At 45.3% G+C, this 144179-nt stretch overlaps 2 protein-coding genes and 1 pseudogene across 2 annotated transcripts in view; 2 read left to right on the top strand and 1 right to left on the bottom strand.

Annotated features, from left to right (window-relative positions):
- The window catches only part of LOC130298207 (uncharacterized), a 20987-nt gene extending 11845 nt beyond the window's left edge, over nt 1–9142 (top strand). Inside the window, exon 5 of the mRNA XM_056551121.1 lies at nt 9121–9142. Within this exon, the coding sequence (XP_056407096.1) occupies nt 9121–9142 (22 nt within the window). The remainder of the gene's footprint in view (nt 1–9120) is intronic.
- A 14587-nt stretch (nt 9143–23729) lies between these two features.
- Nucleotides 23730–123767, top strand: LOC130298206 (zinc finger protein OZF-like). Its single transcript, XM_056551120.1, has 4 exons — nt 23730–23745; nt 71532–72290; nt 122532–123144; nt 123716–123767. The coding sequence occupies exons 1-4, from the start codon at nt 23730–23732 to the stop codon at nt 123765–123767; spliced, it is 1440 nt and encodes a 479-aa protein (XP_056407095.1).
- Nucleotides 99768–107756, bottom strand: LOC130298182 (oocyte zinc finger protein XlCOF6-like; annotated as a pseudogene).
- Nucleotides 123768–144179: the final 20412 nt, after the last annotated feature.

The following is a 144179-nucleotide window of genomic DNA, read 5'->3' as shown; positions in this document are numbered from 1 at the left end:
TCAAAATTTTCATGAAATTTTTAGATTTTTTACCAAGAAAGGATGAAAATATCAGTGAAATTTTACCAATAACATAAAGTAGAATATGTCACGAAAAAACAATCTCGGAATCAGAATGATAGGTAAAAGCATCAGAGTTATTAATGTTTAAAGTGACAGTGGTCAGATTTTCAAAAAATGCCCAGATCCTGAAGGTGAAAATGGGCTGGATCATGAAGGGGTTAAAGGAGTAGTCCAGTGCTGAAAAACACCCCCTATCCCAAGGGTAGGGGATAAGTTTCAGATTGCGAGGGGTCCGACCGCTGGGGGCCCCCGCGATCTCCTGTACGGGGCCCTGGCTCGCTGGCCAGATAGCGCGTGTTGACCACCAGACGAAGCGGCAGCCGACACGCCCCTTCAAAAAAAGCGCTATGGCAGAGCCAGAGATTGCCAAAGGCAGCGCTGCATCAGTCCCCCCAAAAATTTGAGTTCCTGGATTTAAATATCTATATTCAGGATGGCTGTTTGCATACTGACACCTATTTTAAGGAACTACCTCGACTTTAACAGTTGCCATCGGAAACAATGGAAGAAGAACATTCCATTCGGTCAAATGAAAAGAATCCGGAGGAATTGTTCTTCCACACAAAAATGCCAGCAACAACTAGATAACCTGGAGGATCGTTTTATACAAAAAGTGTATCCCAAACCCCTTATACAAGGAGCACGCCAGAGAGTGGACGAATTAGAACAAAGTGCTTGCTTGGAAAATAATAAACAGGGTAATGCAGAGGGAGGTTATAATGATGAATTTGATTCTGGTTTTCTAACTACCGTATATACTTGAGTATAAGCCGACCAGAATATAAGCCGAGGCCCCTAATCCCCCCCCCCCCCCCCCCCCAAAAAAAAAAAAAAAAAAAAAAAAAAAAAAAAATATATATATATATATATATATGTATATATATATATATATATATATATATATATATATATATATATATATATATATATATATATATATATGTTATTGACTCGACTATAAGCCTAGGGTGGGAAATACCTCATCCCCCCATGTAATCATCCAGACCCCCGTCATCATCCCCCCCCCTTCATCATCATCGCCTGTCAATCCCTTCATCAGTGGTTTTCAACCTGCGGACCTCTAGATGTTGCAAAACTACAACCCCCAGCATGCCCGGACAGCCATCGGCTGTCTGGGCATGCTGGGAGTTGTAGTTTTGAAACCTCTGGAGGTCCGCAGGTTGAATACCATTGCGGCCTTCATCATCATCCCCCCCTTAATCATCATCCCCCTCCCTTTCATCATCACCGCCTGTCAATCCCTTCATCAGTGGTCTTCAACCTGCGGACCTCCAGATGTTGCAGAACCACAACTCCCAGCATGCCCAGACATCTATCGGCTGTTCGGGCATGCTGGGAGTTGTAGTTTTGAAACCTCTGGAGGTCCGCAGGTTGAAGACCACTGTGGCCTTTTTGTTTTGTACTCACCTCCCCTTGGCAGGAAGTTAGGGTGAGCTGGTCCTAGTGATGTTGCCTTGACGACGACGCACAGGGACGTTGCGCATGAAGAGGGCCCTCCGGTGAAAATGGACAGCCCGGAACGAGTATCCCTCCCCACCGGATGGTCCCTGCAGCATAGATGGCCCGGACCAGCTCACCCTAACTTCCCGCTGTGGGGGGGGGGGGGTGAGTACAAAACAAAAGAGGGGGGGGGGGGCCTGGATGATGACGAAGGCCGAAGTGGTCTTCAACCTGCGGACCTCCAGAGGTTTCAAAACTACAACACCCAGCATGCCCAGACAGCTGATGGCTGTCTGGGCATGCTGGGAGTTGTAGTTTTACAACATCTGGCGGTCTGCAGGTTGAAGACCACTGAAAAGGGATTGACAGGCGGAGAGATCACTCGAGTATAAGCCGAGGGGGGCGTTTTCAGCACGAAAAATGGTGCTGAAAAACTCGGCTTATACTCGAGTATATACGGTAGGTATTACACGTCACACACCAATATTTTTCTTTTATGTTTTTTTTATTGTTTTTGTATAGGTAATATCACCAGCTCATATTATTTTTTTTATGGTTTTCCCGTGTCCTGTGCAGTATCTCTCCCAGAAGTCCACTTGATGGCCCCCGTGGTGGTCTACACCCCGAAGTCATCAATTCTTACTCTAAGAGAGAGTTTGCAGCTGTTCCTGGAGACGGTTAACATTAACCTCTGCATGGTGGAATAATAGGTCACGATGTTTATCAGGATCAGTAGAAGCATCACCCACTCGATGATTATGGTGGTGATTTCACGGATCTCGTCCCAGTCTTCATCATCATAGAATAATTCCTGTAATGTTTTATATCCAAAGTAGAAAATTGCGCAGGTAAAAGTCAGGCCACAGCAGGTGCATCTACTATGGTGGATGACTTTGTTTGCTCCTGGTAATTTATACATCTGGATGGACTGCCCAAGGTAGTATAAGGCTTCACATGTAATGGAAATTATCGTGCTGACAAAGTGTATCCTGGGATATTCTTCGGGGGACAATACATGCATGACAGCTGTACCAAAACAGGAGGCCCACACAATGGCCAGCAGGATCCTCTGGATCAGGACCTGATGACCCCTGAACTCTTCAGTATGCATAACCATATACTTATAAATAAGAAAGGTTAGTACCAAAGTGCCAATGGATGTCCCTATGAAACCAATTCTCAATAATATGTTTTCGGGAAAGAAATTTCCCACGTCACTGTGAAGGAAAAGAAACCAATGTTATTGTGGATATTTCCTCACTCCCAACCCATGAAATAAGAATCTTGTGCTTGTTTATCTTACCTGATGTGCATCAGTGGCGAGGCGGCATGGCCGAGGACGACCGTCACGATGTAGCTGGTGGCAAGCCAGGCCGCACACCAAAACGCCAACAGAAGGGGGACGAACCCCAAACCTTTTAGCTCCATCTCAGTCAAGAAGAAGAAATAGAAGTTGCTAATCGCACTGTACCAATCTACAGAATGAAGGCTCGGGCGGCTGTCAGTGGGATGTCAGGACTCCAGCTGTCTATGACATCACATGTCTGATGTCACGATGACTGCTTGTTTCTTAGAGCTGCCATGATTTAGTATCTGCTATGGACAGAACCTGATGTTTCTACTATGGACCTTACAGACCCCAGAACCCAAGTAATTAGTGCAGGGGCTCCATTTTGATCATCTCATATTTCACATTATTTGAGTTCCAGGGCTCGGATACATTTGCACCCTCTATAGCAGTGGTCTCTAAGCTGTGAACCCCCAACCGCTGCAAAACCACAACTCCCAGCATGCCCGGACAGCAACTTTGCATAAGGAAATAGCCTAATTAAACTTTTCTTATATATAGACTCCCCGACATCTCCAAGGATAAGCCTCTAAGGGTCTCGTTCGATCTTAATGTTATACCTTTTTTCAATAACATCGATGATTCCAAAATGTATGAATATAGGAATAATTCCATATAAGATACAAAAAGTTAGCATCCTCCATTTCTGGAAAAGTTTCTGAGTTGCCCAAAGCAACCAATCAGATTGCTTCCTTCATTTTTCAGAGGTCTTTTAAAAAATGAAAGAAGCAATCTGATTGGTTGCTATGGGCAACTGCATAACTCTTCCTCTACACTGGTTTTGATGAATCTCCCCCATAGAGAGAGATTTATCAAAACCTGACCAGTGGAAAAGCTGCTGAGATGCCCATAGCAACCAATCAGATTGCTTCTTTTATTCTTGAAAAAGCCTATGAAAAATTAAAGAAGCGATCTGATTGGTTGCTATGGGCAACTCAGAAACTTTTCCTCTGGACAGGTTTTGGGTTTTGATAAATCTTCCTCTCTGGGGGAGATTCAGCAAAACCTGTGCAGAGGAAGAGTTGTGCTGTTGCCCATAGCAACCAATCAGATTGCTTCTTTCATTTTTGAAAAGGCCTCTGAAAAATGAAGGAAGCAATCTGATTGGTTGCTATGGGCAACTCAGAAACTTTTCCAGGAAAGTAAAGTTTAACCACAACCAGGGGCGGATCCAGAGTCTAGTCTCGGGAGGGGCACTATTAGAGAATTTTGTATTGGCGGACAGAAAATAAGGTGTTTCTTAACCCCTTAAGGACGCAACCCTTTTTCACCTTAAGGACTGGGCCCTTTTTCGCAATTCTGACCACCGTCACTTTACGAATTAATAACGCGAAAACACTTTTACCGAATATTCTGATTCTGAGATTGTTTTTTCGTGACATATTCTATTTTATTTTGGTGGTAAATTTTCGGCGTTACTTGCATCCTTTTTTGGTGAAAAATCCCCAAATTTAATGAAAATGTTGAAAATTTAGCATTTTTCTAACTTTGAAGCTCTCTACTTGTAAGGAAAATTGATATTCACAATAAATTTAATTTTTCTTCACAAGTACAATATGTTCACTTTATGTTGGCATCATAAAATGGACATATTTTTGCTTTTTTTAAAAAATTAGAGGGCTTCAAAGTAGAGAAGCAATTTTCAAAAGGGACAGATGTTACAGAACTACAACTATTTAAATAAAAACAAAAAAAAAAAACGTATAGGGTTCCCCGTATTTTCATTCTCAGCACAATACCATCCAAACAGCAACAGCCTGACGTTACCAGGGTGGGCGGGGACCATTGTTACTGGCCCTCCCCAGCCTAAATAACGCCAGCCTGTTACCGCCTAGGCCCAGGAGCACCATTTTTGACGCTCCGGGCCTGTTGGTACCGGCTCTTCCCGGCACCCCTGTGGCGGTGGGTACCGGGGTAATAATTGGGGGTTAGCGCTAGCTGTTTTGGGGGCTAGCGCTAAGCCCTGGCTTAGTAATGGATTTAGTCAATAAGACAAGCTTCCACTACTAACCCTGAAAATTCATAAAAAAAAACACATTGGAAAAATTATTTTATTTAACCCCTTAAGGACGCAGGATGTAAATGTACGTCCTGGTGAGGTGGTACTTAACGCACCAGAACGTACATTTACGTCCTGTGCATAACAGCGGGCATCGGAGCGATGCCCGTGTCATGCGCGGCTGATCCCGGCTGCTGATCGCAGCCAGGGACCCGCCGGCAATGGCCGACGCCCGCGATCTCGCGGGTGTCCGCCATTAACCCCTCAGGTGCCGGGATCAATACAGATCCTGGCATCTGCGGCAGTGCGTGATTTAAATGAACGATCGGATCGCCCGCAGCGCTGCTGCGGGGATCCGATCATTCAGAACGCCGGACGGAGGTCCCCTCTCCTTCCTCCGTGCGGCTCCCGGCGTCTCCTGCTCTGGTCTGTGATCGAGCAGACCAGAGCAGAAGATGACCGATAATACTGATCTGTTCTATGTCCTATACATAGAACAGATCAGTATTAGCAATCATGGTATTGCTATGAATAGTCCCCTATGGGGACTATTCAAGTGTAAAAAAAAATGTAAAAAAATGTAAAAGTAAAAGTAAAAAAAAAGTGAAAAATCCCCTCCCCCAATAAAAAAGTAAAACGTCAGTTTTTTCCTATTTTACCCCCAAAAAGCGTAAAGAACATTTTTTATAGACATATTTGGTATCGCCGCGTGCGTAAATGTCCGAACTATTAAAATAAAATGTCTATGATCCCGTACGGTGAACGGCGTGAACGAAAAAAAAAAAAAGTCCAAAATTCCTACTTTTTTAATACATTGTATTAAAAAAAAATTATAAAAAATGTATTAAAAGTTTTTTATATGCAAATGTGGTATAAAAAAAGTACAGATCATGGCGCAAAAAATGAGCCCCCATACCGCCGCTTATATGGAAAAATAAAAAAGTTAGAGGTCATCAAAATAAAGGGATTATAAACGTACTAATTTGGTTAAAAAGTTTGTGATTTTTTTTTAAGCGCAACAATAATGTAAAAGTATGTAATAATGGGTATCATGTTAACCGTATTGACCCTCAGAATAAAGAACACACTTCATTTTTACCAGAAATTGTACGGCGTGAAAACAAAACCTTCCAAAATTAGCAAAATTGCGTTTTTCGTTTTAATTTCCCCACAAAAATAGTGTTTTTTGGTTGCGCCATACATTTTATGATATAATGAGTAATGTCATTACAAAGAACAACTGGTCGCGCAAAAAACAAGCCCTCATACTAGTCTGTGGATGAAAATATAAAAGAGTTCTGATTTTTAGAAGGCGAGGAGGAAAAAATGAAAACGTAAAAATTTAATTGTCTGAGTCCTTAAGGCCAAAATGGGCTGAGTCCTTAAGGGGTTAAGGGGGCAATTTCGTTTTTTCCTCCTTGCCTTTAAAAAAATAATAAGTCTTTCAATTTTGCACCTAAAAATCCATATGATGGCTTATTTTTTGCGCCACCTATTCTACTTTTTAATTACGTCAGTCATTTTGCCCAAAAATCTACGGCGAAATGGAAAAAAAAATCATTGTGAGACAAAATTGAAAAAAAACCCGCTGTTTTGTAACTTTTGGTGGCTTCTGTTTCTACGTAGTACATTTTTTGGTAAAAATGACACCTTATCTTTATTCTGTAGGTCCATACGATTAAAATAATACCCTACTTATATAGGTTTGATTTTGTCGTACTTCTGGAAAAAGTCATAACTACCGTATTTATCGGTGTATAACACGCACCCCCATTTTAACAGGGAAATTTAAGTAAAAAAAATAAAATGTAAAATAAATGACTTGGACTAAATGCCACATCATCCCCCCAACTTCGTTTTCTTCTGCACCTCAGTTTGGTCCCGTCCCCTCCAGTGCCACATCATTCCTTCCCTTTTATCAGTTCCTGTGCCACATTTACCCCTCTCATCGCCACCCCCCATATCTCATCATCTCCCCATGTCTCATCATTCCCCCCTCATCATCCCCCACCCTGTCTCATCATTTCCCCCTGTCTCATCCCCCCCTCATCATTTCCCCCTGTCTTATCCCCCTCATCATTTCCCCCCTCTTCCCCCCATCATCCCCCCTCTCATCATTTCCCCCTGTCTCATCCCCCCTCATCCCCCCATCATTCCCCCCTGTCTCATCCCCCCCCTCATCATTTCCCCCTGCCTCATCCCCCCATCACCCCCCCTCATCATTTCCCCCGTCTCATCCCCCCATCATCCCCCCTCATCATTTCCCCCTGTCTCATCCCCCTGTCTCATCCCCCCATCATTTCCCCCTGTCTCATCCCCCATCATTCTTCCCTCTCATCATTTCCCCCTGTCTCATCCCCCCCTCATCATTTCCCCGTCTCATTATTCCCCCATCATGTTCCTCCTATGGCATTCAGTGGTCTTCAACCTGCGGACCTCCAGATGTTGCAAAACTACAACTCCCAGCATGCCCGGACAGCCAACTGCTGTCAGGGCATGCTGGGAGTTGTAGTTTTGCAACATCTGGAGGTCCACAGGTTGAAGACCACTCTTCCCCTTTCCTTACTTGTCTGCGCTTCGGCTGTCTTGCGGGGTCAGTGAAGCAGATGAGTTACGTCCTCTCCCGGCTCCTCTGCACGGCATCACGGAGGTCACTTTTCGGCGGCGACTACAGGAAATAAAGTGATGCCGCACAGAGAAGCCGGCAGAGGACGTAACTCATCTGCTTCACTGACCCCGCAAGACCCTCCGCCTGACCTGACCTGCCGAAGCGCAGACAGGTAAGGAAAATAAACGAAACTATAAAAAGCAGGGAAAGGGGGAATGATGAGGGAGGGGGGAGGGAGGGAAAATGAAAAGTAAAACTCACTTGTTTTCTCCTGCACTATCCACAGGAACTGGTGGATAGTGCGGGAGACGCTAATTAAAAGGTAGCGCAGATCCGGACAAGGTAGGGCTCATTTTAATCAGCATCTCCCGCACTATCCACCACACCAGTATCTGTGGATAGTGCGGGAGAAAACAAGTGACAGTGCGGGGAGGAGACACCGCTGGTCACTGATTTAAAGTAGCCACGGTCGTGCTGTTAATACTTAACAAGCAGACGCTGCTGCGACCGCTTTAAATCAGGGACCAGAAGACTTATCGGCGTATAACACGCAGGAAGACTTGTTGCCTTAAATGTAAGTTTTAAAAGTGCGTGTTATACGCCGATAAATATGGTACATGCAGGAAAATTAATGCGTTTAAAATTGTCATCTTCTGACCCCTATAACTTTTTTATTTTTGCGCATATGGGGCAGTATGAGGGCGCAATTGTTGCGCCGTGATCTGAAGTTTTAAGCGGTACCATTTTTGCATTGATAGGACTTATTGATCACTTTTTATTAATTTTTTCATGATATAAAAAGTGACCAAAAATTCACTATTTTGGAATTTTTTTGCACGTACACCATTGACCATGCGGTTTAATTAACGATATATTTTTATAATTCAGATATTTCCGCACGCGGCGATACCATATATGTTTATTTTTATTTACACAGTGTTTTTTTTTTAATGGGAAAAGGGGGGCGATTCAAACTTTTAATAGGGAAGGGGTTAAATGATCTTTATTCACTTTTTTTCCCACTTTTTTTTGCAGTGTTATAGCTCCCATAGGAAACCAGTGATCGATGATTCTGCCGCTTGACTGCTCATGCCTTGATCTCGGGCACTGAGCAGTCATTCGGCGATCGGACAGCGAGGAGGCAGGTAGGGAGCCTCCTGCTGTCCTGTAAGCTGTTCGGGATGCCGCGATTTCGCCGCGGCTATCCTGAACAGCCCACTGAGCTAACCGGCATACTTTCACTTTCACTTTAGACGCGGCGTTCAACTTTGAACGCCGAGTCTAAAGGATTAATAGCGCGCGGCACCGCGATCAATGCCGTGCGCTATTAGCCACGGCCCGACCCGCTATTATAGATCGGGAGCGGACACATGACGTTCCAGTACGTCATGTGTCCTTATGGAGTTAACTTACTAAGGGGTGACTAGGATATAACTAGGGAAGCGGACCCTGACAGGGACTGTGACTTTGGGGCCCCCCCAAACAAGGCACAGTATGAAATACGTGCCAGGACACCACAAACCCCCTTACTTAAAACAAGTAGACCCCGACGCCTGTTCCCTAAGGCAGAGGGACTAGGACAAGGACAGAATTATTAAAGAGTCTATACATCCTGACAACATTTTCTTTTAATTTGCCTAGTATTCTTACTAAACAATTATGAAGCTATCTAACATTTAGTCTCTAGCTCTTTAGACATCTTTATAGCTCTTTCTATACATTTATGAGGCTAACTAGACGTTGATAAAGCTCAATAGACATTGGATGAAGCTGTCTAACATTTAGTCTCAAGCTCCCTGGATTTTTATACAGAGCTCTCTATACATTTAGTCTCAAGCTGTCTAGACATTTTTGAAAACTCACCACATTTTCTTTTGTTTTGCCACGATGAGTCACCTGTTAGTACACAAAAGTTATATTGGCTTGCCTGAGGCTATCTACCAATAAGTTTAGCCACCAGGGTCTATTGGCTACACGCTTCTTACCTCTAGAACACAACAGTATACCCTTACCTAGGTTACCTTTAGAAATATGTGTTTAATTTTAGCACTCAAAAGCATCTACTGGCCAGGTAGAGCATTTCATACACGTAATAAAGAAAAGAGAGATTAGTGTACCTAACAGTGGCAGGAATAGAATTTCAATAGGCTACAATTCCTAAAGTGTTTCTTGAGTGTGAGACATATTTTTATTTTACTTTGTGTATTGAAGAAGACTGAGATAAGTACATTTGAGTGAGCTATTTGAGGTACTATGTGTGCAAGTACTGCTTAAAAGTTAGTCTTGATACCTTAAGGGTAGTTCACCCTGAGTAGTCCTTTGAGACTCTCGCAACATCACCCCCGGGCTGGCAGGAGTCTCTTCACATAGAGATTCTGCAGAAACTTCAGTCCCCGAGGGACCAGCTTGAAGGCTGGACACAGGAGCAACATCTTCGGTTGGACTGGGAGATTCTCTGAAGTCAGGTAGAGAAGGTGTAGCAGGACTTGGAGTAGCCACAGGAGCAGGACTGGTGCTGGGGGAAGCAACCAATGGTGGCTGACTGGATGGAGCAGCTATTGGTAGCTGGCTGGGTGGAGCAACCAGTGGAGGCTGGCTAGGTGGAGCAACAAGGGGCGGCTGGCTTGCAGCTGAACATGGCATACCCCAAAACATGACAGGTTGGTGAGAAGAGAATAAAGGAACGTCCATACTGGGATGAATTCCTTCTCCTGGTACATATTCCCTGGCTGGCCTGGCTGGAGGAGGAGTAGGGAGAAGTGCAGGAGGAGGGGGTCCCGGTAAGTCTTCCTTCAAGCACACTTTTATTCGGTTTTGGTGGACCACCTGTGGCTCAAACCCTTTTTTCTGTATCTCATACACATCTGTGTCGGGATAAGGAATTGCAGTAATAGTATAGGGTTCTTTTTCCCATAGAGAATACAGCTCATGAGTTCTTGGGAATTTCCTGAGCCAAACTTTGTCTCCCAGCTGCAGGGGTTGAGCCGAGGCATGCCGACTTTTTTTGCTGTCGGCCCTGGGCTTCGCCCATTTTTTCTCCACAATGTCTCGGGCTTCTTTGATTCTCCTGCGATGTTCAGAGACCCAGTCCTGCAAGACTTGAGGGGAGTTATTGAAAGGGGCCTGTAGCCCAAAAGTTCTGTCCTTCGGCAATTTACCATGTCTTCCCATCATGAGAAAGAAGGGGGTATACCCTGTAGAACAATGAGTGTTGTTGTAGATTTCCAATAACTCAGGCAGTAGTCGGGGCCACTCTTCGTGTTTCGAGACAGAAGCTGCTCGGAGCATATGGATAAACACCTGGTTGATCCTTTCACAGAGCCCATTTCCTTGAGGATGGTAAGCTATCGTTCCGAGCTTCTTACAATCATGCAGCTGGCAGAGTTCCTGGAACAACTGAGCTTCGAAGGCCGTCCCTCGATCAGTGAGAACTGCTTCGGGACACCCCAAGGGCTGGATCCAGTGGCTGTAGAAGAGTTATGCTGCCGTCTTGGTGGTCAGATCCTTGACGGGAACAACAACCACCCACTTAGAGTAATGTTCCACCATGGTCAAGGCATAGCAATAGCCAGATCCAGTGGGGGTCAGCTTCACATGGTCAAGGGCAACCATTTGATTAGGCCTCTCAGTATGGATGGGGTGCAAGGGTGCTCTTGCATCTTTTTTGGGGTTCCTGATGACATTGCACGTGGTGCATTCAGCACACCATATTTCGATGTCTCCTCGCATTCCTATCCAATAAAATCTTCGGCGAATAGTGGCCTCTGTCTAATGGATTCCAAAATGCCCCGACTGGTCGTGATATGCATTCAGGACCATAGCTGCATCTCTTCTGGGGATTACAATTTGATGCACCCGTTCTCCAGACACCGGGTCCAATGAGTTTCTGTATTGCAGCCCCGAGGAATAGGCGATTTCGCTGTCGCCACAACTGTCTCAGTTCAAAGTCCCCTTGCTGCTTTTGGAGTCGAGTGGGCACCTTCTTGTGGAGGCAGTAATTCAAGAGGTCCCCTATGACCCAGCTTTCATCCTGCAGAGTCTTCCACGTGTATTGGTCTTCAGGGACTTCCAGAGGTCCGGGTTCGTCACCCTCTTGGGCCGTTAGAGCATTCTGGCTCATGAACCGTTGGTAGAAGGGTGGCATTTCCACATCTTCCCATTCGTCCCCTGCAGGGGGTTCTTCACCTGGGGCCATCCGGGAGAGAGCATCCGCATTGACATTGGATTTTCCACTGCAGTACTTAATACTGAAGTTATAATTGGCCAACCGGGAGACCCAGCACTGTTCAATAGCCCCCAACTTAGCAGCGTTCAAGTGGGCCAAGGGATTGTTGTCCGTATAGACCGTGAAGGGGGTGGTCGCCAGATAATCCTTGAATTTTTCAGTGATGGCCCAGACCAGGGCCAAGAGCTCCAACTTGAAAGAGCTAAAGTTGTCAGCGTTCCTTTCCGCGCCTCGAAGATGACCGCTGGCGTAGGCTATTACCCTCTCTTTACCATCTTGGAGGTGAGATAAGATGGCTCCCAGTCCTTCGAAACTGGCCTCAGTATATAAGCGGAACGGCTTACCGTAGTCAGGATAGGCCAAGATAGGAGGTTCTGTAAGAAGGTACTTTAAAGCTCGGAAGGCAGTTTCTTGGTCTTCAGCCCATTGTGTCGGGAGCCTCCCATTATAATTTTCCTTGGCAGTACCCCTCAGTAAGGCAGTCAAGGGGCCAGCAATTTGTGCAAAGTGAGGGATGAAAAGTCGGTAGTAGCCGGCAAATCCCAGGAAACTTATGACGTCTCGTACTGTCTTGGGTGTAGGCCAGTTCCTCACAGCACTTCTTTTCTGGGGGTCAGGTTGGACACCATCGGCACTTACGACATGTCCTAGATAGTGCACTTGTGGCTTTAACAGGTGACACTTGGATGGCTTGACCTTCAGTCCTTGCCGTATAAGGACCTGGAAAACTTCTCTTTTTTTTTAAATCTGATATTTTTATTAAGATCTAAAACATACAGGACCCTGACCCATTCCAAAAATCTGCCACCCAACCCAAACCTCTCCATCGCCTGCCTGAGGTAGCTACAATCTACCCTGTCGAAGGCCTTCATGGCATCTATCGACAGGATGGATCGGAGCCCCTACTCCGGCATATGAATATTAGCAGACAGCTTAATCAAATTATCATGACTATTTCGGCTCGGTACAAAGCCGGTTTGGTCAGTAGCAATAAGTTTGTTACAAACCTTTGCCAATCTCATTGCCAAAACCTTGGCAATAGTTTTGGCATCTGAATTTAATAGAGAGATGGGTCTATATGAATCAGCTGAAAGAAGGTTCTTTCCCTTTTTTAACAGCAGAATTATGTTTGCTTCACGCATAGTCAATGGGAGAGACCTACTAATACAGGATTTTATTACAAGCAAGAGGCGAGTATTATAGTGCCAAATCTTTCTTTTAGTGAAAAAACAGCAGCAAAAGAGTTAACGGAAAAAAGAAGAGAAAAAACACAGGTGAACGCAGGTGATAGCAGGTAGGTAATCAGCAAGGTATCCACCAATCAGCACACGGCATAGGTTATAAGAGGTATAGGTGTTCCTTAACCCCTTAAAGGGGTTATCCAGGGAAAAACTTTTTCTTTAAATATCAACTGGCTCCAGAAAGTTAAACAGATTTGTAAATTACTTCTATTAAAAAATCTTAATCCTTTCAGTACTTATGAGCTTCTGAAGTTTAGGTTGTTATTTTCTGTCTAAGTAATCTCTGATGACACGTGTCTCGGTAACCGCCCAGTTAAGAAGAGGTTTGCTATGGGAATTTGCTTCTAAACTGGGCGGTTCCCGCGAGATTCTCTCTCTGTCCCTCTCTCCACTATTCAGCATTACGCGCCCGTTCCCTCACAGGCTCCTCAGACTGCGGCCGCGCTAGACGTGTCATTGGAGTCTTCAGATTCTCAGTATTTTCTCCAACTAGTTGTTTCTCTTTATTCATTTAGCCCTCTGGTTTTCCAATAGTCTCTTGCTGGACAAATATTAACCCCTTAAGGACCCAGCCATTTTACACCTTAGGACCCAGCCATTTTTTGCACATCTGACCACTGTCATTTTAAACATTAATAACTCTGGAATGCTTTTAGTTATCATTCTGATTCCGAGACTTTTTTCGTGACATATTCTACTTTAACATAGTGGTAAATTTTTTTGGTAACTTGCATCCTTTCTTGGTGAAAAATCCCAAAATTTGAACCTCTCTGCTTGTAAGGAAAATGGATATTCCAAATAATTTTTTTTATTCACATATACAATATGTTCACTTTATGTTTACATCATAAAATTTACATGTTTTTACTTTTGGAAGACACCAGAAGGCTTCAAAGTTCAGACGCAATTTTCCAATTTTTCACAAAATTTCTAAATCGCAATTTTTCAGGGACCAGTTCAGGTTTGAAGTGGATTTGAAGGGTCTTCATCTCAGAAATACCCCACAAATGATCCCATTATAAAAATTGCACGCCTCAAAGTATTCAAAATGACATTCAGTCAGCATTTTAACCCTTTAGGTGTTGCACAGGAATAGCAGCAAAGTGAAGGAGAAAATTCACAATCTTCATTTTTTACACTCGCATGTTCTTGTAGACCCAATTTTTTTTATTTTTACAAGGGGTAAAAGGAGAAAATGTATACTTATATTTGTAGCCCAATTTCTCTCGAGTAAGCACATACCTCATATGTTTATGTAAAGTGTTCGGCGGGCGCAGTAGAGGGCTCAGAAGCGAAGGAGCGAAAAGGGGATTTTGGAGAGTACGTTTTTCTGAAATGGTTTTTGGGGGATATGTTGCATTTAGGAAGCCCCTATGGTGCCAGAACAGGAAAAAAAAACACATGGCATACAATTTTGGAAACTAGACCCCTTGAGGAACGTAACAAGGAATAAAGTGAGCCTTAATACCCCACAGGTGTTTCACGACTTTTGCATGTAAAAAAAGAAAAAGAAAATTTCACTAAAGTGTGTGTTTCCCCCCAAATTTCACATTTTTGCAAGAGTTAATAGCAGAAAATACCCCCCAAAATTTGTAACCCCATCTCTTCTGAGTATGGAGGTACCCCATAAGTTGACCTGAAGTGCACTACGGGCGAACTACAATGCTCAGAAGAGAAGGAGTCATATTTGGCTTTTTGAGAGCAAATTTTGCTCGGGGGCATGTCGCATTTAGGAAGCCCCTATGGTGCCAGGACAGCAAGAAATACCCACATGGCATACCATTTTGGAAACTAGACCCCTTCAGGAACGTAACAAGGAATAAAGTGAGCCTTAATACCTCACAGGGGTTTCACGACTTTTGCATACGTAAAAAAAAAAAAATGTTTATTTTCACTCAAATGTGTGTTTCCCCCCCAAATTTCACATTTTTGCAAGGGTTAATAGCAGAAAATACCCCCCAAAATTTGTAACTCCATCTCTTCCGAGTATGGAGGTACCCCATAAGTTGACCTTAAGCGCACTACGGGCGAACTACAATGCTCAAGAGAAAGAGTCATATTTGGCTTTTTGAGAGCAAATTTTGGGGGGGGGGCATGTCGCATTTAGGAAGCCCTTATGTTGCCAGGACAGCAAAATAACCCCCACATGGCATACCATTTTTGAAAGTAGACCCCTTGAGGAACATTACAAGGGGTACAGTGAGCATTTACCCCCCACTGGTGTCTGTCAAATCTTTGGAAAAGTGGGCTGTACAAAATTTTTAATGTGCACAGCCCACTGTTCCAAAGATCTGTCAGACACCAGTAGGGTGTCAATTCTCACTGCACCCCTAGTTTCCGAAATGGGGTCACATGTGTTTTTTTTTTGCGTTTGTCAAAACCTCTGTAACAATCAGCCACCCCTGTGCAAATCACCTCAAATGTACATGGTGCACTCTCCCTTCTGGGCCTTGTTGTGCGCCCCCAGAGCACTTTGTGCCCACACATGGGGTATCTCCATAGTCGGGAGAAATTGCATTACAAATTTTGGGGGGCTTTTTTCCCTTTTACCTCTTGTCAAAATGAAAAGTATAGGGCAACACCAGCATGTTATTGTAAATTTTTTTATTTTTTTACACTAACATGCTGTAGCATGATGTAGACCCCAACTTCACCTTTTCATAAGGGGTGAAAGTAGAAAAAGCCCCCCAAAATTTGTTAGGCCCTAAACTGTTGCCTTGAAATACGACAGGGCTCCAAAGTGAGAGCGCCATGTGCATTTGAGGCCTGAATTAGGGATTTGCATAGGGGTGGACATAGGGGTTGTTACGCCGAGCGCTCCGGGTCCCCGCTCCTCCCCGGAGCGCTCGCTACACTCTCGCTACTGCAGCGCTCCGGTCAGATCCACTGACCCGGTGCGCTGCGATACCGCCTCCAGCCGGGATGCGATTCGTGATGCGGGTGGCGCCCGCTCGCGATGCGCACCCCGGCTCCCGTACCTGACTCGCTCTCCGTCGGTCCTGTCCCGGCGCGCGCGGCCCCGCTCCCTAGGGCGCGCGCGCGCCGGGTCTCTGCGATTTAAAGGGCCACTGCGCCGCTGATTGGCGCAAGTGGTTCTAATTAGTGTGTTCACCTGTGCACTCCCTATGTATACCTCACTTCCCCTGCACTCCCTCGCCGGATCTTGTTGCCATTGTGCCAGTGAAAGCGTTTCCTTGTGTGTTCCTAGCCTGTGTTCCAGACCTCCTGCCGTTGCCCCTGACTACGATCCTTGCTGCCTGCCCCGACCTTCTGCTACGTCCGACCTTGCTTCTGCCTACTCCCTTGTACCGCGCCTATCTTCAGCAGTCAGAGAGGTTGAGCCGTTGCTAGTGGATACGACCTGGTCACTACCGCCGCAGCAAGACCATCCCGCTTTGCGGCGGGCTCTGGTGAAAACCAGTAGTGACTTAGAACCGGTCCACTAGCACGGTCCACGCCAATCCCTCTCTGGCACAGAGGATCCACCTCCTGCCAGCCGGCATCGTGACAGTAGATCCGGCCATGGATCCCGCTGAAGTCCCTCTGCCAGTTGTCGCCGACCTCACCACGGTGGTCGCCCAGCAGTCACAACAGATAGCGCAACAAGGCCACCAGCTGTCTCAACTGACCGTGATGCTACAGCAGCTACTACCACAGCTTCAGCAATCATCTCCTCCGCCAGCTCCTGCACCTCCTCCGCAGCGAGTGGCCGCTTCAGGCCTACGACTATCCTTGCCGGATAAATTTGATGGGGACTCTAAATTTTGCCGTGGCTTTCTTTCTCAATGTTCCCTGCACTTGGAGATGATGTCGGACCAGTTTCCTACTGAAAGGTCTAAGGTGGCTTTCGTAGTCAGCCTTCTGTCTGGAAAAGCTCTGTCATGGGCCACACCGCTCTGGGACCGCAATGACCCCGTCACTGCCTCTGTACACTCCTTCTTCTCGGAAATTCGAAGTGTCTTTGAGGAACCTGCCCGAGCCTCTTCTGCTGAGACTGCCCTGTTGAACCTGGTCCAGGGTAATTCTTCCGTTGGCGAGTACGCCGTACAATTCCATACTCTTGCTTCTGAACTATCCTGGAATAATGAGGCCCTCTGCGCTACCTTTAAAAAAGGCCTATCCAGCAACAGTAAAGATGTTCTGGCCGCACGAGAAATCCCTGCTAACCTACATGAACTCATTCATCTAGCCACTCGCATTGACATGCGTTTTTCCGAAAGGCGTCAGGAGCTCCGCCAGGATATGGACTTTGTTCGCACGAGGCGTTTTTTCTCCCCGGCTCCTCTCTCCTCTGGTCCCCTGCAATCCGTTCCAGTGCCTCCCGCCGTGGAGGCTATGCAGGTCGACCGGTCTCGCCTGACACCTCAAGAGAGGACACGACGCCGCATGGAGAATCTCTGCCTGTACTGTGCCGCTACCGAACACTTCCTGAAGGATTGTCCTATCCGTCCTCCCCGCCTGGAAAGACGTACGCTGACTCCGCACAAAGGTGAGACAGTCCTTGATGTCAACTCTGCTTCTCCACGTCTTACTGTGCCTGTGCGGATATCTGCCTCTACCTTCTCCTTCTCTACTATGGCCTTCCTGGATTCCGGATCTGCAGGAAATTTAATTTTGGCCTCTCTCATCAACAGGTTCAACATCCCGGTGACCAGTCTCGCCAGACCCCTCTACATCAATTGTGTTAACAATGAAAGATTGGACTGTACCATACGTTTCCGCACGGAGCCCCTCCTAATGTGCATCGGACCTCATCACGAGAAAATTGAGTTTTTGGTCCTCCCCAATTGCACTTCTGAAATTCTCCTCGGACTACCCTGGCTTCAACACCATTCCCCAACCCTGGATTGGTCCACTGGGGAGATCAAGAGTTGGGGTTCCTCTTGTTTCAAGGACTGCCTTAAACCGGTTCCCAGTTCTCCTTGCCGTGACCCTGTGGTTCCCCCTGTAACCGGTCTCCCTAAGGCCTATATGGACTTTGCGGATGTTTTTTGCAAAAAACAAGCTGAGACTCTACCTCCTCACAGGCCTTATGACTGTCCTATTGACCTCCTCCCGGGCACTACTCCACCCCGGGGCAGAATTTATCCTCTCTCTGCCCCAGAGACTCTTGCTATGTCTGAGTACATCCAGGAAAATTTAAAAAAGGGCTTTATCCGCAAATCCTCCTCTCCTGCCGGAGCCGGATTTTTCTTTGTGTCCAAAAAAGATGGCTCCCTACGTCCTTGCATTGACTACCGCGGTCTTAATAAAATCACGGTAAAGAACCGCTACCCCCTACCTCTCATCTCTGAACTCTTTGATCGCCTCCAAGGTGCCCACATCTTTACCAAACTGGACTTAAGAGGTGCTTATAATCTCATCCGCATCAGAGAGGGGGATGAATGGAAAATGGCATTTAACACTAGAGATGGACACTTTGAGTATCTGGTCATGCCCTTTGGCCTGTGCAACGCCCCTGCCGTCTTCCAAGACTTTGTTAATGAAATTTTTCGTGATCTCTTATATTCCTGTGTGGTTGTGTATCTGGACGATATCCTGATTTTTTCTGCCAACCTAGAAGAACACCGCCAGCATGTCCGCATGGTTCTTCAGAGACTTCGTGACAATCAACTTTATGCCAAAATGGAGAAATGTCTGTTTGAATGTCAATCTCTTCCTTTCCTAGGATACTTGGTCTCTGGCCAGGGACTACAAATGGATCCAGACAAACTCTCTGCCGTCTTAGATTGGCCACGCCCCTCCGGACTCCGTGCTATCCAACGTTTTTTGGGGTTCGCCAATTATTACAGACAATTTATTCCACATTTTTCTACCATTGTGGCTCCTATCGTGGCTTTAACCAAAAAGAATGCCAATCCTAAGTCATGGCCTCCTCAAGCGGAAGACGCCTTTAAACAGCTCAAGTCTGCCTTTTCTTCGGCTCCCGTGCTCTCCAGACCTGACCCATCTAAACCCTTCCTATTGGAGGTTGATGCCTCCTCAGTAGGAGCTGGAGCGGTCCTTCTACAAAAAAATTCTTCCGGGCATGCTGTTACTTGTGGTTTTTTTTCTAGGACCTTCTCTCCGGCGGAGAGGAACTACTCCATCGGGGATCGAGAGCTACTAGCCATTAAATTAGCACTTGAGGAATGGAGGCATCTGCTGGAGGGATCAAGATTTAAAAGTTATTATTTACACCGATCACAAGAACCTCTCCTATCTCCAGTCTGCCCAACGGCTGAATCCTCGCCAGGCCAGGTGGTCTCTGTTCTTTGCCCGATTTAATTTTGAAATTCACTTTCGGCCTGCCGATAAGAACATTAGGGCCGATGCTCTCTCTCGTTCCTCGGATGCCTCGGAAGTAGAGCTCTCTCCGCAACACATCATTCCTCCTGACTGCCTGATCTCCACTTCTCCAGCCTCCATCAGGCAAACTCCTCCAGGGAAGACCTTCGTCTCTCCACGCCAACGCCTCGGAATCCTCAAATGGGGTCACTCCTCCCATCTCGCAGGTCATGCGGGCATCAAGAAATCCGTGCAACTCATCTCTCGTTTCTATTGGTGGCCGACTCTGGAGACGGATGTTGTGGATTTTGTGCGAGCCTGCACTGTCTGTGCCCGGGATAAGACTCCTCGCCAGAAGCCCGCTGGTTTTCTTCATCCTCTGCCTGTCCCCGAACAGCCTTGGTCTTTGATTGGTATGGACTTTATTACAGACTTACCCCCATCCCATGGCAACACTGTTGTTTGGGTGGTCGTTGATCGATTCTCCAAGATGGCACATTTCATCCCTCTTCCTGGTCTTCCTTCTGCGCCTCAGTTGGCAAAACAATTTTTTGTACACATTTTTCGTCTTCACGGGTTGCCCACGCAGATCGTCTCGGACAGAGGCGTCCAATTCGTGTCAAAATTCTGGAGGGCTCTCTGTAAACAACTCAAGATTAAATTAAACTTTTCTTCTGCCTATCATCCTCAATCCAATGGGCAAGTAGAAAGAATTAACCAGGTCCTGGGTGATTATTTACGGCATTTTGTTTCCTCCCGCCAGGATGACTGGGCAGATCTTCTACCATGGGCCGAATTCTCGTATAACTTCAGAGTCTCTGAATCTTCCTCCAAATCCCCATTTTTCGTGGTGTACGGCCGTCACCCTCTTCCCCCCCCCTCCCTACTCCCTTGCCCTCTGGTTTGCCCGCTGTGGATGAAATATCTCGTGATCTTTCCACCATATGGAAAGAGACCCAAAATTCTCTCTTACAGGCTTCATCACGCATGAAGAAGTTTGCTGATAAGAAAAGAAGAGCTCCCCCCATTTTTTCTCCTGGAGACAAGGTATGGCTCTCCGCTAAATATGTCCGCTTCCGTGTCCCTAGCTACAAATTGGGACCACGCTATCTTGGTCCTTTGAAAATTTTGTGCCAGATTAATCCTGTCTCTTACAAACTTCTTCTTCCTCCTTCTCTTCGTATTCCTAATGCCTTTCACGTTTCTCTTCTTAAACCACTCATCATCAACCGTTTCTCTCCCAAACTTGTCTCTCCCACTCCTGTTTCCGGCTCCTCGGACATCTTCTCCGTAAAGGAGATACTGGCCTCCAAGAAGGTCAGAGGGAAAACTTTTTTTTTGGTCGATTGGGAGGGTTGTGGTCCTGAAGAGAGATCCTGGGAACCTGAGGACAATATCCTAGACAAAAGTCTGCTCCTCAGGTTCTCAGGCTCTAAGAAGAGGGGGAGACCCAAGGGGGGGGGTACTGTTACGCCGAGCGCTCCGGGTCCCCGCTCCTCCCCGGAGCGCTCGCTACACTCTCGCTACTGCAGCGCTCCGGTCAGATCCACTGACCCGGTGCGCTGCGATACCGCCTCCAGCCGGGATGCGATTCGTGATGCGGGTGGCGCCCGCTCGCGATGCGCACCCCGGCTCCCGTACCTGACTCGCTCTCCGTCGGTCCTGTCCCGGCGCGCGAGGCCCCGCTCCCTAGGGCGCGCGCGCGCCGGGTCTCTGCGATTTAAAGGGCCACTGCGCCGCTGATTGGCGCAAGTGGTTCTAATTAGTGTGTTCACCTGTGCACTCCCTATGTATACCTCACTTCCCCTGCACTCCCTCGCCGGATCTTGTTGCCATTGTGCCAGTGAAAGCGTTTCCTTGTGTGTTCCTAGCCTGTGTTCCAGACCTCCTGCCGTTGCCCCTGACTACGATCCTTGCTGCCTGCCCCGACCTTCTGCTACGTCCGACCTTGCTTCTGCCTACTCCCTTGTACCGCGCCTATCTTCAGCAGTCAGAGAGGTTGAGCCGTTGCTAGTGGATACGACCTGGTCACTACCGCCGCAGCAAGACCATCCCGCTTTGCGGCGGGCTCTGGTGAAAACCAGTAGTGACTTAGAACCGGTCCACTAGCACGGTCCACGCCAATCCCTCTCTGGCACAGAGGATCCACCTCCTGCCAGCCGGCATCGTGACAGGGGTATTCTACGCCAGTGATTCCCAAACAGGGTGCCTCCAGCTGTTGCAAAACTGCCAGCTTGCTTGGACAGTCAACGGCTGTCCGGCAATACTGGGAGTTGTTGTTTTGCAACAGCTGGAGGCTCCAATTTGAAAACAGTGGCGTACCAGACGTTTTTCATTTTTATTGGGGAGGGGGGCTGTGTAGGTGTATGTGTATATGTAGTGTTTTTTACTTTTTATTTTATTTTGTGGTAGTGTAGTGTAGTGTTTTTAGGGTGCAGTCACATGGGCGGGGGATTACAGCGAGTTTCCCGCTGCGAGTTTGAGCACCGCACAAAATTTGCTGCATCGCAAACTTGCAGCCTGATACTCACTGTAAGCCCCTGCCCATGTGAATGTACCCTGTACATTCACAGGGGGGGGGGGATCTCCAGCTGTTGCAAAGCTACAACTCCCAGTATGCACAGTCTATCAGTGCATGCTGGTAGTTATAGTTTTGCAACAGCTGGAGGCACACGGGTTGGGAAACGCTGAGTTAGGAAACAGACAATGTTTCCCAACCAGTGTGCCTCCAGTTGTTGCAAAACCACAACTCCAAACATTCTCAGGCATGCTGGAAGTAGTAGTTTGGCGACATCTTTAGAGCCAGATGTTGCTGAACTACATCTCCCAGCATACTTGGAGTTGTAGTTTTGCAACATCTGGAGGACTACAGTTTGCAGACTACTAATACAGTGGTTCCCAATCTGTGCCCTTCCAGATGTTGCAAAACTACAACTCCAAGTATGCCAAAACTGTCCTGGCATGCTGGGAGTTGTAATTCTGCAACATCTGAAGGGCCAGATGTTACAGAACTACAACTCCCAGCATGACTGGACAGTAAGGGCATGCTGAGCATCTGTAGTTTTGCAACATCTGGAAGGGCACAGTGGTCCCAAAACTGCGGACCTACAGATGTTGCAAAACTCCAAGGGCTGTCTGGGCATGCTGGGAGTTGTAGTACACAGGGCTTTATGGTGACGTGCATTGCTGTAAAGGGCCCGACCGCGGCTGAAGATCCACTCACCTGTCGCCGCCGCCGCCGTCTTCATCGCCGGTATCCGGGTCTTCAGGGACGAGGTAAGTAACGGGGCCGGGCCCCAGCACTCCCCCGTCGCGTCCTCCGGTCTTCCTCCTGTCCTCTCCGGACTTCCAGGGGCCGGGCAGGGCAGGAGGAAGTAACCGCCCCCCACCCACCCCGTGCGATTGGTCGGTTAGCTAACCGAAGAATCGCAGGGGATAGGAGGAGGTGGCACCTCGCTCCTATACTTTAGCATGGTCCTGGCCTTCTGTGACAGCCGGGATCATGCAAAATTACCGGGCGGTCGGGTCCCAGAGATCGCAGATCGCAAGGGGCGATTTCCCTAGCGATTTGCGGCGATCACCGACATGGGGGGCCTACATGGCCCCCCTCGGCGTTTGCCCTGGATCCCTGCTGAAGGATTTCAGCAGGGATCCGCTTGCGATCTCCACCGGGTGAGCGGCGGAGACCAGGAAAAGACCATGACGTATGCATACGTCATGGGTCCTTAAGGGGTTAAGAATATTACTTGTCATTAATATTAATAATATATTACCTTTCTGTCATTGACATTGTGTCCCAGTCACTGCCACACATTAGACTTGTGCACTACAACATTTTTTGTTTTGTTTCGTTTCGTTTTTTCGTTTTGGAAAAAACTTTTCGCTTCGGCAATATTTTCGGTTTTGATTCTTCGGATACATTCAGTATTCAGTATTCGGGTGTTCGGGGCTGATTTTTTTTTCGGATACATTCGGTATTCGGGTGTTTGGGGTTGATTTTTTTCAGATACATTCGGTATTCGGGTACATTCGGTAAATCTTTTTATTCTTTTTTTGGACTTTAGCGATCCTAAAAAATTATGGAGATGCCTTTTTTATTAAAGTTTCGTAGGGTACCATAAAAAAATCATAACAAAAAAGATACAGTAGTGATGGAAAAAATTGTATCTAACGAAATGTATCTTTTTTATTATGAAATGTTTATTAATTTTTAAACAGGGATCAATTTATGCGAGTGGGTAAAGCACTAAAAATGTAGCCGACAATAATGAAAATGTAGTGTGTGCGTGTTTTTCACTTTTAAAAAAAACATTTTTTAGGTAGTACTACTACTCCCAGCATGGAACACACTCTTCCATGTTGGGAGTAGTAGTTACCTGTACTAATTGACAGATCGCTGGAGTCCCTTGCGATCTTATTGTATAGATGGGGTGGCAGCTTTTCTATGGTCCCCTGCACTCACGTATATATACACATATTCATATTTACCGCAGAGCTGTGATATGTCTCGCTACGATATGTCTATTAATGCAGGTACTACAGCTCCCAGCATGGAGCAGAGTGTGCTCCATGTTGGGACTATTAGTACCTGCAGTAAGGGACAGATCCCAGCGGATGTCACTCTTCCTGACACCTTCTGCAATGTCCTGATGTGAATGTCGGGATCAGCTGTTCTCATGGCTACAGAGCCGGGAGAACAGCTGACGCTGAGCCGTAGGTATACATGGTATATCTACTGCCCAGCAAGAACTTACAGTGAGCCTGCAATGTGTATACAGTATACACATTGCTGGCTCACTTAACCCCTTGCTGAGCTGTGCGCTATGCGCAAGCCCAGCAAGGGAAGAGTGAACTTACACTGCTGGACAGTGTAGGTTAACCCTTTGGGCGGTATACACTATATACAGCTATCTATAGATAGCTGTATATAGTGTATACAGAAGACGAAGTCCGCTTACTTCTCTCGAGTACCGGGCAGGTCCGTGTAGCTCCGCCCCTAGTGATGATGTCATTAGGGGGCGGGGCTACAGAAGGGAACAAGGCTAGTTAATCTGAAGCTCTGTTCACATTGTCCGTTTTGTATAATGTGAACAGACCTTTCTGGCAGTGTCTACCCAGACAGGGAGACTCCAGCTGTTGCTAAACCACAACTCCCAGCATGCCCAGACAGCCAGAGGCTGTCTGGGCATGCTAGGAGTTGTAGTTTTGCACCAATTGGTGGCTCCCTGTTTGGGTAGACATTGTATCATGGGTGCTCTCCCCAGCGGACAGCGGCAAAAATGTCATAACCATTTTTTTGTGTTTTTTTTCTTCTCGTTTCAGATCCGTGTATGCAGAGGATTACTGCGGATTCGATGGATTACGGTGGATTATTATTTTTTTCTTTTAATAAAATGGTTAATGAGGGCTGTGGGGGAGTGTTTTTTTAAATAAAATAATTTTTCCAATGTGTTGTGTTTTTTTTAATGAATTTTCAGGGTTAGTAGTGGAAGCTTGTCTTATTGACTGAATCCATTACTAAGCCAGGGCTTAGCGCTAGCCCCAAAAACAGCTAGCGCTAACCCCCAATTATTACCCCGGTACCCACCGCCACAGGGGTGCCGGGAAGAGCCGGTACCAACAGGCCCGGAGCGTCAAAAATGGTGCTCCTGGGCCTAGGCGGAAACAGGCTGGCGTTATTTAGGCTTGGGAGGGCCAGTAACAATGGTCCCCGCCCACCCTGGTAACGTCAGGCTGTTGCTGTTTGGATGGTATTGTGCTGAGAATGAAAATACGGGGAACCCTATACGTTTTTTTGTTTTTTTTTAAATAGTTGTAGTTCTGTAACATCTGTCCCTTCAGATTTAGCAATTTTCATGAAATTTTTGAAAATTGCTTCTCTACTTTGAAGCCCTCTAATTTTTAAAAAAAGCAAAAATATGTCCATTTTATGATGCCAACATAAAGTGAACATATTGTACTTGTGAAGAAAAATAAAATTTATTGTGAATATCAATTTTCCTTACAAGTAGAGAGCTTCAAAGTTAGAAAAATGCAAAATTTTCAAAATGTTCATTAAATTTGGGGATTTTTCACCAAAAAAAGGATGCAAGTAACGCCGAAAATGTACCACCAAAATAAAATAGAATATGTCACGAAAAAACAATCTCAGAATCAGAATATTCGGTAAAAGTGTTTTCGCGTTATTAATTCGTAAAGTGACGGTGGTCAGAATTGCGAAAAAGGGCCCAGTCCTTAAGGTGAAAAAGGGTTGCGTCCTTAAGGGGTTAAGAAACACCTTATTTTCTGTGCGCCAATGCAAAATTCTCTAATAGTGCCCCTCCCGAGACTAGACTCTGGATCCGCCCCTGGTTGTGGTTAATCTTTACTTTCCTGGAAAAGTTTCTGAGTTGCCCATAGCAACCAATCAGATTGCTTCCTTCATTTTTCAGAGGCCTTTTCAAAAATGAAAGAAGCAATCTGATTGGTTGCTATGGGCAACAGCACAACTCTACCTCTACACTGGTTTTGCTGAATCTCCCCCATAGAGGAAGATTTATCAAAACCCAAAACCTGTCCAGAGGAAAAGTTTCTGAGTTGCCCATAGCAACCAATCAGATCGCTTCTTTAATTTTTCATAGGCTTTTTCAAGAATAAAAGAAGCAATCTGATTGGTTGCTATGGGCATCTCAGCAGCTTTTCCACTGGTCAGGTTTTGGGTTTTGATAAATCTCTCTCTATGGGGGAGATTCATCAAAACCAGTGTAGAGGAAGAGTTATGCAGTTGCCCATAGCAACCAATCAGATTGCTTCTTTCATTTTTGAAAAGACCTCTGAAAAATGAAGGAAGCAATCTGATTGGTTGCTTTGGGCAACTCAGAAACTTTTCCAGAAATGGAGGATGCTAACTTTTTGTATCTTATATGGAATTATTCCTATATTCATACATTTTGGAATCATCGATCTTATTGAAAAAAGGTATAACATTAAGATCGAACGAGACCCTTAGATGCTTATCCTTGGAGATGTCGGGGAGTCTATATATAAGAAAAGTTTAATTAGACTATTTCCTTATGCAAAGTTGCTGTCCGGGCATGCTGGGATTTGTGGTTTTGCAGCAGTTGGGGGTTCACAGCTTAGAGACCACTGCTATAGAGGGTGCAAATGTATCCGAGCCCTGGAACTCAAATAATGTGAAATATGAGATGATCAAAATGGAGCCCCTGCACTAATTACTTGGGTTCTGGGGTCTGTAAGGTCCATAGTAGAAACATCAGGTTCTGTTCATAGCAGATACTAAATCATGGCAGCTCTAAGAAACAAGCAGTCATCGTGACATCAGACATGTGATGTCATAGACAGCTGGAGTCCTGACATTCCACTGACAGCCGCCCGAGCCTTCATTCTGTAGATTGTTACAGTGCGATTAGCAACTTCTATTTCTTCTTCTTGACTGAGATGGAGCTAAAAGGTTTGGGGTTCGTCCCCTTTCTGTTGGCGTTTTGGTGTGCGGCCTGGCTTGCCACCAGCTACATCGTGACGGTCGTCCTCGGCCATGCCGCCTCGCCTCTGATGCACATCAGGTAAGATAAACAAGCACAAGATTCTTATTTCATGGGTTGGGAGTGAGGAAATATCCACAATAACATTGGTTTCTTTTCCTTCACAGTGACGTGGGAAATTTCTTTCCCGAAAACATATTATTGAGAATTGGTTTCATAGGGACATCCATTGGCACTTTGGTACTAACCTTTCTTATTTATAAGTATATGGTTATGCATACTGAAGAGTTCAGGGGTCATCAGGTCCTGATCCAGAGGATCCTGCTGGCCATTGTGTGGGCCTCCTGTTTTGGTACAGCTGTCATGCATGTATTGTCCCCCGAAGAATATCCCAGGATACACTTTGTCAGCACGATAATTTCCATTACATGTGAAGCCTTATACTACCTTGGGCAGTCCATCCAGATGTATAAATTACCAGGAGCAAACAAAGTCATCCGCCATAGTAGATGCACCTGCTGTGGCCTGGCTTTTACCTGCGCAATTTTCTACTTTGGATATAAAACATTACAGGAATTATTCTATGATGATGAAGACTGGGACGAGATCCGTGAAATCACCACCATAATCATCGAGTGGGTGATGCTTCTACTGATCCTGATAAACACCGTGACCTATTATTCCACCATGCAGAGGTTAATGTTAACCGTCTCCAGGAACAGCTGCAAACTCTCTCTTAGAGTAAGAATTGATGACTTCGGGGTGTAGACCACCACGGGGGCCATCAAGTGGACTTCTGGGAGAGATACTGCACAGGACACGGGAAAACCATAAAAAAAATAATATGAGCTGGTGATATTACCTATACAAAAAAATAAAAAAACATTAAAAAAAAATATTGGTGTGTGACGTGTAATACCTACCGTATATACTCGAGTATAACCATTTTTCTTGCTGAAAACGCCCCCCTCGGCTTATACTCAAGTGATCTCTCCGCCTGTCAATCCCTTTTCAGTGGTCTTCAACCTGCGGACCGCCAGATGTTGTAAAACTACAACTCCCAGCATGCCCAGACAGCCATCGGCTGTCTGGACATGCTGGGTGTTGTAGTTTTGAAACATCTGGAGGTCCGCAGGTTGAAGACCACTTCGGCCTTCGTCATCATCCAGGCCCCCCCCCCTCTTTTGTTTTGTACTCACCCCCCCAGTTTGGGTGAGCTGGTCCGGGCCATCTATGCTGCAGGGACCGTCCGGTGGGGAGGGATACTCGTTCCGGGCTGTCCATTTTCACCGGAGGGCCCTCTTCATGCGCAACGTCCCTGTGCGTCGTCGTCAAGGCAACATCACTAGGACCAGCTCACCCTAACTTCCTGCCGAGGGGAGGTGAGTACAAAACAAAAAGGCCACAGTGGTCTTCAACCTGCGGACCTCCAGAGGTTTCAAAACTACAACTCCCAGCATGCCCGGACAGCCGATAGCTGTCTGGGCATGCTGGGAGTTGTGGTTCTGCAACATCTGGAGGTCCGCAGGTTGAAGACCACTGATGAAGGGATTGACAGGCGGTGATGATGAAAGGGAGGGGGATGATGATTAAGGGGGGGGTGATGATGAAGGCCGCAGTGGTATTCAACCTGCGGACCTCCAGAGGTTTCAAAACTACAACTCCCAGCATACATTTATTTATTTATTTATTTATTTTTATTTTTTTGGGGGTGAAATTAGGGGCCTCGGCTTATATTCGGGTCGGTTTATACTCGAGTATATACGTTAGAAAACCAGAATCATTATAACCTCCCTCTGCATTACTCTGTTTATTATTTTTCAAGCAAGCACTTTGTTCTAATTCGTCCACTCTCTGGCGTGCTCCTTGTATAAGGGGTTTGGGATACACTTTTTGTTTAAAACGATCCTCCAGGTTACATAGTTAGTTACATAGTTACATAGTTAGTACGGTCGAAAAAAGACATATGTCCATTAAGTTCAACCAGGGAATTAAGGGGTAGGGGTGTGGAGCGATATTGGAAAAGGGATGTAGTTTTATAATTCTGCATAAGCATTAATCTTATTTTGTTCCAGGAATGTATCTAACCCTGTTTTAAAGCTGTTAATTTTTCCTGCTGTGACCAGTTCCTGAGGTAGACTGTTCCATAAATTCACAGTCCTCACGGTAAAGAAGGCGTGTCGCCCCTTTAGACTAAACCTTTTCTTCTCCAGACGGAGGGAGTGCCCCCTCGTCCTTTGGGGGGGTTTAAACTGGAACAGTTTTTCTCCATATTTTTTGTATGGGCCATTAATATACTTATATACGTTTATCATATCCCCCCTTAAACGTCTCTTCTCAAGACTAAACAATTGTAACTCCTTTAATCGCTCCTCATAGCTAAGATGTTCCATGCCCCAGGTTATCTAGTTGTTGATGGCATTTGTGTGTGGAAGAACAATTCCTCCGGATTCTTTTCATTTGAGTTAATGGAATGTTCTTCTTCCATTGTTTCAGATGGCAACTGTTAAAGTCGAGGTAGTTCCTTAAAATAGGTGGCAGTATGCAGACAGCCATCCGGAATATAGATATTTAAATCCAGGAACTCAAATTTTTTGGGGGACTGATGCAGCGCTGCCTTTGGCAATCTCTGGCTCTGCCATAGCGCTTTTTTTTGAAGGGGCGTGTCGGCTGCCGCTTCGTCTGGTGGTCAACACGCGCTATCTGGCCAGCGAGCCAGGGCCCCGTACAGGAGATCGCGGGGGCCCCTCAGTGGTCAGACCTCCCCCCCCCCCCCGCAATCTGAAACTTATCCCCTACCCTTGGGATAGGGGATGTTTTTCAGCACTGAACTACTCCTTTAACCTCTTAAGGACGCAGGGCGTATCCATACGCCCGTGTGAATTCCGGTCCCCACCGCTAGCCGGTTGGGGACCGGAGCCGGATGCCTGCTGAAATCGTTCAGCAGGCATCTCGGTATATCGCCCAGGGGGGTCATTATGTTCCCCCATGTCGGCGATCGCAGCACATCGCTCATCAATTCAGATGAGCGATGCGCTGCGATTCCGTTCCACGCCGCTCGCCGGTCGGGGATCGGAGCCAGATGTCTGCTGATTTCTATCAGCAGACATCCCGGCAGTGTGCCGGAGGAGGTCCGGAGGACGACCTATACCGACGTTCTGACTGGTGGTGTAGTATACACCACCAATCACCATCCATGCTGTACTGGGGGCTGGCATTGTGGCCATCCCCCTCAGTACAGTTGTGATTGGGTGGCCAAAGTGGCCACACCAATCACAATGTAATGGGAGGGGATCTGGTGGGCTAGGAGCATGTTGCTCCGTTCTGCCCGCCATTTCAGAGAGATCTGGTGTTCAGGACGGAGCCTCGTGCTGCCCACCATCCCCTCAGTAAAAAAAAAAGTGCCCCTTTGCCCCCTTTCTGTGGCCCCTTGGCACAGAAATCCCCAGGGATAGCTTTAGATTTTTTTTTTCAGCGTACCTCAGTGGGTGTCCGTGGGTCCGTAGCACCTTTAGCTGCGTGACCCCGGCCCTGCTGGGTCGCTGCGGTCTGCCGCCAGCCTTTTTTTTGGCGCAGATCTTTTTTTTTTTTTTTTCCTAAGCGTGTGTGCGGACCCTCTTAGTTATAAAACAGTGGTCCGCCACCGTTTGTTAAAGCCCACCCGCCGCTGATCAGTCCCGTAGTACTGATCAGCGTTTTTTTTTTGTGGTGCCGGCGCTTTTTTTTTGCGTTTTCTAGCGTTTTTTGCACCCATAGGCGGTCCGTGCCACCAGTAGCAGGCGTGTACTGTGTGGCCGGACCTTACCTGTGTGTGCGGCATGCCTCACCGCTGTCAGTGATTTATCACTGATCAGCGTTTTTTTTTGTGGTAAAGGCACTTTTTTCGGTTAACGCGTATTTTTTTTTTGCACCCATAGGCGGTCCGTGACACCAGTAGCAGGCGTGTACTGTGTGGACGGACCGTACCTGTGTGTGCAGCCTGTCCCACCGCTGTCAGTGATTTATCACTGATCAGCGTTTTTTTTGGGTTCAGGCGGGTGCATTTTTTCGGGGTTAAGCGTTTTTTTTATTTTATTTTTCAGGTTTTTTGTGTGGGGGTCTGTGTACAAGCCGCCAGCCACTGTTCGGGGCTGAGTGGCTGGACCCCCCACTGACTTCTGCGCCCCCTGCCGCCACAAGCGCTAATCAGTGCGCACACCACTGATTAGATAAACGCTTTTTTTTGGCATAGGGCTTTTTTGCGCTAGAAGTCCCTTTTTTGTTTTAAAAAAAAGTCCCCTTTTTATTTTTTTTCTGTTAGGGCGGGTTAGTTTAGTTAGGTTAGGTTAGGGAGGGTTAGGGCGGGTTAGGGAGGCAATATCGCACCACACCACACACAGCACATACACCAATAAAGTTTTTCCCCACACACACACATACCCGTATCCCCATTAGAGTAGGGAAATGGCCCGCAGAGCGTTTTGGGCAGAGGAGGCATATGCCATAATTGCCTCCGACACCGAGAGCTGCTCAGAGGACGATGAAGACCCCACCTTCCTTATTTCATCGTCCTCCTTATCATCTGGTTCAGATGATGAGCCGCCAAGGCGGCGAACTCGCCGCCGTGCGGCGCCGCAAACCTCCTCTGCCCTTGACTCTGTGCCCCATGCTAGTATGAGTCCCCCTGGCGCTCATACTAGTGAAGCCCCCCAGCCAAGGTCACTGGTACCTCGTACCGGAGAACTTGACTGGGCTGAGCCAGCGGACCACGAGCCCGTGATTCCTGAGTTTGTTGGCGACTCAGGAATCAAGATTAACATCGCCGGGTTCACTGAAAAGGACTTTTTCGGTCATTTTTTCAGTGACGACTTTGTTAATCTAATGGTTACACAGACGAATCTGTACGCCCAACAGTTCGTCGCCGCTAACCCGGGCTCACTTTTAGCTAGACCCGGCGGCTGGACTCCAGTCGATGCAGCCGAAATGAGGACCTTTTGGGGACTCGTGCTGCATATGGGTCTAGTTAAAAAACCCAGTGTCAGGCAATATTGGAGTGGGGACATCCTGTACCAGACCCCGCTCTACAATATGGCCATGACACGTCCCCATTCGAGGCCATTCGGAGATGTTTGCATTATGCTGATAATGCGGCATGTCCCCCCCGAACTGATCCCGCGTATGACCGCCTGTATAAAATCAGGCCGGTCCTCAATCAATTCGGGGCCAGATTTTGGGAGGCCTATGTCCCTGGAAGGGAGGTCGTTATTGATGAGTCTCTCATCAGCTTTAAGGGGAGACTCAGCTTCCGGCAATACATCCCGACCAAGCGAGCGCGGTATGGCGTGAAGATGTATAAACTTTGCGAGAGTACCTCCGGGTACACTTGCAAGTTTATGGTGTATGAGGGACGAGATTCCCGCATTGAACCCCCAGATTGTTCCCCCACTCTGGGTGTTAGCGGGAAAATTGTTTGGGGCCTTTTGCACCCATTGCTAGATAAAGGTTACCACCTTTACGTGGATAACTTTTATACTAGTATCCCTCTCTTCACATCCCTCGCCGCCAAATCCACGCTCGCTTGTGGGACAGTCCGGAAGAATCAAAGAGGCCTTCCTTCCTATCCCCTGCAGACTCCTATCCCCCGGGGTGAGTCCCGTGCCTTTTCCCATGAGAACCTGTTGTTGGTCCGGTATAAGGACAAGAGGGATGTCCTTATGCTCACCACAATTCATGGGAATGGCAGCACCCCTGTCCCTGTGCGAGGTACCGTGGGACCGGTCCTCAAGCCCGATTGTATTCTGGACTACAATCGGTATATGGAGGGAGTTGATCTTTCTGATCAAGTCCTCAAGCCATATAATGCCATGCGGAAAACACGCGTATGGTACAAAAAAGTTGCGGTCTACATGGTACAGGTTGCCATGTACAACGCTTTAGTACTGTACAAGTACGATGGCAACACAGGGACATACCTGCAGTTCCAAGAGGAAGTTCTAAAGGCCCTCTCTCCCCACCTGAGCGGGTTGCGCATTTGAGGTAACAGAATAGGGACGGCCCCACACATCCCCTTCCCAGAATGATGATTCAGAGTATAGGGTTTGGGGCGGGCATCCTTTTTACTTTTGTCTGTACTCTGGGTCATCATTCTGGGAAAATAATTGGCATATCAGTTCTAAAATTGCTATTTTCTTCCCCCCATAGTACACTTCATCCATTCCTGGAAAATAAATGAAGGGAACACCCATCTGTTCCAAATCTCCACTTCACCCTATACACCTTCCCTAGGGGGTGTACTGTTTGTAGTATTCTCACATGTGGGTGTTCCTTTCTTGTATTTTCCTCTGAATGTATGTAACTGTTAGGTCGGTAACAAACATCCGCCTCAAATGTGAAGAGTTCTCGCTGAGCTCTGTCGTATTTCCAGGCGACAATTCGGAGTCACATGTTAGTTGTTTCCAGAAAAATGAAGCAGAGCATAGGTTGAAAATTGCAATTGCACCTTCATCCATTCCTGGAAAATAAATTTAGGAAACACCCGTGCGTTCAAAATGTCCTCTTTACCCCTATACCCATTTCCCAGGGTGGGTACTTTCTGTAATGGTGTCACATGTGGGTGTTTCATTTTTGTATTTTTCTCGGAATGTATGTAACCGTCAGCTACTGATATGCCATAGGCCACAAATACAAACAGACCTCTATGACTTCTGAGCCTTGTTGTGCGCCCGTCCAGCACGTTACCCCATATGTGGATGTATTTTTATAGTCAGGGGGAAAAGCCCTCCAAAATTTGTAACCCAATTCCTCATATTACCCCTTGTGAAAATGTAAAAAATTGGGTAACCCAAGCATTTTACTGTAAAAAAAATCTAATTTTTCAATTTATGGCCCACTTTTCAAAAAACCTGTGAGGTGTTATTTCCCGCTGTACCCCTTGTTATGTTCATTGAGGGGTGTAGTTTCTAAAATGGTGTCACATGTGTTTTTGTTTTATGTTGGGTGCTTTATAAATGCACATGAACCCTCGACTTCAATTTCTACAAAATTTTCACTCCTTCCATTCTGAGCATTGTAGTGCGTCCACAGAGCAATTTACATCCACATATGGGGTATTTTTTTTCTCAGACAAAATTGTTCTTCAAATTTTGGAGGCCTTTCGCCCTATTACCCAATGTGAAAATGAAACATTTGGGGTAACACTATCAATATAGTGCAAAAAAATCACATTTTTCACTTTTATGGCCCACTGTTCAAAAAACCTGTGAGGTGTAAGTACTCACTGTAACACTGTTACGTTCCCCAAGGGGTCTAGTTTCCAAAATGGTATGCCATGTGTTTTTTTTTGCTGTCCTGGCACCATAGGGGCTTCCTAAATGCGGCATGCCCCCAGAGCAAAATTTGTAACTCCAGCAGAGCACTTTTCACCCGCATATGGGGTGTTTTCTGAATCGGGAGAAATTGGGCTTAACATTTTGGGGGGTATGTTCTGCTTTAACCTTTTGTAAAAATGTAACATTTTTGAGAAACCAAGCATTTTAGGTAAAAAATATACATTTTTTTTTACATATGCAAAAGTCGTGAAACCCCTGTGGGGTATTAAGGTTCACTTTACCCCTTGTTACATTCCCCAAGGGGTCTAGTTTACAAAATGGTATGCAATGTGTTTTTTTTTTTTTTTTGCTGTCCTGGCACCATAGGGGCTTCCTAAATGCAGCATGCCCCCAGAGCAAAATTTGGTTCCAAAAAGCCAAATGTGACTCCTTCTCTTCTGAGACCTGTAGTGCACCAGAAGAGCACTTTTCACCCCCATATGGGGTGTTTTCTGAATCGGGAGAAATTGGGCTTCAAATTTTGGGGGGTATTTTCTGCTTTAACCCTTTGTAAAAATGTAAAATTTTTGAGAAGCCAAGCATTTTAGGTAAAAAGTTTTTTTTTTTTTTTTTTACATATGCAAAAGTCGTGAAACCCCTGTGGGGTATTAAGGTTCACTTTACCCCTTGTTACATTCCCCAAGGGGTCTAGTTTCCAAAATGGTATGCCATGTGTTTTTTTTTTCTGTCCTGGCACCATAGGGGCTTCCTAAAAGCGGCATGCCCCCAGAGCAAAATTTGCTTCCAAAAAGCCAAATGTGACTCCTTCTCTTCTGAGACCTGTAGTGCACCAGCAGAGCACTTCCCCCCCCCCCATATGGGGCGTATTCTGAATTGGGAGAAATTGGGCTTAACATTTTTGGGGGGTGTTCTCTGCTTTTACCCTTTGTAAAAATGTAAAATTTTGGAGAAACCAAGCATTTTAGGTAAAAAATATAATTTCTTTTTTTACATATGCAAAAGTCGTGAAACCCCTGTGGGGTATTAAGGTTCACATTACCCCTTGTTACGTTCCCCGAGGGGTCTAGTCTCCAAAATGGTATGCCATGTGTTTTTTTTTTGCTGTCCTGGCACCATAGGGGCTTCCTAAATGCGGCATGCCCCCAGAGCAAAATTTGCTTCCAAAAAGCCAAATGTGACTCCTTCTCTTCTGAGACCTGTAGTGCGCCAGCAGAGCCTTTTTCACCCCCATATGGGGTGTTTTCTGAATCGGGAGTAATTGGGCTTCGAATTTTGGGGGGTATTTTCTGCTTTAACTCTTTGTAAAAATGTTAAATTTTTGAGAAACCAAGCATTTTAGGTAAAAAATATATAGATTTTTTTTACATATGCAAAAGTCGTGAAACCCCTGTGGGGTATTAAGGTTCACTTTACCCCCTGTTACGTTCCCCAAGGGGTCTAGTTTCCAAAATGGTATGCCATGTGTTTTTTTTTTTTGCTGTCCTGGCACCATAGGGGCTTCCTAAATGTGGCATGCCCCCCAGAGCAAAATTTGCTTGCAAAAAGCCAAATGTGACTCCTTCTCTTCTGAGACCTGTAGTGCGCCAGCAGAGCACTTTTCACCCCCATATGGGGTGTTTTCTGAATCGGGAGAAATTGGGCTTCAAATTTTGGGGGGTATTTTCTGCTTTAACCCTTTGTAAAAATGTAAAATTTTTGAGAAACCAAGCATTTTAGGTAAAAAATATATAGATTTTTTTACATATGCAAAAGTCGTGAAACCCCTGTGGGGTATTAAGGTTCACTTTACCCCCTGTTACGTTCCCCAAGGGGTCTAGTTTCCAAAATGGTATGCCATGTGTTTTTTTTTGCTGTCCTGGCACCATAGGGGCTTCCTAAATGCGGCATGCCCCCAGAGCAAAATTTGCTTCCAAAAAGCCAAATGTGACTCCTTCCTTCTGAGACCTGTAGTGCGCCAGCAGAGCACTTTTCACCCCCATATGGGGTGTTTACTGAATTGGGAGAAATTGGGCTTCATATTTTGGGGGGTATTTTCAGCTTTAACCCTTTGTAAAAATGTTAAATTTTTGAGAAACCAAGCATTTTAGGTAAAAAATATATATATTTTTTTACATATGCAAAATTCGTGAAACCACTGTGGGGTATTAAGGTTCACTTTACCCCTTGTTACATTCCTCAAGGGGTCTAGTTTCCAAAATGGTATGCCATGTGTTTTTTTTTTGCTGTTTTGACACCCTAGGGGCTTCCTAAAGGTGACAAGCCCCCCAAAACCATTTCAGAAAAACTTACTCTCCAAAATTCCCTTGTCGCTCCTTCCCTTCTGAGCCCTCTACTGCGCCCGCCGAACAATTAATATAGACATATGAGGTATGTGCTTACTCGAGAGAAATTGGGCTACAAATATAAGTATAAATTTTCTCCTTTTACCCCTTGCAAAAATTCAGAAATTGGGTCTACAAGAACATGCGAGTGTAAAAAATGAAGATTTTGAATTTTCTCCTTCACTTTGCTGCTATTCCTGTGAAACACCTAAAGGGTTAGAACACTTACTGAATGTCATTTTGAATACTTTGGGGGGTGCAGTTTTTATAATGGGGTCATTTATGGGGTATTTCTAATATGAAGACCCTTCAAATCCACTTCAAACCTGAACTGGTCCCTGAAAAATATAAAATTTGAAAATTGCTGCTGAACTTTGAAGCCCTCTGGTGTCTTCCAAAAGTAAAAACACGTCAATTTTATGATGCAAACATAAAGTAGACATATTGTATATGTGATCCAAAAAAAATATATTTTGAATATCCATTTTCCTTACAAGCAGAGAGCTTCAAAGTTAGAAAAATGCAAAATTTTCATTTTTTTAATCAAATTTTGGGATTTTTCACCAAGAAAGGATGCAAGTTACCACTAAATTTTACCACTATGTTAAAGTAGAATATGTCACGAAAAAACAATCTCGGAATCAGAATGATAACTAAAAGCATTCCAGAGTTATTAATGTTTAAAGTGACAGTGGTCAGAATTGCAAAAAAGGGCTCAGTCCTTAAGGTGAAAAAGGGCTCAGTCCTTAAGGGGTTAATGGCATCCAAAATGAAGTTCCTCTGATGTATTTTATTCCGGTCTTTATGTACCTTAGGTAGAAAATAAAAATAAGGTACATTTAGGTTGGGGTTAAATATATATCATGTTTTTCCCTCTTAACTCCTTGGGGATGGAGCCCATTATAACCCTAAGGACGGGAGCATTTTTTGCAATTCTCATCACTATCACTTTAAGCATTAATAACTCTGGGATGTTTTCATTCTGATTCCGAGATTGTTTTTTCGTGACATATTCTACTTTATGTTAGTGGTAAATTTTTGTCGATACTTGCATCATTTCTTTGTGAAAAATTCAAAAATTTGATGAAAGAATTGAAAATTTTGCATTTTTCTAACTTTGAAGCTCTCTGCTTGTAAGGAAATCAGACATTCCAAATAAATTATATATTGATTTACAAATACAATATGTCTACTTTATATTTGCATCATAAAGTTGACATGTTTTTACTTTTGGAAAACATCAGAGGGATTAAAAGTTCAGAAGCAATTTTCCAATTTTTCACAAAATTTTCAAAATCAGAATTTTTCAGGGGCCAGTTCAGTTTTGAAGTGGATTTGAAGGGCCTTCATATTAGAAATACCCCATAAATTACACCATTATAAAAACTGCACCCCTCAAAGTATTCAAAATGACATTCAGTAAGTTTGTTAACCCTTTAGGTGTTTCTCAGGAATAGCAGCATAGTGAAGGAGAAAATTCAAAATATAAATTTTTTACACTCGCATGTTCTTGTAGACCCAGTTTTTTACATTTTACAAGGGGTAATAGGAGAAAAAGCCCCCCAAAATTATAACCCAATTTCTCTCGAGTATGGACATATCTCAAATGTGTATGTCAAGTGTTCGGCGGGCACAGTAGAGGGCTCAGAAGGGAAGGGGCGACAATGGGATTTTGGAGAGTGAATTTTGCTGAAATGGTTTTTGGGGGGAAAGTCACATTTAGGAAGCCCCTATGGTGCCAGAACAGCAAAAAAAAAAAAAACACATGGCATACTATTTTGGAAACTACACCCCTCAAGGCACGTAACAAGGGGTCCGGTGAGCCTTAACACCCCACAGATGTTTGATGACATTTCGTTAAATTCGGATGTGTAAATGAAAAAAAAAATTTTTCACTAAACTGAAGTTTTTTCCCCCAAATTTACCATTTTTACAAAGGGTAATGGGAGAAAAATCCCCCCAAAATTTGTATCGCAATTTCTCCCGAGTACGGAGATACCCAAAATGTGGCCCTAAACTGTTGCCTTGAAATACGACAGGGCTCTGAAGTGAGAGAGTGCCATGCGCATTTGAGGCCTGAATAAGGAATTTGCAGTAGGGGTGGACCCGGTTACAAGGATGGGGCTTGTCTCCACCAAAACCCTACAGCAGTGTTTCCCAAACAGGGTGCCTCCAGCTGTTGCAAGACTCCAAGCCTGTCAGGACAGTCTATGTCCAGCAACACTGGGAGTTGTGGTTTTGCAACAGCTGGAGGTGCTGTTTAGGAAACACTGCCGTATGAGACGTTTTTCATTTTTATTGGGGGGGGGGGGGGGCGACGTGTAAGGGGGTGTATGTGTAGTGTCTTACTTTTTATTATTTGTTAGTGTAGTGTTTTTAGGGTACATTCATTTCCTTGAAGGAATTCAACTGGAAACCCGCCCGTGTAAATGTACCCTGTACATTTACATGGGGGGGGGGGGGGGGGGGGCGCCAAACCTTCAGCTGTGGCAAAATGACAACTCCCAGAGTGCACTGACAGACCGTACATGCTGGGAGTTGTAGTTTTACAACAGCTGTAGGCACACTGGTGGGGAACCACTGAGTTGGAAAACAGACTCTAGCTCAGTGATTCCAACCCATGTGCCTCCAGCTGTTGTAAGACTACATCTCCCAGCATGTACGGTCTGTCAGTGCACTCTGGGAGTTGTAGTTTTTCAACAGATGGAGGCACACAGGTTGGAATCACTGAGTTGGGAAACAGACTCTAGCTCAGTGTTTCCCAACCAGTGTGCCTACAGCTGTTGCAAAACTACAATTCCCAGCACGGCCAGACAGTCAGGGATGCTGGGCATGTAGTTCTGCAATATCTGGCCCTTCAGATGTTGCAGAACTACAACTACCAGCATGCCTGGACAGTCTGGGCATGCTAGGAGTTGTAGTTATGCAACAACTGGGGAAGAACAGTTTGGAGACCGCTAAGTAGTGGCCTCCAAACTGTAGCCCTCCAGATGTTGCAAAACTACAACTCCAAACATGCCCAGACTGTCCAGGCATGCTGGGAGTTGTAGTTCTGCAACATATGAAGGGCCAGATAATGCAGAACTACACGCCCAGCATCCCTGACCGCTGCTCCGTGGATGCCGCAGATGCCGCCTCCGAAGGTCCTGGTAAGCCGGGCCATGCTCCCCCCTCTCCGCCCGTGTTCCCCCGCTCTGTACCGACTTCCGATCTGTGGCCAGAGTGGGGGAAATGAACTCTAATCCCCCCGCCCCCCTCCTGCCATTGGTGGTCAGCCTGACCGACCAATGGCCGGGGATTGGAGGGGGTGGCAACACTGCCACCTCGCTCCTATCCTTTAGGCTGGTCGGAGCAGTCTCTGACAGCTCCGATCAGTCTTATTTTCCAGGAGATCGGGTCACCAGTGCTGCGATTTGCTGCGATCGCCGATATGGGGGGGTCTCAGGACCCCCCTAGGCATTGCCACGGGATGCCTGCTGATAGATATCAGCAGTCATCCCGGTCCGATCACCGCCCGGCGAGCGGCAGTGATCGGAAATGCAGAGGGCGTATAGATACGCCCTCCGTCCTTAAGTGACAGGACACGAGGGCGTATGCATACGCCCTTCGTCCCCAAGGAGTTAAAGGGGTACTACGCACCTAGACATCTTATCCCCTCTCCAAAGGACCCCCGTGATATTGGTTGCGGCACCCTGCTGTCAGCAAACTTGCTCTGTGCGTAATGACGAGTGATACAGGGGCCAGAACATCGGCATAGCCATTGACTGTCCTGGCACGCTGGGAGTTTTGCAACAGCTGGAGACACCCAATTTGGGAAGCACTGCTGTAGGATTATTTGTTGGTGGATGCAAATCCCTAATTTAGGCCTCAAATGCGCATGGTGCTCTTTCACTTTGGAGCCCTCTCATATTTCAAGGGAACAGTTTTGGGTTACAATTTTTTTTCTCTTCTTTTACCCCTTAAGAAAAGGTAAATTTGGGGTCTACACCAGTATGTTAGTGTAAACAAATTACATTTTTTACACTAACATGCTGGTGTTGCCCCATACTTTTAATTTTCACAAGAGGTAAAAGGAGAAAAAATTGTATATTTTGACGCAAAGTGCTCTGCAGGCGCATAACATGGCTCAGAAGGGAGAGTGTACCATATACATTTAAGGCCTAAATTGGTGATTTTCACCGGGGTTGCTGGTAGTTACAGCAGTTCTGGCATAAACATAAAAAAAAACACCCACATGTGACCCTATTTTGAAAACTACACTCCTCACGTAAAGTAACAAGGGGTATAGTGAGCCTTAACATCCCACAGGTGTTTGACAAATTTTCGGTAAAGTTGGAGGTGAAAAAAAAAAAATGCATATTTTTTTTCACTAAAATACTGGTGTTACCCCAATTTTATCATTTTCCCAAGGGGTAATAGGAGAAAAAGCCCTGCAAAATTTGTAACCCCATTTCTTCTGAGTCAGAAAATACCCCACATGTGGATGTAAAGTGCTCTGCGGGTGAACTACAGGGCTCAGAAGAGAAGGAGCACCATTGGGTTTTTGGAGAGAGAATCTGTCTGAAATTGAAGGCCATGTGCGTTTAGGCCTCCATGGTGCCAGAACAGTGACCCCCCCAACATCTGACCCCATTTTGAAAACTACACCCATAATAAGAGGTGCAGTGAGCATTTACACCTCACAGGTGTCTGATAGATTTTTTGAGCAGTGGTCTGTAAAAATGAAAAATGAAAATTTTTCATTTGTACAGCCCACTGTTCCAAAGATCTGTCAAATGCCAGTGGGGTTTAACCCCTTAAGGAACCAGCCCATTTTCACCTTAAGGACGCAGCCATTTTTTGCACATCTGACCACCGTAACTTTAAGGCTAGGTTCACACTACGGAATCTCTGGGCAGAATTTCTGCTGGAGATTTAGCTGGTGGCAATAAGACCGCACAGACTAGATTGCTGTCCCCATAGATGGCAATGCATTTCTGGGTGGATCTTTAGGGAGATCTGCTCAGAAATGCATTGGCATCTATGGGGACGACAATGCAGTCTGCGGGGTCCTAGTGCTGCCAACTTGATCTCCGGCAGAAATTCTGCCCAGAAATGCCACAGTGTGAACCCAGCCTAAGCGTTAATAACTCTGGGATGCTTCTACTTTTCATTCTGATTCCGAGATAGTTTTTTTGTGACATATTGTACTTCATGTTAGTGGTAAATTTTTGTCGATACTTGCATCATTTCATGGTGAAAAATTCCAAAATTTGATGAAAAAATTGAAAATTTAGCATTTTTCTAACTTTGAAGCTCTCTGCTTGTAACGAAAACAGGCATTCCAAATAAATTATATATTTATTCACAAATACAATATGTCTACTTTATGTTTCCATCATAAAGTTGAGATGTTTTTACTTTTAGAAGACATCAGAGGCTTCAAAGTTCAGCAGCAATTTTCCAATTTTTCACAACATTTTCAAAATCTGAATTTTTCAGGGACCAGTTCAGTTTTGAAGTGGATTTGAAGGGCCTTCATATAAAAAATTCCCCACAAATGACCCCATTATAAAAACTGCACCCCTCAAAGTATTCAAAAGTGTGTTAACCCTTTAGGTGTTTCACAGGAATAGCAGCAAAGTGAAGGAGGAAATTCAAAATCTCAATATTTTTACACTTGCATGTTCTTGTAGACCCAGTTTTTGAATTTTTACTAGGGGTAATAGGAGAAAAATCCCCCCAAAATTTGTAGCCCAAGTTCTCTCGAGTAAGGAAATACATCATATGTGTATGTCAAGTGTTCAGAGGGCGCAGTAGAGGGCTCAGAAGGGAAGGAACAACAATGGGATTTTGGAGATTGAATTTTGCTGAAATGGTTTTTGGGGGGCATGTCGCATTTAGGAAGCCCCTTTGGTGCCAGAACAGCAGAAAACCCCCACATGGCATACCTTTTTGGAAACTAAACCCCACACGGCACGTAACAAGGGGTCCAGTGAGCCTTAACACCCCACAGGTGTTTGACGAGTCGGATGTGTAAATAAAAAATAAAAAATTTTCACTAAAGTTCAGTTTTTTTCCCCAAGTTAACCATTTTTGCAAAGGGTAATGGGAGAAAATGACCCCCAAAATATATAACCCCATCTCTTCTGAGTATGGAAATACCCCATGTTAGGATGTAAAATTCTCTGCGGGTGAACTACAATGCTCAGAAGAGAAGGAGTCACTTTTGGAAAGTAAATTTTGCTGAAATAGTTTTTGGGGGGCATGTCACATTTAGGAAGCCCCTATGGTGCCAGCAGAGCAAAAAAAAAAAAAACACGTGGCACACTATTTTGGAAACTACACCCCTTAAGGATCATAACAAGGGGTACAGTGAGCCTTAACACCCCACAGGTGTTTGACAACTTTTTGTAAAATTTGGATGTGTAAATGAAAAAAAAAATTCACTAAAATGCAGTTTTCCCCCCAAATTTTACATTTTTACAAGGGGTAATAGGAGAAAATTACCCCCAAAATTTGTAACCCCCTTTCTTCTGAGTATGGAAATACCCCATGTGTGGACATCAAGTGCTCTGCTGGCGCACTACAATGCACAGAAGAGGAGGAGTAGATATGAGCAAACTTTTCAAAAATTCGATTAGGCCGATTCGCCGAATTTTCCCAAAAAGTTTGTTTCGATCCAAATTTATTTGCAGCGAATCGATATTAAAAAAGGCTGTTTCTAGCCTACATACAGCCTTTATAGGGGTATAGAACAATTTGCTGTGTCCTAAAAAGCATATGGAGTGTGCTGGGGTAGTGAAATAATACTGTTATTCAGAATAACTTGCAGATTATCGGCATCGCTCTTAGAATCACTGCCGCACAGCAGTACAATGACAGAGCCTGGTGGTGGCATCAGTGTCAGGAGACCATATAGTGACTGAATGACATAACATGGACATGTTGGCAGCAAGAGGAGACCATTTAGTGGCTGAATGGACAGCGTGGAGTTGGCTGATGCACTAGTACCCTACACACCAGGGCTTCGCAATCCCCCCAAAAAAAACAACACAATATATGAAATTTTTGACAAAGATTTCTCATTGGTAGCACCCGCTATCCAAAAATTTGAAATTAACAGACCCAGGCCCCACATCTGCGGCATCAGTAACCCATATATTGCCTTCATGACCCAGCCTGGAGTTGGCTGATGCAAGAGTACACACCAGGGCTTCACAATCCCCCCCAAAAAACAACACAATATATGACATTTTTGACAAAGATTTCTCATAGGTAGCACCCGCTATCCAAAATTTAGAAATTTCCAGACCCAGGCCCCACCTCTGCGGCATCAGGAACCCATATATTGCCTGAAGGACACAGCCTGGAGTTGGCTGATGCACCAGTACACACCCGGGCTTCACAATCCCCTCCAAAAAACAACAACATTTTTGAAATTTTTTAAAGAAATACCTTTCTATAAGAACAAGCGCATATCCAACAGTTCACAAGACTATATAATGCAGGACGGTGGACCACCCAAAGACATTCTTCTCAAAAATAATAAACCACACAATGTTTGAAATGTTTTTACAAAAACTAATTCAATATGTGTGTAAGCGCATCTGTCTCCAAAAGATTTTCGCCCAAAATGATGAAGCAGAGTTAAAGGGGTACTCCGCCCCTGGCATCTTATCCCCTATCCAAAGGATAGGGGATAAGATGTTAGATCGCCGCGTTCCCGCTGCTGGGGACCCCGGGGATCGCTGCTGCAGCACCCGGCCATCATTACTGCACAGAGTGAGTTCGCTCTGCGCGTAATGACAGACGATACAGGGGCTGGAGCAGCGCGACATCATGGCTCCGCCCCTCATGACATCACGGCTCGTCCCCTTAATGCAAGTCTATGGCAGGGGGCGTGATGACCACCACGCCCCCTCCCATAGACTTGTATTGACGGGGGTGGGCCATGACGTCACGAGGGGCGGAACCGTGACGTAACGGTGCTCCGGCCCCTGTATTGCCCGTCATTACGTGCAGAGCGAACTCGCTCTGCGCAGTCATGATAGTGGGGTGCTGCAGCAATGATTCCCGGGGTCCCCAGCAGCGGGACCCTGGCGATCTGACATCTTATCCCCTATCCTTTGGATAGGGGATAAGATGTCTAGGGGCGGAGTACCCCTTTAATCCCTGTCCATATTTTTTTTTCATTAAAAAATCACATGCAACAAGCGTTCCGTTGTGTAACGATTAGCATTCTGGAAAATGTTATTTTATTACTGATATAATTATCAGTAAATAAAAAATAAAAAAAAAAACACTACCCAAGAGTGTTTAATTACTCCATACATTGCACCAGGAGCAGTCAAGAGTAGGCCTCAGCAGTACCCAAGAGGCTTTAATAACCATCTACCTTTGCACGATCAATTGCTAGATCGAGCAATACCAGGTGTGTTATGACCTCTGATTTCCGGGGCCGCAGGCGCGCTCCACTGAACGGATTAGCGTGTCTCTATCTTTCATCGACCGGTGCTGGTAACCTGCTAACTCCCGGAAAGGTAAGCTGCCGCGAAGCAGGTGGTCTCCCCCGGGCACGTTTGACTCCAGAATTTCCACTACTGCCACACCACGCTGACTGCCAACCGTGCTACCGCATTGCTGACTCAAGGGCAACCTGCAACTCTCTTCTCCCGATGATGAACCCCCTTCTCCTGAGATCGAGCAATAACAGGTGTGTTATGCCCTCAGATGTCCGGGGCCGCAGGCGCGCTCCACTGAACGGAGTAGGGTGTGTCCATCTTTTTTTGTAGCACCCGCAATCCAAAAATGTTTAATTCCCAGACCCAGGCCCCACCTCTGCGGCATCAGGAACACATTTATTGCCTGAAGAACACAGTCTGGAGTTGGCTGATGCACCAGTACACACAGGGCTTCACAATCCACCGCAAAATCAACAAAATTGTATACATTTTTTTTTTTAATTTACAACTTTGTGTAAGCACAAGCGCATATCAAACATTTCAGAAGACTCTATAAGGCAGGACGGTGGACCACCCAAAGACTTTCTTCTCAAAAATAATGAACCACACAATTGTTGATTTTTTTTTTTTAATTGAAATTCCTAGACCCAGGCCCCACCTCAGCTGCATCAGTAACCCATAGATTGCCTGAAAGACACAGCCTGGAGTTGGCTGATGCACGAATACACACCCGGGCTTCACAATCCACCCCAAAAAAACAAAATTTTTAAAAAAATTGTCTGACAAAATACCTTTTTGTTAAAACAAGCGCATATACAGCAGTCCAGAAGACTCTATAATGCAGGACGGTGGACCACCCAAAGACATTCTTCTATAATATAATAAACCACACAATATGTTCAATTTTTTTTAAATAATTGAAATTCCAAGACCAAGGCCCCACCTCTGCTGCATCATTAACCCATATATTGCCTAACGGACACAGACTGGAGTTGACTGATGCACGAGTACACACTACACACCCGTCACCCGGGCTTCACAATACACCCCAAAAAGACACAAAATTTTATCAAAATTGTCGGACAAAATACCTTTTTGTTAAAAAAACAAGCGCATATACAGCAGTTCAAAAGACTCTATAATGCAGGATGGTGGACCACCCAAAGACATTCTTCTCAGAAGTAATAAACCACACAATGTTTGAAATTTGGTTAAAAAAATTATTACATGTGTGTAAGTGCATCTGTCTCCAAAAAATCAGATGGCTAAAGGATTCTATTCGCCAAAAATGATTAAGCAGAGTTAATCCCTCTCCATCTATTTTTTTTTTTCATTAAAAAATCACACGCAACAAGCGTTCCGTTGTGTAACGGTTAGCATTCTGCAAAATTCTATTTTATTACTGATAAAATTACCAGTAAATTTAACAATAACACTACCCAAGAGTGTTTCATTACCCCATACATTGCACCAGGAGCAGTCAGGAGTAGGTCTCAGCAGTACCCAATAGGCTTTAATAACCCCTTACCTTGCCCGATCAATTGCGAGATGGAGCAATAACAGGTGTGTTATGGCCTCAGATGTCCTGGGCCGCACTAGCGCTCTACTGAACGGATTAGCGTGTCTCTATCTTTTAAGGACAGGTGCGTGTTGCACGCTGAAACCAGTTCGTGATAGGGATCTGTGATTGCAATTATTTAATCTTAAAACGAGGAATTACCAGTAAGTGAGGGTCATAAGATGGTGTTTATTAAGTCCTTGCCCTTTGTACACACCGCCCGTCGCTATAAGCGATTGTAGTGAGTTGGTTAGTGAGGTCCTCGGATCTAGTGTTGCTCGCAAATTTTTGCAATGCGAATTTTATTCGCGAATATCGCATATTCGTGAATTTGTGAATATTCGCAAATATAGCACTATATATTCGCAATTACGAATAATCTTTTTTTTTTATTTTTTTTTTAATTCACAGTACACATCACAGTGATCATCCCTCTCTGCTTCCAGCTTGTGTGGTGTAAAGAAGGCTCTAATACTACTGTGTGAGACTGGCGTCCGAATTTGCGCATATGCGAACATTTGCGTAAGGCCCAAGGCCAGAGGCACCAGGGAGGCAAGTAGTTCCTGAAAGACACAGAATGAGTCCAGCGGATCTTCAACGGTTGTTGGCAGGGTCATGTCGAAGTAAGCAACCACCTGCTGGTTTAGGTCCTGCTCCATGTCCACCTGCTGCTGATGAGTTGCTTCACTATGCGGCTGAAGGAAGCTACTCATCAGCGACTGTAGACTCAGGCTGCTGCTGATTGAGCCGGTACTGCTCCTGCCACCCCTCCCCTCCCCAGCAACCGTGCCAGTGGAATGTGAGCGCAGAGGGCCCCCCGAGTCAGACCTGCGAGTGGATGGACCATGTGGACGTCATCGCGCTGACGAATTGTGACAATTCGGGGGTCACTACGCAAGCAACTCAGCATGCATCGTGCCATTTGTGACAGTGACTCGCTGTGACTACCTGCCTCCATCTCCACTGCATACTGCCACGGTGTGTCTGGGTCCTCTGTCTCGCCTCCCTCGTAATAACCCTCCAGCTCCTCTGGCTGCTCCTGCTCCTCCTCTCCTGTCCAATGACCAGAAACACTGGCCATCTCATCCACCGTAAACTGTGCTCCGCTCTGCCCCTCATCATCCTCCTCCAGTTCATCCCCCACAGGACTCATGTAGCCTTCTGATGTAGGTGCAACGTCTCCATTGCCGTGACCAGCCATGTTTTCAATAATTTTTTGGAGTAAATGTAGGAGTGGAATTACGTCATTCATGGCGTAATTCGAGCGACTAACAAAAATGTGGCTTCCTCAAAAGGCCTCAGCAAATGGCAGGTGTCACGTATGAGCTGCCACTCGTTCACATTGAAGTTACACAGGGGAGTACTCCTATCTGCTTGTATCATCAAAAAATCTGTGATGGCTTTTCTTTGTTCGTATAGTCTGTCCAACATATGGAGGGTGGAATTCCAAAGTGTGGCAACGTCACAAATCAGACTATGTTGTGGGATACCGTTCTGATGCTGCAGCTCAAGCGAAGTGTGCTTGGCGGTGTACGAGTGGCTGAAGTGCATGCACAGTTTCCTTGCCATTGTCAGGACGTCTTGCAAATGGGGTGAAGACTCGATGAACTTCTTGACAACCAAATTCAACACGTGTGCCATGCAGGGCGAATGGTTCACACTTCCTTGTCGCAGCGCGGCCACAATGTTCTTCCCATTGTCGGTCACCATGGTTCCCATTTCCAGATTTCGTGGAGTAAGCCATACTCGGATTTCTTCCCTAATGAACTTTAGCAGTTCCTCCCCTGTGTGACTCCATTCACCAAGGCAAACCATGTGAAGGACGGCTTGACACCGCTGTGCCCTACACACGTGGTATGATGAAGGGCCACCGAGATTTGGACGTGCAGTGGAGGCCGAGGACACGGGGAGGAGGTGGAGGAGGTGCACACTGTAAAAGGACCAACTGCCTGGGAGCCAGAGAGTGGAGGAGGAAGCGGTGTGACCTGTCCAAGTTCCTGTTGTGGCTGTGCAGGAACAACATTTACCCAGTGGGCTGTAAAAGACATGTATTGTCCCTGCCCGTAGTTACAGCTCCACACGTCGGCGCTGCCGTGCACTTTTGAACACACCGAAAGGCTCAAGAACTGGCCCACCTTCTCTTGTACAAACTTATGCAGGGCTGGTACTGCCTTCTTCGCAAAGAAATGACGGCTTGGGACTCTCCACCTCGGCTCGGCACAAGCCATCAATTCCCTGAAAGCTGCAGAGTCCACCAGTTGGAAAGGGAGGGACTGCAACACCAGCAACTTCAGGAGCACATTCAACTTCTGCGCCATTGGATGAGTGGGCGCATACTGTTGTCTCTTGGACATGGCTTCGCCGATCGTTTGTTGGAGGAATGGCTGACTACGAGCGGAGGAAGCAGGAGCGCAAGAAGGAGGGTTTGACACAATGCTCCCTTCGGCTGAGGTGGTGGAGCCTTGGCTGGATGACGGAGGGAGCGGATGGCCACTAGGTGATGCGGCAGGCTGGACCAGTACCTCGGAGCCACGGTTATCCCAGGCCGCTTTATGGTGGCGAATTATGTGTTGATGCAGGGCCGTGGTGCCGAGATTGGGACCCTGGCCACACTTCACTTTCTGCCCACAGATTTTGCATGTGACTACGCTATGGTCCTCCAGATTCTTTATGAAGAACAACCACACTGCAGAGTAGCTGATTTTCCCACCCGCAGTTCGCAATATTTCACTGCTATTGGCGCCGTCTCCAGAAACCCCTGTTCCACTACCTCCCTGAATGGTGGCTTGCCGCGAAGCAGGTGGTCTCCCCCTGGCACGTTTGGCTCCTGAATTTCCACTACTGCCACCACCGCGCTGATTGCCAACCGTTCTACCGCCTTGCTGCCTCATAGACAAAGAGCAAATCTCTTCTCCTGATGATGATGAAGCCCGGCTTCTGCACCCGGCTCCCAATTGCAATCGGCTTCATCATCATCATCAAAAGATGTGTGCACGTCACTGATGTCCTCCTCGTGTTCCACAACAGTGTCTGCCTCAGGACCCTGAACAATTGAAACACCGCCTCCCACGTCACTCTCCGCATCACTACTTGGCCGCATTGCGGAGCAAGGGACGCATGTCTCCTCACATTCTTGGCTGCCCATTAGCTGCTGACTGTCCTCTATTACATTGTCCTCGCTAAATAGTGGAGCTGAACCCAAAGCATGAGATACTTCTTTGGGAGAGGGGACAGCATAGGACAAAGGCAATGGGATTACGGGGACTGCTCCCGGGCCATGCCAACTGAGGGTTGTGTCTGAGGAACCCACCGACTCTTGACTGGGGTTGTCAGATGTCGCTTGTGATGATGGGGATGAGTGTGCAAACCAATTGACGAGGAGAGATGGGTCGACGACACGACCGCTGGGTGTTAATGGGAGCTCAGGCCTATTGCTGCGACTCCTGCTGCCGCTCGCCCCAAGTCTGCTGCCAACTCTGCCTGACGTATGTAGGCCTCTGCCCCTTCTCTGTGCACGTCCTGGCACTTCCCTGCCTGACATACTTAGTGCGTTTATGAGGGTATAGAACAGCAGCAGGCGATTACTTACGGCTGTCCTTTCAAAGTATATAGGCCCTAGACGGAATAACAGTTACTAAATAGTACACTCCTTGGTTGTATGTATGCCCTTTGCAATGATGAGCAAAGTTAAGCATATTTATACGCAGAAATTTTTTTTTGTTGTAAACACCAGCCAGTGTATACTAATGTGTGGAATAGCACTGAATTTAGCACCGAGACAGAAATACAGGTACTAAATAGTACACTACTTGGTTGTATGTAGGCCCTTTGCAATGATGAGCGCACTGTTAAGTGTATTTGTACGCAGGAAAAACTTTTTTTTTCTTTAATACACCGACAGGTATATAACGTGTGGTATAACACTTAATTTAGCACAGAGACAGAAAAAAAGGTGGTATATGGTACGCTATTTGCTTGTATTTAGGCCCTTTGCAATGATAAGGCCACTGAAAAAGCGTATTTGTACTCAGGAAAAACGTTTTTTTTCTTTAATACACCGGCAGGTATATAACGTGGGGTATAACACTGAATTTAGCACAGAGACAGAAAAAAAGGTGGTATATGGTACGCTATTTGCTTGTATTTAGGCCCTTTGCAATGATAAGGCCACTGTTAAGCGGATTTGTACTCAGGGGAAAAAAATTTCTTTAATACACCGGCAGGTATATAACGTGGGGTATAACACTGAATTTAGCACAGAGACAGAGTAACAGGTGAAAAATGGTAAAAAGGCACCAAAGTCCACACTAATATGACTTATTTCTGAACAGCAGCAGGACCCAACAGTGCAGCACCACAAAAAACATAATCCAGGGATTAAACCCTAAATTGCACTCTGTCACACAATTCTGAGCAGCAGAAGATTTGTGGAGAAAAAAACATCAATAGAGCTGAAAAATGAGGAGATAAGATGGATGATAAAGTTCAGGCAGCTTGGAGATGTGTATGAGGCAGCTGACAGCTATCTGCCCCTCTCTGCTGCAATGCTCAATAACGTGAATAGGAGGCTTAGCAATCAATGATCCTTCTCAGAGTAACAGCACAGCACTCTGCACTCCTGCCTTTCCCTAATGCTGATGTGACTAGCAGTTGCAGTGTAACGCTGTGGTATGAGCTATTCACACACACACAGTCCCGTCCTCTCCATCTGACTGCATAGATGAAATGAAGAGAGGCAAGATGGCCGCCGATTATATAGGGGCTGTGACATCACAGGGGTCAGTGAACACTGATAGGCTGCATCTCACATGTGGTTCAGGGTCAACCCGCCTACCTTCATTCCCGCCCTCCCATAATCCCCTGCCCCATGTACTCACATGTGGATCCGCCATCTTAGGTCTCCAATAGCCTGGAACGCTGTAAAATGGAGTTTAATGAAGCGATTTGTGCGATAGAATCGCGGCGATATTCGTATTCGTTGCGAATCGAATTTTTCATAAAATTCGTAACGAATTCGGGTTTTTCAACTTCGATTCGCTCATCTCTAGTGTTAAGGCTAACTGGACCCCTTGTTATGTGCAGCACTAGGACCCCGCAGACTGCATTGTCGTCCCCATAGATGCCAATGCATTTCTGAGCAGATCTCCCTAAAGATCCACCCAGAAATGCATTGCCATCTATGGGGACAGCAATGCAGTCTGTGCGGTCTTAGTGCTGCCGGCTAAATCTCCAGCAGAAATTCTGCCCAGAGATTCCGTAGTGTGAACCTAGCCTTAAAGTTACAGTGGTCAGATGTGCAAAAAATGGCTGCGTCCTTAAGGTGAAAATGGGCTGGTTCCTTAAGGGGTTAAACCCCACTGGCACTTGACAGATCTTTGGAACAGTGGGCTGTACAAATAAAAAATTTTCATTTTTCATTTTCACAGACCACTGCTCAAAAAATCTATCAGACACCTGTGAGGTTTAAATGCTCACTGCACCTCTTATTATGGGTGTAGTTTCCAAAATGGGGTCACATGTAGGGGGGGTCACTGTTCTGGCACCATGGAGGCCTAAACGCACATGGCCTTCAATTTCAGCCAGATTCTCTCTCCAAAAGCCCAATGGCGCTCCTTCTCTTCTGAGCCCTGTAGTTCACCCGCAGAGCACTTTACATCCACATGTGGGGTATTTTCTGACTCAGAAGAAATGGGGTTACAAATTTTGCAGGGCTTTTTCTCCTATTACCCCTTGGGAAAATTATAAAATTGGGGTAACACCAGAATCTTAGTAAAAAAATGTTTAATTTTTTTTATTTTCACCTCCAATTTGTCGAACACTTGTGGGATGTTAAGGCTCACTATACCCCTTGTTACTTTACATGAGGGATGTAGTTTTCAAAATGGGGTCACATGTGGGTGTTTTTTTTATGTTTATGTCAGAACTGCTGTGACTTTCGGCCTTAAATGTATATGGTACACTCTCCCTTCTGAGCCATGTTATGCGCCTGCAGAGCACTTTGCGTCAAAATATACAATTTTTTTTCCTTTTACCTCTTGGGAAAATTAAAAGTATGGGGCAACACCAGCATGTTAGTGTAAAATATGTAATTTGTTTACACTAACATGCTGGTGTAGACCCCAAATTTACCTTTCCCTAAGGGGTAAAAGAAGAGAAAAAAAAATTGTAACCCATAACTGTTCCCTTGAAATATGAGAGGGCTCCAAAGTGAAAGAGCACCATGCGCATTTGAGGCCTAAATTAGGGATTTGCATCCACCAACAAATTACCCTACGGCAGTGCTTCCCAAATTGGGTGTCTCCAGCTGTTGCAAAACTCCCAGCGTGCCAGGACAGTCAATGGCTATGCCGATGTTCTGGCCCCTGTATCACCCGTCATTACGCACAGAGCAAGTTTGCTGACAGCAGGGTGCTGCAACCGAGATCACGGGGGTCCTCTGGAGAGGGGATAAGATGTCTAGGTGCGGAGTACCCCTTTAAGAGGGAAAAACATGATATATATTTAACCCCAACCCAAATGTACCTTATTTTTATTTTCTACCTAAGGTACATAAAGACCAAAAAAAAAAATCCCCTTGTTGTCCGATAGTTGCCAGATGTTTATCTGAATATATAGACCATCAGTTACAGAAATGTGCGGTGTCTTTACCAGCAAACCTCAGAGATAAAGGGCATTTATTAACCCTATAGAGAGATATCATACGGGAAGAGGACTATATGTGGGCAACACTAGATGTTTCTTCATTATATAGTAATATACCACATGACAGAGGAGTGGAAGCTGTGTCATCTTTTTTAGTGGAAGATCCCTTGATGCCCATACATCGGAGGAACGTCATTTTGGAGGCCATTAAAGGAGTAGTCCAGTGGTGAAAAACATCCCCTATCCCAAGGATAGGGGATAAGATTCAGATTGCGGGGGGTCCGACCGCTGGGGGCCCCCGCGATCTCCTGTACGGGGCCCTGGCTCGCTGGCCAGATAGCGCATGTTGACCACCAGACGAAGCGGCAGCCGACACGCCCTTAGCCTCTTAGCCCTTGATAAAGCCACAGCCTGTGGCGAAACGTCGGGCGGGCGGGCAATGTGTTAGATTTTTAATTGTCTCACACTATAGATTGTGGACTGCAGCCACAATCTATCTTTTCAATTCAATTAAGATAGCATGCAGTGTCATGCCAATCAATGGATTATGGATCAATATGTGTGAGGTTATTTTAATCTTGGCTCAATAAACGTTAAGTTTTATATTGGGTGGGAAATATAGGGTCTTAGTGATCGCTTAGCGGTCAAATGTTAATAGTACCCCTTTAACTCGTTGGGGGACGAAGGGCGTATGCATACGCCCTCGCGTCCCGTCACTTAAGGACGGCGAGCGGCAGTGATCGGACCGGGATGACTGCTGATATCTATCAGCAGGCATCCCGTGGCTATGCCTAGGATGGTCCTGAGACCCCCCCATATCGGCGATCGCAGCAAATCGCAGGTCAATACAGACCTGTGATTTGCCGCGATCCGGGCAAATCGGGTCACTGGTGACCCGATCTCCCAGAAAATAAGACTGATCGGAGCTGTCAGAGACAGCTCCGACCAGCCTAAAGGATAGGAGCGAGGTGGCAGTGTTGCCACCCTCTCCAATCCCCGGCCATTGGTCGGTCAGGCTGACCACCAATGGCAGGAGGGGGGCGGGGGGATTAGAGTTCATTTCCCCCACTCTGGCCACAGATCGGAAGTCGGTACAGAGCGGGGGGAACACGGGCGGAGAGGGGGAGCATGGCCCGGCTTACCAGGACCTTCGGAGGCGGCATCTGCGGCATCCACGGAGCAGCGGCTGCAGCAGGAAGAGCGGCAGCCGGAAAGTGCGGCGGAGAAGGCTGCAGTGAAGATCGCGATAAATGATCTTTACTGTGGCCTTCTAAAAGCTGCAAAACTACAACTCCCAGCATGCCCACACAGCCAAAGGCTGTCTGGGCATGCTGGGAGTTGTAGTTTTGCAACATCTGGAGGGTCACAGTTTGGAGACCATTGTGTAGTGGTCTCTAAACTATGGTCCTCCAGACGTTGCAAAACTACAACTTTCAGCATGCACTGACTGTCTGGGCATGCTGGGAGTTGTAGTTTTGCAACATCTGAAGTGGCACAGTTTGGAGACCACTATATGGTGGTCTCCAAACTGTAGCCTTCCAGATGTTGCAAAACTACAACTCCCAGCATGCCCAGACAGTCAGGGATGCTGGACGTGTAGTTCTGCAATATCTGGCCCTTCAGATGTTGCAGAACTACAACTCCCATCATGCCTGGACAGTCTGGGCATGCTTGGAGTTGTAGTTTTGCAACATCTGGAGGGCTACAGTTTGGAGACCACTACTTAGCGGTCTCCAAACTGTTCTTCCCCAGTTGTTGCATAACTACAACTCCTAGCATGCCCAGACTGTCCAGGCATGCTGGGAGTTGTAGTTCTGCAACATCTGAAGGGACAGATATTGCAGAACTACACGCCCAGCATCCCTGACTGTCTGGCCATGCTGGGAATTGTAGTTTTGCAACAGCTGTAGGCACACTGGTTGGGAAACACTGAGCTAGAGTCTGTTTCCCAACTCAGTGATTCCAACCCGTGTGCCTCCAGCTGTTGAAAAACTGCAACTCCCAGAGTGCACTGACAGACCGTACATGCTGGGAGTTGTAGTCTTGCAACAGCTGGAGGCACATGGGTTGGAATCACTGAGCTAGAGTCTGTTTTCTAACTCAGTGGTTCCCCACCAGTGTGCCTACAGCTGTTGTAAAACTACAACTCCCAGCATGTACGGTCTGTCAGTGCATTCTGGGAGTTGTCATTTTGCCACAGCTGAAGGTTTGGAGCGCCCCCCCCCCCCCCCCCTCGCTTGTAAATGTACAGGGTACATTTACACGGGCGGGTTTACAGTGGGTTTCCTTCAAGGAAATGAATGTACCCTAAAAACACTACACTAACAAATAATAAAAAGTAAAACACAACACATACACCCCCTTACACGTCGCCCCCCCCCCCCCCCAATAAAAATGAAAAACGTCTCATACGGCAGTGTTTCCTAAACAGCGCCTCCAGCTGTTGCAAAACCACAACTCCCAGTGTTGCTGGACATAGACTGTCCTGACAGGCTTGGAGTCTTGCAACAGCTGGAGGCACCCTGTTTGGTAAACACTGCTGTAGGGTTTTGGTGGAGACAAGCCCCATCCTTGTAACCGGGTCCACCCCTACTGCAAATTCCTCATTCAGGCCTCAAATGCGCATGGCGCTCTCTCACTTCAGAGCCCTGTCGTATTTCAAGGCAACAGTTTAGGGCCACATATGGGGTATCTCCGTACTCGGGAGAAATTGCGTTAAAAATTTTGGGGGGATTTTTCTCCCATTACCCTTTGTAGAAATGGTAAATTTGGGAAAAAACTGAACTTTAGTGAAATTTTTTTTTTCATTTACACATCCGAATTTAACGAAAAGTCGTCAAACACCTGTGGGGTGTTAAGGCTCACCGGACCCCTTGTTACGTGCCTTGAGGGGTGTAGTTTCCAAAATAGTATGCCATGTGTTTTGTGTTTGCTGTTCTGGCACCATAGGGGCTTCCTAAATGTGACATGCCCCCAAAAACCATTTCAGCAAAATTCACTCTCCAAAATCCCATTGTTGCTCCTTCCCTTCTGAGCCCTCTACTGCGCCCCCCGAACACTTGACATACACATATGAGATATGTCCATACTCGAGAGAAATTGGGTTATAAATTTTGGGGGGCTTTTTCTCCTTTTACCCCTTGTAAAATGTCAAAAACTGGGTCTACAAGAACATGCGAGTGTAAAAAATGAAGATTTTGAATATTCTCCTTCACTATGCTGCTATTCCTGTGAAACACCTAAAGGGTTAACACACTTACTGAATGTCATTTTGAATACTTTGAGGGGTGCAGTTTTTATAATGGGGTAATTTATGGGGGTTTTCTAATATGGAGGCCCTTCAAATCCACTTCAAAACTGAACTGGCCCCTGAAAAATTCTGATTTTGAAAATTTTGTGAAAAATTGGAAAATTGCTTCTGAACTTTTAATCCCTCTGATGTTTTCCAAAAGTAAAAACATGTCAACTTTATGATGCAAATATATAGTAGACATATTGTATTTGTGAATCAATATATCATTTATTTGGAATGTCTGATTTCCTTACAAGCAGAGAGCTTCAAAGTTAGAAAAATGCAAAATTTTCAATTCTTTCATCAAATTTTGGAATTTTTCACCAAGAAATGATGAAGTATCGACAAAAATTTACCACTACCATAAAGTAGAATATGTCATGAAAAAACAATCTCGGAATCAGAATGAAAAGTAAAAACATCCCAGAGTTATTAATGCTTAAAGTGACAGTGGTCAGAATTGCAAAAAATGCTCCCGTCCTTAGGGTTATAATGGGCTCCGTCCCCAAGGAGTTAAGAGGGAAAAACATGATATATATTTAACCCCAACCTAAATGTACCTTATGTTTATTTTCTACCTAAGGTACATAAAGACCGAAAAAAAATACATCAGAGGAACTTCATTTTGGAGGCAATTAAAGGAGTAGTCCAGTGCTGAAAAACATCCCCTATCCCAAGGGTAGGGGATAAGTTTCAGATTGCGGGGGAGGGGTCTGACCGCTGGGGGGCCCCCGCGATCTCCTGTACGGGGCCCTGGCTCGCTGGCCAGATAGCGCGTGTTGACCACCAGACGAAGCGGCAGCCGACACGCCCCTTCAAAAAAAGCGCTATGGCAGAGCCAGAGATTGCCAAAGGCAGCGCTGCATCAGTCCCCCCAAAAATTTGAGTTCCTGGATTTAAATATCTATATTCAGGATGGCTGTTCGCATACTGACACCTATTTTAAGGAACTACCTCGACTTTAACAGTTGCCATCTGAAACAATGGAAGAAGAACATTCCATTCGGTCAAATGAAAAGAATCCGGAGGAATTGTTCTTCCACACAAAAATGCCGGCAACAACTAGATAACCTGGAGAATCGTTTTAAACAAAAAGTGTATCCCAAACCCCTTATATAAGGAGCACACCAGAGAGTGGACGAATTAGAACAAAGTGCTTGCTTGGAAAATAATAAACAGGGTAATGCAGAGGGAGGTTATAATGATGAATTTGATTCTGGTTTTCTAACTACCGTATATACTCGAGTATAAGCCGACCAGAATATAAGCCGAGGCCCCTAATTTCACTATAAGCCTAGGGTGGGAAATACATCATCCCCCCCATGTAATCATCCAGACCCCCGTCATTATCCACCCCCCCTTCATCATCATCGCCTGTCAATCCCTTCATCAGTGGTTTTCAACCTGCGGACCTCTAGATGTTGCAAAACTACAACCTCCAGCATGCCCGGACAGCCATCGGCTGTCTGGGCATGCTGGGATTGTAGTTTTGAAACCTCTGGAGGTCCGCAGGTTGAAGACCACTGCGGCCTTCATCATCATCCCCCCCTTCATCATCATCCCCCCCTTAATCATCATCCCCCTCCCTTTCATCATCACCGCCTGTCAATCCCTTCATCAGTGGTCTTCAACCTGCGGACCTCCAGATGTTGCACAACCACAACTCCCAGCATGCCCGGACAGTCCGGGAATGCTGGGAGTTGTAGTTTTAAAACCTCTGGAGGTCCGCAGGTTGAAGACCACTGTGGCCTTTTTGTTTTGTACTCACCTCCCCTCGGCAGGAAGTTAGGGTGAGCTGGTCCTAGTGATGTTGCCTTGACGACGACGCACAGGGACGTTGTGCATGAAGAGGGCCCTCCGGTGAAAATGGACAGCCCGGAACGAGTATCCCTCCCCACCGGACGGTCCCTGCAGCATAGATGGCCCGGACCAGCTCACCCAAACTGGGGGGGTGAGTACAAAACAAAAGAGGGGGGGGGGGCCTGGATGATGACGAAGGCCGAAGTGGTCTTCAACCTGCGGACCTCCAGAGGTTTCAAAACTACAATACCCAGCATGTCCAGACAGCCGATGGCTGTCTGGGCATGCTGGGAGTTGTAGTTTTACAACATCTGGAGGTCCGCAGGTTGAAGACCACTGAAAAGGGATTGACAGGCGGAGAGATCACTCGAGTATAAGCCGAGGGGGGCATTTTCAGCAAGAAGAATGGTGCTGAAAAACTCGGCTTATACTCGAGTATATACGGTAGGTATTACACATCACACACCAATATTTTTTTTTTATTTTTTTTATTTTCTTGTATAGGTAATATTACCAGCTCATATTATTTTTTTTATGGTTTTTCCGTGTCCTGTGCAGTATCTCTCCCAGAAGTCCACTTGATGGCCCCCGTGGTGGTCTACACCCCGAAGTCATCAATTCTTACTCTAAGAGAGAGTTTGCAGCTGTTCCTGGAGACGGTTAACATTAACCTCTGCATGGTGGAATAATAGGTCACGATGTTTATCAGGATCAGTAGAAGCATCACCCACTCGATGATTATGGTGGTGATTTCACGGATCTCGTCCCAGTCTTCATCATCATAGAATAATTCCTGTAATGTTTTATATCCAAAGTAGAAAATTGCGCAGGTAAAAGTCAGGCCACAGCAGGTGCATCTACTATGGTGGATGACTTTGTTTGCTCCTGGTAATTTATACATCTGGATGGACTGCCCAAGGTAGTATAAGGCTTCACATGTAATGGAAATTACCGTGCTGACAAAGTGTATCCTGGGATATTCTTCGGGGGACAATACATGCATGACAGCTGTACCAAAACAGGAGGCCCACACAATGGCCAGCAGGATCCTCTGGATCAGGACCTGATGACCCCTGAACTCTTCAGTATGCATAACCATATACTTATAAATAAGAAAGGTTAGTACCAAAGTGCCAATGGATGTCCCTATGAAACCAATTCTCAATAATATGTTTTCGGGAAAGAAATTTCCCACGTCACTGTGAAGGAAAAGAAACCAATGTTATTGTGGATATTTCCTCACTCCCAACCCATGAAATAAGAATCTTGTGCTTGTTTATCTTACCTGATGTGCATCAGTGGCGAGGCGGCATGGCCGAGGACGACCGTCACGATGTAGCTGGTGGCAAGCCAGGCCGCACACCAAAACGCCAACAGAAGGGGGACGAACCCCAAACCTTTTAGCTCCATCTCAGTCAAGAAGAAGAAATAGAAGTTGCTAATCGCTCTGTAACAATCTACAGAATGAAGGCTCGGGCGGCTGTCAGTGGAATGTCAGGACTCCAGCTGTCTATGACATCACATGTCTGATGTCACGATGAATGCTTGTTTCTCCAAGGATAAGCATCTAAGGGTCTCGTTCGATCTTAATGTTATACCTTTTTTCAATAAGATCGATGATTCCAAAATGTATGAATATAGGAATAATTCCATATAAGATACAAAAAGTTAGCATCCTCCATTTCTGGAAAAGTTTCTGAGTTGCCCAAAGCAACCAATCAGATTGCTTCCTTCATTTTTCAGAGGTCTTTTCAAAAATGAAAGAAGCAATCTGATTGGTTGCTATGGGCAACTGCATAACTCTTCCTCTACACTGGTTTTGATGAATCTCCCCCATACCTGACCAGTGGAAAAGCTGCTGAGATGCCCATAGCAACCAATCAGATTGCTTCTTTTATTCTTGAAAAAGCCTATGAAAAATTAAAGAAGCGATCTGATTGGTTGCTATGGGCAACTCAGAAACTTTTCCAGGAAAGTAAAGTTTAACCACAACCAGGGGCGGATCCAGAGTCTAGTCTCGGGAGGGGCACTATTAGAGAATTTTGCATTGGCGGACAGAAAATAAGGTGTTTCTTAACCCCTTAAGGACGCAAACCCTTTTTCACCTTAAGGACTGGGCCCTTTTTCGCAATTCTGACCACCGTCACTTTACGAATTAATAACGCGAAAACACTTTTACCGAATATTCTGATTCTGAGATTGTTTTTTCGTGACACATTCTATTTTATTTTGGTGGTAAATTTTCGGCGTTACTTGCATCCTTTTTTGGTGAAAAATCCCCAAATTTAATGAAAATTTTGAAAATTTTGCATTTTTCTAACTTTGAAGCTCTCTACTTGTAAGGAAAATTGATATTCACAATAAATTTTATTTTTCTTCACAAGTACAATATGTTCACTTTATGTTGGCATCATAAAATGGACATATTTTTGCTTTTTTTTTTAAATTAGAGGGCTTCAAAGTAGAGAAGCAATTTTCAAAAATTTCCTGAAAATTGCTAAATCTGAAGGGACAGATGTTACAGAACTACAACTATTTAAATAAAAACAAAAAAAAAACGTATAGGGTTCCCCGTATTTTCATTCTCAGCACAATACCATCCAAACAGCAACAGCCTGACGTTACCAGGGTGGGCGGGGACCATTGTTACTGGCCCTCCCCAGCCTAAATAACGCCAGCCTGTTACCGCCTAGGCCCAGGAGCACCATTTTTGACGCTCCGGGCCTGTTGGTACCGGTGATTCTGGGAGTGATGTCACATGACCTCATTCTTATCTATGTAATTTCAGATGGATATGACTGGAGAGGTGAGGGATTCTGGCAGTAATGTCACATGACCTCATTCTTATCTATGTAATAACAGATGGATATGACTGGAGAGGTGAGGGATTCTGGGAGTTATGTCACATGACCTCATTCTTAACTATGGAATAACAGATGTATATGACTGGAGAGGTGAGGGATTCTGGGAGTGACGTCACATGACCTCATTCTTATCTATGTAATAACAGATGGATATGACTGGAGAGGTGAGGGATTCTGGGAGTGATGTCACATGACCTCATTCTTACCTATGTAATAACAGATGGATATGACTGGATAGGTGAGGGATTCTGGGAGTGATGTCACATGACCTCATTCTTATCGATGTAATAACAGATGGATATGACTGGAGAGGTGAGGGATTCTGGGAGTGATGTCACATGACCTCATTCTTATCTATGTAATAACAGGTGGATATGACTGGAGAGGTGAGGGATTCTGGGAGTGATGTCACATGACCTCATTCTTATCTATGTAATAACAGATGGATATGACTGGAGACGTGAGGGATTCTGGGAGTGATGTCACATGACCTCATTCTTATCTATGTAATAACAGATGGATATGACTGGAGAGGTGAGGGATTCTGGGAGTGATGTCACATGACCTCATTCTTATCTATGTAATAACAGATGGATATGACTGGAGAGGTGAGGGATTCTGGGAATGTATGTAGTGATATTAATGTATCTCTCTATACACAGGATTACACAGTAGTGAAGAAGTCCTCTAGTGGGCGCTGTCGGGCTCCTGTGTGTGAAGGATGGGGAAGAACCGTGAGCCCAATCCCGGGGCCCCCACCTCACTCCCTGATACATGAGGAAATGGATGAACAGAAGATCCGAGAATTCATCAACAAGATGATGGAGCTGCTGACTGGAGAGGTGACCCTGCTGGGACATTATACAGTAATGGAGGGGTCTGGTGATGACTGGAGAGGTGACACTGCTGGGACATTATACAGTAATGGAGGGGTCTGGTGATGACTGGAGAGGTGACACTGCTGGGAATGCTGGGACATTATACAGTAATGGAGGGGTCTGGTGATGACTGGAGAGGTGACACTGCTGGGACATTATACAGTAATGGAGGGGTCTGGTGATGACTGGAGAGGTGACACTGCTGGGACATCGTACAGGAATGGTGGGGTCTGGTGATGACTGGAGAGGTGACCCTGCTGGGATATTATACAGTAATGGAGGGGTCTGGTGATGACTGGAGAGGTGACACTGCTGGGACATTATACAGTAATGGAGGGGTCTGGTGATGACTGGAGAGGTGACACTGCTGGGAATGCTGGGACATTATACAGTAATGGAGGGGTCTGGTGATGACTGGAGAGGTGACCCTGCTGGGACATTATACAGTAATGGAGGGGTCTGGTGATGACTGGAGAGGTGACACTGCTGGGACATTATACAGTAATGGAGGGGTCTGGTGATGACTGGAGAGGTGACACTGCTGGGAATGCTGGGACATTATACAGTAATGGAGGGGTCTGGTGATGACTGGAGAGGTGACACTGCTGGGAATGCTGGGACATTATACAGTAATGGAGGGGTCTGGTGATGACTGGAGAGGTGACACTGCTGGGACATTATATAGTAATGGAGGGGTCTGGTGATGACTGGAGAGGTGACACTGCTGGGACATTATACAGTAATGGAGTGGTCTGGTGATGACTGGAGAGGTGACCCTGCTGGGACATTATACAGTAATGGAGGGGTCTGGTGATGACTGGAGAGGTGACACTGCTGGGACATTATACAATAATGGAGGGGTCTGGTGATGACTGGAGAGGTGACACTGCTGGGACATTATACAGTAATGGAGGGGTCTGGTGATGACTGGAGAGGTGACACTGCTGGGACATTATACAGTAATGGAGGGGTCTGGTGATGACTGGAGAGGTGACACTGCTGGGACATTATACAGTAATGGAGGGGTCTGGTGATGACTGGAGAGGTGACACTGCTAGGACATTATACAGTAATGGAGGGGTCTGGTGATGACTGGAGAGGTGACACTGCTGGGAATGCTGGGACATTATACAGTAATGGAGGGGTCTGGTGATGACTGGAGAGGTGACACTGCTGGGAATGCTGGGACATTATACAGTAATGGAGGGGTCTGGTGATGACTGGAGAGGTGACACTGCTGGGACATTATACAGTAATGGAGGTGTCTGGTGATGACTGGAGAGGTGACACTGCTGGGAATGCTGGGACATTATACAGTAACACCACTGGAGGGGTCAGGTGATGACTGTATCATTATGTGTCAGGTTCCTATAAGGTGTCAAGACGTGGCGGTCTATTTCTCCATGGAGGAGTGGGAGTATGTAGAAGGACACAAGGATCAGTACAAGGATCAGGTCATGATGAAGGATCAGCAGCCCCTCACATCACCAGGTAATAGATATGACTATATACACACGTCCTCTCATTATTTGTATATAAAGAATGAATTCAGTCTCTGTATGTGTTCCCTACAGTCAGATCCAGTAAGAGAACAGCACCAGAGAGGTGTCCCCCTCCTCTTGATGAGCAGAATATGGAGGACATTACTACAGGGAAAGATCTGATCTATATTAAGGCTACAGACATAAAGGAAGAAGAAGAAGAGACAGATGTGAGCGGTGATGAGCAGTATAAGGAGGACATTCATACAGATAACCGCACAGGTGAGTAGTAACCACTAAATACAGAGAAGGGTCACAGATTCTACTCAGTCACTGGCTGCAATAATCACAGAAAAAAATAATCCTCATATATGTTACTCACTAGGTCATCCAGATGCTATACAGGTCTTTTTTGTTTGTCTTCTGTATTTGGCTCACAAATCCCTCTGTTCTGCTGCTCACTTATTCTGACATAAACTGCTCAGGAAGGGGAGTGTCCGAGGCAAGCACTGAGCCCGCCCTCACTCACCATTCATTCATTCATTCTTTTTATCCAATCACTGCAGTCTGCTCTGTAACCCCCTCCTCTCTGCTTTCATGCTGCAGTCTGATAGGACAGGAGTGAGCACAGAGGAGTACTAGTCCTGCCAGGTCTGTGCTTCAGCTGGGACAGAGATGATGCTGCAGCCGGAAAGGATTATGTTTTAGATCTGTGGTCTCAAAGTGTGACCCTTACTGATACTGAGCATGCGTTTTGTTTTTAACCCCTTAAGGACCAGGCCAATTTTATTTTTGTGTTGTAGTTTTTTCCTCCTCGCCATCTAAAATCCGTAACTCTTTACAATTTACATTCACAGACCCATATGAGGCGCGACCAATTGTACTTTGTAATTACATCAATCATTTTACCATAAAATGTACGGCAAACACAAAACAAAAGAAATTTTTTATAAAAACCACAATTTTGCTAATTTTGTCAGGTTTTGTTTCCACGCTGTACACTTTACGATAAAAATTACGTTTTCTTTATTCTGTGGGTCAATTCGATTAAATACTTATCTCAAACTTTTTTTTTTTTTTTTTACAAAATCAGTATCTTTAAAATCGCCCTATTTTTACCATCTCTACCTTTTTCTTTTTTTTTGTATTCGAGACGGTATGAGGGCTCATTTCTTGCACCATGACCTGTAGTTTTTTTTAGCTCCACTTTTGTATATATGTGACTTTTTAGTCACTTTTTATAAATTTGAAAACATTTTTGGTGAATGTGATGGCACCATGTCATTCACCGTACGGCATCATTAACATTATGTTAACCTGTTGGGGACGGAGGGCATACCTGTACGCCCTTCGCCAACTTCCTTTCCATAATGCGGGGCCATGCGTCCTAGTGGGTCAGGCCCAGCCTCTAACAACGGCCAGAACCCGTGGCTAGTAGCGCGTGGGACTGATCGCGGTGCAACGCACTATTAACCCTGTAGACGCGGCGTTCAAAGTTGCCCCCAAAGTAGCCCTCTATGGGATAACAATGATCAGTATAAGAGATCAGTGTGTTCAGTGTTATAGTCTCCTGTGGGATAACAATGATCAATGTAAAAGATCAGTGTGCAGTGTTATAGTCTCCTATGGGATAACAATGATCAGTATAAGAGATCAGTGTGTGCAGTGTTATAGTCTCCTATGGGATAACAATGATCAGTATAAGAGATCAGTGTGTGAAGTGTTATAGGTCCCTATGGGATAACAATGATCAGTATAAAAGATCAGTGTGTGCAGTGTTATAGTCTCCTATGGGATAACAATGATCAGTATAAGAGATCAGTGTGTGCAGTGTTATAGCCTCCTATGGGATAACAATGATCAGTATAAGAGATCAGTGTGTGCAGTGTTATAGTCTCCTATGGGATAACAATGATCAGTATAAGAGATCAGTGTGTGCAGTGTTATAGTCTCCTATGGGATAACAATGATCAGTATAAGAGATCAGTGTGTGCAGTGTTATAGTCTCCTATGGGAGCTTTAACGTTGCAAAACAAAAGTGAAAAAAAAGTTAATAAAGATCATTTAACCCCTTCCCTAATAAAAGTTTGAATCAAGTTTGAAAAATCCAGTGTAAATAAAAATAAACATATGTGATGTCGCTGCGGCAGAAATTTCCGAATTATAAAAGGATATAGTTAAATAAACCGCATGGTAAATGGCATACGCACAAAAAAATTACAAAGTCCAAAATAGCATATTTTAGGTCATTTTTAATATCATGAAAAAATGAATAAAAAGCGATCAAAAAGATCAATACAAAAATGGTACCAATAAAAACTTCAGATCACGGCGCAAAAAATGCGCCCTCATACCGCCCTGTACGCAGAAAAATAAAAAAGTTATAGGGGTCAGAAGATGACAATTTTAAACATATACATTTTCCTGTATGAAGTTATGATTTTTTCCAGAAGTGCGACAAAATCAAACCTATATAAGTAGGGGATCATTTTAACCGTATGGACCTACAGAATAATGATAAGGTGTAATTTTTAGCGAAAAATGTACTATGTAGAAACGTAAACCCCCCCAAAAGTTACAAAATTGCATTTTTTCTTACATTTTGTTGCACAATTATTATTTTTTTCCCGTTTCGCTGTAGATTTTTGGGTAGAATGACTAATATCACTGCAAAGTAGAATTGGTGGCGCAAAAAATAAGCCTCATATGGATTTTAAGGTGCAAAATTGAAAGGGTTATGATTTTATAAAGGTAAGGAGGTAAAAACGAAAGTGCAAAAATGGAAAAACCCTGCGTCCCCAAAGGGTTAATCATTATTATTATTTTTTTTTTAGTAAAATTGGGAAAAGGGTGATGTAAAAGAAAACTGTCACCCTGATCACCCACACTAAACCCAATACACAGGATTATAGTGTGGGTGACCAGGAGTGCAAAGAGGGGTCACTTACCAAATTCCCTCCAGTGGCTCCTGTGATCTTGCCCAACAAATGTCCCGTGCTCAGTTCGGTTACCCCCGATGGCTGTCCGCCCCCTGCTTCTTCCTGCCCCCTGAAACAATCTGCCTCTATTAGTATATGCGCTCTGAGGCAGGAGAACAAGCGCAGTTAGTTTACAGACAGCTCTCATGTCCTAGTGACCGGCCTCAGAGCGCGGCGCTCACGTGACATGCGACTCGCGTCACTAGGACGTTAGAGCTGTCTGTAAACTAACTGCGCTTCTTCTCCTGCCTCAGAGCGCGGCGCTCACGTGACATGCGACTCGCGTCACTAGGACATTAGAGCTGTCTGTAAACTAACTGCGCTTCTTCTCCTGCCTCAGAGCGCGGCGCTCACGTGACATGTGACTCGCGTCACTACGACGTTAGAGCTGTCTGTAAACTAACTGCGCTTCTTCTCCTGCCTCAGAGCGCGGCGCTCACGTGACATGCGACTCGCGTCACTAGGACATTAGAGCTGTCTGTAAACTAACTGCGCTTCTTCTCCTGCCTCAGAGCGCGGCGCTCACGTGACATGCGACTCGCGTCACTACGACGTTAGAACTGTCTGTAAACTAACTGCGCTTCTTCTCCTGCCTCAGAGCGCGGCGCTCACGTGACATGCGACTCGCGTCACTAGGATGTTAGAGCTGTCTGTAAACTAACTGCGCTTCTTCTCCTGCCTCAGAGCGCGGCGCTCACGTGACATGTGATTCGCGTCACTACGACGTTAGAGCTGTCTGTAAACTAACTGCGCTTCTTCTCCTGCCTCAGAGCGCGGCGCTCACGTGACATGCGACTCGCGTCACTACGACGTTAGAACTGTCTGTAAACTAACTGCGCTTCTTCTCCTGCCTCAGAGCGCGGCGCTCACGTGACATGTGACTCGCGTCACTACGACGTTAGAGCTGTCTGTAAACTAACTGCGCTTCTTCTCCTGCCTCAGAGCGCGGCGCTCACGTGACATGCGACTCGCGTCACTAGGACGTTAGAGCTGTCTGTAAACTAACTGCGCTTCTTCTCCTGCCTCAGAGCGCGGCGCTCACGTGACATGTGACTCGCGTCACTACGACGTTAGAGCTGTCTGTAAACTAACTGCGCTTCATCTCCTGCCTCAGAGCGCGGCGCTCACGTGACATGTGACTCGCGTCACTACGACGTTAGAGCTGTCTGTAAACTAACTGCGCTTCATCTCCTGCCTCAGAGTGCGGCGCTCACGTGACATGTGACTCGTGTCACTACGACGTTAGAACTGTCTGTAAACTAACTGCACTTGTTCTCCTGCCTCAGAGCGCGGCGCTCACGTGACATGCGACTCGCGTCACTACGACGTTAGAGCTGTCTGTAAACTAACTGCGCTTCTTCTCCTGCCTCAGAGCGCGGCGCAGAGTTAGAATTCTGCTGGAAGGCCTCCGTGCCGCTGACAATCAGATCACAATCAGTGCCGCACTGTATCTGTATTGATCACGGCATCTGAGGGGTTAATGGCGGACATCAGTGCAATCTCTGCTCCGATACTCACGGTCATGTATAGGACACAAATGTACGTCTTGGTGCGCAAAGTCATGTGCATTTACTTCATGTGTCATTAAAGGGTTAAAGTCCTTGCGCTGTTGTTTTTATTGTCTCTGTTGTCTCCATCTTATATAGTCAGCAGGATTTCCATGTAGACGACTAGAGGAATAATTTGGGATAGAGCTGGCGCTGTGACCAAATATGTGGATCACCGTATTTTTATAACTTATGGCGGTTCCGCGTTATATAACGGTATTTCTTTCACCCCCCCAAATCATGTGACCCGCGAGCGCTGCCCCAAATCATGTTACCTGCCAGCGCTGTTCTGCTCCCCCCCCCAAGCCAGCTCCTTACATGACAGTGAGTTTAACCTATCACTGGCCGGGGCGGGACATCGCTGCGGCTGGTGACAGGCTGACGGCAGACGTTCCAGTCCCCAGGAACAGCGTGAGGCCGACGTAGGTAAGTTAAAGGACATGTCCGGTGCTCACTTTTCTTATTTTATCCGTTCCGGGCTGCAAAATAAAAGAAAACACACTTTCTCTTACCTGCCAACGAGCCCCCGGAGCTCCGGTACACTCCGGTACAGGTGTTGGGTCCCCGGGCTGTATTCTTCTTACTTCCTGTTAGCCCGGCACGTCACATGGAGCTTCAGCCTATCACCGGCCGCAGTGATGTCCCGCCTCTGCTGGTGATAGGCTGAAGCTCCGTGTGATGTGCCGGGCTAACAGGAAGTAAGAAGAATACAGCTCGGGGACCGAACACCTGTACCGGAGTGTACCGGAGCTCCGGGGGCTCGTTGGCAGGTAAGATAAAGTGTGTTTTCTTTTATTTTTCAGCCCAGAACGGATAAAATAAGAAAAGTGAGCACCGGACATGTCCTTTAACGTTTATTTTCTTTATCTTTTGCAGCCCGGGCATAGGGATACAGCGTACAGCAGTGGTCTCCAACCTGCGGACCTCCAGCTGTTGCAAAACTACAACTCCCAGCATGCCCGGACAGCCGTTGGCTGTCCGGGCATGCTGGGAGTTGTAGTTTTGCAACATCTGGAGGTCCGCAGGTTGGAGACCACCGGCGTACAGTATAGAGTTCCAGCGCCGGCGGCCACAACAAAGTGGAGGAGGGCAGTGCTTGCGGGTGATATGTGAGTAGTGCCCCGCTGGGGTGATCATTAATTGGGGGGAGCAGAACAGTGCTGGCGGGTCACGTATGATTAGTTCCTTGATGTGCGGACAGCGCAGCGCTGGGCTGATAATTCATTCCCGAGGGGGAGGGGCCCGACCGGTATTGCGGTATGGGAAAAATTCATATAGTGGAGCCCCAAAATTTCGGTATTCGGTATGAACGGGTATATACCGCCCAGCCCTAATTTGGGATATTTCCCAGCACTTCTGTATTGCTGGGGGCTCTGAACCGCCTCGGCTGTCGTCTGATTTGTGCCCTATGGATTGTTCATTGCTGCTGGATGGGAGTGTGATGGGGTCCAGGAGTGGGGTGTATGTGACCTGAAGACCCGATATTATGTCTACATTAACTATTTATTATCCGGAGGACGGGGAGAAGGTTCCATGATGTCACATGCTGCACTTATAATGTTCTACTAAAAAGACTATAAATATGGGCGCAGTGTTTAACCCCTTAAGGACTCAGCGTTTTTCTGTTTTTGCATTTTCATTTTTTCCCTCATCATCTTCTAAAAATCATAACGCTTTCAATTTTGCACATAAAATTCCATATTATGGCTAATTTTTTGCGCCACCAATTCTACTTTGCAGTGACATTAGTCATTTTACCAAAAAATCCACGGCGAAACAGAAAAAAAAATTAATTGTGCGACAAAATTGGAGAAAAAATTTCATTTTGTAACTTTTGGGGCTTCTGTTTCTATGCAGTAAATATTTCGGTAAAACTGACACCTTCTCTTTATTCTGTAGGTCCATACGGTTAAAATGATCCCCTACTTATATAGGTTTGATTTTGTCGCATTTCTCGAAAAAATCATAACTACATGCAGGAAAATGTATACGTTTAAAATTGTCATCTTCTGACCCCTATAACTTTTTTATTTTTCCGCGTACGGAGCGGTATGAGGACTAATTTTTTGCACCGTCATCTAAAGTTGTTAGCGGTTCCATTTTTGCATTGATCTGACATTTTGATCGCTTTTTAAACATTTTTTTATGATATAAAAAGTGACCAAAAATACACTATTTTGGACTTTGGAATTTTTTTGCGCGCACGCCATTGACCGTGCGGTTTAATTAAGGATACATTTTTATAGTTCGGACATTTCTGCACGCGGCGATACCACATATGTTTATTTTTATTTACACAGTTTTTTATATATATTTTTTTTTTTATGGAAAAGGGGGGTGATTCAAACTTTTATTGGGGAAGGGGTTAAATGACCTTTATTAACTTTTTTTCCCACTTTTTTTGCAGTGTTATAGCTTTCATAGGAGACTATAACACTGCACACACTGATCTCTTATACTGATCATTGTTATCCCATAGGAGACTATAACACTGCACATTGTTATCCCATAGGAGACTATAACACTGCACACACTGATCTCTTATACTGATCATTGTTATCCCATAGGGGACTATAACACTGCACACACTGATCTCTTATACTGATCATTGTTATCCCATAGGGGACTATAACACTGCACACACTGATCTCTTATACTGATCATTGTTATCCCATAGGGACCTATAACACTGCACACACTGATCTCTTATACTGATCATTGTTATCCCATAGGAGACTATAACACTGCACACACTGATCTCTTATACTGATCATTGTTATCCCATAGGGGACTATAACACTGCACACACTGATCTCTTATACTGATCATTGTTATCCCATAGGGACCTATAACACTGCACACACTGATCTCTTATACTGATCATTGTTATCCCATAGGAGACTATAACACTGCACACACTGATCTCTTATACTGATCATTGTTATCCCATAGGAGACTATAACACTGCACACACTGATCTCTTATACTGATCATTGGTATCCCATAGGGGACTATAACACTGCACACACTGATCTCTTATACTGATGATTATTATCCCATAGGAGACTATAACACTGCACACACTGATCTCTTATACTGATCATTGTTATCCCATAGGGGACTATAACACTGCACACACTGATCTCTTATACTGATCATTGTTATCCCATAGGAGACTATAACACTGCACACACTGATCTCTTATACTGATCATTATTATCCCATAGGAGACTATAACACTGCATACACTGATCTCTTATACTGATCATTGTTATCCCATAGGAGACTATAACACTGCACACACTGATCTCTTATACTGATCATTGTTATCCTATAGGGGACTATAACACTGCACACACTGATCTCTTACACTGATCATTATTATCCCATAGGGGGCTATAACACTGCACACACTGATCTTTCCCCCTGATCCCTGCAAAGCCATAGCTTTGAATGGATCAGCATAATAGGGGGTTGCTTGCTCAAGCCTGTAGCTCAGGCTTGGAGCAATCAAACGCTGATCGAATGTGACGGAGCGAGGTAAGGGGGTCTCCGCTCGCGTCCTAGCTGATCGGGACTATCGCGATATTCGGGTGTACATGTACGCCCTGGGTCCTTAAGAGGTTAAAGTTTTTATTGTTGTTTTTTTTCTTTTTTACTTAAAAATGAAATCTGTTTTATTCTCTGCAGATTCTTGTACCAGGAGATCAGAGTAGAATCTTATATCTTCAGATTATAAAGCAGATGATGATATCACACAAGATACATATGAAGAACATTCCATTATCCCAGATACACCCTCAGCCCTTCACAGCCAAGATCTGTCATCTCATCCTTATATACAGGTCCTGTCTTCTCAGTCATCACAGGAGGTTCAGCAAAATAAAAGTCACAGAAGGGGTGCTGGACATCAAAGAGATTGTGCAGGGAAGAAGCAATATTCATGTTCAGTATGTGGAAAATGTTTTACTTCTAAATCAAGTCTTGTTGAACATCAGAGAACTCACACAAGGGATAAACCATTTTTATGTTCAGAATGTGGAAAATGTTTTACTTTTAAATCACGGCTTGTTAGACATCAGAGAATTCACACAGGAGAGAAGCCATTTGTATGTCCAGAATGTGGAAAATATTTTACTCAGAGATCACATCTGTCTGAACATCAAAAAATTCATATTGGAGAGAAACCATTTTCATGTTCAGAATGTGGAAAATGTTTTACTCAGAGATCACATCTGTCTGAACATCAAAAAATTCATATTGGAGAGAAGCCATTTTCATGTTCAGAATGTGGAAAATGTTTTACTCAGAGATCACATCTGTCTGAACATCAAAAAATTCATATTGGAGAGAAGCCATTTTTATGCTCAGAATGTGGAAAATGTTTTACTTCCAAATCATGGCTTGTTCAACATCAGAGAACCCACACAGGAGAGAAGCCATATTCATGTGCAGAATGTGGAAAATGTTTTACTCGAAAAGCAAGTCTTCTTATACACCAAAGAACGCACACAAAGTAGCCTTCTAACTTGTCAAATTGTACAAAAACTACAACATTGCAGTCACAGGAGAGATCAATTTAGAGCAATAAATTTACATGGGAAAAGTATTAGTATTCCAGAAAATGTCTGATATACAAAATGCAAACAGAATCCAAATAACACATCTGTATATATGTCACCAGGTACTAGAATATTATATATATATATATATATATATATATATATATATATATATATATCTCCAAACAAATAAGAGAGAGAATGCGGCAGCTCACCAAAATCCTTCAGGCTTTATATCATGCGGGTGTACAGACAGGTGCAAATCACAGAGAAACGTCCCTTTCACACTGACTTGTACTTCTTCTGGCTCCGGGAGCAGGAAGAAGTACAAGTCAGTGTGAACCGGACGTTGCTCTGTGATTTGCACCTGTCTGTACACCCGCATGATATAAAGCCTGAAGGATTTTGTTGCGCTGTCGCATTCTTTCTCTTATTTGTTTGGAGTTGCATTAGTCTAAGGACTTTATTGCTGAGCACCACCAGATAGAGGCATTTATGAGCGGCCGTATTATTGCCATCGGAGAAGGGATTTGCATCAGTCCCTGTGAATCCACGGTAGTGCCCGCTGAAAACTTCTCATTGTTACGAGTGATTAATAAAGATTTACTTTTCAGACATAAAGTTTCTTATCCATTTATCTCTATAATTTTGTCTGCTGGGAAATAATCCCCCATAACAATGTAGAGATATGATGTGTCCGCTGCTCCTCATGGTGAAGACCCAACAGGTATAATCCATGGGGAGCTGCTGGGACTGGATATTCCCCACCGGCCATGATTGACAGATCGCTCTTTGTTCACATATGTTACATATTATGGGATATTTCTCAATACATGTTCTCATTATCAAGGTTACAGGTTATCACTGAGATACACTGTACAGTGCTGGATGTATATATATATAATCTAATGACATAGTACAATACTATTTCAGTACAGTGGGAGGATATACCATATATATACACATGAAGTATCCAATAAGAAAACACCCACCACCTAATGTATACCATGCCGGTGCAGTGCCGTAGATTGTGATTTGCCATAGATTGTGATGGAGTGACTCAGCAGTTTTCCCTGCTCGAGCGCTCCGCCTCCATCACATTCTATAGGCTGACACTCGCACAACCCCCCAACCATTGGTTACTGCGGGGGCTGGGGAGGGGGGGGGGTGCGAGTGTCACGTGACATATTTAACCATCAGGCATCGCAGCTCACGGCAGTCTCACTTGGGCTATCACAGGGACAGGATCTCTCCCTGTAATAGCCCGAAGCTGTACGGAGCTCTCATGGCTTTTGTGGCCCAATTCCGAGAGCGGTATCGGGCCACAGAAGCTAATACTCTTACTGTTTTATTGTCACCCGCCAGTGCGCTTGTTCGCCACCGCTATCGGTATGCCTATGCCTGATAGCGGCGTTATCAGCTTGTCACCCGCCAGCGCGATCGCTCGACAGTGCTATCAGGATCCCTATGCCCGCCCGCTGTTCTGCTCCCCGTCCCCTGTTAACTCTCAGGGAACGGGGAACAGAAAGTAGAGCAGCGCGCGCCGCTAAAGTAGTGCTGCGCATGCGCAGCACTACACAAATGCTAAAGTAGTACTGCGCATGCGCAGCACTACGCAAATAGCATAGGTAGGTAGTGTAGCCGTACATTAGTGTAGGTTGTAATTTAGCATAGTTTAGCATTAATAGTGAAAGGGGGTTAGGCACCACAACTCCCAGCATGCCCAGACAGCTAAAGGCTGCCCAGGCATGCTGGGAGTTGTGGTTTAGCTTAAAATAGACAGCAATGGGACCACAACTCCCAGCATGCCCAGACAGCTAAAGGCTGCCCAGGCACGCTGGGAGTTGTAGTTTAGGACTACAACTCCCAGCATGCCCAGATAGCTAAAGGCTGCCCAGGCATGCTAGGAGTTGTAGTTTAGCTTAGATTAGACAGCGAATGGACCACAACTCCCAGCATGCCCAGACAGCTAAAGGCTGCCCAGGCATGCTGGGAGTTGTAGTGCAGTGAAGGGACCAGAACTCCCAGCATGCCGAGACAGCTGAAGGCTGCCCAGGCATGCTGGGAGTTGTAGTTTAGCTTAGATTAGACAGCGAAAGGACCACAACTCCCATCATGCCCAGACAGCTAAAGGCTGCCCAGGCATGCTGGGAGTTGTATTTTAGGACTACAACTCCCAACATGCCCAGACAGCTTAAGGCTGCCCAGGCATGCTGGGAGTTGTAGTTTAGCTTAGATTAGACAGCGAAGGGACCACAACTCCCAGCATGCCCAGACAGCTAAAGGCTGCTCAGGCATGCTGGGAGTTGTAGTTTAGGACTACAACTCCCAGCATGCCCAGAAAGCTAAAGGCTGCCCAGACATGCTGGGAGTTGTAGTTTAGCTTAGATTAGACAGCAAAGGGACCACAACTCCCAGCATGCCCAGACAGCTGAAGGCTGCCCAGGCATGCTGGGAGATGTAGTTTTACACAGGTATAAAGTAGTTAGCGTAGTGTTAGCTAAATTTTAGCGTAGCTTTAGTTTAGTGTTAGCGCAGTTTTACAGTTTTTAGCGTAGCGTAGTGTTAGCGCAGTTGTAGCGTAGCTTAGTGCTAGCATACTTTTAGCGTATTTAGCGTAGTGTAGTGTTAGTGCACTTTTAGTGTAGTGTAGTATTAGCACAGTTTTAGCGTATTTAGCGTATTGTTAGCGTAGTCTTAGAGTAGTGAGCGCAGCGTAGTCTTAGAGTAGTGAGCGCAGCGTAGTCTTAGAGTAGTGAGCGCAGTGTAGTCTTAGAGTAGTGAGCGCAGCGTAGTCTTAGAGTAGTGAGCGCAGCGTAGTCTTAGAGTAGTTAGCGTAGTGCAGTGTTAGTCCAGTTCTAGCATAGTTGGTGTAGTTGTACACGGGTGTAGTGTAGCTAAGTTAGTTTTACAGGCAGATGAAGTGTAGTTTAGAGAGTTTAGCGTGGGGTGTAGCTTAGCTTAGTCATAAAGTGAAGGGGCTACAACTCCCAGCATGCCCAGAGAGCCAAAGGCCGTCCGGGCAGGATGGAAGTTGTAGGCGGTAACAGGCTGGTGTTATGTAGGCTGGGGAGGGCCAGTAACGATGGTCCTCACCCACCCTGGTAATGTCAGGCTGTTGCTGTTTGGTTGGTATTTGGCTGAAAATGAAGACTGGGAACCACAAGTTTTTTTTTTTTTTTATAAAAAAAAAAACATCTGTGGTTCCCCGTCTTTTCATTTTCAGCCAAATACCAACCAAACAGCAACAGCCTGATGTTACCAGGGTGGGCGGGGACCATCATTACTGGCCCTCCCCAGCCTAAATAACACCAGCCTGTTACCGCCTGTTACGCCGAGCGCTCCGGGTCCCCGTTCCTCCCCGGAGCGCTCGCCTCATCTTCGTTGTTGCAGCGCCCCGGTCAGATCCACTGACCGGGTGCGCTGCGGTCCCGCCTTCAGCCGGGGTGCGATTCGCGATGCGGGTAGCGCCCGCTCGCGATGCGCACCCCGGTCCCCGTACCTGACTCGCTCTCCCTCGGTCCTGTCCCGGCGCGCGCGGCCCCGCTCCCTAGGGCGCGCGCGCGCCGGGTCTCTGCGATTTAAAGGGCCAGTGCACCAATGATGGTGCCTGGCCCAATCTTCCCAATTAGCTTATTGTGTTCACCTGTGCACTTCCCTATATCTAGTCACTTCCCTTGCACTTCCTTGCCGGATCTTGTTGCACTTGTGCCTAGTGAAAGCGTTCCCTTGTCTGTTCCTAGTCCGTGTTCCTGACCTCCTGCCGTTGCCCCTGACTACGATCCTTGCCGCCTGCCCCCGACCTTCTGCTACGTCCGACCTTGCTTCTGCCTACTCCCTTGTACCGCGCCTATCTTCAGCATCTTCAGCAGCCAGAGAGGTGAGCCGTTGCTAGTGGATACGACCTGGTCACTACCGCCGCAGCAAGACCATCCCGCTTTGCGGCGGGCTCTGGTGAAAACCTGTAGTGGCTTAGAACCGGTCCACTAGCGCGGTCCTCGCCATCCCTCTCTGGCACAGAGGATCCACTACCTGCCAGCCGGCATCGTGACAGTAGATCCGGCCATGGATCCCGCTGAGGTTCCCCTGCCAGTTGTCTCTGATATCGCCCGACAGATCACCCATCTAACCCACCAGCTGTCGGAAGTGTCCACCATTTTGCACCAACATTCGCAACTTCTTCAGCAATCATCTCCTCCGCCAGCTCCTGCACCTCCTCCGCAGCGAGTGGCCACTCCTAGCCTCTGCCTGTCCTTGCCGGACAAATTTAATGGGGACTCTAAGTATTGCCGTGGCTTTCTTTCGCAATGTTCCCAGCACTTGGAGATGATGTCGGACCAGTTTCCTACTGAAAGGTCTAAGGTGGCTTTCGTGTTCTGCCTTCTGTCTGGAAAAGCCCTGTCATGGGCCGCACCGCTCTGGGACCGCAATGACCCCGTCACTGCCTCTGTACACTCCTTCTTCTCGGAAATTCGAAGTGTCTTTGAGGAACCTGCCCGAGCTTCTTCAGCCGAGATTGCCCTGCTGAACCTGGCCCAGGGTGTTTCTTCCGTTGGCGAGTACGCCATTCAGTTCCGTGCTCTTGCTTACGAGTTGTCCTGGAATAGTGAGACTCTCTGCGCGACCTTTAAAAAAGGCCTATCCAGCAACATTAAAGATGTTCTGGCCGCACGAGAGACTCCTGCTGACCTACATGAACTCATTCATCTAGCCACTCGCATTGACATGCGTTCTTCCGGATGGCGTCTGGAGCTCCGCCTGGATATGGACTTTGTTCGCACGAAGCGTTTTTTCTCTCCGGCTCCTCTCTCCTCTGGTCCTCTGCAATCTGTTCCTGTGCTTCCCGCCGCGGAGGCTATGCATGTTGACCGGTCTTGCTTGACACCTCAAGAGAGGACACGACGCCGCATGGAGAATCTTTGCCTGTACTATGCCGGTACCGAACACTTCCTGAAGGATTGTCCTATCCGTCCTCCCCGCCTGGAAAGACGCACGCTGACTCCGCACGAAGGTGACACAGTTCTTGATGTCAACTCTGCTTCTCCACGCCTTACTGTGCCTGTGCGGATATCTGCCTCTACCTTCTCCTTCTCTACTATGCTCTTCTTGGATTCCGGATCTGCAGGAAAATTTTTTTTGGCCTCTCTCATCAACAGGTTCTACGTTCCTGTGACCAGTCTCGCCAGACCCCTCTACATCTATTGTTTTTACAATAAAAGATTGGACTGTCTCGTACGTTTCCACACTGAACCCCTCCTAATTTGCATCGGACCTCTTCACGGAAAAATTGAGTTTTTTTTTCTCAGGTTCTTTGGCCCCAAGAAGAGGGGGAGACCCAAGGGGGGGGGTACTGTTACGCCGAGCGCTCCGGGTCCCCGTTCCTCCCCGGAGCGCTCGCCTCATCTTCGTTGTTGCAGCGCCCCGGTCAGATCCACTGACCGGGTGCGCTGCGGTCCCGCCTTCAGCCGGGGTGCGATTCGCGATGCGGGTAGCGCCCGCTCGCGATGCGCACCCCGGTCCCCGTACCTGACTCGCTCTCCCTCGGTCCTGTCCCGGCGCGCGCGGCCCCGCTCCCTAGGGCGCGCGCGCGCCGGGTCTCTGCGATTTAAAGGGCCAGTGCACCAATGATGGTGCCTGGCCCAATCTTCCCAATTAGCTTATTGTGTTCACCTGTGCACTTCCCTATATCTAGTCACTTCCCTTGCACTTCCTTGCCGGATCTTGTTGCACTTGTGCCTAGTGAAAGCGTTCCCTTGTCTGTTCCTAGTCCGTGTTCCTGACCTCCTGCCGTTGCCCCTGACTACGATCCTTGCCGCCTGCCCCCGACCTTCTGCTACGTCCGACCTTGCTTCTGCCTACTCCCTTGTACCGCGCCTATCTTCAGCATCTTCAGCAGCCAGAGAGGTGAGCCGTTGCTAGTGGATACGACCTGGTCACTACCGCCGCAGCAAGACCATCCCGCTTTGCGGCGGGCTCTGGTGAAAACCTGTAGTGGCTTAGAACCGGTCCACTAGCGCGGTCCTCGCCATCCCTCTCTGGCACAGAGGATCCACTACCTGCCAGCCGGCATCGTGACACCGCCTAGGCCCAAGAGCGCCATATTTGGCACTCTAGGCCTGTTGGTATCGGCTCTTCCTGGTACCCCTGTGGCGTTGGGTATCGGGGTACTAATTGGGGGTTAGCGCTAGCTGTTTTTGGGGCTAACGCTAAGCCCCGACTTAGTAATGGACTCCGTCTATAAGAGGGCTTCCACTACTAAGCTTGTAAAGTAATAACAAAGAAAAAAAGCACACACAAGTTAAAACATTTTTATTAGGAAAAACACTCCCCCACAGCCCTCGTTAACCATTTTATTAAAAGAAAAGAAAAAAATGCAGGTCATCGTCGTAGTCCACCGATTCCCATGTAGTCCTCCGCATTCACGTATCTGAAACGAGAAGAAAAACACACAAAAAAATGGGTTATTACCTGGAGAGCCTAACTTACCACCCCGTTCCAGCTCCGTCATTTTCCTGCATTGCTAATAGTCCAGTGACGGAGCAGGAACGGAGGTGGGTAAGTGGCCTTGTGATCACCGTATCCAGCCATCTATACAGGTGGCTGTATACTGCATTAACGTAGCAGAGCGCAACTGCTCTCTGGGCATGCTGGGAGTTGTAGCCCCTTCACTTTATGACTAAGCTAAGCTACACCCCACACTAAACTCTCTAAACTACACTTCATCTGCCTGTAAAACTAAGTTGGCTACACTACACCCGTGTACAACTACACCAACTATGCTAGAACTGGACTAACACTACACTACGCTAACTACTCTAAGACTACGCTAACAATACGCTACGCTAAATATACTAAAAGTATGCTAACACTACGCTACAACTGCGCTAACACTATGCTACGCTAAAAACTGTAAAACTGCACTAACACTAAACTAAAGCTATGCTAAAATCACGCTAACACTACGCTAACTACTTTATACCTGTGTAAAACTACAACTCCCAGCATGCCTGGGCAGCCTTTAGCTGTCTACGCATGCTGGAAGTTGTGGTGACTTCACTGCACTACAACTCCCAGCATGCCCAGGCAGCCTTCAGCTGTCTGGGCATGCTGGGAGTTGTGGTCCCTTTGCTGTTTAATCTAAGCTAAACTACAAGCCCAGCATGCCTGGGCAGCCTTTAGCAATCTGGGCATGCTGGGAGTTGTAGTCCTAAACTACAACTCCCAGCATGCCTGGGCAGCCTTTAGCTGTCTGGGCATGCTGGGAGTTGTGGTGCCTAACCTCCTTTCACTATTAATGCTAAACTATGCTAAATTACAACCTACACTAATGTACGGCTACGCTACCTACCTATGCTATTTGCGTAGTGCTGCGCATGCGCAGTACTACTTTAGCATTTGTGTAGTGCTGCGCATGTGCAGCACTACTTTAGCGGCACCCGCTGCTCTGCTTTCTGTTCCCCGTTCCCTGAGAGTTAACAGGGGACAGGGAGTAGAGCAGCGGGGGGGGGAGGCAAGAGGTTGTCAGCGCTATCGGGCATAGGGATCCTGATAGCACTGTCGAGCGATCGCGCTGGCGGGTGACAAGCTGATAACGCCGCTATCAGGCATAGGGATCCCGATAGCGGTGTCGAGCGAGCGCGCTGGCGGGTGACAATAAAACAGTAAAAGTATTAGCTTCTGTGGCCCAATACCGCTCTCGGAATCGGGCCACAGACACCATGAGAGCTCTGTACAGCTTCGGGCTATTACAGGGAGAGATCCTGTCCCTGTCATAGCCCAAGTGAGACTGTCGTGAGCTGCGATGCCTGATGGTTAAATATGTCACGTGACACTCGCACACCCCCCCCCCCCCAGCCCCCGCAGTAACCAATGGTTGGGGGGTGGTGTGCGAGTGTCAGCCTATAGAATGTGATGGAGGCGGAGCGCTCGAGCAGGGAAAACTGCTGAGTCACTCCATCACAATCTATGGCAAATCACAATCTACAGCACTGCACCGGCCCACAAGGGAGGAGGATTGGACTCGTAATGAACCAGATATATATATATTAGGATAAACCCCCCTCATGGGGCAGCACGGGGGCTCAGTGGTTTGCACTGTTACCTTGCAGCACAGAAGACAACATCTGCAAAGAGTTTGTATGTTCTTCCATGTTTGTGTGGGTTTCCTCCGGTTTCCTCCCACACTTCAATAATATGTGACCCCAATGGGGACAGTGACCAATATGAGTGTACAGCGCTGCGGAATCTGTGGGCGCTATATAAATAAAGAATTATTATAAAGGAGTCACCCTCAATTATAATAGACAACCCCAATTATATTAGACACCCCCCCAATTATAATAGACAACCCTCAAGTATATTAGACACAACCCCAATTATAATAAACACCCCCCAATTATAATAGATACACCCTCAATTATAATAGACAACCCCAATTATATTAGACACCCCCCCAATTATAATAGACATATCCTTAATTATATTAGACACACCCCCAATTATAATAGACACCCCCCAATTATAATAGACACACCCTCAATTATAATACACACCCTCAATTATAATAGACACACCCTCCATTATAATAGACACATCCCCATTTATAAAGGAGACACCCTAAATTATAACAGACAGACCCAAAAAATAATACACACCCTCAATTATAATAGACATATCCTCAATTATCATAGACACCCCCCCCCCAAATATAATAGACATACCCATGACTATTAGTATGAGTTAAAGGGGTACTCTGCTGGAGAATATTTTTGTGGCAGAAAGTAAAAAAAAAAATCGTAATCCTTCCAGTACTTATCAGCTGCTGTATGCTCCACAGGAAGTTCTTTTCTTGTTTAATTTCCTTTCTGTCTGACCACAGTGCTCTCTGCTGACACCTCTGTCCATGTCAGGAACTGTCCAGAGCAGGAGCAAATCCCCATAGCGAACCTATCCTGCACTAGACAGTTCCTAAAATGGACAGAGGTGTCAGCAGAGAGCACTGTGGTCAGACAGAAAAGAACTTCCTGTGGAGCATACAGCAGCTGATAAGTACTGGAAGGATTAAGATTTTCAATTTACAAATCTGTTTAACTTTCTGGCACCAGTTGATTTAAAGAAAAATTTTTTTTCCTGCGGAGTGCCCCTTTTAAGACATGAGTTCATGAGGAGGGAGACGAAGAATGGAAGAATGGAGGCTGCGAGAAGCTGAGACAGAGGCGGCCATCTTGGAAGGATGAAATCCACCATTTTGGATGAGGTAACCGGCCCTTTGAGAAGAAAGTCCAAGAGGGTGAGATGAGACTAAAGACATTGAAGCCCATATAACTCTTCCTATATGAATAACCTATACTAAGGACGGCCATTATATGGAGATTTATTGTTTATGTAGTGTCGGCCATATTGTCAGGAAGATTATAATAAAGAGCTCGGAAATCCTCCATGATGACACCTGAGGACACTTACCTATATGAGGTTTATAACAGGGTATAGTAAGGAATCTATTAACCCCTTCAGGACACTGGCCATAAATGAAGCGGAGCACGCTTCATACCTGGTGGGTCCCGATCCTTTAGATGCTGCAATCAATGTTGATTGCGCCGTCTAAAATAGGAAAATAGCATTTCCAGCTAGCTGAGGGCGCTGATCAGGACCGTCACTACAAAACTGCGGGGTACCAAGGACACAAGAGGAGGGTCCCTCACCTGCCTCCGGCGCATCCGATCGATGATTGATTGCTCCAAGCCTGAGATCCAGGCTTGAGCAATCGACCGCCGATAACACTGATCAATGCAATGCTATGGCATAGCATTGATCAGTGCTGGCAATCAATGTACTGTATATTATAGTCTCCTAATGGGGGCAATAACATTGCAAAAAAAAAGTGTTAATAAATGTGATTTAACCCCTTCCCTAATAAAAGATCAAATCACCCCCCTTTTCCTATTTAAAATAAATAAATAAATAAAAATAAATATAAACATATGTGGTATCGCCGCGTGCGTAAATGTCTGAACTATAAAAATATATCGTTAATTAAACAGCTCTGTCAGTGGCGTACACGTAAAAAAAAAATCCAAAGTCCAAAATAGCATATTTTTGGTCACTTTTTATACCATAAAAAAATTATAAAAAATCGATCAAAAAGTCCGATCAAAACAAAAATGGTACAGATAAAAACTTCAGATCACGGCGCAAAAAAAATGCACCCTCATACCGCCCTGTACGTGGAAAATTAAAGTTTTAGGGGTCAGAAGATGAGAATTTTAAACATATACATTTTCCTGCATGTAGTTACGATTTTTTCCAGAAGTGCGACAAAATCCAACCTATATAAGTAGGGTATCATTATAATCGTATGGACCTACAGAATAAAGATAAGGTGTAATTTTTACCGGAAAATGTACTGTGTAGAAATGGAAGTCCATAAAAAGTTAGAAAATTGTATTTTTTATTTTTATTTTGTCGCACAATGATTTTTTTTTTCCGTTTCGCTGTAGATTTTTGGGTAAAATGATTGATGTCATTACAAAATAGAATTGGTGGTGCAAAAAAAAAAAAAAGCCCTCATATGGATCTGTAGGTGCAAAATTGAAAGGGTTATGATTTTTAAAAAGTGAGTAGGAAAAACGAAAGTGCAAAAATGGAAAACCCCTAAGTCCTCAAGGAGTTAAAGGAGTATTCCAGTTAAAAAAACACATCAACTGGCTCCAGAAAGTTAAACAGATTTGTAAATTACTTCTATTAAAAAAAATCTTAATTCTTCCAGTACTTATCAGCTGATGAAGTTGAGTTGTTCTTTTCTGTTTGAGCACAGTGCTCTCTGCTGACACCTCTGTCTGTTTCAGGAACTGTTGAGCAAATCCCCATAGCAAACCTCTCCTGCTCTGGACAGTTCCTGACATAGACAGAGGTGTCAGCAGAGAGCACTGTGCTCAGACAAAAAGAACAACTCAACTTTAGCAGCTGATATGAAAAAATAGTTTTTAACTGGAATGCCCCTTTAAGCTTGTAATAAGAGATCCTGCTGAAATCCTTCAGTGATAGAAACTTAAGCAATGACTCTTGTTGTCGGGTGAATATTATGTCATCTGCATAGAGGGAGATTGTCTGGTTCCTTCTCCTATTGAGACCCCAGAAATACCAGGATCTTGTGGAACTGCTTGAGCTATAGGATCTATGCAGAGGATAAAAGGGGACGGGGGGGGGGGGGGGGGGACGGGGGGATGGGGGGACCTTGTCGGGTCCTGTTACTAATCATAAATTCTTGTGATAATTCTCTGTATGTAAAGACCCCAGCATATGGGGCTGTATATAGAGCTTTTACTGCATCCGAAAAGTCCCCCCCCATCCCCCTCTGCTGGATGCAGAGAAGGTAAACCACCGGTTTATACGGTCCAATCCCTTCTCAGCATCCAGCGACCGAAACAGTAGACTCCTCCTCCAGCGCCACATCATGGAATAGGTTCAAGATTCTCCCGGTGTTGTCACGTTTGGCGACCTTTAATAAACCAACTGAGGCATCAACATGGAAAGACGGCATGACAGAATTTTAGCGTGTATTTTTAAATCCATATTTAACCCCTTAACGACCACGGACATAAATGTTTGTCCTGGTGCTGAGGTGTCGTCGTTTTCTTCTGGTTCGGCCTTAAATTGTGAGTGACGGCCGCTGTATACTGCTGAGGGCCGACACAAGAAATAAACACCAGACAAAAAGTTGGTATAAATCTCCTTCTCAGCAGAAGCATCGGCTAAGGAGCTGTCCCAAGGAGTTCTGTTTATTATACGGTAGTACATTGTTTTTTACAGTTGACAAAAAGGGGAGGTTAGTTATCACATCAAGTCATCGTGTTATATGTTGAATGGTTATTTGAGTATTGCGTATGTATATATTAACATTTTAAGCATTCATTTGCTTCCTGATAATTGGTCACTTATGTTGCAATTTCTCTATTCTAACAGAAAATTCCAGATGTATCCGTCATTCTGCACAGTCTGTATATTTTCTCAAATGTTTTGTTTCCAGCTTCCAGCTTCTTCTTTATCTTACAACTTTCAGCGTCGTCCCAAGGTCTTCAAGCAAATAGCAAACTGATATGTAGCGTAAGGGTAACAAATATCTTTCTGCAGAATTAGCAATAGCATCTAAGTATTAATATATTGATTAACAATCAGAATTATTATAGAGGTACTTCACATACCCGGACGTACATTTACATCCTGTACATGACCGCGAGGATCGGAGCAATGCTCACATCATGCACTGCAGGACCCGCCTGCTATCAGCAGCCAAGGACCCGCCGGTAATGGTGGACATCAGCAATCACACTGATACCACCATTAACCCCTCAGATGCCTTGATCAATACAGATCACAGCATCTGCAGCAATGCGCATTTTTTAATTGAAGGTCGGATTGCCCATGGCGCTTCCGCAGGGATCCGATCATCTAAAATGACCGACAGAGGTCCCCTAAACTTCTGCTCTGGTCTGAGATCAAGCAGACCAGAGCGGAAGATTGCCAATAATACTGATCAGTGCTATGTCCTATGTATAACACTGAACAGTATTAGCAATCTAATTATTGCTATAAATAGTCCCCTATGGGGACATAAAAAGGGTATAAAAAAAAGTTTTAAAAAACTATTAAATGTGAACAATCCCCTCCCCCAATAAAATGTAAATCCCTTTTTCCCATTTTACCCCCAAAAAGCGTAAAAGGAATGACGTAAACGTTAAAAGAAAAAATTGCTGTTTTTTTGTCTCTTTTGTCAAAAGCAGTACAATTGTATTGACCAACAGAATATGGAAAACATGTAATTTTTACTGTAAAGTGTACAGCGTGAAAACAAAACCCTCCAAAATTTACAATATTGTTGTTTTCATTAAAATTTTATCACTAAAAAAATAATTTTTTAGGTTCGCCGTACATTATATGGTAAAATGATGTCATTAAAATAAAAGACGAAGAGATCTTATTCTGGTTTTCTCATTCTTGTTGCTTATTTATTAAAGGGGTACTCCGCTCCCCAGCATCCGGAACATTTAGTTCCAAACACTGAGTGCAGGCTTCCGTGGTCGCCCCGTCCCCTCGTGACATCACTCCCTGTCCCCGTGATGTCACACCCCGCCCCCTCAATTCAAGTCTATGAAAAGGGGGCATGACGGCCATCACACCCCCTCCCCTAGACTTGCATTGAGGGGGGGAATTAATGGCAAGGGGGCGGGGCTTGATGTCATGAGAGTGCGGGGCGACCACGGGAGCTCTCACCCAGCGTTCGAAACTAAATGGGGAGCGGAGTATCCCTTTAACATGTCTAGTCGTGTGTTATCTTGTTTCTTGTACGCATGTCCAAGTTTAATAAATGACCCTCTAATGTACCCCAGTGATCCAGAGGAGCGCAGGACATGTATCTGGGGACATATTTGTCTAGAAAAAGAAATCCAGGTCTTTCTCCAGTACTCCACCGTATGTAGTATGCTGCATTATAAATATGTTGTTGCGCCATATTTATATTAGAACCTTTTCATTAAATAATTATTTATTATGTTTTATCCAAGACGTCGGGTTTATCTATTTCTTTTCCTATTTATCTCTATCTATCTTTTATTAAGAGTTTGTTTGTAATTTTTGTATTATTGGGGCAATATGGATATTATTGTGGTGTAACGGTGATTTGTTACTTTTTTTCTTTTGTTAACAATAAAAGAGACATTGGGGAAAAAACGTTTTTCTTTTATGACGTAATCACCGATCCAGCGATGTCATCTCTATAATTTTACATGGGAGGAAAAGAGTCTCATATATGGCTACAAGGTAACAGGACATGAGCAGATTAGACATATAAAATCACTTCTATCTTCTGGCTTCTAGGACATTCTGATCCTATAGGTGTTAGATTAGTGGGGTCTCCTACTCTACACAGGGTCCTTCCTTAGGTTATAGAGGGAAGAACAAGTTGTATTCGGCCGAAGTGCGGAGAAGAATTAACCAGGTGGCTCTATGGTTGGTTCCCAGCTCTCTGAGGGGCTGAAGCCAGCTGTGCGCTCTCCGTTCAAGGAAAGGACTTGTTAGACGTCATTTGTTAATTTAATGGGGTACTCCGCCCCTAGACATCTTATCTCCTATCCAAAGGTTAGGGGATAAGATCTTTGATCGTGGGGGTCACACAGGTAGGATCCCCGCGATCTCTGTGCAACATCCGGTGTTGGTTTTGAACACAGGGTACTGGCGGCGGGGCCATGATGTCATGGCCATGCCCCTCCCATAGACTCGCATTTAGGGAGCCTGGCGTGATGTCACAAGGAGCGTGTCTGTGATGTCACGATCCCCGCCACCTGCTCCAAGCCTTCGGAACATAATTTTCCAAATTCTGGGGCAGCGGAGTACCAGTTTAACTCCTTAAGGACATGCTCCGTAAATGTACGGCGCTGCCAAGAAGTACTTAGCCCACAGCGCCATACATTTACGGCGCAGCTTTCCTTGATCACCGTGTCTCTGGGCACGGTGATCGGAATAGGATGACTGCTAATATCTATCAGCAGTCATCCCAGCATATCGCCCATAGGGGTCCTGAGACCTTCCCATGTCGGCGATAGCGGCAAATCATGTGTCAATTCAGACCTGCGATTTTCCGCTATTCCAGGTCAATCGGGTCTCTGATGACCCGGAAAAAAAGGGTGAATGGGTCAGCCCCATTCACCCATACCCAGCAGGAGTGAGGTGGCATGGGTGCCGCCTCACGATCACGATTGATCGGTCGGAACAACTGAACAATCACGGACCTGCTGGGTGGAGATCGGCGCCGGCGGGGGCCTCCTACCTTGCCCTGGACCGGCGGGGTTCCCCTCAGGATCGGTGGCGGAGACAGGAGCAGCAGGATCGGTCCCAGCAGCAGGATACAGCACGCGGTCCCGGCAGCAGGATACAGCAGGAGGTGAGCCTGTTCACCTCCTCTACCTCCTTTTTGGTAGTCTGTGCATGCTGGGAGTTGTAGCAGTGTGCCTCCAGCTGTTGCAAAGTTACAACGCTCAGCATGCCCTTCAACTGTCAACACATGCTGATTGTTGCAGTTTTGCAACAGCTGGAGACACATTGGTTGTGAAACAGAGTTTGTTACCTAACTCAGTGTTTCGCAACCAGTGTGCCTCCAGCTGTAGCAAAAATACAACTCCCAGCATGCACCGAGAGACTGTACATGCTGGAAGTTGTAGTTTTGCAACAGCTGGAGGCACACTGGTTGCGAAACACTAAGTAACAAACGCTCAGTGTTTCGCAACCAATGTGGTTCCAGCTGTTGCATAACTGCAACTCCCAGCATGTATGGTCTGTCAGTACATGCTGGGAGTTGTAGTTTTGCAACAGCTGGAGGTTTGCCCCCCGCCCCCATGTGAATGTACAGGATACAGTCACACGGGTGGGTTTACAGCAAGTTCTGCTGCAAGTTTGAGATGCAGAAAATTTTCTGCCACAACTCAAACTCATTGTAAACCCAACCGTGTGAATGTACCCTAAAAACAATACACTACACTAAACCTACACAAAATAAAAAGTAAAACACTACATATACACATACCCCTGCACAGTTCCCCCCCTCCCCAATAAAAAAAAACGATAAAAAAAAAACGTCTTGTACGGCAGAGTTTCCAAAACGGAGCCTCCAGCTGTTGAAAAACAACAACTCCCAGTATTGACGAACAGCCACTGACTGTCCAGGCATGCTGGGAGTTTTGCAACAGCTGGAGGCAACCTGTTTGGCAAACACTGCCATGGGGTATTTTTGTGGTGGATTCAAATCCCCAATTTAGGCCTCAAATGCGCATGGCGCTCTCTCACTTCGGAGCCCTGTCGTATTTCAAGGAAACAGTTTAGGGCCACATGTGGGGTATTTCCGTACGCAGGTGAAATTGCGTTACAACTTTTGGGAGCTTTTTCTCCTTTTACCTCTTATGAAAAGGTAAAGTTGGGGTCTACACCAGCCTGTTAGTGTAAAAAAAAATATTTTACACTAACATGCTGGTGTTGCCCCATACTTTTAATTTTCACAATCGGTAAAAGGAAAAAAAAAAAGACCCCCAAAAATTGTAACGCAATTTTTCCTGATTACGGAAATACCCCATATGTGGGCGTAAAATGCTCTGCGGGCGCACAACAAGGCTCAGGAGTGAGAGCGCACTATGTACAATTGAGGCCGAAACTGGTGATTTGCACAGGGGTGGCTGATTTTACAGCAGTTCTGACATAAACGCAAAACAATAAATACCCACATGTGACCCCATTTTGGAAACTGCACCCCTCACGGAATGTAACAAGGGGTATAGTGAGCCTTAAAGACGTACTCCGGTGAAAACCTTTTTTCTTTTAAATAAACTGATGGCAGAAAGTTAAACATATTTGTAAATTACTTCTATTAAAAAATCTTAATCCTTCCAGTACTTATTAGCTGCTGAATGCTACAGAGGAAATTCATTTCTTTTTGGAACACTGATGACATCACGAGCACAGTGCTCTCTGCTGACATCTCTGTCCATTTTAGCAACCGTGCATAGCAGATGTATGCTAAGGGCAGCATGGTGGTTCAGTGGTTAGCACTGCTGCCATGCAGTGCTAGGGACTTGGGTTCAAATCCCACTAAGGACAACAATAAATAAAGCATTATTATTATTATAATAACATCATCAGAGAGCAGTGTGTTCGTGATGTCATCAGAGAGCATTCCAAAAAGAAAATAATTTCCTCTGTAGTATTCAGCAGCTAATAAGTACAGGAAGGATTAAGATTTTTTAATAGAAGTAATTTACAAATATGTTTAACTTTCTGCCACCAGTTGATTTAAAAGAAAAAAGGTTTTCACCGGAGTACCCTTTTAACACCCCACAGGTGTCTGACAGATTTTTGGAACAGTGGTCCATAAAAATGAAAAATTTAATTTTTAATTTGCACAGTCCACTGTTCCAAAGATCTGTCAAACGCCAGTGGGGTGTAAATGTTCACTGCACCCCTTATTAAATTCTGTGAGGGGTGTAGTTTCCAAAATGGGGTCACATGTGGGGGGGGGGGTCCACTGTTCTGGCATTATGGGGGCTTTGTAAACGCACATGGCCCCTGACTTCTATTCCAACCAAATTCTCTCACCAAATGCTCAATGGCGCTCCTTCTCTTCTGAGCATTGTTGTTCGCCCGCAGAGCACTTTACATCTACATATGGGGTATTTCCATACTCAGAAGAAATGGGGTTACACATTTTGGGAGGCTTTTTCTCCAATTACCCCTTGTGAAAATGAAAAATTTGGGGTAACATCAGCATTTTAATTAAAAAAAATAAAAATTTTCATTTTCCTGTCCAACTTTAGCAGAAATTTGTCAAACACCTGTGGGGTGTTAAGGCTCACTGTACCCCTTGTTACATTCCTTAAGGGGTGTAGTTTCCAAAATAGTATGCCATGTGTTTTTTTTTTTTGCTGTTCTGGCACCATAGAGGCTTCCTAAATGCGACATGCCCCCCAAAAACCATTTCAGCAAAATTTGCTTTCCAAAAGCCAAATGTGACTTCTTCTCTTCTGAGCATTGTAGTGCGCCCGCAGTGTGCTTGACGTCCACACATGGGGTATTTCCATATTTTGAAGAGATGGGGTTACAAATTTTGGGGGACATTTTCTCCTATAACCCCTTGCAAAAATGTAAAATTTCGGGGAAAACCAGCATTTTTGTGGAAAAAAATTCATTTACACATCCGACTTTAACGAAAAGTCGTCAAACACCTGTGGGGTGTTAAGGCTCACTGGACCCCTTGTTACGTTCCTTGAGGAGTGTAGTTTCCAAAATAGTATGCCATGTTTTTTTTTTTTGCTGTTCTGGCACCATAGAGGCTTCCTAAATGTGACATGCCCCCCAAAAAACATTTCAGAAAAACTCACTCTCCAAAATCCCATTGTCGCTCTTTCCCTTCTGAGTCCTCTACTGCGCCCGCCAAACACTTGACATACACATATGAGATATTTCCTTACTCGAGAGAAATTGGGTTACAAATTTTGGGGGGCTTTTACTCCTTGTAAAATTTCAAAAACTGGGTCTACAAGAACATGAGAGTGTAAAAAATAAAGATTTTGAATTTTCTCCTTCAATTTGCCGCTATTCCTATGAAACACCTAAAGGGTTAATACACTTTCTGAAAGTCATTTTGAATACTTTGGGGGGGGGTGCAGTTTTTATAATGGGGTATTTCTAATATGAAGACCCCTCAAATCCACTTCAAAACTGAACTGGTCCCTGAAAAATTCCAATTTTGAAAATTTTGTGAAAAATTTGAAAATTGCTGCTGAACTTTGAAGCCCTCTGATGTGTTCCAGAAGTAAAATCATGTCAACTTTATGATGAAAATATAAAGTAGACATATTGTATGTGTGAATCAATATATCATTTATTTGGAATTTCAACTTTCCTTACAAGCAGAGAGTTTCAAAGTTAGAAAAATGCAAAAATTTACCACTGTATTAAAGTAGAATATGTCACGAAGAAACAATCTCGGAATCAGAATAATCGGTAAAAGCATCGCAGAGTTATTAATGCATAAAGTGACAGTGGTCAGAATTGCAAAAAAGGGCTCTGTCATCAAGGTGAAAAAGGGCTCAGTTCTTAAGGGGTTAAAGCTCAAGGCGTCTGAACAACATTGCTGAATAAGGGTGGGTTCACATTACATTTTTCCCCATATGGGAGCGCAAACGGCAGGGGGAGCTAAAAACTTGTGCTCCCGTATGTAATTCACTTCAATGAGCCGACCGGACCGAACGTTTCACTCTGGTCGGCTCATTGAAATGAATTACACTCGTGAGCGCAAGTTTTTAGCTCCCCCCCTGCCGTACAACAGAGAGGTCCCACTGGGTTATGGGCTCTTACTGAATAAATCTCCAATCCCCTTCAGGAGGGGAAACCCCCCCTTTTCCGGGGAACAATGCCCTAACTTATAACCCAAATAAAATGTAACTTTTATTGTTATTGATTAAAATAACATGGGAAACGTGAAAATCAAATGTAGTGATTTAAAACTATCAGGAAATACAGGGTGTCTTCCAATGATAGCCCACTAGGTGGTGCTACAGTGTAAGTTATGGAGTTCTCTTTTTCCCCTATGCCGGTTCACTACCGTTACATAGTCACTCCACACTTAGACACAGCCTGTATTCCTGTCTAAAAGTGTATAGATGCTCTAACGTTTCGTTTGTGACCAAACTTCTTCAGAGAGCTGCCTAAAAAAAAATAAAAAATAAAAATGCGCTACTGTATGTGGAAAAACATAATGGCCCTCATTTACTAAGAAAATCGGGTTGGAAGTCTATGTTGCTTTCTTACCCGACTGCTTTTTTCCCCTGGTATTTATTATTATGTCGCATCCTGTTTGTCGCACGTGGGTTTTGTTGGTTTTGGTTTCCAACTCCTCTGAGCTGTCGGGAAAAAATCCACAACAATTCAACAAATTCGAGTTGGAAATCTTAATAAATACGTGGGAAAGCTCAGAAATGTTGGGTTACGCCCCTTTTTCGGGTTTGGGAGAATCCACATCGGGTCCGTCGGGAAAAAATGTCACATCGTGTCGCAGACTGGCGCACGATGTCTGCGACATGGCGCAGACAAAGCTGCGCCAAAAAAACCCGACAAAAGAGGTCGGGTTTAGAATAGTAAATGAGGGTCAATGTGAACCCATCCTAAGACATATTCTCCCACATTTCCATCTGTCTAGCACCAGAGTGTCCCTTTAATGTTCTCACTTTCTGCTGAGCAGACAAGAGGATAGGATATTACTGACAAAGCAGTTTAACAATCTGCTAAGGGGCCGAGGGCCCAGGACAAGTCTGTTTCTTTATTACAGGTAAGAAAAGCACAATGGACCTGATGTGGTTGACGCAACCATCTTAAAAGGTCTCCAGAGGCACCGAGGAGGGCAAGTCGGTAAAGCAACGAGCTGCCCTGAATGATACCGGTCTGTATAAAAACAACAAGGATAAAATCTGTCTACCAAAGGTTCTGTGCCCAATGATGGCCCCGGAGACTCATGGAGTCACCCACAACTGGAAAATGACTATAATATCACTGGTGAGTGATCACTGGATAGCCTCAGGATTTACCACAGTGGTCACCAGGTAAACACCGGCCGGCATGACCTGTGCAAGACCTAATGTAGGGAAAGCAGTGCAGGTGCCTCCTAAACGTGACGGATTTACCCAGTGGCGTTGCGACCGGGGTGCGGGGGGTGCGGCCCGCACCGGGTGACACCATCCTGATGGGGTGACACCAGGTACGCCCCCGCTCCTCACTTGCTCTGCCTCTGTAATAGCACCCCTCACCCTCTCCCCCGTCCTCACTTTTTCGCTGTCTCACTTGTCTCTGTACTAGTAGAAGCACCCCCACCCCCCCACCCCCGTCACCTGCACAGTGAACCGGCCTGCGCCCCCACGTCTTCTGTTGCGCCGGCCCGACGTCACTCCGCAGGGCCGCGCAGGAGGACGTGACGTCACTCGCAGAGCGCCGGAGAGAAGGAGCGCTGCGCTGGATGGGTAAGTGAGTGTGTGTCTGTGTGTCTCTCTGTCTGTGAGTGTGTGTGTCTCTATCTGTGTGTGTCTCTGTGGTGTGTGTGTGTTTTTTTTTTGTGTGGGGGGAGGGGGGGGGGGGGTTGTTTGAACCAGTGATCTAATGTGGGGAGACTTTGACCTATTGTGGGGAACATGCAAGGGAACCTGCGGCCTAATGGGGGGAAACTACTACCATATGTGGGGAATCTATGCTACTTCATGTGAGGAAACTGCTACCTAATGTTGGAAAACTGCTACCTAATGTGCGAAAGCTGCTACACAATGTGGGAAAACTTCTACCTAATGTGTGGAATCTGTGCTACCTAATGTGTGGAATCTGTGCTACCTAATGTGTGGAAATTACTACCTAATGTGGGGTAACTGGTACCACATGTGGGGAATCTATGCTACCTAATGTGGGGTAACTGCTACCTACCTAATGTGGGGGAACTGCTACCTACCTTAAGTGGGGGAACTGCTGCCTATCTAATGCTCCCCCCTGGCAGTAGCACCCTCATCATCCACCAGCAAACCCCCCCAGCAGCACCTCCATCAGCAGATCCTGATGGTGGATGATGGGGGTGCTCCTGCCAGGAGGACGATCCTGCCGATGGATGATGGGGGTGATACTGCCAGGGGGGATGGCCAGTAGCACCCTCATCATCCTCCAGCAACACCCCCCCAGTACTAGCACCCCCATCATCCAATAGCAACACCACCAGAATTATATTCAGAGGGTACAGTATGTGTTGGTATTATATTCAGAGAGTACAGTATGTGGCAGATTTATATTCAGAGGGTACAGTATGTGGCAGATTTATATTCAGAGTGTACAGTATGTGTTGGTATTATATTCAGAGGGCGCAGTGGGTGGTAGTATTATATTCAGAGGTTACAGTGTGTGGCGGCATTATATTCAGGGGTACAGTATGTGGCAGATTTATATTCAGAGTGTACAGTATGTGTTGGTATTATATTCAGAATGTACAGTGTGTGGTAGTATATTCAGTGGGTACGGTGTATGGAAGGTTTATAATCAAAGAGTGTAGTGTATAGTAGTATTATATTTAGAGGATACAGTGTCTGGCATGTTTATAATAATACTTGTTTTCATATAGAGGATGAGAATCCACTGACATAGTGAGGAGACGTCTGGGCGTCACATTCTGCAGAGAGAAGTTTTAGCTGGACCAGGCGGTATGTACCATCTGAATTAGATAAGGGAAGACTATAGAGAAGACGTCACCTGTAGTCACTGATATTATTCTGTATTCTCCTCACTATAGAGAAGACGTCACCTGTAGTCACTGATATCATTGTGTATTCTCCTCACTATAGAGAAGACGTCACCTGTAATCACTGATATCATTGTGTATTCTCCTCACTATAGAGAAGACGTCACCTGTAGTCACTGATATCATTGTGTATTCTCCTCACTATAGAGAAGACGTCACCTGTAGTCACTGATATCATTGTATATTCTCCTCACTATAGAGAAGACGTCACCTGTAGTCACTGATATCATTGTGTATTCTCCTCACTATAGAGAAGAGGTCATCTATAATCACTGATATCATTGTGCATTCTCCTCACTATAGAGAAGACGTCACCTGTAGTCACTGATATCATTGTGTATTCTCCTCACTATAGAGAAGACGTCACCTATAGTCACTGATATTATTCTGTATTCTCCTCACTATAGAGAAGACGTCACCTGTAGTCACTGATATCAATGTGTATTCTCCTCACTATAGAGAAGACGTCAACTGTAGTCACTGATATCATTGTACATTCTCCTCACTATAGAGAAGACGTCACTTGTAGTCACTGATATCATTGTGTATTCTCCTCACTATAGAGAAGACGTCACCTGTAATCACTGATATCATTGTGTATTCTCCTCACTATAGAGAAGACGTCACCTGTAGTCACTGATATCATTGTGTATCCTCCTCACTATAGAGAAGACGTCACCTGTAGTCACTGATATTATTCTGTATTCTCCTCACTATAGAGAAGACGTCACCTGTAGTCACTGATATCATTGTCCTCACTATGTCCTATCAGAGCTGTAGTCGCTTGTCAGTTCTACAGTTAGGTCAGTGAATCTCAACTCCCAGCATAACCTCACCACTGCATAAAGGGGTACTCTACTGGAAAAAAAAAATGTAATCAACTGGTGCTACAAAGTTAAACAGATTTATAAATTACTTCTACTTAAAAATCTGAATCCTTCCAGTACTTATAAGCTGCTGTATAAGCAATTCACAGGAAGTTCTTTTCTTTTTTAATTTCTTTTCTGTCTGGCCACAGTTCTCTGTGCTGACACCTCTGTCCATGTCAAGAACTGTCCATAGTAGGAGCAAATCCCCATTGCAAACCTATCCTGCTCTGGAAAGTTCCTAACATGGACAGACAGAGCACTGTGGACAGACTGGAAAGAACTACACAACTTCCTGTGAAGAATACAACAGCTTATAAGTACCGTAAGGATTAAGATTCTAAATAGAAGTAATTTAAAAATCTATTTAACTTTCTGGCACCAGTTGATATAAAAGTAAATGTTTTCCAGTGGAGTACCCCTTTAAGTAATTCTGGGAGCTGTATATTTAAATGGTGAAAACTTCTTTAACACTTTCCCATTCTGTGGCAACTGGTATATCTGATTATTATACTAGAATTTCTCACAGTGCGCTACAACAGTGGTGTCTGTCACAACTGGCCAAAAACTTACTGGGGGGAGGGGGGAGGTATGGGGGTGACACCATTTTCTACCCCACCGGGTGACACCAACCCTAGCAACGCCACTGGATTTACCTGTTTTGGCGACTGCACAAAGACTATATTCCGGTCTCCTTGTGAGGAGGGTATGAATACTTTTTGGTGTGTGTGGATCTCTTTTCAGGTTGGCCTAAGGCCTATCCGGGGAGAAATGGCGATGTAAAGATGGCAGCAGGGCAGATTGTGAAGGATATGGTAAGTAGTTCCAGAATTTATTGATAGTGATGGAGGTCGCACTTTACTGGATGAATTATGATGCAGGTAATAGGAGCAGGTTATGGATTTATTGGGACAGAAAATTGATCCAGGGATTTATTCTGACATTTGGAGTTGGGAAGGAATTTTTCCCCCGTCATGGGGCGATGGGAATCAGCCTCATAAGGGTTTTTTGCCTTCCTCCGGGTCAGCACAGTAGGGACACAATAGGGATATGGATTGACCTTTATGGACTCAGGTCTTTTACAACCTTATGAACGATGTTATGAAGAAGCAGCGGGTTGTCTCCTTATGGGACACTTTTTGGTTGTGCCCCTAGAACAGGGTTGTACTGTCCACAGCTACTGCAGATGTAACACAGTCACCTATCTAGCTATGCGCGGCCGTACACAAGCGCGTACAACAAGCGCATACACAAGTCTTTATTCTATTCCAGATGGTAAAACTCCTGATATAGATCCTGGAGATCGGGTGGTGATAAAGAGACACAAAGAGTCCTGACCTCCATGTGACCGGCCTTTCCAAGTCCTGCTGACAACAACCACTGCAGTAATAGGAAGGAAAGCCTATGTGGATCCATGCCAGTCCTTGTACCAAAGTGACCTCACCAGATACCACATAAAACACCCGACACTCATCAGGATTTTTACCTCAGGACTAATATTTTTTGGCACCAGATCCCTCCCAGATTATTCAATTACTGGTGTATCCTGAGAACTATGGACACATGTGGACAAATTCTGAACGTTTGGCACTTTTGTGTGAAGAATGTGCTGAGTGCGGATGATCCTATATCCACCTGCCTTATAGCTGCGCCCACTGCGGTGCCGACACTAAGAACTATTTTCAGTCTAATACACAAGGACCAGGATGTGGAAAACCACCATGTATCACAACATATTCTCCGTATAGGAATCATTATACCACAAACCCTATAATTCTCCGTATAGGAATCATTATACCACAAACCCTACAAACTGTTGACTCCACATCAGGACTCTGGACATGATAAAGAGAGGTGAAATGTCATGTGACCCAGATAATATACCTGGGGGCAAGTAATGGAAAATGATAGAACAAGGTGATACTACAGGGCTCGGCAAAACTGACACAAATAAAAAAAAAAATAAATGAGATGGAGTGTGACGCTATTATGGTGCCGCCTAGTCACATGACACGTTAGGTTTCTTTCACACTACCGCCATCTTCCTGCCTTCTGACATCCGTTATTCTGCAAAAACAGATCATTAAAAAATAGATACAATAACTGAACATATCGGGTGATAACTGATGCCCAATGTACATTATTATAACGCCATTCTATCAAAATAATGGACATATTCCATCCATTACTACCCATTATTTCATCCGTCATGCACCGTTATAGTCCATTATTTTATGTCCGTTTTAACCCCTTCTGGTTGTGACGCTGTATGGAGCATGCTCAGTAGCAATAAGGGATCATAACGGAATATAAAAATACTGGGTGCTAACGGATGTCATTTGTGAACATTCATCATCCATAGACTTCAATGTTAAAATTTAACGTCTGTTAATCCAACGTTATTTTTGACGGGACAAAAATGAGTGCATGCACCGTTATTTGCCCCGTCAAAAATAACAGACGTTAGTCTTAAGGGGACATAACTGATCATGAAGGATGGTCAAAGAATGAATAAAGAATGGACTTACTTAGGGGTACTCCGCCCCTAGACATCTCATCCCATATCCAAATAAGATGACTGGCCCCCTGTGCCACTTTATTTCCCCTGTGACAAATCACCCCTCCCTTTATTACCACCTGTGCCACATCCTTTCCTCTTGATCCCCCTCTGTGCTATTTCATTACCCCTTTATTACCCTTTGTGCATATTCATCACCCCCTCTGCCACTTTATAAAGAGGTGGAGATGAATTTATACAGAAGGTACTAATGGGAGAATGAAATGGCTCAGGGGGATCAAGGGGAAATGATGTGGCACAGGGGGTAAGGGGGGGGGGGGGATAATCAGGCACAATGCACAGGGGAATAAGATGGCACAGGGTAAAAAAAAGGGAGGGGGGTGATTAATGATACAGGGGGTGATTAAACGACACTGGGAGATTTATTGTGTTTTATAGGTAATTACACTCTGGAGTTAGCACAGGACAGTATTCCGTCATTTAGGAAGAATTTGGAGCCTTTTTCCCAATAGGGGCCATCTCTCAATAATGGACACTTTTATTCCCTGTGAGTGTCCGCTATTGGGAGATTCTACTGTCATCATTCATCCCCCTACTGTCATCATCCACTGCCACAGACACCCATCCCCCATCATCAACCATCCTCCCTGTCATCATTCACTGACACAAACACCCATTCCCCGTCATCATCCATCCCCCTCGTGTCATCATCCCCCTCGCTTATCGTCTAATCACCTTTTCCTGTTGCCTGGCAGTAGAGAAAGGTACACTCCGTGACATCAGGGGTGTCCTTGCATGGTGGCCTTAATGCGCAGCAGCGACCCTACCCCAGAATCACTATTCCGGGGCCAGCCCAGAGTGGAGAAGGTGGATGGACCAGACCAGCTCACTTTTCCCACTGTTATGCGGACGGTCCATGCGCAGACGGTCCCTTCAGCGTCCCTACTCTGGATGAGTCCGGGGCCGTCCCGGTAAAGATGGATGGCTCCCCCCCCTACCTGAATGGCTGGACTGATGTCACTATTATTTTTTTTTTCACTTGAGTTTAAGCCGAGGGGGACATTTTCTGCACAAAAAAAAAGGTGCTTATACTCGAGTATATATGGCAATCGAAATAACCTGCCAGAAAGATTGAATTTTCAAGCAGGACCACTATATATGTAAAAGAGTCCATGACTCACTCCCACACCTCCAACATTGAGAAGATTCTGGAATACCATGTGACAAAAGGAGAGGAGGAGTCCCATACCCCCGACAATATAACTTATATGAACTCTCCTGTATACGAATACAGGGGGAGGAGCCACGTGAGCGCTAGAGATAAATCCGCACTGTTCTTCAGCGAGTTGGATATTCAGCTCCTCTTCTCATATAAGATGCATTTTGGTTACTATTAGGAGCAGAAGAAATCAGATAAGAATAAAGCTTAGATAATATTATTATTTAGGGAATAAATACAATCTCTCTAACCAATTTCAGGGACGTATGTTAGTATAACGCTTAAAACATTGGAGAGTAAAGAGAAATTTACTTATAAAACCCCAGAAAGGCTGAGATTCCTCTATGGCCAAAGTCTTAGTAGAAGAATATAAATCTCGTAACGTAAAAGAATGTAAACGTTCCCACAAAGGGGAAGAGGGAAAATGTGTTTAGTAATAACCATAGGGAGTAAAGAAAGTGGGGTTAGGGGAGAAGGGAAATCAGAATCAGTCGCAGAGCAGTCTCGTAATACCGACAAAGTTATATATAAAAGAGGAAAGAACTAGAGAGGCCAAGGAGGAGTGCGGGGGCCACAAAATGGGCCCTATAGAAGGAGGGACTGAGGAGAATTCCATATCCACATGAGGAGGAATATAAAGGGGAGGATGAGAAAAAGAAGAGCGAACGAGCTCTAATAATCCAGACGAAGGAAAAGCTTTATAATAAGTGTGTAAATCCGGAAACACAAAACCGCCGTCTAATGTCTTCAGGGTGAGCGTCTATACGGGACACGTGGTCTCTTCTGAATCATAACAAAATTACTAAATAACCATCGGATAGAAGAAAAATAACAATTCCGTACTATGATAGGGACGGACTGTAAAAATATAAAATATTATTGGTAAATATAAGATTTAAGAACCTTTTTCCTTCCAATCCACGACATATATGGGAATTTACGAGCGTGTAACTGGGTCTTCAATCCGTGTAATAATGGCGCAAAGTGTGAAGTAAAGAGATCTTGTACCAGATGTGATCAGATCTCTAGGGATTTTATACCCCGGGGAGGACAAAGAAAAGGAAAAGAATTACACCGATGTTTACTGAACCCGGGGGACGCTGACATATTGACGACTTCTCATATAGAAAAATGGATTTTATGATCTGAGACCGAAAATAGACGTCAAGACGGGAAACGCTGGTCTAGGGTTTGTGATAAATAAAAGTATCTGCAGCGTCTTATGTTCAGAAGAGACGATCTTCAAGGGAGACGCGCGGATCCTGTCTGATGCCTTGAATTAAAGTCTCTATAATCATAATGAGAAGGGGGCGGGGACAACACTGACGCGTTACATTCCCTATATACAACGTCAGGGACAATATTACATTTATTATAAGTCCAGTGTGCGGAGATGAATATAAGAATAATAAATCATATAAGAAAGAAAACTTTTATTAACAATTGGGAACAAGTTTGGAGATGCAGTATATGATATATGTATAAATGTCAGATATCCTATGTACATGGTGAATATATAGATGTGTTATCTGCATCATTTACTGCTCTGAATTGGCTTCTCTCCTGTGTGAGTTCTTTGATGTTGAACAAGATGTGATTTCTGAGTAAAACATTTCCCACATTCTGAACATGAAAATGGCTTCTCCCCTGTGTGGGTTCTTTGATGTTGAAGAAGTTGTGATTTCACAATAAAACATTTCCCACACTCTGCACAGCAAAATGGCTTCTCCTCTGTATGAGTTTCTTTATGTACAACAAAACTTGATTTCTGAGTAAAACATTTCCCACATTCTGAGCATGAAAATGGCTTCTCCCCAGTGTGAGTTCTTTGATGTTGAACAAGATGTGATTTGTGAGTAAAACATTTCCCACATTCTGAACATAAAAATGGCTTCTCCCCAGTGTGAGTTCTTTGATGTCCAACAAGATCTGATTTCTGAGCAAACCATTTCCCACATTCTGAACATGAAAACGGCTTCTCCCCTGTATGAGTTATTTTATGTTTAACAAGATTTGATTTCTGAGAAAAACATCTCCCACATTCTGCACATGAAAATGGCTTCTCTCCTGTGTGAGTTCTTTGATGTTGAACAAGTTGTGATTTCACAATAAAACATTTCCCGCACTCTGCACAGCAAAATGGCTTCTCCTCCGTGTGAGTTTTCCTATGTACAACAAAACTTGATTTCTGAGTAAAATATTACCCACATTCTGAACATGAATATGGTTTCTCCCCTGTGTGAGTTCGTTTATGTTTAATAAGACATGATTTCTCAGTAAAACATTTTCCACACACTGAGCATGAAAATGGCTTCTCCCCAGTGTGAGTTCTTTGATGTTGAACAAGATGTGATTTGTGTAAAACATTTCGCACATTCTGAACATGAAAATGGCTTCTCCCCTGTGTGAGTTCTTTGATGTCCAACAAGACTTGATTTCTGAGCAAACGATTTCCCACATTCTGAACATGAAAACAGCTTCATCCCTGTGTGAGTTCTTTTATGTCTAACAAGATGTGATTTCTGAGTAAAACATTTCCCACATTCTGAACATGAAAATGGCTTCTCTCCTGTGTGAGTTATTTGATGTTGAACAAGATGTGATTTCTGAGTAAAACATCTCCCACATTCTGCACATGAAAATGGCTTCTCTCCTGTGTGAGTTCTTTGATGTTGAACAAGTTGTGATTTCACAATAAAACATTTCCCGCACTCTGCACAGCAAAATGGCTTCTCCTCCGTGTGAGTTTTCCTATGTACAACAAAACTTGATTTCTGAGTAAAACATTTCCCACATTCTGAACATGAAAATGGCTTCTCCCCTGTGTGGGTTCTTTGATGTTGAAGAAGTTGTGATTTCACAATAAAACATTTCCCACACTCTGCACAGCAAAATGGCTTCTCCTCTGTATGAGTTTCTTTATGTACAACAAAACTTGATTTCTGAGTAAAACATTTCCCACATTCTGAGCATGAAAATGGCTTCTCCCCAGTGTGAGTTCTTTGATGTTGAACAAGATGTGATTTGTGAGTAAAACATTTCCCACATTCTGAACATAAAAATGGCTTCTCCCCAGTGTGAGTTCTTTGATGTCCAACAAGATCTGATTTCTGAGCAAACCATTTCCCACATTCTGAACATGAAAACGGCTTCTCCCCTGTATGAGTTATTTTATGTTTAACAAGATTTGATTTCTGAGAAAAATATTTCCCACATTCTGAACATGAAAATGGCTTCTCTCCTGTGTGAGTTCTTTGATGTTGAACAAGTTGTGATTTCACAATAAAACATTTCCCACACTCTGTACAGCAAAATGGCTTCTCCTCTGTTTGAGTTTTTTTATGTACAACAAAACTTGATTTAGAAGTAAAACATTTCCCACATTCTGAGCATGAATATGGTTTCTTTCCTGTATGAGCTCGTTGATGTCCAACACCCCTTCTGTGACCTTTATTTAGCTGAACATCCTGTGATGAATGAGAAGACAGGACCTGTATATAAGGATGAGATGACAGATCTTGGCTGTGAAGGGCTGAGGGTGTATCTGGGATAATGGAATGTTCTTCATATGTATCTTGTGTGATATCATCATCTGCTTTATAATCTGAAGATATAAGATTCTCCTCTGATCTCCTGCTACAAGAATCTGCAGAGAATAACACAGATTTTATGATCAGTATTAACCCCTTAACAACCCAGGAAATGTAAGCTTTTGTGTTTCCTTTTTTCCTCCTCTCCACATTCCCATAATTCTTTTATTTTTCCATCTACAGAGCAGTTTGAGAGCTTGTTTTTTGTGGCACCAATCGTACATTGTATTAACACTTTCACTGTGCATTAAAATAAACAATAGGAGAATCCAGGGACCGGGTCAGATACACAGAAAGGGATCAGGAGCCAAAGTAGGTGATAAGGAAAAGCCCAAGTCAGGAGAAAGGAAAGAAGTGTAGTCAGAAGTCAGGAGAAAGGAAAGAAGTGTAGTCAGAAGTCAGGAGAAAGGAAAGAAGTGTAGTCAGAAGTCAGGACCAGGATCAGTAACCAGAGTGGATGTCGGACAGGTCAGATTCATCAATATAAGAAACAACAGGATCATCCAGGAGATCAGAGAATACACAAGGGCAGAGCCTCGCAGAACTAAAGCAGATTAACCCCTTAAAGGACATCTGCAGCGTGATTAACACTTATCCTCTATCCACAGGATAGGGGATAAGTGTTTGATCGCGGGGGGTCCGACCGCTGGGACCCCGTGATCTCCAGCATGACATTGCAGCAGGCACGTCTCCTCCATACATCTCTATGGGAGAGGCAGGGAGGCAGCGTTCGTGCTGTAGAACTGTATGGGGACGGGGAGGAGACGGGGCGTCACCATCGACCTCTAGGTTGACACTACGTCACCATGAGCGCTGATGGAAGGAGAGGGGAGGAGAGGAGAGGGGAGGAGAGGGGAGGAGAGGAGAGGAGAGGGGAGGGGAGGAGAGGGGAGGAGAGGGGAGGAGAGGGGAGGGGAGGAGAGGGGAAGAGAGGGGAGGAGAGGGGAGGAGAGGAGAGGAGAGGGGAGGGGAGGGGAGGGGAGGAGAGGGGAGGAGAGGGGAGGAGAGGGGAGGAGAGGGGATGAGAGGGAAGGAGAGGGGAGGAGAGGAGAGGAGAGGAGAGGGGAGGGGAGGAGAGGGGAGGAGAGGAGAGGGGAGGAGAGGGGAGGAGAGGGGATGAGAGGGAAGGAGAGGGGAGGAGAGGAGAGGGGAGGAGAGGGGAGGAGAGGAGAGGGGAGGGGAGGAGAGGGGAGGAGAGGAGAGGGGAGGAGAGGGGAGGAGAGGGGAGGGGAGGAGAGGGGAAGAGAGGGGAGGAGAGGGGAGGAGAGGGGAGGGGAGGAGAGGGGACGAGAGGGGAGGAGAGGGGAGGAGAGGGGAGGAGAGGAGAGGGGAGGGGAGGAGAGGGGAGGAGAGGGGAGGAGAGGGGAGGAGAGGGGAGGAGAGGAGAGGGGAGGAGAGGGGAGGGGAGAGGAGGAGAGGGGAGGGGAGGAGAGGAGAGGGGAAGAGAGGGGAGGAGAGGGGAGGAGAGGGGAGGGGAGGAGAGGAGAGGGGAAGAGAGGGGAGGAGAGGGGAGGAGAGGGGAGGGGAGGAGAGGGGAGGGGAGGAGAGGGGAGGAGAGCCATTTGGCTTTCAGGAAATCATTATACAAATTATAGGCTGCACTTCATCTTATAAAGCTGCACCCCCAGAAGTGACCCCATTATATATACAGGACCCCCAGAAGTGACCCCATTATATATACAGGACCCCCAGAAGTGACCCCATTATATATACAGAACCCCCAGAAGTGACCCCATTATATATACTGCACCCCCAGAAGTGACCCCATTATATATACTGCACCCCCAGAAGTGACCCCATTATATATATACAGAACCCCCAGAAGTGACCCCATTATATATACAGAACCCCCAGAAGTGATTCCATTATATATACAGAACCCCCAGAAGTGACCCCATTATATATACCGCACCCCCAGAAGTGACCCCATTATATATACTGCACCACCAGAAGTGACCCCATTATATATACAGAACCCCCAGAAGTGACCCCATTATATATACTGCACCCCCAGAAGTGACCCCATTATATATACTGCACCACCAGAAGTGACCCCATTATATATACAGAACCCCCAGAAGTGACCCCATTATATATACTGCACCCCCAGAAGTGACCGAATTATATATATACAGAACCTCCAGAAGTGACCCCATTATATATACCACACCACCAGAAGTAACCCAATTATATATACTGCACCCCCAGAAATGACCCCATTATATATACCGCACCCCCAGAAATAACCCCATTATATATACCGCACCCCCAGAAGTGACCCCATTATTTATACTGCACCCCCAGAAGTGACCCCATTATATATACAGAACCCCCAGAAGTGACCCCATTATATATACAGAACCTACAGAAGTGACCCCATTATATATACAGAACCCCCAGAAGCGACCCCATTATATATACTGCACCCCCAGAAGTGACCCCATTATATATACCGCACCCCCAGAAGTGACCCCATTATATATACTGCACCCCCAGAAGTGACCCCATTATATATACTGCACCCCCAGAAGTGACCCCATTATATATACTGCACCCCCAGAAATTACCCCATTAAATATACTGCACCCCCACAAGTGACCCCATTATATATACCGCACCCCCAGAAATGACCCCATTATATATACCGCACCCCCAGAAGTGACCCCATTATTTATACAGAACTCCCAGAAGTGACCCCATTATATATACAGAACCCCCAGAAGTGACCCCATTATATATACAGAACCCCCACAAGTGACCCCATTATATATACAGAACCCCCAGAAGTGACCCCATTATATATACTGCACCCTCAGAAGTGACCCCATTATATATATACAGAACCCCCAGAAGTGACCCCATTATATATACAGAACCCCCAGAAGTGATCCCATTATATATACTGCACCCCCAGAAGTGACCCCATTATATATACCGCACCCCCAGAAGTGACCCCATTATATATACAGAACCCCCAGAAGTGACCCCATTATATATACTGCACCCCCAGAAGTGACCCCATTATATATACTGCACCACCAGAAGTGACCCCATTATATATACAGAACCCCCAGAAGTGACCCCATTATATATACTGCCCCCCAGAAGTGACCCCATTATATATACAGAACCCCCAGAAGTGACCCCATTATATATACCGCACCCCCAGAAGTGACCCCATTATATATACTGCACCCCCAGAAGTGACCCCATTATATATACTGCACCCCCAGAAGTGACCCCATTATATATACTGCACCCCCAGAAGTGACCCCATTATATATACTGTACCCCCAGAAATTACCCCATTAAATATACTGCACCCCCACAAGTGACCCCATTATATATACCGCACCCCCAGAAGTGACCCCATTATATATATACAGAACCCCCAGAAGTGACCCCATTATATATACAGAACCCCACAAGTGTATTGTCTGGACCAGGGAGCGCTCTGATTGGTCCTTGGTCTTTTATCAGTGACGCGCGGCTGTCTGTGACAGTTATAGTTCCTGATGGATATATCCGCCATGTTGTGGGAATAATCATCCACTCATGGTGAATATATCCATCACTGGGTGTTTGGGTGATCGTCCCCATTCATACGGCATTTCTGCAGTATCGGTGTCCGCTGTCATGTCAGAAAAGGGATCCAATGTATACTGGACCCGTCTCATTCAGAAATGACTGGAGCTGCTACAGTATATGTCAGCATCATTATTATTGACGTGATGCTGACGGATACCTGTAACATAACGCTGAAACGCAGTATGAACGGGACGCAGTGTAGGGTCACATAGAGCGCAGAGTATTTCACACCGCGGATGCCCCCGGCAGTCACAAGGGCGAGATCACTGCTGCGGCTGGGTAGCTCAGTGTGTCTGCTCATGACTGCCGGCGGGAAATCCACCGCTATGAGAGGACACACAAAGATACCCAGCCGCAGCAGGGAGCTCACTATTGTGACTGCCGGGCATCCGCAGCATGTAATATGGGATGTGCGCCGTGTAATCCTACACATTATGCTTTTTTATTTTTCCTTTATTTAAAGGGTAGCTCCCACCATCCTATTTTTTTTTTTTTTTGCTAGCCCGTTCACCCACCCCCACCCCCCGCTACGGCACTAGCCCGTTCCCTCCTCCCCCCCTCCCCGCCCTGCATATTCCGTTCCCTCATTACACTTGCAGTTACTGCAGAGTCCGGCAGCGGGTGTGCAGGGACAGCGGCGGCAACGAGGTGGCGGTGGCGATGTACGGGAGGAGTGGCCTCCCAGCCAGTGGCCGGGGAGCCAATGTGCTCGCTCTCGTCTGTCTGATTGACAGGCAGGGAGTGAGTGCAGCCTAACTGAAAAAGGACTGATTGCCACTCCAAAATCAGTCCTCTTTCAGTGGCCGTTTTTTAAATGTAAATTAAACCTTTTTAATGAAAAAAAAAATAATAAAAGTATATTAGAGATATGTTGTAGTACATAAGTACTACAACATATCAAAAAATAAAGTTGGTGACAGTGCCCATTTAATAAATGTATTTTTTTTTTTTACACGGTCCCGGCAGTGCAGCAGGCCCCTGCCTGTCGGGGATTACACACAGCACCCTGCGGTCGTGCTGCGGGGTGCTGCAGGGAAGACAGAGAGAGCTCCCTCCATCAAAACACTTACAGCCCGCGATCACTTCTGATCGCGGCTGTAAGGGTTAAACTGTTGGGACCAAAGTTTATTTAGGTCCCGGCAATGCAGCAGGGTCCTGGCTGTGTGTTACAGCCGAGTCCCTGCCGTGATCTCTGGGTACACTGGGCAGTACCCACAAGAACCATGGATGTGTATACTCCTCCAGGTGCTGGAACGTGCATCCTCCTGGACATGTATACTCGTCCATGGTCGTTATCATGTTAAAGGAAAACTCTAGTACATGAGAACTTATCCCCTAGTCACAGAATCCTGGGAGGATAAATGTCTGATCATGAGGGGTCCGACCACTGAGACCCCCGCGATCTCCTGCCTGGCATCCCGTTTGTATATCTCCGGCTCTCCCATAGAGATTTATAGAGAGGCATGTCGGGCACCTCTTCATGCAGTGGTTGACAGTAATCCCTGCACGGAGCGGAGGTCACTTGTGCCCAGAGGAGCTGGGAGGCCCCAGCCTGAGATATGTTTTGGGGGAGGGGGATGGTAATTCAAAATTTGGCCTGTAGTCCCACAGATTCTAGTTACACCACTACTTCCCCCAAAATATTATTGTAGCCGGTGACTGAATAGAATCTGTGACCCTTCTCTGTGTTTAGTGATCACTACTTACCTGGGTGGTTACCTGTAGAAATGTCTTCCTTATACTGCTCATCACCGCTCAAATATGTCTCTTCTGCTTTTACTATTATTAATAGTAGCATTAATAGGAGCATAATATAGGATTATTATTATTAATAGGAGCATTAATATAGATCAGATCTTTTTCTGTAGAAATGTTCACCTTATACTGCTCATCAATGCTTATATCTGTCTCTTCTTCCTTTATGTCTGTAGCATTATTATAGATCAGATCTTTCCCTGTAGGAATGTCCACCTTATACTGCTCATCACTGCTTACATCTGTCTCTTGTTCTTCTTCCTTTATATCTGTAGTATTAATATAGATCAGATCTTTCCCTGTAGGAATGTCCTCCTTATACTGCTCATCACCGCTCACATCTGTCTCTTCTTCTTCCTTTATGTCTGTAGTATTAATATAGATCAGATCTTTTTCTGTAGAAATGTCCTCATTATACTGCTCATCACCGCTCACATCTGTCTCTTGTTCTTCCTTTATGTCTGTAGCATTAATATAGATCAGATCTTTCTCTGTAGAAATGCCCCCCTTATACTGCTCATCACTGCTCACATCTGTCTCTTCTTTTTCTTCCTTTATGTCTGTAGTATTAATATGGATGAGATCTTTCTCTGTAGTATTATCCTCCATATTCTGTTCATCAAGAGGACGGGGACACCTCTCTGGTGCTGTTCTCTTACTGGATCTGACTGTAGGGAACACATACAGAGACTGAATTCATTCTTTACATACAAATAATGAGAGGACGTGTGTATATAGTGATGTCTATTACCTGGTGATGTGAGGGGCTGCTGATCCTCCATCATGACCTGATCCTTGTACTGATCCTTGTGTCCTTCTACATACTCCCACTCCTCCATGGAGAAATAGACCGCCACGTCCTGACACCTTATAGGAACCTGTATTGTGAATAAACATTTAATTCTATACAATTCCAGGATGTTATATGGAGACATTTGAGGGGATATTCCTGCACATGATTTATCTTCTTGCTCTCGGATGATGAGGTGAATACTTGTCGGGGCAGATCCTCTATATTATGGTCACATGTCCTGAACTGACCGCAAGTCTGATGATCCAGCTGTCAGTCCAGGTCATTATACCCAAAGCACCCGTCCCATGGAGTGTAAGGAGTTAACTGATATTTCATAGTATCACTGCTCCCCTCCCCCGGGACTATATAGATGGCTGCTTACTGTCTGGTCCCTAAGGATAGAATTGGCAGTGCTGTGCGCCACTTAACCCTAGATAGACTGGTTGTTCTTATCCCAGTGAGTAGAAGGGACAATAAGCAGCTATCTGTATAGTGTGTGGCCCCAAAAAGTTAAGTGTCAATGCATCACCACCATTTAACTCCTTCATGGCTGACTGGGCAGGAGGTATATAATGTATAGCCATGGGCCCAGCTCCGGAGCAGGAGACGCATCAAATTTGGAATATCTTCTGCTCTTGTGCAGGAAAACCCTTTCAGAGCAGGGACTCCTGTCATTAAAGTGATAAGATTTGGAGGGGAGGGAGGCCGCTGCCAGTCTATGAAGCACAGTCAGGAGTTCAGCACGATTCATAGCCCCTAGGTCCTACCTGCTATCAGCATCTGGGACTCATTGCTAATGCCGGACATCACCAATGCCAAAAATCTATTTCCGGTAGCTCAGTGGAGCTGATAAGGACACCCACAGTGAAATAGCGGGGTCCCGGTCAGCTGAGAGAACGGGTGGAGGTCCCTAACCTCGCTCCACGCTGTCTGAACGACGCTCCAATCCTGCAGGCAGCCTCAGCATCACAGCATTGATCAGTGTATGTAATCTATAGATTCCATGTAATAGTCTACTACAGGGACTAAAAAACTGGGAATAAGGGAAAAAGAACATTAACTTAATGTGAATAAGCCCCTCCCCTAATAAACGATTTAATCTTCCCCATTTACCAATTTTTTTAAATAAAATAATGTAAACAAAAAATAAATCTAAACTTATGTGTAACCGCACGGTCAATGGCGTAAACGTAAAAAATACAACTTCATGGACCAAAAGAAAAGTCTTAAAAAGCAATAAAATCTCATCAAAATTAGTTGTTCCAATAAAAATTACAGATCACAGCGCAAAAAATGACTTTCATACATCCCCGTATACGGAATAATAAGAGAGTTATAGGGGACAAGGTAGGACAATCTGATACAGACTCATTATTGTACAAAAAGTTCAATTTTTTTTATATTTTAAAAGTATTAAAATAAAACCTATATAAATCATTGATCATTGGAATCGTTTGGACCTACAGAATAAAGAGAATTATTACCATAATGTGCACTGCGTCCAAACAGAAGACCCCAAATTTCACCCCACAAATAAAATTTTTTGTCCCTTGTTGTAGATTTTGCAGTAAAATGAGTGATGTCATTACAAAGTACAAACCGGTGGTGAAAAAAACAAGAACAAGAACAAGAAGCCTCATATGGGTTTGTAAAGAGGGAATTACAATCATTATGGCGATTAGAAGGAGAGGAGGAAAACATTAAAAAGAGAAATCACTGTGTCCTTAAGGGGTTAAAACGCAAAACTGCTGGGTTCTGAAGGGGTTAATAGTACAAAAAAAATCTAACAGCAACATGTGACCTCACACATACCTCCACCTGCAGAGCCGTACAGGAGCCGTGTACTTACAGGACCTGCGATGATGTCACAGTCACATGACCATTCTCACAGGTCCTTAACTTATCATCCCGTCTATTCTGCACTGCTGACCTCCGCCCACTCCTGTCACATGATCCTCTCCACAGGTCCTTCGGCCACAGTCACATATTTACTGCTATACTTTGCCCCCAAATGTACTGGTCACATGATTGTGACATCATCACAGGTCCTACACCTCCAGCATGTAGCAGATACAGAGCAGGTCCTGGTGGGGCAGTCACTGCTGTTGTGTTGTGTGTGGAGATCTCTCAGAGCAGCAGCCCCTGATCATGTGACTCCTCCTCCTCCTCCTCCATGTGACTGATCACATGACGGTGACATCATCGCAGGTCCTGTAAGCACACGGCTCCTCTACAGATACAGGTATGTGTGTGCGGTCACCATCAGATCTGGATTATTGGGGATGTTTATTATTAACCCTTGAGGACATGATGTATATTTACATTCTGTGCCCCATATGGGACTTTGAGGTGAGCTCAGGAGCTATAAGCAGCCAGGACTCACCACTAATGACGCTCATCGCCATTAACCCTTTAGATTCCATGATCAAAGTCGATTGCAGGAGATAAAATTAGTAAAATGCAGTTGTTGGGGGGCGGAGTCTAGATCAGCTGAGATGACGGCCGGAGGGCCCCTTACCATGCTCTCTGCTCAGATCGGTGCTCTAAGTATACAGACACCTCCACAGCCTGTATAAGCCGAGCACCGATAACACTGATCACTATGGCAGAGCGTTATTCAGGGATTGTAATAGAAGCCCCTCCCCTAATAAGTTTATATCCCATTTCTGTAATAAAATAATGTAGGTGGGCGTGGCTTAGACATGGCTCTGTGCGGTTGTTTCTCTAGGGAGCGCCGTGCCGACCAGCGGTTGTTTGCCTGATTTCCTGCCTATACTGCCCCCCAGGGGATGTCTGGATGGTGAAGGTATCAGGTCACTTACCCGCCCATCCTGTCACCTGGTCAGTCTCTTTTCTCCGGGTATCAGCCACTTCTTCCATACAGGACTATGTAAGCATCAGGTTTTTTAAGTTTCTCCCGCACCCCTATTATTACTTAAGACAGTGTTTCCAAACCAGCGTGCCTCCAGCTGTTGTAAAACTACAACTCCCAGCATGCCCTGACAGCCAAATGCTGTAACAGCTGGAGGCACCCTGCTTGGGAAACACTGACTCCGGTGGTGGCCCAGACCCTGCGTGTGTAACGGTATATGATGCTCGGCCTCTGCTGCAGGTAATAGCAGGTTCTTCCGGGGGGACATATCACAATTCACATAAAATCCTGATGTAATTGTGATGTATATTGTGCCCCCTAGTGGACACATTTCACTATTCTTCATTGGACAATGTCATATTGAATCCCTCTATTCTTCTCCCTGCTCTGATGAAGACGTTCTGAATACACCGCAGCCTCAGAGATTAGGAGAAATGGATTCACAACGTCTTCAGCAGAGCAGGGAGAGCGACCTCAGAAGACCTGGAGGACCAGAGCGCCACCACTGGACGGGAGAGGGGAGTGCGCTCTAGTCTCTTATTTTACAGCCCTCAGACAATGGATTTTGTTTTATAGAGAAATCTGAAAACTCCTATAATGTCTCCTCAGATGTTTCCCCAGATTATCTCCAGGAAATGGATTTTATTTCTCCATAGAATCTGGTGCGGTTTATCATCGTCTCCTCTTCTTCCCTTCAGGTTTCTCCAATCCAGGATCCTCTGCTGATATCTTCTATATAAGAGAATTCTCCTGGATGACCCATCAACCATGGAGCGAGACAGGAACAAGATGGCCGACAGGATCATAAACCTCACCCTACAGATACTCTTCCGACTTACTGGAGAGGTGAGGGATTCTGGGAGTGATGTCACATGACCTCATTCTTATCTATGTAATAACTGATGGATATGACTGGAGAGGTGAGGGATTCTGGGAGTGATGTCACATGACCTCATTCTTATCTGTGTAATAACAGATGGATATGACTGAAGAGGTGAGGGATTCTGGGAGTGATGTCACATGACCTCATTCTTATCTATGGAATAACAGATGGATATGACTGGAGAGGTGAGGGATTCTGGGAGTGATGTCACATGACCTCATTCTTATCTATGTAATAACAGATGGATATGACTGGAGAGGTGAGGGATTCTGGGAGTGATGTCACATGACCTCATTCTTATCTATGTAATAACAGATGGATATGACCGGAGAGGTGAGGGATTCTGGGAGTGATGTCACATGACCTCATTCTTATCTATGTAATAACAGATGATATGACTGGAGAGGTGAGGGATTCTGGGAGTGATGTCACATGACCTCATTCTTATCTATGTAATAACAGATGATATGACTGAAGAGGTGAGACATTCTGGGAGTGATGTCACATGACCTCATTCTTATCTATGTAATAACAGATGGATATGACTGGAGAGGTGAGGGATTCTGGGAGTGATATCACATGACCTCATTCTTATCTATGTAATAACAGATGGATATTACTGGAGAGGTGAGGGATTCTGGGAGTGATGTCACATGACCTCATTCTTATCTATGTAATAACAGATGGATATGACTGGAGAGGTGAGGGATTCTGGGAGTGATGTCACATTACCTCATTCTTATCTATGTAATAACAGATGATATGACTGGAGAGGTGAGGGATTCTGGGAGTGATGTCACATGACCTCATTCTTATCTATATAATAACAGATGGATATGACTGGAGAGGTGAGGGATTCTGGGAGTGATGTCACATGACCTCATTCTTATCTATGTAATAACAGATGGATATGACTGGAGACGTGAGGGGTTCTGGGAGTGATGTCACATGACCTCATTCTTATCTATGGAATAACAGATGGATATGACTGGAAAGGTGAGGGATTCTGGGAATGTATGTAGTGATATTAATGTGTCTCTCCATACACAGGATTACACAGTAGTGAAGAAGTCCTCTAGTGGGCGCTGTCGGGCCCCTGTGTGTGAAGGATGGGGAAGAACCCTGAGCCCAATCCCGGGGCCCCCACCTCACTCCCTGATACATGAGGAAATGGATGAACAAAAGATCCGAGAACTCATCAACAAGATGATGGAGCTGCTGACTGGAGAGGTGACCCTGCTGGGACATTATACAGTAATGGAGGGGTCTGGTGATGACTGGAGAGGTGACACTGCTGGGACATTATACAGTAATGGAGGGGTCTGGTGATGACTGGAGAGGTGACACTGCTGGGACATTATATAGTAATGGAGGGGTCTGGTGATGACTGGAGAGGTGACCCTGCTGGGACATTATACAGTAATGGAGGGGTCTGGTGATGACTGGAGAGGTGACACTGCTGGGAATGCTGGGACATTATACAGTAATGGAGGGGTCTGGTGATGACTGGAGAGGTGACACTGCTGGGACATTATACAGTAATGGAGGAGTCTGGTGATGACTGGAGAGGTGACACTGCTGGGAATGCTGGGACATTATACAGTAATGGAGGGGTCTGGTGATGACTGGAGAGGTGACACTTCTGGGACATTATACAGTAATGGAGGGGTCTGGTGATGACTGGAGAGGTGACACTTCTGGGACATTATACAGTAATGGAGGGGTCTGGTGATGACTGGAGAGGTGACACTGCTGGGACATTATACAGTAATGGAGGGGTCTGGTGATGACTGGAGAGGTGACCCTGCTGGGACATTATACAGTAATGGAGGGGTCTGGTGATGACCGGAGAGGTGACACTGCTGGGACATTATATAGTAATGGAGGGGTCTGGTGATGACTGGAGAGGTGACACTGCTGGGACATTATACAGTAATGGAGGGGTCTGGTGATGACTGGAGAGGTGACACTGCTGGGAATGCTGGGACATTATACAGTAATGGAGGGGTCTGGTGATGACTGGAGAGGTGACACTGCTGGGACATTATACAGTAATGGAGGGGTCTGGTGATGACTGGAGAGGTGACACTGCTGGGACATTATACAGTAATGGAGGGGTCTGGTGATGACTGGAGAGGTGACATTGCTGGGACATTATACAGTAATGGAGGGGTCTGGTGATGACTGGAGAGGTGACACTGCTGGGACATTATACAGTAATGGAGGGGTCTGGTGATGACTGGAGAGGTGACACTGCTGGGACATTATACAGTAATGGAGGGGTCTGGTGATGACTGGAGAGGTGACACTGCTGGGACATTATACAGTAATGGAGGGGTCTGGTGATGACTGGAGAGGTGACACTGCTGGGACATTATACAGTAATGGAGGGGTCTGGTGATGACTGGAGAGGTGACACTGCTGGGACATTATACAGTAATGGAGGGGTCTGGTGATGACTGGAGAGGTGACACTGCTGGGACATTATACAGTAATGGAGGGGTCTGGTGATGACTGGAGAGGTGACACTGCTGGGAATGCTGGGACATTATACAGTAATGGAGGGGTCTGGTGATGACTGGAGGGGTGACACTGCTGGGAATGCTGGGACATTATACAGTAATGGAGGGGTCTGGTGATGACTGGAGAGGTGACACTTCTGGGACATTATACAGTAATGGAGGGGTCTGGTGATGACTGGAGAGGTGACACTTCTGGGACATTATACAGTAATGGAGGGGTCTGGTGATGACTGGAGAGGTGACACTGCTGGGACATTATACAGTAATGGAGGGGTCTGGTGATGACTGGAGAGGTGACACTGCTGGGACATTATACAGTAATGGAGGGGTCTGGTGATGACTGGAGAGGTGACACTGCTGGGAATGCTGGGACATTATACAGTAATGGAGGGGTCTGGTGATGACTGGAGGGGTGACACTGCTGGGAATGCTGGGACATTATACAGTAATGGAGGGGTCTGGTGATGACTGGAGAGGTGACACTGCTGGGACATTATACAGTAATGGAGGGGTCTGGTGATGACTGGAGAGGTGACACTGCTGGGACATTATACAGTAATGGAGGGGTCTGGTGATGACTGGAGAGGTGACACTGCTGGGAATGCTGGGACATTATACAGTAATGGAGGGGTCTGGTGATGACTGGAGGGGTGACACTGCTGGGAATGCTGGGACATTATACAGTAATGGAGGGGTCTGGTGATGACTGGAGAGGTGACACTGCTGGGACATTATACAGTAATGGAGGGGTCTGGTGATGACTGGAGAGGTGACACTGCTGGGAATGCTGGGACATTATACAGTAATGGAGGGGTCTGGTGATGACTGGAGAGGTGACACTGCTGGGACATTATACAGTAATGGAGGGGTCTGGTGATGACTGGAGAGGTGACACTGCTGGGACATTATACAGTAATGGAGGGGTCTGGTGATGACTGGAGAGGTGACACTGCTGGGAATGCTGGGACATTATACAGTAATGGAGGGGTCTGGTGATGACTGGAGAGGTGACACTGCTGGGAATGCTGGGACATTATACAGTAATGGAGGGGTCTGGTGATGACTGGAGAGGTGACACTGCTGGGACATTATACAGTAATGGAGGGGTCTGGTGATGACTGGAGAGGTGACACTGCTGGGAATACTGGGACATTATACAGTAATGGAGGGGTCTGGTGATGACTGGAGAGGTGACACTGCTGGGACATTATACAGTAATGGAGGGGTCTGGTGATGACTGGAGAGGTGACACTGCTGGGACATTATACAGTAATGGAGGGGTCTGGTGATGACTGGAGAGGTGACACTGCTGGGACATTATACAGTAATGGAGGGGTCTGGTGATGACTGGAGAGGTGACACTGCTGGGACATTATACAGTAATGGAGGGGTCTGGTGATGACTGGAGAGGTGACACTGCTGGGACATTATACAGTAATGGAGGGGTCTGGTGATGACTGAAGAGGTGACACTGCTGGGAATGCTGGGACATTATACAGTAATGGAGGGGTCTGGTGATGACTGGAGAGGTGACACTGCTGGGACATTATACAGTAATGGAGGGTTTGGTGATGACTGGAGAGGTGACACTGCTGGGACATTATACAGTAATGGAGGGGTCTGGTGATGACTGGAGAGGTGACACTGCTGGGACATTATACAGTAATGGAGGGGTCTGGTGATGACTGGAGAGGTGACACTGCTGGGACATTATACAGTAATGGAGGGGTCTGGTGATGACTGGAGAGGTGACACTGCTGGGACATTATACAGTAATGGAGGGGTCTGGTGATGACTGGAGAGGTGACACTGCTGGGACATTATACAGTAATGGAGGGGTCTGGTGATGACTGGAGAGGTGACACTGCTGGGAATGCTGGGACATTATACAGTAATGGAGGGGTCTGGTGATGACTGGAGAGGTGACACTGCTGGGAATGCTGGGACATTATACAGTAACACCATGGAGGGGTCGGGGTGATGACTGTATCATTATGTGTCAGGTTCCTATAAGGTGTCAGGACGTGGCGGTCTATTTCTCCATGGAGGAGTGGGAGTATGTAGAAGGACACAAGGATCAGTACAAGGATCAGGTCATGATGGAGGATCAGCAGCCCCTCACATCACCAGGTAATAGACATGACTATATACACACGTCCTCTCATTATTTGTATGTAAAGAATGAATTCAGTCTCTGTATGTGTTCCCTACAGTCAGATCCAGTAAGAGAACAGCACCAGAGAGGTGTCCCCGTCCTCTTGATGAGCAGAATATGGAGGTCATTACTACAGGGAAAGATCTGATCTATAATAATACTACAGACATAAAGGAAGAAGAAGAGACGGATGTGAGCGGTGATGAGCAGTATAAGGTGGACAATGACATTCCTACAGGGAAAGATCTGACCTATATTAATGCTACAGACATAAAGGAAGAAGAAGAGACAGATGTAAGTGGCAATGAGCAGTATGAGGAGAACACTCCTACAGGAAAATATCTGATCTATATGAACGCTACACACATAAAGGAAGTAAAAGAGACAGATGTAAGCGGTGATGAGCAGTATAAGGAGGACATTCCTACAGGGAAAGATATGATCTATATTAATGCTACAGACATAAAGGAAGAAGAAGAGACAGATGTGAGCGGTGATGAGCAGTATAAGGAGGACATTCCTACAGAGAAAGATCTGATCTATGTTAATGCTACAGACATAAAGGAAGAAGAAGAGACAGATGTAAGTGGCAATGAGCAGTATGAGGAGAACATTCCTACAGGAAAATATCTGATCTATATGAACGCTACACACATAAAGGAAGTAAAAGAGACAGATGTGAGTGGTGATGAGCAGTATAAGGTGAACATTCCTACAGGGAATGATCTGATCTATATTAATGCTACAGACATAAAGGAAGAAGAAGAGACAGATGTGAGCGGTGATGAGCAGTATAAGGAGGACATTCTTACAGGTAACCACCCAGGTAAGTAGTGATCACTAAATACAGAGAAGGGTCACAGATTCTATTCAGTCACAATAATATTTCAAATACTATCCCCCTCCCCCATAAAGTGAATCGACTTGATCCCATCACCACTACATAGTGACTGAATAATACCGCCATACTGTTTATGAATCAAACACATTATATACAGACTAATATTCCCCCATATAGCAGTAGATACCAGCTCTCAGTCTCTCTGGAGTCGATATCTTTCCTTTTTCATCCTGAGGATAGGGGATAAGTGTCTGATCGTGGGGGGGACCGCCGGGACCCCCCGTGATCTCCTGCCCAGCACCCCAGATCTCTCCAGGCACAGGTGACCTCCGCTCCGTGCAGGGATTACTGTCAACCACCGCACCAAGAGATGCCCAACATGTCTTTCCATGAATCTCTATGGGAGAGACGGAGATACACAAACAGGATGCCAGGAAGGAGATCGCGGGGGTCTCAGTGGTCGGACCCCCCCTGTGATCAGACATATATCCCCTATACACAGGATTCTGTGACTAGGGGATAAGTACTCATGTACTAGAATTTTCCTTTAAAGGGGTACTCCGGTGCTCCAGCGTTCTGAACTTTTTGTTCAGAACGCTCAGAACCAGAGGTAGTGATCGTAAAGTCATGGCCATGCCCCCTCGTGCCGTCACCTAACGAGGGGGCGTGGCCGGGATGTCACGACCACTGGAATCTTTAAATCCCTAGTCGTGAGCGAAAATCATTAAAAATAAAGGTTCCCCTTTTAATTTTGTTCCAGGAAAACTTCACTGTCTGCCTAGACAGGATAGGGGATAGATTATAAATCGTGGGGGTCCAACCCTTGGGACTCCCCGCGATCTCCTGAATGGGGCCCTGGCAGTCTGTTGGAAGCGGACGTTCTGACCCCCACAGGATGCCGCGGCCGACACACCCCCTCCATATATTTCTATGGGATACATGGAGGGGGAGTGTCGGCCGTCGCTCCATGCAGGGTTGGTCCGCCCCCTTCAAGCAGACTGTCAGGGCCCCGTTCAGGAGATCGCAGGGAGTCCCAAAGGTCGGACCCCCGTGATCTATAACGTATCCCCTATCCTTTGCCTGAATTCTCTGGCTGACATGAGGATTATAAAGGGGGTGGTTTGGATGACTGCTCCATTATAACCTGCGGGGTCAGGTGGATTGGGGGGCACGGTCATTTGGTCCCTGACCGGGCCCCATAGCAGTGATTTTCCCTGAGGCTGTGTCCACATGATTGTCAAAGACTGGTGTCCCCGCTCCTTGTAAGGCAGCGGTGTCAACCTCCAGATGTTGCAAAACTTCAACTCCCGGGCATGCTGGGAGTTGACGTTTTGCAACATCTGGAGGGCCACAGATTGAAGACCACTGCACTAAGGGATACCATGAGAGGGAAGCCTTGATTTACCTTTCGGGGACAGTGTGCATTCTATGGAGGAGGCAGACAGACCTTTGGTGTCCCAGCATGCTGGAGTTGAAGTTTTGCAACATCTGGAGGGCCACAGTTTGACACCACTGTTGTATGGCTGCTCCTCTATCATAGCTAGAGATGAGCAAACTTACAGTAAATTCGATTCGTCATGAACTTCTCGGCTCGGCAGTTGATGACTTATCCTGCATAAATTAGTTCAGCTTTCCGGTGCTCCTGTGGGCTGGAAAAGGTGGATACAGTCCTGGGAGACTCTTTCCTAGGACTGTATCCACCTTTTCCAGCCCACCGGAGCACCAGAAAGCTGAACTAATTTATGCAGGAAAAGTCATCAACTGCCGAGCCGAGAAGTTTGTGACGAATTGAATTTACTGTAAGTTCGTTCATTACTAATCATAGCAACTATCTTCAGTTTTGCAGTAAATCTTATTTAACCCCTTAAGGACGCAGGGTTTTTCCGTTTTTGCATTTTCATTTTTTCTCACCTTCTAAAAATCATAACGCTTTCAATTTTGCACATAAAATTCCATATTATGGCTTATTTTTTGTGCCACCAATTCTACATTGCAGTGACATCAGTCATTTTACCCAAAAATGCACGGCGAAACGGAAAAAAAAATCATTGTGGGACAAAATTGAAGAAAAAATGTCATTCTGTAACTTTTGGGGGCTTCCGTTTCTACACAGTGCATATTTCGGTAAAAATGACACCTTATCATTATTCTGTAGGTCCATACGGTTATAATGATCCCCTACTTATATAGGTTGGATATTGTCGGACTTCTGGAAAAAATCATAACTACATGCAGGAAAATGTATACGTTTAAAATTGTCATCTTCTGACCCCTATAACCTTTTTATTTTTCCGCGTACGGGGCGGTATGAGGGCTCATTTTTTGCGCCGTGATCTGAAGTTTTTAGCGGTACCATTTGATCGGACTTATTGATCGCTTTTTATTCATTTTTTCATGATATAAAAAGTGACCAAAAATATGCTATTTTGTACTTTGAAATTTTTTTACGTGTACGCCATTGACCGTGCGGTTTAATTAACGATATATTTTTATAGTTCGGACATTTACGCACGATACCACATATGTTTATTTTTATTTCACAGTTTAATTTAATGGAAAAAGGGGGGTGATTCAAAGTTTTATTAGGGAAGGGGTTAAATTACCTTTGTTTCATTTTTTTTTTTTTTGCAGTGTTATAGCTCCCATAGGGACCTATAACACTGCACACACTGATCTCTTATACTGATCATTGTTATCCCATAGGGACCTATAACACTGCACACACTGATCTCTTATACTGATCATTGTTATCCCATAGGGACCTATAACACTGCACACACTGATCTCTTATACTGATCATTGTTATCCCATAGGGACCTATAACACTGCACACACTGATCTCTTATACTGATCATTGTTATCCCATAGGAGACTATAACACTGCACACACTGATCTCTTATACTGATCATTGTTATCCCATAGGGACCTATAACACTGCACACACTGATCTCTTATACTGATCATTGTTATCCCATAGGGACTTATAACACTGCACACACTGATCTCTTATACTGATCATTGTTATCCCATAGGGACCTATAACACTGCACACACTGATCTCTTATACTGATCATTGTTATCCCATAGGGACCTATAACACTGCACACACTGATCTCTTATACTGATCATTGTTATCCCATAGGGACCTATAACACTGCACACACTGATCTCTTATACTGATCATTGTTATCCCATAGGGACCTATAACACTGCACACACTGATCTCTTATACTGATCATTGTTATCCCATAGGGACCTATAACACTGCACACACTGATCTCTTATACTGATCATTGTTATCCCATAGGGACCTATAACACTGCACACACTGATCTCTTATACTGATCATTGTTATCCCATAGGGACCTATAACACTGCACACACTGATCTCTTATACTTATCATTGTTATCCCATAGGGACCTATAACACTGCACACACTGATCTCTTATACTGATCATTGTTATCCCATAGGGACCTATAACACTGCACACACTGATCTCTTATGCTGATCCCTGCAAAGCCATAGCTTTGCATGGATCAGTGTTCTAGGGGCTCGATTGCTCAAGCAGCTCAGCTGTAGCTCAGGCTTGGAGCAATCAAACGCCGATCGGACATGACAGAGCAAGGTAAGGAGACCTCCGCTCGCGTCCTAGCTGATCGGGACATCACGATTTTATCGCAATAGTCCCGGTCAGACTGAGCTGCCGGGAAGTTTTTACTTTCAATTTAGACTCGGCGATCAACTTTGATCGCTGCATCTAAATGGTTAATAGTGCGCTGCACGACATTCGGATCGGGACCGACCCTGTATGATGCTTGACGGCATGACCCCGTTTTAAATACCAGGACCGGGCGTAAGGCATACCGGTACGCCCTACGTCCTTAAGGAGTTAGGGTGCGTTCACACGGAGTAATTCAAGCCTAATCTACTCTAGTAATTCCTCTTGAATCCTCCGCTCCATATTAATGCTCATCTCCTCTGCCCATTGACTTTAATGTTTTTTCCGCTGTCCTGTTCACACTGCGGAAATTCTGCTAGCGGAATGCCGATGCTGAATTCTGTTCCGCTTGAAGGAAGAGCATGTTCATTCTTCAGGCGGAAACCCCTGGCAGAAATCAGTAGAAGTCAATGGTAAAAAAAAAAATTTCCGTCCGACATCGTTTTCGCGCGGAATTTGCGCGGAAATGGCTGAAAAACCCTTCACTTCTTTCTCCCCCATTTCTGTGCGCTAATTCTGCGTGAAAATAAAATTATTTTTTCCGCCTGTAAATTTTTTGGCGTGAATTCCTCTTGGTTTACTCCTTGTGTCTGCACCCTTAAAATGAAAGGTGGATTTACTAAGTACTATTGCTTAGAAATGCACAAATGTCCTGGGTTGTTAAGAGGTTAATACTCAAAAATAAAATCTGTGTTATTCTCTGCAGATTCTTGTAGCAGGAGATCAGAGGAGAATCTTATATCTTCAGATTATAAAGCAGATGATGATATCACACAAGATACATATGAAGAACATTCCATTATCCCAGATACACCCTCAGCCCTTCACAGCCAAGATCTGTCATCTCATCCTTATATACAGGTCCTGTCTTCTCAGTCATCACAGAAAGGTCACAGAAGGGGTGTTATACATAAAAGAGCTCAAAGAGGAAAGAAGCCAGTTTCATGTTCAGAATGTGGGAAATGTTTTACTTTTAAATCAGACCTTGGTGTACATCAAAGAACTCACACAGGAGAGAAGCCATTTTCATGTTCAGAATGTGGAAAATGTTTTACTGACAAATCAAGTCTTCTTAGACATCAAAGAACTCACACAGGGGAGAAGCCATTTTCATGTTTAGAATGTTGGAAATGTTTTACCCGGAAATCAGACCTTGTTGTACATCAAAGAACTCACTCAGGAGAGAAGCTGCTTTCATGCTCAGAATGCGGGAAATGTTTTACTAAGAAATCACATCTTGTTCAACATAAAAGAACTCACACAGGGGAGAAGCCATTTTCATGTTCAGAATGTGAAAAATGTTTTATTGACAAATCAAGTCTTCTTAAACATCAAAGAACTCACACAAGGGAGAAGCCATTTTCATGTTCAGAATGTGGGAAATGTTTTCCTGGGAAAACAAATCTTGTTCAACATCAAAGAACTCACAGGGCGGAGAGGCTATTTTCATGTTCAGAATGTGAGAAATGTTTTACTAATAAATCAGGTCTTGTTGAACATCAGAGAACTCACACAGGTGAGAAGCCATTTCCTTGTTCAGAATGTGGGAAATGTTTTACTAAGAAATCAAATCTTGTTCAACATGAAATAACTCACACAGGGGAGAATCCATTTTCATGTGCAGAGTGTGGGAAATGTTTTACTCGGAAAACAGACCTTGTTAGACATCAAATAACTCACACAGGAGAGAAACCATTTTCATGTGCAAAATGTGGGAAATGTTTTACTCAGAAATCAGATCTTGGTAAACATAAAATAACTCACACAGTAGAGAAGCCATTTTCATGTGCAGAACGTGGGAAATGTTTTGCTATTAAATCAGGTCTTGTACATCAAAAAACTCACATAGGAGAGAAGCCATTTTCATGTTCAGAATGTGGGAAATGTTTTACTCAGAAATCAGGTCTTTTTGTACATCAAAAAACTCACACAGAGGAGAAGCTATTTTCATGCCCAGAATGTGGTAAATGTTTTACTTTTAAATCACATCTTCTTTTACATCAAAGAATTCACACAGGGGAGAAGCCATTTTCATGTTCACTATGTGGAAAATGTTTCACTCAAAAATCGCATCTTGTTGGACATCAAACCACTCACACAGGAGAGAAGCCATTTTCATGTTCAGAATGTGGAAAATATTTTACTTCTAAAATGTGGCTTGTACAGCATCAGAGAACTCACACGGGGGAAAAACTGTTTTCATGTTCAGAATGTGTGAAATGTTTTACATCTAAATCACGGCTTGTTGAACATCAGAGAACTCACACAGGTGAGAAGCCATTTCCTTGTTCAGAATGTGGGAAATGTTTTACTAAGAAATCAAATCTTGTTCAACATGAAATAACTCACACAGGGGAGAAGCCATTTTCATGTGCAGAGTGTGGGAAATGTTTTACTCGGAAAACAGACCTTGTTAGACATCAAATAACTCACACAGGAGAGAAACCATTTTCATGCTCAGAATGTGGGAAATGTTTTTCTCAGAAATCAGATCTTGTTAAACGTCGAAGAACTCACTCAGGGGAGAAGCCATTTTCATGTGCAGAATGTGCTAAATGTTTTCCTGATCAATCAAGTCTTATTCAACATCAAAGAACTCACACATGGGAGAAGCCATTTTCATGTTCAGAATGTAGAAAATGTTTTACTCAGCAATCACATCTTGTTCAACATCAAAGAACTCACAAAGGAGAGAAGGCAATTCAGAGCAATAAATGATGCAGATAACACATCTATATATTCACCATGTACATAGGATAGTTGACAGTAATACATACTTATATATTTATACAATATATGCTTCATCTCCAAACTTGTTATTCATTTTTTAAGAAGTTCTCTATATTATATTATTTATTATTCTTATATTCATCTCCGCACACTGGACTTATAATAAATGTAATATTGTTCCAGACGTTGTATATAGGGAATGTTACGCGTCAGTGTCGTCCCCGTCCCCTTCTCATTATGATTATAGAGACTTTAATTCAAGGCATCAGACAGGATCCGCGCGTCTCCCTTGAAGATCGTCTCTTCTGAACATAAGACGCTGCAGATACTTTTATTTATCACAAACCCTAGACCAGCGTTTCCCGTCTTGACGTCTATTTTCGGTCTCAGATCATAAAATCCATTTTTCTATATGAGAAGTCGTCAATATCTCAGCGTCCCCCGGGTTCAGTAAACATCGGTGTAATTCTTTTCCTTTTCTTTGTCCTCCCCGGGGTATAAAATCCCTAGAGATCTGATCACATCTGGTACAAGATCTCTTTACTTCACACTTTGCGCCATTATTACACGGATTGAAGACCCAGTTACACGCTCGTAAATTCCCATATATGTCGTGGATTGGAAGGAAAAAGGTTCTTAAATCTTATATTTACCAATAATATTTTATATTTGTACAGTCCGTCCCTATCATAGTACGGAATTGTTATTTTTCTTCTATCCGATGATTATTTAGTAATTTTGTTATGATTCAGAAGAGACCACGTGTCCCGTATAGACGCTCACCCTGAAGACATTAGACGGCGGTTTTGTGTTTCCGGATTTACACACTTATTATAAAGCTTTTCCTTCGTCTGGATTATTAGAGCTCGTTCGCTCTTCTTTTTCTCATCCTCCCCTTTATATTCCTCCTCATGTGGATATGGAATTCTCCTCAGTCCCTCCTTCTATAGGGCCCATTTTGTGGCCCCCGCACTCCTCCTTGGCCTCTCTAGTTCTTTCCTCTTTTATATATAACTTTGTCGGTATTACGAGACTGCTCTACGACTGATTCTGATTTCCCTTCTCCCCTAACCCCACTTTCTTTACTCCCTATGGTTATTACTAAACACATTTTAAAATGATAAAAAAAATACAAAAATAAACTAAAGCAGGAAACAGGTCAAACACACAGCCAGGGGTCAGGAACCAAAGCTGGTAATCAGGAATAGCCAAAGTCAGAACCAGGATTAGGAACCAGAGTGGATGTCAGCCAGGCCAAGGACATAAATGGAATCACAAACGAGAACAACAGTAACGCTTGTCAGGATTCGGCAGGCTGGAGGTGGATCCTCTGTGTCAGAGAGGGATTGGCGTGGACCGTGCCGGCGGACCGGTTCTAAGTTGCTACTGGTATTCACCAGAGCCCGCCGCAAAGCGGGATGGTCTTGCAGCGGCGGTAGCAACCAGGTCGTATCCACCGGCAACGGCTCAGCCTCTCTAACTGCTGAGATAGGCGTGGTACAAGGGATAAGGCAAGAGCAAGGTCGGACGTTGCAGAAGGTCAGGGCAGGCAGCAAGGATCGTAGTCAGGGGCAACGGCAAGAGGTCTGGAACACTGGCTTGGGACATACAAGGAACGCTTTCACTGGCACAATGGCAACAAGATCCGGCAAGGAAGGGAAGGGGAAGTGAGGTTATATAGGGAAGTGCACAGGTGAACACACTAATTAGAACCAGGCGCCAATCAGTGGCGCACCGGCCCTTTAAATCGCAGAGAGGCGGCGCGCGCGCCGGGACAGAACAGACGGGGAACGAGTCTGGTAAGCGGGCCGGGATGCGAATCTCGAGCGGGCGCATCCCGGATCGCATCCCGGCTGGGGACATTATCACAGCGCTCCCGGTCAGCGGTGACCGGGGCGCTGCGAACAGGAAAACGTTGCGAGCGCTCCGGGGAGGAGCGGGGACCCCGAGCGCTCGGCGTAACAATGCTCTTGGAGATCAGACTGTCAATGCCCTTACATGGTCTTTGAACTGTTGCTGTTAAATAGCCAGGACTCAGCAGGGAAGGGGCTGACTGATTGAACAGTAGCCAGGGAAATAAGTAGCTGCTCATTAACATCAGCTAAGGTTTTGTTGTCTGAGAAACCAGCAGTGGAGCAAAGGAAAGACAAGAGCCCTAACAGTACCCACCTCCAGGGATGTGGAAATCCTATAGCCCGACGCCCGGGACAAGTAGTTTTGGGTGCCGGGCAGGTGAATTGTTTATAGATTTAGCCCTGTATCGGGCAGGGACAGACAGACTTCCCCCTTATTTTTCTTTAATGTCGGTGTGAGGTGCAGGAGCGGATGGAAGTCTCCACCTCACACCGGCACTCAGAGTGTATGGAGGGGGCGGCGGCCTCCAGCTGACTGCAGAGACCCCCCTTATCTCCCCTCCAGGAGGATGGACGGAGCTCAGAAGACACAGCAGGGTGAGAGAGAGGATGTTGACAGCTCCGTGCACAGCTCCATCCCCCGCACTCAGCTCTACCCCTCCCCCTGCTCTGTCTTCACAGGACCTAATCCACCACGGGGAGGTTGCTTGTTTGCACAGGGAAAACACAGAGCAGGCGGGAGGGGGAGGACGGAAATCTCACCTCACACCGGCCGGGACTACAGCTCTGATGTCCACTCATGGCGGCTCAGGTGAGGAGACCGAGAATACAGGCGACAGGAAGGGAGGTTGTATATGAATGGTGTGAGTGTATGTGTGATGTGTATATGTAATGTATGATGGGGGGGCAGCGGCAGGTGTATGTATGATGTGTGCATATGTATGGTGTATATCAGTGTTTCCCAACCAGGGTGCCTCCAGCTGTTGCAAAACTACAACTCCCAGCATGCCCTGGGCATGCTGGGAGTTGTAGTTTTGCAACAGCTGGAGGCACCCTGGTTGGGAAACACTGGTGGATATGTATGGTTTGAGTGTATGTGTGATGTGTATGTAATGTATGATGTGTGTATGATGTCTATGTGTGATGTGTATGTAATGTATGATGTGTGTATGATGTCTATGTGTGATGTGTATGTAATGTATGATGTGTGTATGATGTCTATGTGTGATGTGTATGTAAAGTATGATGTGTGTATGATGTCTATGTGTGATGTGTATGTAATGTATGATGTGTGTATGATGTCTATGTGTGATGTGTATGTAAAGTATGATGTGTGTATGATGTCTATGTGTGATGTGTATGTAATGTATGATGTGTGTATGATGTCTATGTGTGATGTGTATGTAATGTGTGATGTGTGTATAATGTCTGTGTGATGTGTATGTATGTAATGTATGATGTGGGGGGGGGCAGTGGCGGGGGTGTGTGTATGTATATGGGGGCAGTGGCTGGTGCATGTATGATGTGTATGTATGTAATGTATGATGTGGGGGGGGGGCAGTGGCGGGGGTGTGTGTATGTATATGGGGGCAGTGGCTGGTGCATGTATGATATATGTATGACATGTATGTTTTGTATAGGAGCGGACTGTCACGTCGGTCATTAGGGCAGTTGTACCATCTAATTTTATTTATTTTTAGTGGCCCCCGCACTAAATTGCACCCCCAGAATCCCACCCCCTTCATACCCACCCGCCAACCAAGAGCCCCACGGATGCAGACAAACACGCCCGAACCAAAACTACAACTCCCAGCATGTTGGACCATAACCTAAACTGTAGAACTATAAAGTGTAACATGCTGGGAGTTGTAGTTTTGGTTCGGGTCAGCTGCAGAGCCATAGGCTGCATCAGGGCATGCTGGGAGTTGTAGTTACTAACTGTAATTCCCAGTATTCCTTGACACAGTCTATGGCTCTGCAGCTGACACGAACCAAAACTACAACTCCCAGCATGTTACACAAGAACCTTAACTGTACTATACAGTGCAACATGCTGCAACACCCACAGAACCATAGGCTGTATCAGGGCATGCTGGGAGTTGTAGTTATCTAGTAACTAAATGCAACTTCCAGCATTTTCTGACACAAAATGCAGCATATAAACTGGAGAAGCAGAACCCCCCCCCAGTAACACATAAGTCCCTATTGAGACGGAAAAATAGTGATTTAAATATTTTAATAAGTGCGTATATATGTGAATAAGCCCCTTTCCTAATAAAAGTTTCCAATTTTCTTTCAATAAAAATAATGTACAAAAATAAACATAAGTGGTATCGCTACATGTGGAAATGTCCAGACTATTAAAATATGATGTTAATTAAACCGAACGGTGAACGGTGTAAATGTAAATAATAGTCCAGAATTGTTCATTTTTGGTCACTTCATATGAGAAATTTTTTATGGTGATCAAAAAGTTACATGTAGACTTTTCTGGGCTTGTCTCGGGTATAAAAGGATCTACAGCTCTCCCACCGCTAATAGTCTGGCATGCTGCGATCGCCTATTAACCATTAGATCACCGCTGTCAGCGGTGTCTAAAGGATCTTATATCCATCCCTGGTGGTCTAGTGGGGGGGATCAGACTATTTTGGTGGAAATTATTTTATCTACCAGGACAAGTGGATTTTCTTGAGGGACAAGTAGATTGTGTTCCGCTTTAGTCCCTTGGACAAGTAGTTTTTTTTTTAATTTCCACACCCCTGAAAGAACCTTCTTTCAGCTGATTTATATAGACCCAGTAACATAAGTCCCTATTGAGACTGAAAAATAGTGATTAAAATATTTTAAAAAGTTTGTATACATGTGAATAAGCCCCTTTCCTAATAAAAGTTTCCAATTTTCTTTAACCCCTTAAGGACCGAGCCCTTTTTCACCTTAAGGACTGGAGCGTTTTTTGCAATTCTGACCACTGTCACTTTAAACATTAATAACTCTGATGCTTTTAGTTATCATTCTGATTCCGAGATAGTTTTTTTCGTGACATATTCTTCTTTAACTTAGTGGTAAAATTTTATGGTAACTTGCATCCTTTCTTGGTGAAAAATCACCAAATTTGATGAAAAAAATGAAAATTTTGCATTTTTCTAACTTTGAAGCTCTCTGCTTGTAAGGAAAATGGATATTCAAAATATATTTTTTTTGGGTTCACATATACAATATGTCTACTTTATGTTCGCATCATAAAATTTATGAGTTTTTACTTTTGGAAGACACCAGAGGGCTTCAAAGTTCAGCAGCAATTTTGACATTTTTCACAAAATTTTCAAACTCGCTATTTTTCATGGACCAGTTCACGTTTGAAGTGGATTTGAAGGGTCTTCATATTAGAAATGCCCCATAAAAGACCCCATTATAAAAACTACACCCCCCAAAGTATTCAAAATGACATTCAGTAAGTGTATTAACCCTTTAGGTGTTTCACAGGAATAGCAGCAAAGTGAAGGAGAAAATTCAAAATCTTCATTTTTTACACTCGCATTTTCTTGTAGACCCAATTTTTGAATTTTTGAAAGGGGTAAAAAGGAGAAAATTTTTACTTGTATTTGAAACCCAATTTCTTTCGAGTAAGCACATACCTCATATGTCTATGTTAATTGTTCAGCGGGCGCAGTAGAGGGCTCAGAAGGGAAGGAGCGTCAAATGGTTTTTGGGGGGCATGTCACCTTTAGGAAGCCCCTATGGTGCCAGAACAGCAAAAAAAAACCACATGGCATACCATTTTGGAAACTAGACTCCTCAGGGAACGTAACAAGGGGTAAAGTGAACCTTAATACCCCACAGGTGTTTCACGACTTTAGCATATGTAAAAAAAATTATATTTTTTTTACCTAAAATGCTTGGTTTCCCAAAAATTTTACATTTTTAAAAAGTGTAATAGCAGAAAATACCCCCCAAAATTTGAAACCCAATTTCTCCCGATTCAAAAAACACCCCATATGGGGGTGAAAATTGCTCTGCTGGTGCACTACAGGTCTCAGAAGAGAAGGAGTCACATTGGGCTTTTTGAAAGCAAATTTTGCTCTGGGGGCATGTCGCATTTAGGAAGCCCCTATGGTGCCAGAACAGCAAAAAAAAAAACACATGGCATACCATTTTGGAAACTAGACCCCTCGGGGAACGTAACAAGGGGTAATGTGAACCTTAATACCCTACAGGTGTTTCACGACTTTTGCATATGTAAAAAAATTTTTTAATTTTTTACCTAATATGCTTGGTTTCCCAAAATGTTAACATTTTTAAAAAGGGTAATAGCAGGAAATACCCCCCCAAAATTTGAAGCCCAATTTCTCCCGATTCAGAAAACACCCCATATGGGGGTGAAAAGTGCTCTGTTGGCGCACTACAGGTCTCAGAAGAGAAGGAGTCACATTTGGCTTTTTGAAAGCAAATTTTGCTCTGGGGGCATGCCGCATTTGGGAATCCCCTATGGTGCCAGAACAGCAAAAAAAAAAAACACATGGCATACCATTTTGGAAACTAGACCCCTCGGGGAACGTAACAAGGGGTAATGTGAACCTTAATACCCTACAGGTGTTTCACGACTTTTGCATATGTGAACATTTTTTATTTTTTTTTACCTAAAATGCTTGGTTTCCCAAAATTTTTACATTTTTAAAAAGGGTAATAGCAGAAAACACCCCCCAAAATTTGAAGCCCAATTTCTCCCGATTCAGAAAACACCCCATATGGGGGTGAAAAGTGCTCTGCTGGCGCACTACAGGTCTCAGAAGAGAAGGAGTCACGTTTGGCTTTTTGAAAGCAAATTTTGCTCTGGGGGCATGCCGCATTTAGGAAGCCCCTATGGTGCCAGGACAGCAAAAAAAAAAAAACACATGGCATACCATTTTGGAAACTAGACCCCTCGGGGAACGTAACAAGGGGTTAAGTGAACCTTTATACCCCACAGGTGTTTTATGACTTTTGTATATGTAAAAAAAAAAAACATTTTTTTTACCTAAAATGTTTTCCCCAAAATTTTACATTTTTAAAAAGGGTAATAGCAAAAAATACCCCACAAAATTTGAAGCCCAATTTCTCCCGAGTACGGCGATACCCCATATGTGGCCCTAAACTGTTGCCTTGAAATACGACAGGGCTCCAAAGTGAGAGTGCCATGCGCATTTGAGGCCTAAATTAGGGATTGCATAGGGGTGGACATAGGGGTATTCTACGCCAGTGATTCCCAAACAGGGGGCCTCCAGCTGTTGTAAAACTCCCAGCATGCCTGGACAGTCAGTGGCTATCTGGCAATACTGGGAGTAGTTGTTTTGCAACAGCTGGAGGCTCCGTTCTGGAAACAGTGGTGTACCAGACGTTTTTTATTGGGGAGGGGAGGGGGGCTGTGTAGGGGTATGTGTATATGTAGTGTTTTTTACTTTTTATTTTATTTTGTGGTAGTGTAGTGTTTTTAGGGTACAGTCACACGGGCGGGGGGTTCACAGTAGTTTCTCGCTGGCAGTTTGAGCTGCGGCAGAAAATTTGACGCAGCTCAAACTTGCAGCCGGATGCTTACTGTAATCCTCCGCCCATGTGAGTGTACCCTGTACTTTCACATTGGGGGGGGGGGAACATCCAGCTGTTGCAAAACTACAACTCCCAGCATGGACGGTCTATCAGTGCATGCTGGGAGTTGTAGTTTTGCAACCGCTGGAGGCTCCGTTTTGGAAACAGTGACGTACCAGACGTTTTTCATTTTTATTGGGGAGGGGGGTTGTATAGGGGTATGTGTATATGTAGTGTTTTTTACTTTTTATTTTATTTTGTGTTAGTGTAGTGTAGTGTTTTTAGGGTACAGTCGCATGGGCGGGGGGTTCACAGTAGTTTCTCGCTGGCAGTTTGAGCTGCGACAGAAAATTTGCCGCAGCTCAAACTTGCAGCCGGATACTTACTGTAATCCTCCGCCCATGTGAGTGTACCCTGTACATTCACATTGGGGGGGGAAACATCCAGCTGTTGCAAAACTACAACTCCCAGCATGTACGGTCTATCAGTGCATGCTGGGAGTTGTAGTTTTGCAACAGCTGGAGACACACAGGTTGTGAAACACCGAGTTTGGTAACAAACTCAGTGTTTTGCAACCAGTGTGCCTTCAGCTGTTGCAAAAGCTACAACCCCCAGCATGTACGGACAGCGGAAGGGCATGCTGGGTCTTGTAGTTATGCAACAGCCGGAGGCATACTACATTGGCTGGGGATGCTGGGGATTGTAGTTATGCAACAGCTGGAGACACACTGGTTTACTACTTAACTCAGTGTGCCTTCAGCTGTTGCAAAACTACAACTCTAAGCAGTCACCGACAGCCAACGGGCATGCTGGGAGTTGTAGTTATGCAACCACCAGATGCACCACTACAACTCCCAGCATGCACTTTAGCTGATTGTGCAAGCTGGAAGTTGTAGTTACACAACAGCTGAAGGTACACTTTTCCATAGAAAGAATGTGCCTTCAGCTGTTGCAAAACTACAAGTCCCAGCATGCCCATAAGGGCATGCTGGGAGTTGTGGTGGTCTGCCTCCTGCTGTTGCATAACTACAGCTCCCAGCATGCCCTTGTTGCATGCTGGGAGCTGTTGCTAAGCAACAGAAGGAGGCTGTCACTCACCTCCAACGATCCAGCAGCACAGGTCAGTCCCTCGTCGTCTCCGCTGCGGCCGTCGCTCCTGGGGCCCCGATCCCAACAGGGACGCCGGGGATCGGGGTCCCCAGCACCGGGGGTCGTCTTCCCGCACCCGCTCACGTCCTCCGGAAGAGGGGCGGAGCGGGTTGCGGGAGTGACACCCGCAGCAGGCGCCCTGATTGGTCGGCCGGGAATCCGGCCGACGAATCAGGGCGATCGTGAGGTGGCACCAGTGCCACCTCACCCCTGCTGGCAATGGCTGTTCGGGGCCGTCTCTGACGGCCCCGATCAGCCAGTAATTCCGGGTCATCGGGTCACTGGAGACCCGATTGACCCGGAATCTGCCGCAGATCGCTGGACTGAATTGTCCAGCGATCTGCGGCAATCGCCGACATGGGGGGACATAATGACCCCCCTGGGCGATATGCCGGGATGCCTGCTGAACGATTTCAGCAGGCATCCGGCTCCGGCTCCCCTCCGGCTAGCGGTGGGGGCCGGAAATGCTCAGGGCGTATCCATACGCCCTCGATCCTTAAGGACTTGGAAACGGGGGCGTATGGATACGCCCTATGTCCTTAAGGGGTTAAGTAAAAATAATGTACAAAAATAAACATAAGTGATATCTCTGCATGTGGAAATGTCCAGACTATTAAAATATGATGTTAATTAAACCGTACGGTGAACGGTGTAAATGTAAAGAATTGTCCAGAATTGTTCATTTTTGGTCACTTCATATTAGAAATTTTTTATAAGGTGATCAAAAAGTTACATCTAGACTTTTCTGGGCTTGTCTGGGGTGTAAGAGGATCTACAGCTCTCCCTCCTCTAATATCCCGGCATGCTGCGATCACCTATTAACCCATTAGATCACCGCTGTCGGCAGGGTCTAAAGGAATCTTATATCCATCCCTGGTGGTCTAGTGGGGGGGGGGGAATCAGACTATTTTGGTTGAAATTATTTTATCTGCCAGGACAAGTGGATTTTCTTGAGGGACAAGTAGATTGTGTTCCGCTTTAGTCCCTTGGACAAGTAGTTTTTTTTTTAATTTCCACACCCCTGCACCTCTTAATGAACCCTCCACATAGGGGAGCAACAGATTTGTGAAGGAATGTAGCATGAAAGGTACGGAGAAGGGAAGAAGCGCGAACATCTGTAGCTGGAACCCAGGACCGTTCCTCTGGTCCATAGCCTTTCCAGAGGATTAGATACTGGAGGCCGCCCCTGGACATATGGGAGTCAATCATACTGCAGACCTCATAATCCGACCTCGTCAAGGAGGTAGTGAGGTGTAGTGATTGCATAACAACAACTTTAAGAATGAAATGTGGAAGATCTCGGAAGTCCGCATGGAGGGCGCGAGGTTAAGTTCATAGGCAACTGGGTTAACTTGTCAAAGTACGCAGTAGGTCCCAATATACAGGGGAGTCATGGTTTTGGTAGAAGTGCGGGGAATCACGTTTCCGGTAGACATCCATACCCTCTCTTGGGCTTCAAGGAGGGTGTCACTAATTGCCTTACAGTCAGTTTTGAGCTTCTGCTACATGGACCTCTAGAGCGATACTTGGATTTTAGTATATGCAACTTCAATAAGATTCTGCTGCACTGTGCACACAACGGAATTTTCAGATCAGACTTGTCCAGAAAGACTTGTGTAAGACTTGTATAATCTGCATTGTGATTGAGGCCCCTGCGATTGATACAGGGCCTCAACTCACCAATCCCAGGGGCCTCAACTCACCAATCCCAGGGGCCTCAACTCACCAATCCCAGGGGCCTCAACTCACCAATCCCAGGGGCCTCAACTAGATTTTTGGATGAACCCCTGGGACAGTCCATCTGTAACATACCCCTCTATGGCTTGGTTCTCTGCCACAAACAGAGGGTAGACTCGGCCCTTTGGGGGTATAGCACCTGGTTGAAGCTCAATGGTACAATCATGGGGTCTGTGGGGAGGTAGTGCCCCCCGCCTACATCTTATCAAACACATTGCTGTACTCCTGGTATACTTTAGGAAGAGAAGATCTTTGTCCTGTACAATTATACGACAGACCGAGGAGATACAAACCAAACAAACCGATCTATATATACAGGTAGAAGCAAACTAATCACCTGATACCCAGAGTTCCTGAGGCACAGGTAACCACAGGCAACCAGCTACCAATGGGCTTTAGTCCAGCCCCTGATATATAAAGGGCTGTAGTCTCCACACTTAGGGGGAGATTTATCAAAACCTGTGCACAGGAAGAGTGGGGCAGTTGCCCATAGGCCTGTGAAAAATGAAAGAGGCGATCTGATTGGTTGCTATGGGCAACTGGAGAAGTTTTCCTCTGGTTCTGATAAATCTTCCCCTTAGTCTCTTGGTTCCTGCTCTTAGTTCCTGGACAGTAAAGCACCAGTCCTGTACAAGTTCAGTCCAGTCCAGCTAGGCCAAAGCCTACAAGTCTGCAGCCACATCTAATCTGTAAGTCTTCTATGTCTACAAGTCTCTACTGTCCCTACCAAAGTCCTAACAGTAGTACAGTGACCTCCATCATCATTATTACCACTACAAGTCCAAGCCTGAGAAGTTCTCTGTGTCCCGGTCACCTCTGTAGGAATCTGAATGTATGTACAAATCAAGCCTGTATGTTTGGTGTGCCAGAGATCAATGCTGGGACTTGTAGTGTTACCCTGATGGTGGTGGGATGTCACATTTATGTCCATGGTGGTTTGGAGTCGCAAACAGTAGTCCCTTGTAACTTCCAAAGGCCCCTACACCATCTTGGTAATGGAGGGCCTGGACTTGATAGTGGTGTAGCAGGATCCTCGGCGTGCACCCAAGTTTACTGTGTGCTGCAGATGGAAGTTGGGGCCCTTGGTGTTTTGGGTTAAAGAAGAAGTTTTTTTAAGTTTTAGACAGCAGGGGGGGCCGAGCGCTGTGCCCCCCCCCCGCGATCTCCTGCTTAGAGCCCCAACATTCCTTCATAGCGGCATGTCACAACCTCCGCCCCAAGCAAGGGCCGCCACGCCCCCTCCATATATCTCTGTGGGAGAGCCAAGGATAGCCAAACAGCTCTACCATGGAGATAAATGGAGGGGGCGTTGTGGCCCCCTCTTTGCGCGAGGGGGATGTGGCCGAGGCTCCGTACAGATGATCGCGGGGGGGCCACAGCGCTCGGACTCCCATGATCTAAAACTGCAATTCCTTAGTGTGCAGCGGAATCTTAGGGTCTATTCACACGGCAAAATTTCCGCTTGCGGAAATTCAGAAGTTAGATGAATGGGAGTACGGAATCCCATAAATTCTTATAGGTTTTTATTTTTATTTTTTTTATATTCTGTTTGAGGTAGCGAGATTGTTCTCCCACCTATTATTACAGACTCCTGACTCCAGATATACAAAAACGATGGAAGACGGCGCTCCAAATGGTGTCCAAATAATGTGAGGTTTATTGGTCCATACACATACAGGGGATGCAACGTTTCCACCTGACCATCAGGTCTTTCTCAAGAATAGTGAATACAAGATTTATCAGGTGTTATATAGGATGACAAATTAGTGACATCATAAGGAGGTGTTACCCTCATACATATCAGTGGGAGGGACCAACAGTGACATCATAAGGAGGTGTTACCCTCATACATATTAGTGGGAGGGACCAACAATGACATCATATAATACAATGCATGGACTTAGAAGAAGGATCGCACTCACCAGGAATTCAACTCTTTAATCTGTAACCAGTACACCAGGCGAAAACATAAGTGGAGGCGGGGGGGACAGGAGCTCCGGAATAAGTTGTTTCACGCCTGTTTGGCGCTTCCTCAAGCCGTTGAATGACTTCCGTCTCTGGGCGACACCTAAAATAGGCGTCACATCCGGAGACGTCACTCATCACGTGATACATGTAAACAGAGGATATCATGTGACTCCCAAAAGTAAGTCCTGGCTCCGCTCGTACAACAAGCTAAAATACACATTAAATATAAATATGTAGACCAAAACAGAATCATGTAAAAACATAAATGATCTATACTAGCATTGAATAATGGCAAAATGTTCCCAATGATGATATATTATAACAAAGGTGCTAGTTCTACCCGGTCATTAAAGCCCAAACTACCAGTAGCTTCCAATTTAAGGATCCAGTGAGCTTCACGACGTAAAAGGTAAGTCTGACGATCGCCACCTCCTGGGAAATCTCTCACCCTTTCTATACCCGCAAACTTAAGGACACTTGGATCCTTTTGGTGGGTTTCTTCCATGTGGGCAACTAACCTAGGGACACCAACTCCAGTCCGAATTGAACGTAAATGTTCACGGAATCTCACATGGAGGGGTCGAATGGTTTTGCCCACATAGAAGAAGCCGCAGGGACAAAAAATGCTGTAGACCACGAAAGAGGTACGACATGTGATTAAATCAGTTATTTCATGCAAAAAAAAAACCAACCGTAGATTTTTAGTACACAAGAATTGGGAACAAAATGAGCAATTGCCACATCGGAAATTGCCCTTAGGCATAGAACCAGAAAGCCATTCACAACCCTTTCGGGCTGGTTTTTGTCCAACAGATTGGACGTGCTTCAATTTATCGCCTAGTGTTCGATTTTTCCTATAAGTGATGAGAGGACAGTTTTTGGTAACATCCTTGAGATCAGTATCTGACTCAATAATGTACCAATTATTTCTAATGGCATTAGCGACAGTGCGATTCATCTGGGAGTTAGCCAATGAAAATATAAACCTCTTTGGTTTCAGGTCTACTCTACCCTTAGGTCTAAGTAGATCCGTCCGTCTAACTATCATAGCTCTGTCAAAACCGTCTTCAATTACACTTTCAGGATAGTGTCGTTCAGTAAGTCTTTTCTTTAAGTCAGTAGCCTGAGTCAAAAAAGTCGTGCCGTCACTATTTACTTTACGCAAACGGAGAAATTGGGAGTAAGGAATGCCGCGCTTAACATGTAAGGGGTGGGAACTATCAAAATGGAGCAAGGAATTGCGAGCAATCTCCTTGCGGTAGCCCTCAGTGGTAAGCGCGCCATTCCTCACGACCAATTTTACATCCAAGGAACTCAGGTCAAAACCCCCAAAAACAGATGTAAACAACATATTTTCCTCGTTGGTTATGTTCAGAAAATCAACAAAAGAAGCAAAACGCTCTTCGGATCCCTCCCAAACTACCAGAATATCATCCACATATCTTAAATAAAGTTTGATATTCTGAACATAAGGGTTAACTGAGGAAAATATGTAACGTCGCTCAAAAACCGTCAAAAAAAGATTGGCATATGTACAGGAGACCGGGCTGCCCATAGCAGTCCCGGTCTCCTGCCTATACCAAGTGTTTCCATCAATGAATTCATTATGCATCAAAATAAACATTAAGGAATCAGTTACAAAAGTGATAAAGTCTTCAGTCTTGTCCGTCTCTGTCAAAACCTCACGGATTGCCTGTACACCCGCACCATGCGGGATGCGGGTGTACAGGCTCTCGACGTCAATGGAAGTGAGTCTGTAAGTCTCTTGCCATGAAAAATCGTGCAAGTGTGTTAGGAGGTCCCCTGTGTCTTTAACATAAGATGCTGTAGAAGGTAAAAGGGGTTTCAAAAGCCACTCTATATACTGAGAAAGGTATTCAGTCGCCGAGCCGATCCCCGCCACAATAGGGCGACCAGGGGGTCGGCTCAGCGACTTGTGAACCTTTGGCAAATAATACCATTTGGCAAACTGAGGATGTTTGGGTATAAATTTTTCTGCAGTTTTGACATTGATCTGTCCTGTTTCTACTTTAGTTCTCAAAAAAGTACGTAGTTGGATGAGGGTTTTATTAGTAGGGTTATTATCTAGGCGTTTATAGGTTATTGTATCTCGCAGGAGGCGAGCTTTCTCAGCTTCATACATTGCAAGTGGCATTGCCACTGTACTTCCCCCTTTATCCGCCTTTGTAATCTTCAAGTCAGACCGAGACCTTAACCAACTGAGCGCCCTTCTCTCCTTTAGTGACAGGTTTTGCTCCATACGGGGGTAAACCAAAGCCTTCATGTCGCGTTCAACCGCCCGAATGAACAGATCAATAGAGCTGCCCATAGGGATGGGAGGCGAATACGTGGAAGGGTTACCACCCCTAAATGCCAATATCTCTCTCTGTCAGTTAGGAGGGAAGGAGGCTCAGTGGTATCTTCAGATAGGTGACATAGCAGATCGAGCATTTCAAGGTCACCCGGGGATGCCCCCAAAATCGCGGAGAAACCCAGGGGACCAACAATAGCTGGAATTTCGCCCTCTCTAGGTACCTGTTCATTAGAAAATTTACTCTTGTGGAAAATTTTGTGCAAATTAATTTTGCGTGTGGCTTTTAACAGATCAATTTTAAACTGGACTAAATCAAAAGGTTCCTGCAAACCAAAATTTAACCCCTTGGACAATAGTGAACAACAATCCTTAGGTAATGGAATGTCCAAAAGGTTGACAACTAAATCATTGTCAATAGTCACTGGTCCTTCCTCCATGACACCTCCTTCCTCTTCACTTGGGCACCTCCTTCTCTTGCGGCCGCTACCCCTTCTGGTTCTTTTCCTAAAGGGCCAGAACCAGAGGGGACATTGGTGACATCACATTTGGGGCTTGGATTTTTGTCCATCTTTACAGGTCGTCTCCTATCCTCCATTCTTTGTGGACGGGACATATCGTCCGACTGACTAGCGTCAGAATCTGAAGTCCAAAAATCTGACGGTTGACGGCGTTGATTGCCTCTTCTGCGATTGAAAGGAGCCCTTCTACGTTTCTGGTTCTTCTTATTCCATTCAAAAATTTCGGCCGAATCATAGTCGGCCTTGTCTCTAACAAATTTCTCCCTTTTACGTTCCATTATTTCAGACTGAGCAACGGCTATTTTTCTCTCCAACTTCTTAAGGAAAGCATAGTAAATAGAATCACTCACTCTAGTATGATATTCTTTCTTGGTTTTACACAAATTGATGGTAATCATTTCATATTCCAATTTATTCTTGTTTAAAACCAATTTGGTCAGATTGGTAGCATGCTCACAATGCGCCTCATCCCATTCGGCCATAAACACTGGATTGTCTGTAAACTATAATATTACAATACTATATAATACAATAAAGTGTTTCATAACAAATAAATATTATTTTCATCACATATAACCTCCCGCCCCTATCAGTTTTTCCCATTTTACCCTAAAAAAGCATAAAAAAAATGAATACACATATTTGGTATCGCTGCGTACGTAAACATAAAAAAATTCCAAAATTGCTGCTTTTTTGTCATTTTATTCCCTCAAAAATTTATAAAAAATTAATAAGTAAAACCTAAGCAAAAGTGGTACCAATAAAAACTACAAAGCTACACATCACTGTGCTAAAAATGAGCCCTCATACTGCCCCGTATATGGAAAAATTAGAAAGTTATAGGTGGTCAGAATAGGGCAATTTCAAACATACTAATTTCGTTAAAATAGTTTGAGATTTTTATAAAGCGGTACAATTATAGAAAAGCATATAACATGGGGATCATTTTAATCGTATTGACCCACAGAATAAAGAAAACATCATTTTTACCGTAAAGTGTACAGCGTGAAAACAAAACCTTCCAAAATTTGCTAAATTGCGTTTTTCTTTTCAATTTTCCCACATAAATAATATTTTTTGGGTTGCGCCGTACATTTTATGGTAAAATAAGTGATGTCAATACAAAGTAAAATTGGTGATGCAAAAAACAAGTCCTCATATGGGTCTGTGGATGGAAATATAAAAGAGTTATAATTATTAGAAGGCGAGGAGGAAAAAACGAAAATGCTAAAATAAATTGGCCTGGTCCTTAAGGCCAAAATGGGCCTGACCCTTAAGGGGTTAAGGTAGTGCTGGGCGGTATGACCATAAATGCATATCACAGTATTTTTGCAAGTTACGGCGCTTTAAAATGAATGAAATGCGGGCCGCCGGCACTTAAAATTTATGACTTGCGGGCCGCGGCGCCTTAAATGAATGACTTGCGGGCCGCACTTTAAATGAATGACTTGCGGGCCTCTGGTGCTTTAAATGAATGACTTGCGGGCCTCTGGTGCTTTAAATGAATGACTTGCGGGCCTCTGGTGCTTTAAATGAATGACTTGCGGGCCTCTGGTGCTTTAAATGAATGACTTGCGGGCCTCTGGTGCTTTAAATGAATGACTTGCGGGCCTCTGGTGCTTTAAATGAATGACTTGCGGACCGCACTTTAAATGAATTACTTGCGGGCCGTGCTTTAAATGAATGAGATGTGAGCCACGGCAAGCTTTCACCTCACTTTAAACCGCGGCCCGCAAGTCATTCATTTAAAGCGTTGCGGCCCGCAAGTCATTTATTTAAAGCGCGGCCCACAAGTCATTCATTTAAAGCGTCGTGGCCCGCAAGTCATTCATTTAAAGTGCGGAGGCCCGCATCTCATTTAAAGCACCGCAACTCAATTCATTCATTTGAGGGGGAGGGGCCTGACGAGTATTGCGGTATAGGAAAAATTCATATCGTGCAGGGAAAAAATTTCAGTATTCGGTATGAACTGGTATACCGCCCAGCACTAGGTTAAGAAATACCCCATAAATGACCCCATTATAGAATCTGCACCCCTCAAAGTATTCAAAATGACATTCAGAAAGTTTATCTCTTTAGGTGTTTCACAGGAATAGTAGCAAAGTGGAGGAGAGAAATCAAAATCTGCATTTTTTACACTAACCTGTTCTTGTAGGCCCATTTTTTTATTTTTAAAAGTGATATAAGGAGAAAAAGCCCCCCTAAATGTGTAGCCCAATTTCTCTTGAGTATGGAAATACCTCATATGTTGACATAAAGTGCTCTGCAGGCGCACAACATGGCTCAAGAGGGAAAGAGCAACTGTGGGATTTTGGAGAGTGAATTTTGCTGTCATGGTTTTTGGGGGCCATGTTGCATTTAGGAAGCTCCCATGGTGCCAGAACAGCAAAAAAAAACTTCACATGGCAACTATTTGGGAAACTACACCCCTCAAGGAACGTAACAAGGGGTACAGTGAGCCTTAACACCTCACAGGTGTTTGATGGGTTTGCGTTAAACTTGGACGAAAAAATTAAAAATTAGATTTTTAACACTAAAATGATGGGTTTCCTCCAAATTTTTCATTTTCACTTGGGGTAATAGGAGATAATGGACCCAAAAATTTGAAGCCCAATTTCTCCCAATTATGTACACAATAAGTGCTCTGCTGGCGCAATACAGGTCCCAGAAGAGAGAATTTTGCTGGAATTGAAATCGGGGGTCATGTGCATTTACAAGCATCCCATGGTGCTAGAACAGCAGAAACCCCCCACATGTGACACCATTTTTGAAACTACACCCCTCAAGGAATGTAACAAGGGTTACAGTGAGTACTTACACCAGAGGTTTTTGAACAGTGGGCTGTAAAAGTAAAAAATTAGATTTTTAACACTAAATTGCTGGACAAAAAATTGATGGACACACAGGCAGAAATTAAAGAGCGTAAAAGGGAGAAATTCGTACAGGACAAGGCCGACTATGATTCGGCCCAGTTGTTTAAGTGGCACAATACCAACAAAAAAGCCACTAGGTGCCCATGCTTCCCACCTAATTGTAGACGAGGAAATGCCCACAGGCCACCTGCGGACTATTGAACTTCGGACTCGGATGCTACCGGGTCCGATGAGACAATCAGCATGCAGAACTCTTGTCCCCAAGTTCCAGTCTCAGGTTCATTCCCTTTAGAAGGAAAACGAGGAGAGGGAGAGGGAAAAAAGGATAAAAATAGCCTCTACCAAGAGGAAGGGGGTCACATGGAAGGATTAGAGACTGCCCCCGATCCATCTAACGTAATGAATCTGACGGACATCCCTCTCATGGCTGAGGGCATGTTACTCCTATCCAAAGGCTTGAACTTTGGCCTCAACCAGTCCAAAAATTTCAGAGATTCCTAGAGAGGGAGATATTCCAGCTACAATAGGACCTCTAGGTTTTTCACCAATTCTAGATATGACCTCTACGGACAGAGACACCCGTAATACACTATGCGAGCTGGCATATGACAACATACCCAGCACCAGTCCCACCTGGTCTGAGGTATCCCCATTCAGAGGTGGTAACCCGTCTAAATTCTGCCCGTCCGCCCCAGCGGGAAGTTCTATCGACTTGTTCGCTCGGGTGGTGACAAGGGACGTGAAAGCGTGGCTTTACCCCCGTCCTGGGGATAACCTCACTCCGGATGAAACTAGAGCTCTAAAGTGGTTGGCGTCCAGAGCGGACCTCAAAGTAGTCAAAGCTGATAAAGGCAGCAGCACTGTGGTATTGACCACTGCCGCCTATGACGCAGAGAAGCACCGCCTTCTAAGTGACGCCACCACTTACAGACCTATACCAGGGAGTCCAACCAACAAAACTTTAGACCAGCTCAGAAGTTTCCTCTGTATTAATTGTGAAAAGGGCATTATCTCTAAAAAAAAACTGCAGAGAAACTTCTCCCTAAGGCTCCACGCCACCCAAAGTGGTATTACTTGCCCAAGGTACATATGTCGCAGAGCCGACCCCCCCCCCCCCCCCCGGACGCCCTGTTGTGGCTGGGAACGGCTCTGCGACCAAATACCTTACGCAATACTTACTTAAACCACTCTTGTCTTCCACCCCCATGTTTATCAAGGACACAGGAGCCTTACTTAATACCCTCACCGACTTCCACTGGCCCGAGATGTACCAACTCGCGTCAGTGGGCGTTGAGAGCCTGTACACCCGCATCCCCCATGATGCGGGTGTACAGGCTGTCCGTGAGTTTCTGTCGGAAACAGACAAAATGGTGCAGTTCATATCCTTTCTGTGACGCATTGCGTTTCATCCTTACCCATAACGAGTTCAAGGACGGCGAGGACTGGTACAGGCAGGAGATCGGCACGGCCATGGGCACGCAGGTCGCCTGCACTTATGCCAATTTGTTTCTCACCGTCTTTGAACGCAGGTACGTCTTCTCACCCTCGAACCCCTTCTGTAAGTACATCAAAACCTTCTTGCGGTATGTCGACTACATACTTGTAGTCTGGGACTCCACAGAGGACGAATTTTAAATTTGTCGACTATTTAAATCAGTCCAATAAAGAAAATATGCTGTTCACCGCAGTGTTTGGGGGTTGCGAGCTCGATTTTCTTGATGTTAAGCTGAAGGCAGTGGGGAACACACTTACCACTGATGGTTTTCGTAAACCCACTGCAAGGAATGCGCTATTACATTTTAAGAGCTCGCACCCCCTCCACGTGAAGAAGAGCATCCCCTTCTCCCAATTCCTCCACAGGATTAATAGTAATGACAAAGTCTTTGAGAATCCAGCCTAAGACCTCAGAAAGCATCTTATAGCACA

Source organism: Hyla sarda (assembly GCF_029499605.1).
Source record: "Hyla sarda isolate aHylSar1 chromosome 1 unlocalized genomic scaffold, aHylSar1.hap1 SUPER_1_unloc_4, whole genome shotgun sequence".
Classification (NCBI taxonomy): Eukaryota; Metazoa; Chordata; class Amphibia; order Anura; family Hylidae; genus Hyla; species Hyla sarda.
This window is presented reverse-complemented; position numbering and strand designations above follow the sequence as displayed.

Coding starts and splice junctions, on each gene's coding strand:
- LOC130298206 (XM_056551120.1), top strand. Junction 72,291..122,531: donor ATGTTTTACTCGAAAAGCAA/GTCTTCTTATAC, acceptor CTTTTAAATCAG/ACCTTGGTGTACATCAAAGA. Junction 123,145..123,715: donor GTTCAACATGAAATAACTCA/CACAGGGGAGAA, acceptor TGGCTTGTACAG/CATCAGAGAACTCACACGGG.